This window comes from Aquarana catesbeiana, linkage group LG06 (assembly GCF_042186555.1).
Source record: "Aquarana catesbeiana isolate 2022-GZ linkage group LG06, ASM4218655v1, whole genome shotgun sequence".
Taxonomy (NCBI): domain Eukaryota; kingdom Metazoa; phylum Chordata; class Amphibia; order Anura; family Ranidae; genus Aquarana; species Aquarana catesbeiana.
The window spans coordinates 387,800,707-387,922,341 of NC_133329.1; the positions used below are offsets into that span (position 1 = coordinate 387,800,707).

The window sequence follows — 121,635 nt, forward strand, 5'->3', positions numbered from 1 at the left end:
GACATGGTACAGATGTGCCACTTTACAGGTAGACTAAGGGGACCCCCCAGGCACTATATTGGAAGGAATTTTTCATTTTTATGCTTTCACTTTAAAAATCAAAACATCACTGCTCATTTAAAAATGACTTTTTTCACAAACTTTTATTTTATTGATACATGTCCCCTAGGGCAGGACCCGGACCCCTATAACCATTGTATGCCCAATTACTTGCATATAAGCCTTTAAAATGGGCACTTTTGATTTTTGATGTTCGGGTCCCATTGACTTTAATGGGGATCGATATTCGGGTCCGAACTTTCGCTGTGTTCTAAAGTTCTGGTGTGAACCAAACAGGGGTCCATTTGGCCCATCCCTAACCAGGACCCTGCATTCACCATATCTGGTCTCCCACAGTACACAGAATATGGAAATGCAATTATTTTAGTAAATATAAACTGCTAAATATATTTTCTCATCAGCAGTATATAGCAGTCTTGTGATTTCTATCAGTGTCCGGTCGAGTACTGGTTAAAGCTTGTAGGAGGAGTTTTCATTCTACTCTGATGGCCCTGTAAGGCTGCATGACCCTTGACTTTCTGTCTGGATAGTACTGATTGGCCCTGTGCTGATCACATGCACTCCCTCCCCCCTCTCCAAAACAACTCTTTAGCAATAAACACAAAACTGAGCATGTGCAGAGTCCCTCCAAGGCTCTGTTCTATCAGGAGATGGATTGGGGACTGTGGAAGAAGGGGAGGATCACAGAAGACAGCCTTTTTACACGATGCAGAGGATTAACCCCTTAGATTCCACAGTGAGTATAACAAGCAGGCTTTAATGCATATACAGACTGATTTTACTATTGTGGGATTAGTAACACTTTAAATGAAAAAAAAAAATGTAAAAGAAAAAAAAATAAAGTGCAATGAAACAAATAAAAATAAAATAATTAAGCACTCCCTTATCCCCGAACATGTCTAATGTAAACTGCATAGGGCATGCATAGTTACATAGTTAGTCAGGTTGAAAAAAGACACAAGTCCATCCAGTTCAACCATAAAAAAAAAAAAAAAATCGTACAATCCAATATACCCAATACTATACCCACAGTTGATCCAGAGGAAGGCAAAAAACCCCAGCAGAGCATGCTCCAATTTGCTACAGCAGGGGAAAAAATTCCTTCCTGATCCCAGAGAGGCAATTGGATTTTCCCTGGATCAACTTTACCTATAATGCATGTGTATGTAAGCATAAATTGTGCCACAAATGTGAGGTATCGCCGTGAACGTCAGAGTGAGAGCAATAATTCTAAAACTGATAACCTTTAAAGGTCTTTACAGTGTCGCCTAATGAGAATTTTGGACACTGTCGTTTTTCACGATTTCACGTGCGCACGCAATTTTTAAGTCGTGAAATGTTTGGGATCTATACCCACCACAACTGCATATTTTAGTATTATATTGTGTTTGTTTGCAGTGTATTTTTCCTGAAAAACCTCCATTTTATAAACAGTTTCAGAAATACTGTGCAGCAAAAATTTGCAACTACCACCATTTTATTCTTCAGGGCCTCTACATTCAGGAAATATATAACTGTTTGGGGGTTTTAACATGTGTGAAAAAATGTTTAAAAAACGCACCAGTAGACAAGTGGTTAAGGCAATGTAGTGTTAGAACCTTCTGCTTCTATTGATTGCTGTTATTAGTAATAATATTTGTAGTAGAATTATGCAAAGAGGACTGGGTGGATTAAAGTTTACAATCCAGTTTATTGTCGTTTCCTTACCAGCTGTAATTATACTGCAATCATATGAACAATGTGACACCTTGGAGAGTTTCGGTATTAAATGTTTTCACAACTCCATTATCTTTTGGCAAACACAATATAGAGTGTTATGCAGTTATCGTATGACATAAATAACTTCCCCGTACAATACAGGCAAAGGCAGAAAATTGGTTCATACGATATCTGGACGCATCGGGGACTAGTACCGGAATACTCGACCATTGTGAGAACTTTTAACAAAACTTCTGAAGATCGCCCAGTAATATCTGGCATTGCTCCCATTGTCTGCGAGAAAAGAACAAACCCATTTCACCAGCCAGGAAGGAGTCCTGGAGTCCCAACACCCCTTTCCGCTAATTAATAATACAAGTAAAGTATATGTAAAACCCCTAACAATGAACGTCTGTTTAGTGCTCCCTCTTGGTCTCTGCAATAATCCATTAAAGTGTTAGTTCACTTTACAGAAAATATTAAAGATAAACCAACACCAGACACCCTCCCTACCCCCAGACAAGCTGTCAGCACCACCGCAGAAGCTGTGCAGCGCCCTCTCAGCACAAACACAGCGGTGCATCTATGCGGCCCCATGGATAAAGACCCACTTTTGTGAGGCTGCATATACACTATATTACCAAAAGTATTGGGACACCTGCCTTTACACACACATGTACTCTAATGGCATCCCAGTTTTAGTCCGTAGGGTTCAATATTGAGTTGGCCCCACCCTTTGCAGCTATAACAGCTTCATCTCTTCTGGGAAGGCTGTCCACAAGGTTTAGTGCCAGGATCTTCAAACTACGGCCCTCCAGCTGTTGTGAAACTACACATCCCATGATGTGTAAAACTCTGACATTCACAAACATGACTAGGCATGATGGGAATTGTAGTTCTTGAACAACTGGAGGGCCATAGTTTGAAGAACCTTGGTTTAAAGTGTGTCTATGGGAATGTTTGACCATTCTTCCAGAAGTGCATTTGTGAGGTCGGGCACTAATGTGGACGAGAAGGCCTGGCTCACAGTCTCCGCTCTAATTCATCCCAAAAATGTCCTATTGGGTTGAGGTCAGGACTCTGTGCAGGCCGGTCAACTTCCTACACCCCAAACTCGCTCATCAATGTCTCTATGGACCTTGCTTTGTGAACTGGTTCGCAGTCATGTTGGAACAGGAAGGGGCCATCCCCAAACTTTGGGGATGTTGTTCCCACAAAGTTGGGAGCATATAATTGTCCAAAATGTCTTGGTATGCTGACGCCTTAAGAGTTCCCCTCACTGGAACTACGGGGCCAGGCCCAACCCCTGAAAAACAACACCATAGTCCCCCCCACACCATAATCCCCCTCCACCGAATGATTTGGAGCAGTACACAAAGCAAGGTCCATAAAGACATGGATTAAGAGTCTTGGGTGGAGGAACTTGACTGACCTCACAAATGCGCTTCTTGAAGAATGGTCAAACATTCCCATAGACACACTCCTAAACCTTGTGGACAGCCTTCCCAGAAGAGTTGAAGCTGTTATAGCTGCAAAGGGTGGGCAAACTCAATATTGAACCCTGCGAAGTCCATGTGCATGTAAAGGCAGGCATCTCAATGCTTTTGATAATATAGTGTATGTGTACACTCTGCGTAAATGGGTTAATATAAAGGTAGCACCCACTACCCAAAAGATTTTGTGCTGTGTCCTTGGGAATTTGTGCTAAAAGAGCATTTGTGAGGTCTTGTACTGATGTTGATTGAGAAGACCTGGCTCATTCCAAGTCATTTAAAAAGTTGTTTAGTAGGGTTGAGGTTTAGGGCACTCGTCAGGACACTTGAGTTCCTCCACACCAAACACATCAAACTATGTCTTTTTGGTGATGTTTGCTGAGAAGAACTGGTAGGCCACTAGCTACTTTGTAGATAAAACCTTCCATTCTTCTGAGAAGGACATCCAAAAGATTTTGGGGTGTGTCTGTGGAAATTTGGGCCCATTCAGCCAAAATAGAATTTGTGATGTCAAGTACTGATGTTGGATGAGAAGACCGGTTAATATAAAGGTAACACACACTACCTATAAGATTTTGCTCTGTGTCCTTGGAAATTTGTGCCAATAGAGCATTTATGAGGTCTGGTTCTGATGTTGGTTAAGAAGACCTGGCTCATTCCAATTCATCTAAAAAGTTGTTCAGTAGGGTTGAGGTCAAGGTTCTGGGCAAGACACTTGACTTCCTCCACCCCAAACTCATCAAACTATGTCTATTTGGTGATGTAGGCTGAGAAGACCTGGTAGGCCACTAGTTAGGTTGTGGTTATAACACCTTCCATTCTTCTGAAAAGGATTTCTACATGATTTTGGGGTGTGTCTGTGGAAATTCGGGCCGACTCACCCAAAAGAGAATTTGTGATGTCAAGTACTAATGTTGGATGGGAAGACCGGTCTCATTCCAATTCACCTCAAGGAGTTAAATAGGGTTGAGGCCAGGGCTCTATGCAGGCCACTTGAGTTGCCCTACACCAGCGATTTTAACCTTAGGGAAACGAGGGCTTTCCGTGCCCCAACATGGCCATGATCGATGGGTAGATCGTGACTGGCCTGTTGCCAAACCCCCTTTCTAAACCTTCCCTGCTCCGTCCATTACAAACAATAAAAAAGTGTGGGCTGTAAATACACTTTAAATCCATAACTTATTATCAGCAGAAGCTATAAGACTGATTCAATAAAACTAAAGAGAAAAAAAATAATTACATTCTTGTTTATTGTTTCCCCCAAAAACAATGGTGAAATCTGACCTTATTAGTTACAAATCCAGGTCTCTGCGTATTTTCAGTTCTCATTTTTAATGTATTGTTAAGTTCACTGCAATGTCCCAGGCATCGGCAGCATATACACCAAGATCCTTCAGGACACTGATTGGCACTTTTGGCCCTCCTGCTTGCCCCGGAATTAGGGCAAAGCTACAAGGTTCCCTCCAGCCAGCTTCGGCTGCTTCTCTGTCCTAGTAGGGAAGTGGGAGCCTGGTATGCTGGGACCTTGCTGAGATTTTCAGGTACCCAGGGCAATCACAGCTGGCCAGGAGGACCCCTGCATTTCCACTCTAGCTATTAGAGAAGATAGGAAACCAGGGCCCAGCAGGAGGAGCTGGAAGGAAGAGAGGAAAGGTCCCCGGACCCGCACATCCACCGAGTCTTATGGTGGTATGAGAGAGGTAACCTCACCCTGGGCTCCCACCAGGCCACGTCCCCAATGCGTTTCACTCCGCCCCCCCCCGGGGCTTAGTCATGGGGATCACCCCATGACTAAGCTCTTGGGGGCAAAGTGAAATGCCACCATAGGACTCCGTGGATGTGCAGCAGCGGGGATCTTTCCCCTCTTCCTTCCAGTGACTACATGAGCTGGGACAAGCTACATCCCTTGCTGGCACTCCTGCATTGTTTGCAGCATCACTCACACTATTCCCCAGTGATCAAGCCTGAGCGGCACACTAAACAAACTGTGGGTCCCAGCAGGAGGAAGGCTGCGGCCCGTTACCAAGGCCATGGCCTGATGGTTGTGAACTACTGGTCTAAAACAAACTCAACAAACCATGTCTTCATGGAGCTGGCTTTGTACACAGGGGCAAAGTCATGCCACAACCAAAAAGGATCTTCACCAAGCTATTACCACATGGCTGGAAGAGCAAAATGTCTAAAATGTCTTTGTATGCTGTAGTATTAGCAGTACCCTTCACTAGAAAAACCTGAACTCAACCTCGGCAACCTCAACATACCTTTGGCCATAAAATGTGTTTATCAGAATATCAGTAACCATATACTATATATTGCATTTTTCAATGGATTGAAGGGCAACATGTTGATTTTTTTTTTCTTAATAATGACAGAGAGTTTTTTCATTACCACTGAGCAAACTGCGCTGAATGCGGCTGTCAATCACAGATACACATAAAGGGAGGAAATTACACTGCTTTTTCCTGGCCCTTAGGCTACATTCTGATAAATATATTGATTTGGAGGTAGCTACTTCAAAGGTTTTTTCCAGAGAAATGTTCTAGCTGTCACCTCTCACCATGCAGAGGGATAATGGTGTTTACTGCAGGACCAATAATTACAATAATCTAGGTTAAAGCGGAGATCCACCCATAAAATGAACTTTACATTATTCAGCAGCAATAAATATAACCAACGACATTTGGAAAAAAAAAATTGTTACTTACTTTCTCATGCCTGTTGCTATGTGGTCCCTTGTAATCTGCCCCTTCCTCTCCACGGCGCCTGACGTCATTTCCCTCGGTGCCTGTGCTCGCTAGTGCTCAGGGGGGAGATGTGTGTCATCATTTCCCAGGAGTCACTGCACAGCGCAGAGGGCTATAATCCCGGTATTTCAAAACCGGAAGTGACCCAGGCAAGGGCTTCTTCGTTGCCATCACAACGGGGCGGGCACTTCCGCCGCCACCCGTTGTGATGGCAACCTGTAAAGTTTCCTGTGCCGCTACGTGCTCTTACTGCGCATGCGCGAGAATGGGCGGTGCATGCTGGGAATACAGCAGGACCGTATCCCGGAAGCTTATGCTTGTTGGCTTCGCCTGCCCACAAGTAAGATGGGAATGCCCGAGCAGGATGGATCAAAGGTAACTTTAAAAAAAAAATATTAATAAATGCCATGCTAATGACAAGACTAACCAATGGTAAATATATTATGTGCTGCGAAAGCAACCAAAGAGTTTTTTAAGGGAAAGAAGTGGAATGTTATGCAATGGCCAAGTCAATCACCTGACCTGAATCCGATTGAGCATGCATTACACTTGCTGAAGACAAAACTGTAGGGAAAATGCCCCAAGAACAAGCAGGAACTGAAGACAGTTGCAGTAGAGGCCTGGCAGAGCATCACCAGGGATGAAACCCAGCGTCTGGTGATGTCTATGTGTTCCAGACTTCAGGCTGTAATTGTCTGCAAAGGATTTGCAACCAATATTAAAAAATAAAAGTTTGATGGATGATTGTTAATCTGTCCCATTACTTTTGGTCCCTTAAAAAGTGGGAGGCACATATACAAACTGTTGTAATTCCTACACCGTTCACCTGATTTGGATGTAAATACCCTCAAATTAAAGCTGAAAGTCTGCAGTTAAAGCACGTCTTATTTGTTTCATTTCAAATCCATTGTGGTTGTGTATAGAGCCAAAAAGAGTAGAATTGTGTTGATGTCCCAATATTTATGGACCTGACTGTATGTGGTTGGAACTCCGCTTTAAAGACCAAGTGAAATCTCAATTTAAATTTGCTAAATTGAGTGCAGGGACTTCAAAACAAAAGATGTTTAAAGTCTTGCAGTTGGTTTTCTTTAAAAATCAGCCACAATCTGAGTAGAAAAGCTTGTGTCCTGCCAGCATGCTGCTCTCTGTGTGGAACAGTAGTCTTTCTGCAGAGGTTCGATGTGCCCTCCTGCTGGGTCAAACGATGGAGGTTTTGGCAGTGAGGAATAGCTTGGTACTACGTGCACCCAACTAAGTGGCAGGAGCCAGGGCCTCTATCTTGAAGCCCGCTGAGGAGCAGAACCCTCTCAGGGACCAAGCCTGTAAGCCATGGTGCGCATGGCCTTGCTAGATGAAGTATGGTGGCTTCCGTCTGTGCCTACGGGCAGAATACATTTAACAGTACGGTGTAAAGTGTTAAGACAAGCTGGTGGGGATAAGTCAGTGCTTTGTGCTATTTTACCAAAATGACTTTGTAGTCATGTGTTGGGACAGGTAGGAATAGACCTTGTTGCTAGCCTTCTGTATGTGAATGTGGGAGCCCTGAATTGTAATGTGGCCTCCAGCCTGAGAGTGTCACCAACCCACATTGAAGTTGAACTAATGTTGTACTGGTATGTTTTGTAGTACTTCCCATTGGCCCCTAAGGAGCGTGCTGTAGGACCTGCTTACAACGTGGTTGTGTGCATGGTCCCAGGCTCAGGTTTGTGATTGATAAGTAAAAATTCATGTTTTTTACACTATAGACTGGGGTGCCTCAAGATTTTGTATACTTTTAAAAGTTGAGAAATGCTGACCTTGTGGGACCTAGTTGAGGAACGAGATGTATTTATTATGCTGCTTCTCTTCACCTTATTGCTGCATCAGATCTCCGCCAGGTATCTACAAGTGGATTGGCAGGCAAGAGAAGGGTTGGCATTTCCAGGCTTCTGGAAGACTCTCAGCTACTGGAGAACATATTGAGGACTTGGTGAGCTGCCAGAGACTGGTGCCAGGAAAAGGAGGGGTCACATTCTCCATCTGCAGATAACCTCATCCATGGAGAAACTGCCAGAATCTCAGGTCAACCCCCAGCCAGAGAAGTCAGGCTGTTTATATCAGTGGGTCTCAACGATACTGAGACCAGGGCCCAGTAAACTCTTCCAAAACCTTCCATGCACTAACAGTAAAAAAAGTTTATACTCATCCAATTAAAGTATGTAAATGTAAAATATGTATTGAAATGCTGAAATGCTGAAAGGCTCTGGAGGTGTCTGGGTGCCACTGAGAGAGATGGGGTTAGGAGACTCTGTAGGACTAGGAAAATTGGTGGCCCTGTAGAGGATGAGGTTTCTGGAGGAGGCTGGGGGGTCTCTCCAGTAAACTGGGAACTTTGTGGGGGCACTGTGGGAGAGTGAAGTTTGCTGCAGGGGTTGGGGTGGGGGGGTCGTGAGACACTTGGCAGTAAGGGACAATATGGGGGGCTGGAGGCCCTGCAGTAGGCTGAAGGGCAGTGCAGATTGTGGCTTGCTCTGTGAGAGGCTGGAAAGCACTGGGGGAGTTTGGGAGCCACCGTGGAGCTGAAGGGGGATTGAAGTCCACTATGGAAGTTTGGGGGGTACTATGAGAGCTGGAAAGCACTATGGGGGGCTGGGGGATCTGCAGCTGATTAGAAGCCTGGTAGTATGGACAGTACTGGGACAAAGTCGTCCAACGCTCTGCTTCTATTATTTGCCCCCTTGCTTCACTTCACGGGGGGCAGCTGCCCCTCCTGTCCACCTCTTGTCCCAGCCCTGAGTATGGAGGCCGCAGTCCAGCAGCAGGTCACAGCACAGTGATTAAAGTGGAACTTCACTCTCTCAATCAACATTGACTATTTTAATCCTTATGATGTAAGCATTAGTAATTAGATAAGAAAGTATCTCACATTTATCTGTTTTATTATTTTTTTTTTCAGTTACTTCCTGGTTTCTGGCCTAGGCCAAAATTTTGTCATATATCCTAGGAGTCTTCAGGAGGGGAGGAGGGTCTTTCTCAGCTAAGTACACCTTCCTGTCTCCACTCCTGAGCTAAGGGTAGGTGGATTCCAGGAAGTAAATGCTGCATGAATTATCTGCCGTTACTCAAGATGGCCACAGTTAGAAATGCTAGGGGAGTGTTTTTCAAAGCGTTTGTAGTTTTTGGTGTTTTGATGCTGTCTAGTTCTGCTTTAAGAACCACTGGTTTACATGACCTTCTGCAGAAACCTCCTGGCTCTAGTGAGCCTTTATTAAGATAGCAACCTCAACTCCACCATGAAGAACCTGGATCACCTGATGTCAATGAAACCCTGAAGCTGTAGAGTTTGGCCACCAAACCAAAAAATTAGATAAAGATGTGACCTCGTCAGCATGTGGGTGAGTAGGCTCAAATCTCTATTTATAGATATTGTCCCTCTTATCTGCTAAAGCTCAATTCATCTGTTTATCCATAAGGCCCCTAATGTGTCTGTGCCAAGTGAGCAGCATGCTGGATGTTGGAGAGTAGGGTTGAGGTTTTCAGTTTCAGGTGCTACAATGAGTTCTCTGGCCAAAAACTTTACAGAAATAAGGAACAACCCATGATGCATTTATCCTGGTCACAGGAGCTAATAATCGTAAGAAATGGCTAATCCATCCCCCTCACCGCAGCCATATTTTTTTTTCACTTTTGAAATAGATTGGGGGGCTGCTATATGTAAGCCAAGCTAACTGTAAAGGGGAAAAATCAATTCTACAACCAAACATGTACAGCCAGTGTGCGCTGTCTCTGGGGCAAGCCTGTCATTTATAATATTTATGTATCTTCAATGAAAGGTGGGGAAGGCCATCACCCCATGTTTTGCCATTGTACATGTCCCCCATGGCAGTGCCCGGCTTCCTGTGCCTTGACAATGGCTTGCTTATTAGTCCTAAAAATGGACAGAATTGAATACAAGATTTGCCCCCTCCCATAGACTTCCACCCTATAGACTTCGTTCACTGCAGAGTTCCTGAACTTCAAGTAAAGATTTGTTACAATATTCACGAAACAAACTTGGGAAGATTTACTCATCACTGTTAGTAAGATTGGTGGGAATGCAACATTGTTATAATGGTGGAAGGCATCAAGAATAGAACTTGGAATATTCTTACATCCCTGGAAACCGCCTATAATAAGATGGATGATGATCGATTGTATGAAACCACAAGGATCGCCTGGGTGTATAAAACCAAAGCTATGACAGATTTATCTTAAACTGAACCTTTATTAGTCTAAACACATAAATGACTGACATGTCACCATGTACAGCACCAGCTTAATGTAAAAGAAAGCTCTACTTTCATTATTTAAAAGCCATCTGTGAGCTACAGTCAATGACTTTGCCTAGGCTTATATGATGATATCAGTCTGCTGCAGGCAGGAGAAAGCATTTTTGCAGTCTCCTCTCTTCCAGTAACCAGACTACGACATTGTAACTTTGTGAAAAGAGACAAGGTGGGAGGCTGTGAAGTTGTACTGTACCATCATTCCATTACATGGAGGTTGTACTGTACCATCATTCCATTATATGGAGGTTGTACTGTGTACTCATTCCATTAGATGGAGGTTGTACTGTGTCATCATTCCATTAGATGGAGGTTGTACTGTGCCATAATTTCATTAGATGGAGGTTGTACTGTGCCATAATTTCATTAGATGGAGGTTGTACTGTGCCATAATTTCATTAGATGGAGGTTGTACTGTGCCATCATTCCATTATATGGAGATTTACTATGTCATCATTCCATTAGATGGAGGTTGTACTGTGTCATCATTCCATTAGATGGAGGTTGTACTGTGCCATCATTCCATCAGATGGAGGTTGTACTGTGTCATCATTCCATTAGATGGAGGTTGTACTGTGTCATCATTCCATTAGATGGAGGTTGTACTGTGTCATCATTCCATTAGATGGAGGTTGTACTGTGTCATCATTCCATTAGATGGAGGTTGTACTGTGCCATCATTCCATTATTCCATTAGATGGAGGTTGTACTGTGTCATCATTCCATTAGATGGAGGTTGTACTGTGCCATCATTCCATTATTCCATTAGATGGAGGTTGTACTGTGTCATCATTCCATTAGATGGAGGTTGTACTGTGTCATCATTCCATTAGATGGAGGTTGTACTGTGTCATCATTCCATTAGATGGAGGTTGTACTGAGCCATCATTCCATTAGATGGAGGTTGTACTGAGCCATCATTCCATTAGATGGAGGTTGTACTGTGCCATCATTCCATTAGATGGAGGTTGTACTGTGTCATCATTCCATTAGATGGAGGTTGTACTGGGTCATCATTCCATTATTCCATTAGATGGAGGTTGTACTGTGCCATCATTCCATTAGATGGAGGTTGTACTGTGTCATCATTCCATTAGATGGAGGTTGTACTGGGTCATCATTCGATTATTCTATTAGATGGAGGTTGTACTGTGCCATCATTCCATTAGATGGAGGTTGTACTGTGTCATCATTCCATTAGATGGAGGTTGTACTGTGCCATCATTCCATTATTCCATTAGAAGGAGGTTGTACTGTGTCATCATTCCATTAGATGGAGGTTGTACTGTGCCATCATTCCATTATTCCATTAGATCAGGGGTCTCAAACTGGTGGCCCTCCAGCTGTTGCAAAACTACAAGTCCCATCAGGCATTGCAAGGCTGACAGTTACAAGCATGACTCCCACAAGCACAGGCATGATGGGACTTGTAGTTTCGCAACAGCTGGAGGGCCGCAAGTTTGAGACCCCTGCATTAGGTGGAGGTTGTACTGTGTCATCATTCCATTAGATGGAGGTTGTACTGTGTCATCATTCCATTAGATGGAGGTTGTACTGTGCCATCATTCCATTATATGGAGATTTGCTGTGCCATCATTCCATTAGATGGAGGTTGTACTGTGTCATCATTCCATTAGATGGAGGTTGTACTGTGTCATCATTCCATTAGATGGAGGTTGTACTGTGTCATCATTCCATTAGATGGAGGTTGTACTGTGCCATCATTCCATTATTCCATTAGATGGAGGTTGTACTGTGTCATCATTCCATTAGATGGAGGTTGTACTGTGTCATCATTCCATTAGATGGAGGTTGTACTGTGTCATCATTCCATTAGATGGATGTTGTACTGTGCCATCATTCCATTAGATGGATGTTGTACTGTGCCATCATTCCATTAGATGGAGGTTGTACTGGGTCATCATTCCATTAGATGGAGGTTGTACTGTGTCATCATTCCATTAGATGGAGGTTGTACTGTGTCATCATTCCATTAGATGGAGGTTGTACTGTGTCATCATTCCATTAGATGGAGGTTGTACTGTGTCATCATTCCATTAGATGGAGGTTGTACTGTGTCATCATTCCATTATTCCATTAGATGGAGGTTGTACTGTGTCATCATTCCATTAGATGGAGGTTGTACTGTGTCATCATTCCATTAGATGGAGGTTGTACTGTGTCATTCCATTAGATGGAGGTTGTACTGTGTCATCATTCCATTAGATGGATGTTGTACTGTGCCATCATTCCATTAGATGGAGGTTGTACTGTGTCATCATTCCCTTAGATGGAGGTTGTACTGTGCCATCATTCCCTTAGATGGAGGTTGTACTGTGCCATCATTTCATTAGATGGAGGTTGTACTGTGCCATCATTTCATTAGATGGAGGTTGTACTGTGTCATCATTCCATTAGATGGAGGTTGTACTGTGCCATCATTCCATTATTCCATTAGATGGAGGTTGTACTGTGTCATCCTTCCATTAGATGGAGGTTGTACTGTGCCATCATTCCATTATTCCATTAGATTGAGGTTGTACTGTGTCATCATTCCATTAGATGGAGGTTGTACTGTGCCATCATTCCATTAGATGGAGGTTGTACTGTGCCATCATTCCATTATATGGAGATTTACTGTGCCATCATTCCATTAGATGGAGGTTGTACTGTGTCATCATTCCATTAGATGGAGGTTGTACTGTGTCATCATTCCATTAGATGGAGGTTGTACTGTGCCATCATTCCATTATTCCATTAGATGGAGGTTGTACTGTGTCATCATTCCATTAGATGGAGGTTGTACTGTGCCATCATTCCATTATTCCATTAGATGGAGGTTGTACTGTGTCATCCTTCCATTAGATGGAGGTTGTACTGTGCCATCATTCCATTATTCCATTAGATTGAGGTTGTACTGTGTCATCCTTCCATTAGATGGAGGTTGTACTGTGCCATCATTCCATTATTCCATTAGATGGAGGTTGTACTGGGTCATCATTCCATTAGATGGAGGTTGTACTGTGTCATCATTCCATTAGATGGAGGTTGTACTGTGTCATCATTCCATTAGATGGAGGTTGTACTGTGTCATCATTCCATTAGATGGAGGTTGTACTGTGCCATCATTTCATTAAATGGAGGTTGTACTGTGCCATCATTCCATTAGATGGAGGTTGTACTGTGTCATCATTTCATTAAATGGAGGTTGTACTGTGCCATCATTCCATTAGATGGAGGTTGTACTGTGCCATCATTCCATTATATGGAGATTTACTGTGCCATCATTCCATTAGATGGAGGTTGAACTGTGTCATCATTCCATTAGATGGAGGTTGTACTGTGCCATCATTCCATTAGATGGAGGTTGTACTGTGTCATCATTCCATTAGATGGAGGTTGTACTGTGCCATCATTCCATTATTCCATTAGATGGAGGTTGAACTGTGTCATCATTCCATTAGATGGAGGTTGTACTGTGTCATCATTCCATTAGATGGAGGTTGTACTGTGTCATCATTCCATTAGATGGAGGTTGTACTGTTTGAGAGTTAAAAGGAGTTGGGACTTTGAATGAGGTGTGTAATGATGTCAGTGCCAGGTAGTATAGTAGACACATCAATAATAAATATATAGACATACTGGAAATAGTAACATGATGTAATATTACACAATAATGTTGAGAGCAAATTTTATTCAAAAGCCTCCTCAACAGTGTGGTGTAAAAACATTGTATTCCATGATTGCATAAATTCATCCAAATATTAAAACATATTCATCATGATTGGGCTGGATCATAACACATAGAGAAATTATGGACATAAATAAAAAAAACTGATTGTGTAGTTATATCTCAATATACAGTAATCACATTAGTTCATAGTTGGCAATAGATCAAATAAAAAAGTCAAACATATATGAGCGTGATGTAGCACAGAAGTTGCAACTATGTAGCTCGACGCGTTTCATGGAGAACACTCCACTTCCTCAGGAGAAGATGTAATCTGCAAAAAGTATATGAACGATGTTGGAATTCAGTAGTAAAACCCCATACGGGAAAGGAATGGAAACAAGAGGGAAGGAACTCGCTGAAATGGTGGAATATCCTACCCTGATTTTCTCACATAACTCCAGGTTCGACATGTGGTGTGAGAAATGAGGGTTATCTGGGGGCGTCTGCACTGGAGGCAGAGGGATTACTGCCCGTGCCCACCAGCGTATGGTTAGGAGGACTTGTAAGAGAATAGCAAATTTCCATTGGATAGTAAATGGCATCATGACTGGCAATCCCAGGGAATTTAAAAAAAATCATTAATATAAAATAATCATTGGAATGAATATATTAATTGACCACCAGTCTATGTAGTGTAATTACCAATTGATATCCTACAACAGAAGAGAAGAAAAAGTGAAAAAGAAAGTTTGGCTCTACAGGGTGTATAAGAGTGACACCATATTCATATATATTAAAGGAGAAGTATATCCAAAGTTCGTTTGGCTGTACTTCTATGGATCACAGGAGTGAAATTCGTTTTGCACTCCTGTGACCCGTTTTCAGAAGAGATCGGTCTGAAGTCGGTCCAGGGCCCACATCATCAGGACAATGGAAGTCGGGATCCGCAAGGTCCCTGGATCGATACCTGGCTCATCCTCTGAGTGAGCCGCTGAGAGCCTGAGTCCCGCCCCCTCCACAGCCCAGCGCTCCAATGAGCGGGGAGGGAGAAGAGCAGAGAGCTGTGACTGACAGTCAGCAGCTCTCTGCTCACGGAGCTGTGAGAACTGAGCGATCGGCGGTGTTGGATCGCTCGGTTCTCAGTGCAGAGGTGCCGGGGGACAGATGCAGCATCCACGTAGGTAAGTATGATTCTGGGACAAACTCGATTCCCATACTTCTCTTTTAAGAACCTGGGGCAGTAAAGAGCCCAGGAATAGCAAGAGAGGTGTATAAGTGAACGTGTATCCAAATAAAAAACGTGAAATAAGAGTAGAGACCCATAAAAGAGTATAAGTCAGGAAGTTGTACTGTGCCATCGTATGGATGGAAGTTGTACTGTGCCATTGTACCATTAGATGGAGGTTGTACTGTGCCATCATAAGGATGGAAGTTGTACTGTGCCATTGTACCATTAAAAAAAGGTTGTTATGCGCCATCATATAGATGGAGCTTGTACTGTGCCATTGTACCATTAGATGGAAGTTGTACTGTGCCATCATATAGATGGAGGTTGTACTGTGCTATCATATAGATGGAGGTTGTACTGTGCTATTATATAGATGGAGGTTGTACTGTGCTATTATATAGATGGAGGTTGTACTGTGCTATTATATAGATGGAGGTTGTACTGTGCCATCATATAGATGAAAGTTGTACTGTGCATTCAGTAATAATAATAGATGACCCCTCTGTGTATCTCTCGCTGTCTATGATGATGATGAGAGGTGATGGTGCTCAGTATCGCCCCCTGTGGCTTTCTCTGGTAGTGCAGAGTGATGATCTCGGGACTCTCCGGTGGCTGACATTCAATCCGGGGAGGAGGAGGGGAGGGGCGGGGAGGAGAGCCGTCCGGGCTCCGCACACACACAGGAGATCTCCGGGGAGGATGGGGTAGGGAGCCGGCAGAGCCGGGCTGGTAGAGGCGGCAGACATGGAGGTGGAATGTGCTATGGAGGTTATGGAGAGCGACAACCCGGAGCAGGTGAGACCCCCGGGGGGAGCAATGATCGGATCTACCGGACCGGGGAATACATCATGTCTGCTATCTATATGTATATATATACATCTTTATATACCACCCCCATATATATATATATATATATATATATATATATATATATATATATATATATCACATCTCTGTATATACCCCATATATATATATATATATATATATATATATATATCTATAATATCATTGTATTCATCTACTCTTCATTCTCTATATACATCTCTTCTCTCTATAGATAGATGTCACCCCATCATCATATTTAATACCCCTCCCCCTTCTATATACTCCTCTCCACATATATATATATATATATATGTATATATATACATATACAGGGCAGGCAGATGGGTCGGGCTCAGTATTGGATCTGTATGGATAATGGGTGTAATAAGATTTGTAAACTCCCTTTGTATCTTCTCATCACAGCGTATCCCCGTATACTCATCACCCTTCATCACCCCGTATACCTATCACCTCGTATACCCATCACCTTGTATACTCATCACCCTTCATCACCCCGTATACCCATCACCTCGTATACTCATCACCCTTCATCACCCCGTATACCCATCACCTCGTATACTCATCACCCTTCATCACCCCGTATACCCATCACCTCGTATACTCATCACCCTTCATCACCCGTATACTCATCACCCTTTATCATCCGTATACTCATCACCCCGTATACTCATCACCCTTCATCACCCCGTATACCCATCACCCTTCATCACTCTGTATACTGATCATTCTATATACCCCCTATATCTATCTATCCCTATAGTTCTCTTTCGCTAGCTCTATATATATTTATACATATATATCCCTCTATTTATATCTTTCTATATATATATTTCTATTTCTAGCTCTCTATTCATATATTTCTCTCTCTGGGACTTGAAGTCTTTTTATACTTGTATCCTGTTACCTCCGTATGATCCCCCCTCCCCCCTCTACCTGTTATGGATGAATAGGGTGTCGCTCGGTCCCTCCATACATCGGGGTGGGGGGGGTCATACAGAGTTCTTCATGTACATTGGGGGGGGGGGGGGGTCTGTGGTTTGGTTTCCTCCTCAGCTGATATATAAATTATAATTGAATTATTATAAAATGCAATGAATTCAGGATTATATGGAGACATCCATTCTGTCCGGCACACTCAGCCCCCCCCCCCCCCCCCCATGGTGTATTTGGGGGGGTCACAGATACTCGGAGAGAAGGATGGATGGGGTTTTCTTTCAGTGATAATATTTAGTTTGGATTGGATGTCTCATTATAGACCCCCCTCTGTGTACAATGATGAGGACATTCTTCATCTTCCTCATCTGATGATCCCGGAATGCAGCCACCAGGGCTGGTCACACGTAATGTCATATATTACACCTTAGAAGTCCTGAGATGTGGGGGCTGCATTTGTTTTCCTTTTTTTTTCAGGCTAAGATCTTTTTCTGCAAGTACAGAATAATCTCTAAAAGAAAGCGAATCCCCACACTGCCTAGAATGGCAAGGATACAATCCTAGTTGCAGCAAACACCGAATGGATCAACAACAAAAAAAAAGTCAATAGAATCCAAATCAATATGTGATGTTGCGCTCTAGGTAGTGCCTAAATTAATAGCATACAGAATATCCTTAATCATAAACATAAAATGCCAAAAGGGCAATCAATATAAAGTGCAAGTGCTACAAATAGTGACAAACAAATATATATTGCGTGAAAACCAATGTAAGAAAAAAATACATACAGTGGGGACGGAACGTATTCAGACCCCCTTAAATTTTTCACTCTTTGTTATATTGCAGCCATTTGCTAAAATCATTTAAGTTCATTTTTTTCCTCATTAATGTACACACAGCACCCCATATTGACAGAAAAACACAGAATTGTTGACATTTTTGCAGATTTATTAAAAAAGAAAAACTGAAATATCACATGGTCCTAAGTATTCAGACCCTTTGCTCAGTATTTAATAGAAGCCCCTTTTGATCTAATACAGACATGAGTCTTTTTGGGAAAGATGCAACAAGTTTTTCACACCTCCCTCCTATCCACTGTTGAGGTACTCAAAAGAAAACCCTTATTAGCTGTGGCAGGAATTTGGATTACCTTTATTTTCTTATGACGTTACCTTACGGCAGTAAAGTAAGGGACCACCTTGCACAGAGGTGTAATTTACACTGAAGATTTCTTATCACCAAGTCACCAATAACTTTTTTTTGGATTTGCACCAACTGCTATTTCGTATAGCAGCCACTATTTTAGTTCACTGTTATAAGGACTTTTTATATACGATCAAGAACTCCACTTCTGAAATATATATATGTTTTTTTTCTTACATTGGTTTTCATGCAATATATATTTGTTTGTCACTATTTGTAGCACTTGCACTTTATATTGATTGCCCTTTTGGCATTTTATGTTTATGATTAGGGATATTCTGTATGCTATTAATTTAGGCACTACCTAGAGCGCAACATCACATATTGATTTGGATTCTACAGAATAATCTCTGTTCACCCTGATAGAAATGCAGATTCCTCGTCACTTTCTGTGTGCAGAACTGAAATCTGAAATTATTGTATCTGTATTCCCAGCTATCTCCTGAAAACTACACAACCCCTTCTCCCTATGTAATGGAGAGCAGGGAAGGGGGAGGGTGTTTGTAGTCCAAATCAAGAGAGCAGCCCAGGGTGACAACACTGCTCCTCCATAGATCCAGTACAGTATGAGCAGTGTCATCCTAGGACAGGAAGTGTGTCACTGGCAGGATCACTACAATTGGTAGTTAACAAATACAGCCACCTTATCTAAGGACCGGTATGATGCAATGTATAAAATCTTTGGGTTTAGATACATCTTAGGTTCACATCTCTGCGTGTTTGCAGGCCATGTTTGCACGGGCAGCAGCAGCCCATTCATTTCAATGGACTGCCACGCCTATTTTTCCGCAAAAAAAAAAAAAGGTGAATGCAGCTTTTTCAAAAATGCAGCCACAGGTAAAATGTGTGTGGGAACCGCAGGGAAATCGCATGGTCAATGAATGGCATTCCCACGCGTTTCGGCTGAGCAGTGCATTTTCACTGCAGTTGGTTGCGGGTGCAGAAATCGCTGCGATTCCTGCAACCTGAAGCCACGCGCAGAAGTGTCAACCTAGGGTCAGGCTCCATTCTTGTGGGGCGTGGATCGCCACGATTCCGCCTCACGATTTCAAATGGCTGAAAAACCCGGGACGTGTTTGCGATGCCATTACTTATTGGCACCTCAATTGCTCAGCGGTTTTCCTGTGACAAAGCGTGCCGCAAGATTGCGGCGCGGCACAATCGAACAGACAACAACTGCGACAAAATCACAGGTGCGATTGGGATGCTATTAGAAGTAATGGCATCGCAAATTCGTCCTGCGTTTTGCAGCCAGTTGAAATTGCAGGGCAGAATCGTGGCGATTTCGTGCTGCGATCATGTGTGAATGGAGCCTAAAGCTGACCATACGCTCTACATGCTCACCAGCAAGGCAATTTTACTTTCTATGTCTTCAATTCACAGCAACACATAGGGGTCAATTTACTAAAGGGAAAAGGACTGTGCACTTTGCAAGTGCAGTTGCTCCAGAGCTTAGTAAATGAGCAGAAGCTCTGCTGACTTCCATCATCCAATCATGTGCAAGCACAAATACTGTTTTTTTATTTTCCTTGCACGTGATCTTTGCAAAGTGAAGCTTTACCTCATTTACTAAGCTCTGGAGCAACTGCACTTTGCAAAGTGCACAGTCTATTTGCCTTTAGTAAATCAACCACATTTTCAACCAAAAAAAAAAAAGATAAAAAAACAAAAAAAAAGCAATCACGGCAATGCATTCTCACAACACATTGCAGCGCATGTTCACAGCGCACACCAGCGTGTGCGTTAGGCACATTGTGTGATGGAAATGAGCCCTGAGGGTGATTGTGAACTCATTCAGGTTATGGTCTCTGTATTTGATAATCCCGGACTTGTCCTTGTATAACATTCCACAGAAGAGGCAGCCGGTGATGTGTGTGCGGATGAGTGATCTGGGGATTAATGTGGATTGCAGCAAGGAAGAGCGATTTATTTCCACGGCGCGATGAATGAGCACAATCCCGGGGGGATTTGGCTGTTTTTACAAATATTGCATTTTTATTAATGATATTAGGAACCATTTCTGCCCATTTTACTCTTTAGAAACCACCTGTAATAAAAATATTAATGAGCCAAAATGTACACTGTGGGGGGGGGGGGGGGGTGAATGGGGCTGTGTTGTGGCCCCAATATTCCCACCATTTAAAAACCCATTCAGCTGCCAAAAAAAGGCAGGGATGTGGCAATATTGCCACTTTAATGCATGTCAACCGCTCCTGTTCAGCTTTCTGAAAAGCAATCCACCATGGGGGTCAGGGATAAGTAACAAAAAGTTCAGGGGTCAGGAATAAGTAACAAAAAGTGCAGGGGTCGGGAATAATGAGTTTAGAGGTCAGAAGTGATTAACACACTGTGCAGGGATCAGGAATAAGTAACACAGAGTGCAGGGGTCAGGAATCATTAACATAAAGTGCAGGGGTAAGTTATACAGAGTGCAGGGGTCAGGAATAAGTAACACTTAGTGCAGGGGTGAGGGGTAAGTTATACAAAGTGTGTCACGGTTATGCAGTAATGTTTGTCTGTCAGCTTACCTCTCCTCCATGTGTTCACCTTTAGAGGCCAGCCACTCTCACCTGACTGCTTAAATAATCTTCCCTTAGCATAGCTCCACCCCAGCCTCTAATTAGGAACACTATATTAACCTGTTCTTTGCAAGCCAACCTCGCTGATCAATATTGTGATTTGGCTTCCATGTGCTTATTGCTGTGTGTCCTACGTCTGATACTGTTTACTGATCTTGGCTTGTTCTTGACTATTCCTGCTTGCTTGTGACCCGGACCTTTTGGCGTGTTCTCTGTCTATTCCTGTCTGCTATTTGCCCTGACCTTTGGCTTATCTCCTGACTATCCCTTGTTGTCCTGGGCTGCTGCTTCCTCTCTGTCCTCCTGTAGCCTACTGTGAGCGTGAGCTGGGAGACCCTGGGGGACGCGACCTGGAGCCAGTTGCAGAGCAGTCCATCCTCACCACTGGAGGCTCTGGTGAACACCTGCTGGCTCCTAGACTCTGCGCCCTGGGGAATATTATGCTCTAGCTCCATGTGGGATCTGTGTTGTTGCTTTAGTGGACCTGCCTTCCTGAACCACCCAGTGTTCCATCCGCAGCAGTCAGCCGTAGGGTCCACTAGCTTGCGGTGCACTACAGACCCCATAGGGGTGCATCTGTCACCTGGACTCAGATGACCTGACAGAGTGCAGGGTTCAGGGGTAAGTTGCACAGAGTGCAGGGGTCAGGGGTAAGTTGCACAGAGTGCAGGGGTCAGGAATCAGTAACACAAAGTGCAGGGGTGAGGGTAAAGTTATACAGAGTGCAGGGTTCAGGGGTAAGTTGCACAGAGTGCAGGGGTCAGGGGTAAGTTGCACAGAGTGCAAGGGTCAGGAATCAGTAACACAAAGTGCAGGGGTGAGGGTAAAGTTATACAGAGTGCAGGGGTCAGGAATAAGTAACACTTAATGCAGGGGTCAGGAATAAGTAACACTTAATGCAGGGGTCAGGAATAAGTAACACAAAATGCAGGTGTCCACAATCAGTAACACAAAATGCAGGTGTCCACAATCAGTAACACAAAATGCAGGTGTCAAGGGTAAGTAACACAAGGTGCAGGTGTCAGGAATCAGTAACACAAAGTGCAGGGATCAGGGGTAAGTAACACAAAGTGCAGGGGTCAGGGGTAAGTAACACAAAGTGCAGGGGTCAGGAATAAGTTACACACAGTGCAGGGGTAAGTTACACACAGTGCAGGGGTCAGGGGTAAGTAACTCAAAGTGCAGGGGTCAGAGGTAAGTTACAAAAAGTGCAGGGGTCAGGAATAAGTTATACAGAGTACAGCAGTAAGTTACACACAGTGCAGGGGCCCGGGGTAAGTTACACACAGTGCAGGGGTCCGGGGTAAGTTACACACAGAGCAGGGGTAAGTAACACAAAGTGCATGGGTCAGGGGTAAGTAACATAGAGTGCAGGGGTCAGGAGCAAGTAGTGCAGAAGTCAATAATATGTAACAGAGAGTGCAGGGGTCAGGAGAAGGTAAAACAGAGTGCAGAGGTAAGGAGTAAATAATAGCATGTGGGATCACAATCTACCTGTCACATGGCTACAGTTGATGGGTAGATTGCCATTGGCTGGTTGCTGACCTAAGAGTTAGAGGGTAAATCAACCCTTTACTAATGCGACTCTGTCATCACATAACAGCATTTTTATAATCACTTTAATCGCAACTACAATCTTCAGTCTTGAAGACCCTTTAGGATCTGACACACTAATGAATGTCCGGTAATTGGCCCCCCCCCGCCATGTGTTGTGGTTCCATCTGCTACATAATCACTGCACCCTGAAGTGACATAAGGATGGACGGACCCACAGGTGACAGAGGGGGGAATCCAGGCATGCGGCACTCCCAGAAGTACTTTTCTGGCTTATTATTATATTTATTATAATACAGGATATATATATATATATATATATATATATATATATATATATAGCACCAACAGCAGACACAGCGCTCTACAATATAAAGGGGACAGTACAATTGCAGTACAGTTCAATACAGAAGGAATAGGAGGGCCCTGCTCATGGAGCTTACAATCTAAAGGGAGGGGCTTATGGATCAATATGCAGATCAGGAGCTGAGATTTTCTGATCCATATGCTCACCTGACTAGAGAGAGCCAGGAAACTGGCATTTTCAGAAGGAGGTTGGCACTGGCTGCCTCCATAGAAATGTTTTCTGTACAGTATATCAAATTTAATTGCCAACCTTCTGAAAATGCTAATTGCCCAGCATCATGTTTTTCCATATTGAGCCCTGGATCGGGAACATATGTGCAGATAGGGAGTTGTTCATTTTCTGGCAGAATACTTCTTCATAGTCAGTGACCCAGAGGGTGGCGAAGACACAGATGAGCATGACTTCAAGGTAACAAATTGCCCTTAGAGTGTATGTACAGGCAAAGAGTATTGTTTAGTTTTGGAAAGAGCGGGGAAAGATTGAGGACAATGCCAGTTTATTTTTTTGCTTTCTTTGTCCCAGGTGATTTCCCTTCACTTCCTGTACTGGAGACACAACAGGAAGTGATGGGAGGGCTCTACAAACTTAGTGAAATTCCTCTTTTATACAACTGTCACCTGAATAAAGGTGTCCCCATAGGAACATTTATCCTCACCTCCTATTCTGGTGACAACTTAAAATGTTTAGATTTCCCCTCACTTTCAGGTTCAAAGAGCGTGAAATTACTGTAATGAGCAGAACACAGACAACAATACAAACCTGGCAGAGTTCTTGCCCTTTCCTTACTCTATCCAGGACCAATTAACTTGACTATATATGCATTTTAAATAGGGCAGAATATGTATGTGAAGAGCGGCCAGTAATTCGGAGAGACATTTGCTGCTGTTTCTTCGCCTGTCACATAGAATTCCCCGTATAGTGTGCTCTGCATTCCCCTGCCTGACATCTTTGTCTTTGTTGTAGGAGGAAGACTTCCCCGCTCCGGAGTTTCCTATTTTTTGCACTCCAGGTAATATAAGAGGCAACCAATAGTCTCCTTATTTTTTTCTCTCTTTTTTTTGTTATAAACTTGGCTTTATTTACACAAGTAACGTGTGTGGTTTGTAAGTTAGTATCTAGAAGGGGTCCGTATTTGTTCATTACATAGGCAGTCTTTGCTTAGTAGTGCTGCACAATGACTGTGCTTAACCACTTCAGCCCCGGAAGATTTGGCTGCTGAATGACCGGGCTATTTTTTGCGATTCGGCACTGAGTCGCTTTAACTGACAATTTTGCGGTTGTGCACCCAAACAAAATTGACGCCTTTTTTCCCCCACAAATAAAGCTTTCTTTTGGTGGTATTATTAACCAAAAAAGAGCGACAATTTTGAAAAAAACACAATATTTTGTACTTTTTGCTATAATAAATACCCCCATTTTTTTAAAAAAAAGCTAATTTTTTTTCTCAGTTTAGGCCGATATGTATTCTTCTACATATTTTTGGTAAAAAATAATCGCAATAAGCGTATATTGATTTTTTTGTGCAAAAGTTATAGCGTCTACAAAATAGGGGATAGATTTATAGCATTTTTATTATAATTTTTTTTTTTACTAGTAATGGCGGCGATCTGTGATTTTATCGGGACTGCGACATTATGGCGGACACTTTGGACACTTTTGACACATTTTTGGGACCATTGACATTTATACAGCGATCAGTGCACTGATTAATGTAAAAATGTCACTGGCAGGGAAGGGGTTAACACTAGGGGGCGATCAAGGGGTTTAAGTGTGTTCCCTGCTACATGTTTCTAACTGAAGGGGAAGGGGGAGGGGACTGACTAGAGGAAGTGGCGGATCGTGGTTCCTAGCTATTAGGACCACACAATCTGTCATTCCTCACAGAACAGAACAGGGATTTGTGTGTTTACATACACACACACGTACCTGTTCTGCCTCTTGTGCTCGCGATCACTTTTGGCCGGGGATCATCGCGACCATCGGCCTCCGGCGGCAAGCGCGTGCCTGCTATCCTGATCCCGCGAGCCGACGTATAGCTACGGCGGTTCACGGGATCGCGCCGACCTGCCGCAGTAAAATGACGGCGGCTGGTCGGCAAGCGGTTAAAGTATATCTCCAGCCAAAACTTTTTATTTTTCTAGTTTTTGATATAAGGCCAGGTTCACACATATGGTCAGGGAATGCATGCTAATCGCAAAAATTCTTAATGGCACCCCCATGCATCGGAAAACGTGGCACAGTTTTAGGTGCGTGAAACCAGTACCATGTGATCACTGTGACCAATTATAGCAGATCCCATGACAATTGTACACAATGAAGGGCTTTGATACATGCCATTCATTGTGTGCTATTGTGTTGATCTCTGTGATTGGTCACAGTGATCACATGGTACAGACAGGGCCCATCGCAGCCCAGCTGTACCATGTGATTAGCTGTGCCCAATCGCAGCTAATCACAATAGTAAACATTGAATGATTCCATTTCATTCCGTAAAAATGGTTGCTTACAACAGTGAAATTCACTGGAATAAACAATCTTAATGTGCAAGAAAAAAAAATCCTGATCACTTCCCCAGAGTAGTACAGTGTTGCTATGGTAACATTGTATTGCTCTGGTCAAAGTATGCTAAAATATTGTAAAAAAAAAAAAAAAGAAGCAAAAAATGTATTTAAAAAAATATTAAATTAAACTTAAATTATTAAATTTATAAATATTAAATTATTATTAATTGTTTTCTACATACTGTCACCAGTCAGTGTCCCTGATCACTGCCACACCATTTTTATAATGACGCTGTACTGCACTGGTGACAGTATGTAGAAAAAGAAAATTGTGAAAAAAAAATGTAAATTCAGTTTTTTTTAAGTGAAAAAATTATATCTTCAAAACACTCGCAATGCCTCTTACTAAATACCTTGGACTGTCTACTTTCCAAAAAGGGGCAGTTTGTGGGGGGTATTTGTACTGTCCTGGCATTTTAAGGCCTCAAGAAATGAGATAGGCCGTCAGTACATCAGGATTGATCAATTTTTCAGATACAGTGCCTTGAAAAATTATTCATATCCCTTGAAATTTTCCACATTTGTCATGTTACAACCAAAAACGTAAATGTATTTTATTGGGATTTTATGTGATAGACCAACACAAAGTGGCACATAATTGTGAAGTGGAAGGAAAATGATAAATGGTTTTCAAAATGTTTTACAAAAAAAAATGTGAAAAGTGTGGGGTACGTTTGTATCAAGCCACCCTGAGTCAATACTTTGTAGAACCCCCTTTCACTGCAATTACAGCCGCAAGTCTCTTTGGGGATGTCTCTACCAGCTTTGCACATCTAGAGAGGGACATTTTTGCCCATTCTTCTTTGCAAAATAGCTCAAGCTCTGTCAGATTGCATAGAAAGCATCTGTGAACAGCAATTTTCAAATCTTTCCACAGATTCTCAATTGGATTTAGGTCTGGACTTTGACTGGGCCATTCTAACACATGAATATGTTTTGATCTAAACCATTTCATTGTAGCTCTGGCTGTATGTTTAGGGTCGTTGACCTGCTGGAAGGTGAACCTCCGCCCAAGTCTCAAGTCTTTTGCAGACTCTAACAGGTTTTCTTCTAAGATTGACCTGTATTTGGCTCCATCCATCTTCCCATCAACTCTGACCAGCTTCCCTGTCCTTGCTGAAGAAAAGCATCCCCACAACAAGATACTGTCACCACCATGTTTCACGGTGGGGATGGTGTGTTCAGGGTGATGTGCAGTTTTCCACCACGCATAGCGTTTTGCTTTTAGGCCAAAAAGTTCAATTTTGGTCTGACCAGAGCACCTTCTTCCACATGTTTGCTGTGTCCTCCACATGGCTTCTCACAAACAGGTCTTCTTATGGCTTTCTTTCAACAATGGCTTTCTTCTTGCCACTCTTCCATAAAGACCAGATTTGTGGAGTGCACAACTAATAGTTGTCCTGTGGACAGATTCTCCCACCTGAGCTGTGGATCTCTGCAGCTCCTCCAGAGTTACCATGGGCCTCTTGGCTGCTTCTCTGATGAATGCTCTCCTTGCCGGGCTGGTCAGTTTAGGTGGACGGCCATGTCTTGGTAGGTTTGTAGTTGTGCCATATTTTTTTATAACCTAACCCTGCTTAAAACTTCTTCACAACTTTATCCCTGACCTGTCTGGTGTGTTCCTTGGCCTTCATGATGCTGTTTGTTCACTAAGGTTCTCTAACAAACCTCTGAGGGCTTCACAGAACAGCTGTATTTATACTGAGAATAAATTACACACAGGTGTACTGGTTAGATGTTACTAATTAGGAGACTCCTGAAGGCAATTGGTTCCACTAGAATTTAGTTAGGTGTATCTGAGTAAAGGGGGCTGAATACAAATGCACGCTACACTTTTCACAAATTTATTTGTAAAAAAATGTGAAAACCATTTATCGTTTTCCTTCCACTTCACAATTATGTGCCACTTTGTGTTGGTCTATCACATGAAATTCCAATAAAATACATTTACGTTTTTGGTTGTAACATGACAAAATGTGGAAAATTTCAAGGGGTATGAATACTTTTAGGCACTGTATATACCATAATGTGTGGACTCTATAACTTTCCTACAGACTAATTATTTAACACTGATTTGGGTTATATATATATATATTTGTTTATGGTTGAACTACATGGACTTTTTTCAACCTGACTAACTATGCAACTATATATATTCACCAAAGAAATGGAGCATAATACATTTCAATCTAAATTTATGGAAAAAGATCATTTATTAGCAAAATGTTGTAACAGAAACAAAGAAAAACGTGGTCTTTTTTTCATTTATAGTGCAAAAAATAAAAAACCCAGTGGTGATTAAATACCACCAAAAGAAATCTCTATTTGTGTGAAGAAAATAATAAAAATGCCATATGGGTGCAGCATTGTATGATCGCGACAGCGCTGAAAGCTTAAAATTGGCCTGGGCAGGAAGGTGCTTGGTATTGAAGTGGTTAAAAAAGGGTCGGGGACGGTTTCTCGTATAGCAGCGCATTCAAATGTAATTCAAACGCAGCACGCAGGACCCACACAAGTGTGAGCCTAGTGAATGTGGGGAAAGGTTAGAACCTTTGTCGGCTTTTTACCGTTGCCTGGGACTCTCTTACTCTCACTTGGTTGTTTTGCCTGCCTGCACCATAACAAACAATAATGCTGTAAGGGCCAGCTACCTGCATCCTAGCAACAAAATTTTGCAACACGGCAGCATTGGTTGCTAAGGCGCTGGCGGCCAAACCACTGCGATATTGCTTGCTGTGCCTGTGGCAACCAAATGGGGGCAGTAAAAATGAGGTGGCATCTAGGGGTGTATTTGGGTCCATGAGGTGGCATCCGAGGGTGGGGTTAATGATGCTGTCTTATTTTTGGTTTGCTAAGACACTGGCACCTGGATCACAGTGTCATTGGTTGCTGTGCCAGCATCCTAGCAACCAAAATGGGCAGTAAAAATGAGGTGGCTTCTAGGGGTGTGTTTAGGTCCATGAGGTGGCATCCGAGGGTGGGGTTAATGATGCTGCCTCATCATTGGTTGCTAGGACACTGGCAGCTGGGCCACAGTGTCATTGGTTGCTGTGCCAGCATCCTAGCAACCAAAAGGGAGTAGTAAAAATGGGGTGGCATCCAGGGTGGGAGTGATAGGTGCTGGTAGTACTGGGGGAGGGGTTGCTCACTGATTAACCAAGGCATGCTCCTGTGTATTCTGCAATTATGGGATGACCCCCTACTGACTGTTGGGTAAGGGGTTTGCCTAATTTCCCACCATGGCAACAGCAGATTCAGAAGGACAGGATGGTCCGAGAGAACCAAAAACCTCAGAACATGGTTGGTGTTCATGTGTTGATTCATATTATATAATAATTTGCGGTCTGTCCTGCAGATTTGGGGGAGGATGCCGCGGTCTACATGGAATTCATGATGAAGAGCCCGTGTTATGACGCCATCCCTACAAGCTGCAAGCTGGTCGTGTTTGACACCACGCTACAGGTCAGCACCGCTATGGTTACACGTGTGGGACCTCTGCAATCTTCTAAGATAACTTCATATGAAATGTTTATTGCAAACCACAAAGATAGCTAGAACCTGAATATGTTCAAAAATAGGAGTACAAAGAACATTCGTTCGACACATAGAACAAAGGAAATTTGTACGGCTCCACCCGCTATACCAACCTGAAGAATACACCCCATTTTTGGGGGGATTTGTCATTAAAATGAGACACCAACATGCATTGGAGGACATTTATCATTGCTATCATAGCGATCAGGTGAGCCAGAATCGTACGTTCCAGGTCCCGATCGTTAGAACGGGGCCCAGGACTCTCGGTGAGACCCCGGTCTCTGTGCTGGGAGCACACCATGCGGCGCGCTCCCAGCACAAAAGGAAATACGCAAATATGCGGCCCCACGGGAAAAATGCCCAGTCCAGTGGGGCCGCATATTTGTGTTATGTCGTTGCCAAGGGGTTCATTGAATAAGCTGAAGTTTGAAGCTAATTGGCTACTATGCACAGCTGCACCGTATTCTGTGTTCTCCAGCTTTAGTAAATCTCTCCCTATGTGTGGAGATGGGCCTGTTCTGCCTAGCCAATTATCCCTAGTCTGGTTTATTTGCTTTGGTAAATCAGTAGTAGTAGCAGTCCATTATTGGACAATTTTTGTGAAATGAATTTTAATATGAATCAATGTAAAAAATACCACCTTTTTAAAGAATTTGGATTTGTGAGTTAACACCGTACCATGAAAGTCCTCGAGGCCTCAATCCACTGCCCAATCTACTTGTTCAATCTATAAAGAAAAGAGGTTGGGACTTTGAGTGAGGCACATGAGAGAAGCCGGATATGAGGTAAAAACATTTATTTTGGCAAATATACACGATTTATGAAACAAGTATACATCACATGGCATTCACAATAATGCTATCATGTGGAAGATAGGCTGGTATAATAGCCAGGAACCAATGCTATACATCTATAAAATAAGATAAAAGCAAGGCATTGAACAGTGTATGATGTCATGAACCAATATTGCTCCATATAGAAAACTGTTGAACAGGCACAATGAATGCATATAATAAATTGTATGTTGTATGTATGCATCCTAGAAGCGCTCAACACATTTTGGTGATATTTCCACCTCATCAGGAGCTTGTGTATACAACATATTTGTAGAGAGAGTATATTTATATGAAAAACCTACATGGTCTAATATTAACCCTAGGGATGGGCCGAACACCCCCCGGTTTAGTTCGCACCAGAACACCGCAAACAGGCAAAAAGTTCTAGCGAACATGCAAAGTCTATGGGACACGAACATAAAAAATAAAAAATCCTAATTTTAAAGGCTTATATGCAAGTTATTGCCATAAAAAAGTGTATGGGGACCCAGGTACTGCCCCAGGGGACATGTATCAATTTAAAAAAATCATCAGTTTTTCAGGAGCAGTGATTTTAATGAGGCCTAAAGTGAAACAATAAAAATGAAATATTCCTTTAAATATCGTGCTTCTGTGGTCCCCTTAGTCTGCCTGTAAAGTGGCGCATCTGTGCGATGTCTAGAACATGCTGCAGCAATAATGACATTTCTAAAGGAAAAAATGGAATTTAAACTTGCTTGTGGCAGTAATGTATTGTCGGCTCCCGGCAATATAGATTAAAAAAGAATGAAAAAAATAGCATAGGGTCCCCCCCCCCCCAGTCCATACCAGGCTCTTCGGGTCTGGTATGGATTTTGGATTTTAAGGGGAACTCCATGCCAAAATTTAAGACCCTTATCCGAGCATGCAGCCTGGAGGTCAGAATAGGGGGCGGATGACGAGCGAGCGCCCCCTCCCCCCCCTCCTGAACCATACCAGGCCACATGCCCTCAACATGGGGAGGGTGCTTTGGGGTCCCCCCCAAAGCACCTTTCCCCATGTTGTCGGGGACAAGGGCCTCTTCCCAACAACCCTGAGCTGTGGTTGTCGGGGTCTGACGTAACCGAGCGACCCCGCCCCCTTCTGACATCACATGAGGTCAGAAGAGGGCGGGGTCATTCGGATGCGTCATGTAAAACTCCTTGGGTTTCTGGGAACTGAAAACCATCCCTTGAAGACTGCTGCATGTTATCCTGTAAATCCATGCTGACACAATCCTCCTCCTCCTCTTCCTCCTGTGTGTTTGACAGCCCCACAGGAATGGAATCTGCATTAAGGCGGCCTTGAGAGGAAAGGAAGTCTTCCTCTTCCTCCCGCTGTTTTGCCTCGAGTGCCCTGTTGATGATTCCACGAAGCGTGTGCTCCAGCAGGAAGACTAGAGGGACAGTGTCACTGATGCATGCATTGTCGCTGCTCACCATCCTTGTGGCCCCTTAAATGGTGACAGGACAGTGCATGCATCCTTTTTTAGTAGCCAGTGGCATGGCGAAAAGAAGCCAAGCAACCCTGAGCCTGTCCTGGTGCCATACTCGCACAAGTACACAGGTCAATGTTGAGTTCCAACTGGTGGGCATGTCAAAAATGAGGCGGTTGGTAGGCAGGTTGAATTCCCATTGAATGTCAGCCAGCCTAGCACTGGCATTGTATGACTGCCGGAAATGCCCACAGACTTGTCTGGCCTGTCTCAGAAGATCTTGTAAGCCTGGGTACCTGCTAAAGAAATGCTGCCCCACCAAATTCAGGACGTGTGCCAAGCATGGAACATGTGTCAAGTGTCCTTGTCGGAGGGCGGAGAGAAGGTTGGTGCCATTGTCACTTACAACCATACCTCTGAGCCTGCCCCCGCAGAGCTGACAGAATCTCTGCCCCAGTGTGGCTCCTGTCCCCTAGACAGACCAGCTGAAGCACCGCGTGGCATATTTTAGCCTGACTGCTTGCGTAGCTTCTTGAATGCTTAGGGAGCACTGCTGGTTCAGAGGAAAATTCAGCAGAAGAGGCCATAGAGGAAGAAGAAGAGGAGGGGGTGGAGCAGACAGATTTAGCAGAATCACGACCAGCTTTTTAGGAAGCATGGTGGCGGAACAAGCTCCAACACTGAACCCAGCTGCCAGCAGATATACCCAGTGTGCTCTGAAGGAAATGTAACGTCCCTGACCATGCCGGCTGGACCATGAGATAGCAGTAATGTGAACCTTGCTGCTGACTGCCTTGTCCAACGAGGCCAAAACATTACCTTCCACATGACGGTAGAGAGCTGGAATGGCCTTACGTGAAAATAAATTTATTTTTGGAATCTGCCACTATGGTACAGCACATTCTACAAATTCACGAAAGGGGGCAGAGTCTACCAGATGAAAAGGCAGCAGTTGTACTGCTAGCAATTTGGCCAAGCTAGCATTTAGACGCTGAGCATGTGGATGGCTGGGACAGTATTTTTTTTTTTACAGTTCAGCAACTGGGGTAGCAAAATTTGCCTGGTGAAATCAACAGGTGGTGTACTGCTAGCAGATTGGGTGCAAGAACTTGTGGCACCTATTGCTATACCTTCCTCTCAGTGCAGGTTTTGGAGAGGACTTGAGGTATAGTAGGGGTTGAGATCCCAGATGAGGAGCAAGGAGAATTCTGTATTTTTTTTTATGATGTGGGTCTTTCAGGTGCTGTTGCCAATGGACTGCATGGCAGGTTGTCATATGTCTTGCCAAGCATGTGGTGCCCAAGCGGGTGGTGTTCTGGCCACGCTTGATCCGCTTCAGACAGAGATGGCAAACCGCAACGTGATCTACTACTGATCTATGTGTGATCTACTGCACATGTGTTGAAAAAAGCCCACACCAATGAACTTTTGGAAGTCAGCGGGGAGTCAGCAGTGCCCTGCACCTGTGGAGCTCTGTGGTGTGATGCAACAGGGTGTCTGCCCTTAAGCTGGCCCCTGGAGGACATCCTGCTTCGTTGGAGTTGTGCCTCCTCCTCCTCACTTTCCTTCTCTGTTCTCTCAGGCACCCAAGTACAGTCAGTGACCTCATCATCCCCTCCCTCCTCATCACTGGAGCAAACTTGGCAGTTTGCTGCAGCTAGGGGAACATGACTGCTAGTTTTCCATCCTTCTGTGGCACCCCCTCTCTCTAAGCTCATGTTACTCCCTTCCTCAACTTGGGAACCGACATCGGAGCCTTCAAATTGCTGCGCACCCTCCAGCAGCATGTAACCGACACTATTGTGGAATAATTCCGGTGACTCCTCCATGCATGATGGTGATGCTACTGAAGGTGTAACTGTGGACAAGGTGTCGGTGGAATAAGCCGCTTTGGCAGCTGCGGTGGAAGGCAAACTAGTATGAGCCTGGGTGACAGAGGAGGATGAGGACGGCTTAGTTATCCACTCCACCAACTCTTCTACATTTTGTGGCTCAACAACACGGCCAGCAGCAGAAAAAAAGGACAAGTGTGCCCCGTCTGCAGAGGATGCACCACGTCAGCGACCACCACTTTTCACTGTAGACACAGAGGCTGCTTGCCCTCTTTTAGTGGCCTGTGAGCATCTGCCTCTCCTTGGTGGCCTTCCAGACATGATGGGGATTTTTTTTTCACACCACACTACACTGTATTATATACTCTGCACTGCACTATATACTGTACAGTGAATGCACTGTATTATATACTGTACATCGCCTGCACTGTATTATATGCTGTACACCGCCTGAAGTGTATTATATACTGTACACCGACTGCACTGTATTATATACTGTACACCGCCTGATGTGTATTATATACTGTACACTGACTGCACTGATTTATATACGGTACACTCACCTGAATTGTATTACATACTATACACCGACTGCACTGTATTATATACTTTACATTGACTGCAATGTATTATATACTGTGTACACCGCTTGCACTGCATTATATACTGTACACTGCCTGCACTGTATTATATACTGTACACTGCCTACACTGTATTATATACTGTTCACTGACTGCAATGTATTGTATACTGTACACCGACTGCACTGTATTATATACTGTACACCGACTGCACTGTATTATATACTGTACACTGACTGCAGTGTATTATATACTGTACACCGACTGCACTGTATTATATACTGTACACTGACTGCACTGTATTATATACTGTACACTGACTGCACTGTAATATATATTCTACACTGCCTGTATATATATATATATATATATATATATATATATATATATATATATTACACTGACTACACACTCTATCCTCTAACCACTCTGCCTTTGGCCAATTATAGCTCTTACAGCACATCACGCTGTGATTGGCCAAAGCATGCAGGTCAGGTGCATGCTTTGGCTTATCAGCAGCCGTCAATGCACTGCGATCTAGCAGTGCATTATGGGGCGCTCGTCGGCGCGGGAACGTCCTGCGAGCGCCCCATATGTTAGTTTGTTCTACGAACACCCGATGTTCAAGTCGAACTTAAGTTCGACTCGAACATCGGGACCATCCTTAATTAACCCCAATGACGGGGAAAGAAGAGAGCAAAAGAAGCCGGGAGGAGGGAAATTATGGTGGTAGGGACCCCGAGAATGGAGCAAGCCCACAGCTCCCCATAGAGATGAGAGCGTCCATGCGTCGTTGCTGGTGGTGCACAGTAGTACCTCCAAGTGTCTATAAAGTAAAATATGTGTGTAGCTATAGTGAAATGAATGGTTAAATAACCATGATTTGTGGTCTTAGCATGAAAAGTGACTAAGACTTAGGAGTACCTTTCTCATAACTAATGTCCTCCAGACCCTTTATTGGCTTTGTTGTCCTTCTTTATACTCGCTCCATTTCCAGTACATCCTTCCTGAGGACTAGTGCCCAGAACTGGACAGCATACTCCAAGTGTGGCCGGACCAGAGTCTTGTAGAGCGGGAGAATTATTGCTTTATCTCTGGAGTTAATCCCCTTTTTAATGCATGCCAATATTCTGTTTGCTTTGTTAGCATCAGCTTGGCATTGCATGCCATTGCTGAGCCTATCATCTACTAGGACCCCCAGGTCCTTTTCCATCCTAGATTCCCCCAGAGGTTCACCCCCTAGTGAGTAGATTGCTTTCATATTTTTGGCACTCAAATGCATTATTTTTCTACATTTAACCTCATTTGCCATGCAGTTGCCCACCCCATTAATTTGTTCAGATCTTCTTGCAAGGTTTCCACATCCTGCAGAGAAGTTATTGCCCTGCTTAGCTTAGTGTCGTCCGCAAATATAGAGATTGAACCGTTTATCCCATCCTCCAGGTCATTTATGAACAAAGTAAACAGGATTGGTCCCAGCACAGAACCCTGGGGGACCCCACTTCCCACCCCTGACCATTCCGAATATTCCCTATTTATCACCACCCTCTAAACTCGCCCTTGTAGCCAGTTTTCAATCCGTGTACTCACCCTATGATCCATGCCAACGGACCTTACTTTGTATAGTAAACATTTATGGGGAACTGTGTCAAACGCTTTTGCAAAATCCAAATACACCACGTCTACGGGCCTTCCTTTATCTAGATGACAACTCACCTCCTCATAGAAGGTTAATAGATTGGTTTGGCAAGAACGATTCTTCATGAATCCATGCTGATTACTGCTAATGATACCGTTCTCATTACTAAAATCTTGTATATAGTCCCTTATCATTCCCTCCAAGAGCTTGCATACTATTGATGTTAGACTAACTAATTGGTCTGTAATTCCCAGGGATGTATCTTGGCCCTTTTTGAAATATTGGTGCTACATTGGCTTTTCTCCAATCAGCTGGTGCCATTCCAGTCAGTAGACTGTCAGTAAAAGTTAGGAACAATGGTCTGGCAATTACTTGACTGAGTTCCCTAAGTACCCTCGGGTGCAAGCCATCTGGTCACGGTGATTTATTAATGTTACGTTTCCCAAGTCTAATTTTAATTCTGTCCTCTGTTAACCATGGAGGTGCTTCCTGTGATGTGTCCTGAGGATAAACACTACAGTTTTGGTTATTAAAGCCCCCCGATTCCCTCGTGAAGACTGAGGAGTAGAATACATTCAATAGCTTTGCCATCTCCCCATCCTTTGTAACCAGATGTCCTTCCCCATTCTTTATGGGGCCAATATGGTCTGTCCTCCCTTTTTTACTGTTTATATACTTAAAGAATTTCTTGGGATTTTTTTTTTTGCTCTCCTCTGCTATGTGTCTTTTGTGTTCTATCTTAGCTTCCTTAATTGCACCCTTACATATCTTGTTGCATTCTTTGTAAAGTCTGAATGCTGATGATGATCCCTCAGCCTTGTATTTTTTGAAGGCCTTCTCCTTTGCTTTTGTATACACAAGCTCCTGATGAGGTGGAAGTATCACTGAAACGCGTCGAGCTTTACTAGGATGCATCCATATATGTATACAACATACGATTTATTATATGCATTAATTGTGCCTATTCAACAGTTTTCTATATGGAGCAATATTGGTTCATGACATCAATCACTGTTCAATGCCTTCTTTTTATCTTACTTTATAGATGTATAGCATTGGTTCATGGCTATTATACCAGCCTATCTTCCACATGATAGCATTATTGTAAATGCCATGTGATGTATACTTGTTTCATAAATCGTGTATATTTGCCAAAATAAATGTTTTTACCTCATATCTGGCTTCTTTCATGTGCCTCACTCAAAGTCCCAACCTCTTTTCTTTGTAATCAATAGGGATGGAGGCACCTGGTTCCTCCAGGTGCTTCATTCAAAGTCCCAACCTCTCCTCCTTGTGCAATCTATAGGACGTAGGCACAGTTATTTTGATTATTATCTGTGCAGCACATATTACTTATTGGTTTAGTAAATCAGTCCAACCAAGGGAAAGTTCTCCCAGCCGTGTATTTTGGAATTGTGTGTCTGTCAGCCAGCTGTACTTTCTGTCCTCGTCTTTAGCAAACGAGGGAACATTTATTTGTCCGTGTCCTCAATGTTTCTTCCCGGTACATTCCGCTTCTTGGTGTTCATCCAATCCTCTTGTCTCGCAGATAAAGAAAGCCTTTCTAGCATTAGTGGCCAATGGGGTGCGAGCGGCCCCTCTCTGGGATAGCAAGCAGCACTGCTTTGTGGGTAAGTGTCAGCGGCGCCCCCCATATAATGGTGATGGAACAATTGTACTCTTCCTGGACACAGCCTGGCATGCTACTATATCTATATTTCCTATATTGTATCTGACATTGTATCAGTTTTCTAATTTGAAAAGCAGCTATCCTTGTATTCATCCATAATTAGATTTAACCACTTGCCTATGTGGCACTTTTACCCCCCCCCTTCCTGCCCAGGCCAGCTTTCAGCACTCTCACACTTTGAATGACAATTGCGCGGTCATGCAACACTGTACCCATATGACAATTTTTGCATTTTTTTTTCACACAAATAGAGCTTTCTTTTGGTGGTTTTTAATCACCACTGGGCTTTTTATTTTTTGCTAAACAAAGAAAAAATTTAAGAAAACGCAAACATTTTTAATAGTTTGTTATAAAATTTTGCAAACAGGTAATTTTTCTCCTTCACTGGTTTGCGCTGATGAGGCAGCACTGATGGGCACTGATAGGATGCACTGATGGGTACTGATAGATAGCACTGATAGGTGACACCAATGAGAAGGCACTGATGGGCACTGATAGCACTGATGAGAAGGCACTGATAGCACTGATGAGAAGGCACTGATGGGCACTGCTAGGCAGCACTGATGGGTAGTGGTACTGATAGATAGCACTGATAGGTGACACTGATGAGAAGGCACTGATAGGCAGCACTGATGGGTACTGATAGCACTGATGAGGCGGCACTGATTCATACTGATAGATAGCACTGATGAGAAGGCACTGATGGGCACTGATTGTCAGCACTGGTGGGCATTGTTGGGACTGCATTGAAAATCAGGACACTAATTGTTTTTACTTGCGTGATCAGCTATTATTGGACACAGCTGATCTTGTGGTAAAGGGGCGCTGTGATTGGCCCTTTACCCTGATCTGTGATCAGCTAATTCCGAAGGACTCGGCGATCACAGAGTGCGCCGCCCGCGCGCCGCAGGGGGGGGAGCGGGCAAACACGATCACGGGAGAAGCTCCTTGTACGCCCTCCCGGCCAATTAAGCCTGCCCTGTAGCCGTCTTTCGGCTATAGTGCGGGCGGGAAGGGGTTAAAGCGGTACTAACCCCTTCCCGCCCGTAAGACTTTCCCGCCTCAGGACTTTATATGATGTCTTTAGGTTAAAGTGGTAATATCTGGATGATGGTTGCAGCTACAGGCATGATTCAGATGTCTTTGTTCTCAGCCAGAGATTCCCTGTAATGTGAAAGCCACGCCTGTAGCTATTCAGCTGCTGGGTAGCTTTTACAGGCAGTGGGACACTCCTCCCGCCGCCCTCTGCCGACTTTCTGGGCTCTCCTGTGCGATCGGGAGGCCAGATTAAAGATCCGGCGGTGGCGCCAGATTACCATAGGGTTGGCCAGGGACTTTATGGTTCCCGGCCAGCTCTATGACCCTGGGAGGCTGGAAGCAACGTCATGATGTCACTTCCAGCACTGACAGATGTAAACACTGGCAGTTCTTTTTTCCTGGAAAGCAAAGATCTATGTTTTTATTTTTTGATCTCAGGTTTCCAGGGTAGAGGAGATATCTGGGGTCTAATTGACCCCAGATGTCTCCATAAAGAGGACCTGTCATGCCTTATTTCTATTACAAGGGATGTTTACATTTCTTGTAATAGGAATAAAAGTGATCAGAAAAATATTAAAGGGTCAGTGTAAAAATAAGTAAAATAAAATAAATAGCAATAATAACAATTTTTAATTTAAAGCCCCCCCATCCCCTCGTGCTCGCACACCGATGTAGGTTGTGCCCGCATATGTAAATGGAGTTTGAACCACACATGTGAGATATCGCAGCAAACGTTAGAGCGAGAGCAATAATTCTAGTGCTAGACCTCCTCTGTAACTCTAAACAGGTAACCTGTAAAGATTTTAAAAGTATCGCCCATGGAGATATTTAGGTACCTAAGTTTGGCGCCATTCCACGAGCGTGCACAGTTTTAAAGCATGACATGTTAGGTATCTATTTACTCAGCGTAACATAATCTTTCACATATTGCAAAAAAACAGGGGTAGATATTGTGTTTTGTTTTTATTTAAAAAATTTTTTTGAAAAATTGCTGCTCAAATACTGTGTGACATAACAAATTACAACAATCACCATTTTATTCCTTAGGGTCTCTGCTAAAAATATATAAATAATGTTTTGGGGTTTCTGTGTAATTTTCTAGCAAAAAATTATGATTTTTACATGTAGGAGGAGAATGGCAGAATTGGCCTGGGTGGGGAGCGGTATTAAACCCAAACCCAAAAATCTAATATATTGCAGCTCACCAATCATTAGATGCGAGGGCTGCATTCGTTTTCTTTTTTGGCTTTTTTCCTTATTTCACCTGGTGATCTGGCCAGTAGCACACCTCTTGTGTTAGAGTGCCCCCATTCTGGATGAAGGAGCACAGGGGGTACCCTTTGGACCGCAGCATTGTCAGTCTGGGGGGAAGAGGAGTGGTAGATGTACTAGCAGATTTAGATACACTAACAAATTAAAGCCAAACTCCTGTTTACACTTTATAATCGGTTATAGCAAACAGTTTTTTTTTTTTCCTTTTGAGATACATTTTTACATGAATAAATAAAAGATGATCAAGGCAAGCCCCCCCCCCATCAGTGTTAGGTGGTTTGTCCCACCCATGTAAATTGATACATAAACTCATCAACAACATTTGTAACATCTAGATTGGCTTCTCTTGTTTAAATTCAACAAAACATTTGAAATATATAGATCTATCTATCTATCTATCTATCTATCTATCTATCTATCTATCTATCTATCTATCTATCTATCTATCTATCTAATATATGTGTATGTGTGTATATATATATATATATATATATATATATATATATATATATATATATATATATATATATATATATACACTGAATAATTATATATATATATATATATATATATAATTTAAATACTGTATATGTGTGTGTGTATGTGATTGATATATATATATATATATATATATATATATATATATATATATATATATATATATATACACATACATACATATATACACATATACAGTATATATATTACATGTTTACATACATATAATTGGTGAAGAGAACCTTTGCTTCATGAAGAATGGTTAAAGCTGAACCCGGCAGATATTAAAGACATATATGAATGCAGCTCTGTGCAAGCAGCATGCTGATAGGAAGAGAGAGCAGGGAGACAGATGACACCATCACGGTGCTGCTTCCCCTCCTTTGTCCAATCACAGGCTGAGGGAGGGACAACACCCGTAAGTGTTACTAAACTTCAGCAGAGAAAAATCAGGTCGACTCTGCCAGGGAGGGCTGTGCTGTGTGGCAGAGCTGTGTTAATACCGCAACTGGATGGACGGAAATACAACTACTTTGGAAGGTAAAAATTTAATTTCTGTATTTAGCTGTTTTGATGGAGTACACTCCTGCTGTTAGAAATATATTACAAGCAGCACTGACATCTAGGCCTCGTTTACACGTGCGTCACCATTCCGAAAAGCGATCTGCTCTGGATTGCTTTTTCAGAGGCATTCGACGAGTGGCTCAGGGGTGACATGTTGCAGCCCCACACCACACCATGTTGCTGAGTGGTTGCAGTAGGTCCAATTGACTTTATTTGGTTTCTGCCTGCCAAACACGACAGGTTGTGTTATCTTCACCGCATGTTTACTGACGGCCTCTGGCAGTGGTGGGGGCATAAAACTGCGGCTCAACCACCTGTTTTTACTGCTCCCTTGGCTCCCCGTGTAAACAAGGCCTTATAGAGCCGTTTATGATAGGGGGATATCACTGGACTCAGACACATTGGAGGGGATTTACTAAAACTGGAAAGTGCAAAATCTGATGCAGCTCTGCATGGCAGCCAATCAGCTTCTAACTACAGCTTGTTCAATTAAGCTTTGACAATAAAACCTGGAAGCTGATTGGTTTCTATGCAGAGCTCCACCAGATTTTGCACTCTCCAGTTTTAGGTAAACCTCCCCCATAGCGTGCAAACGCCGCTTTGTTTAGTAAACTGTTTTTCCGTTGAAAGGTGATGATGTCATAATTTACTCCGTGCAGAATAAATGTTTTAATGATCAGTGTCCGTTAATAATTCTGATGTCACCAGTTTTGCCAGTTTCCAGTCTGGTTCTGCAGGGACTGTTCCAATAAAGAGGACCTGTCTCATAATAAGACCATGGCTCCCATAGACTGGTGACTGTGTATTCTGTGTTCTCCCCAGGAATGCTGACCATCACTGACTTCATCAATATCCTGCACAGATACTACAAGGCTCCTATGGTAAGTCTATACACTGCAATTCACAGGAGGATAGGGGGGGACAATTCTTAGGGGTACGGACGCAGTATTCTACAATCAGCCATAGACAGGAGATAACGATCTGAACAAACGCGTGCATTCAAGGCAAGCTACTGTGTCTGATGTACGAAGCTCATTTATGTTTAATTAGAAGATATTGATGAAAAAAATCAATAGAGTCTATTTATAAAGAAAGGCACTGCAAGATGTGCCCAACTAATTCGTGATGGAAATTCCTGTGTCTGTATTTTACAGCATTCAGCTGTCATTCAAAGAGGATCCACCCATCACTCCATGGTCATCTCTCGCCTCGCTCCTCATTGGATTGAATGGTGAATAATGTAGCGCTAAGGAATAAACACATATATCAATATGTACGTGAATAGTACAAAAATCAATCATACAGGAAATGATGATAATGGAGATGTGAAAAAGTCCAATAAATATGAAGGTCCTAAAAAGGACCAATGTGAGTCCACCACCAAATAGAGGGATCAGGGATGGAACACACTGGCACTGTCTGCCATAAGGAGCATCAAAGGTGGTACATCTTCAACCGAAAAGGGGGAAGTATATATACTCTTAGCGGAACAGGTGGACTCGAATGTCAGCAACGAGTCATAAAGGCAAGGATGCCGAGATCGACAAATCAACGGAACTCCAAGGAACCCAGGACCTCCAAACACGACTCCAAAGGATGTTGTAGACAACCTCAGAGGTAAATAGAAAACACCGCGCTAACCAGTAAAATGAATGAAAGCTGCTGCATACAGTTTGACAAAAACAACAAAATAGGCATTAGGAAAAATGCAGCGCATGTACAAATGAATATAGGTCTTTAAAATGGTGAAACAGTCAAGAAATAACTAATTGACCACAGGTGCCTTGAAACACAAACGTCCATAGATGGATGTAAATGTCCAACCGCACAGGAGGTATAAGTACTCCAAGGGGTGGTGATGGTCTGATGGTTGTCAGAAAACACCTGGCATCATACAGCGACTTCCCAACCGAGAAACCGGGTCCCAATGGGTCATTCAGAGAAAGTGCAAAAAAGCCTCTTACCAGATCCTGTGGATTCCCATGTCAACGACAGGGAATCGCATGCGCAGTTTGTCACAAATGACGTGGAATGGGAGCTCAGGAATCGCCAATCTCATGGATTGTGGTCTGTATGGATCTCGGCCGGCAACCGGATGCCCCTGTTGAAGACCCCTAGGTCGAAACGCGTCGGGTACATACACCACTCTCTTTGTTGCCCATTTGTTTTTATCCACCGTGATCACGCTTTTATTTGTGTATGGTCGTTTTTGTCAATAAAAACACCCTTTTTTATCTGCACCATGTGGAGGCACATTCTTTTTGTTTCCACATTTACCGCATGAGATCCAGTCCCTCCAACTGCTCCTTTCGGGGGACCGTTTGTGAAACTTCTGATGCACGCTGGGACGGTTCGGTGTGAGGACGGTTCGTTGTGAGGACCCATCCGGTTGCCGGCCGAGATCCATACAGACCACAATCCAAGAGATTGGCAATTCCTGAGCTCCCATTCCACGTCATTTGTGACAAACTGCGCATGCGATTCCCTGTCGTTGACATGGGAATCCACAGGATCTGGTAAGAGGCTTTTTTGCACTTTCTCTGAATGACCCATTGGGACCCGGTTTCTCGGTTGGGAAGTCGCTGTATGATGCCAGGTGTTTTCTGACAACCATCAGACCATCACCACCCCTTGAAGTACTTATACCTCCTGTGCGGTTGGACATTTACATCCATCTATGGACGTTTGTGTTTCAAGGCACCTGTGGTCAATTAGTTATTTCTTGACTGTTTCACCATTTTAAAGACCTATATTCATTTGTAAATGCGCTGCATTTTTCCATATGCCTGTTGTAGACAACCGCCAAATCGGACCTCAGATGTGGAGAACACCAGGGCTGGAACTTAGGCGTGGAAGGCCAAACTGGACCGCAAAGGAACTCTCGTCCGGAAGGTTATGCAAAGAAAAAATGCCTCCATATGGTGTAGGTCAAAAAGTGGGTTTTTTATTTCTAAAAACCGGCATACATCAATAAGAATAAAAACTGTGATCACACAGTAAAAATGAGGAGCAATGTAAGAAGCAGAAAGTCAAAAATGAGGGGCAATGTGAGAAGCAGAAAGCCTAGTGTTCCACGCCTAAGTTCCAGCCCTGGTGTTCTCTACATCTGAGGTCCGGTTTGGCGGTTGTCTACAACAGCCTTTGGAGTCGTGTTTGGAAGTCCGGGGTTCCTTGGAGTTCTGTTGATCTGCCGATCCCGGCATCCTTTCCTTTATGATTCTTTGTCGCTGATGAGTCCACCAGTTCCGGTAAGAGTAGATATACTTCCCCCTTTTCGGTTGAAGATGTACCACCTTTGATGCTCCTTATGCCGGACAGTGCCAGTGTACTCCATCCCTGATTAGTCACTATTTGGTGGCGGACTCACATTGGTCCTTTTTAGGGCCTTCATATTTAATTATTGGACTTTTTCACATTTCCTTTTCCATACATTTCCTGTATGATTGACGTTTGTATTATTAATTTACATATAGATACATGTGTTTATTCCTTAGCGCTACATTATTTACCATTCAGTCCTCAGCATCCTTGTCACATTGTTTATGTAGCAGCTTTTCACTTTTCTTTTGAGTTAGCGCAGTAATATTTTTTATTTATACTTTGCCTCATTGGATTACCTTAAGACCCCTTTCACACTGGGGCGCTTTTCAGGCGTTTTAGCGCTAAAAATAGCACCTGTAAAGCGCCTCTCATGCCTCCCCAGTGTGAAAACCCCAAGTGCTTTCACACTTTGGCGGTGCACTTGCAGGACGGGAAAAAAAGTCCTGCAAGCAGCGTTTTTGGGGCGGTGTGGGAGGGCTGTATACAGCGCTCCTCCACCGCCCCTACCCATTGAAATGAATGGGCAGCGCTTCCGAAGCGCCGCAACACAGGTGCTTTTAACCCCTTCTTTGGCCGCTAGTGGGGGGGTAAAGGTGTCCCATTAACGTTCCGAAAAGCGCCACTAAAACGAGGGTAAAGCGCCGGTAAAACTAGCGGCGCTTTACTGCTAACGGACCCCCCCGCCCCAGTGTGAAAGGGGTCTTACATAGGCTATTCCCCCTTCAGTCTGTCATGCATGCTGCTGACAGACTCATCCACCTTACCAACCACTCTGTGTCTGCTACCCCTCTCTGCCAATCCCTCCATTGGCTTCCCATTGGCCCAACAAATAAAGTGAAAAATTCTAACAATAACTTACAAAGCCATCCACAACTCGACCCCCAGCTATATCACTAACCTAATCTCTAAATACCAAGTTAATCGTCCTCTTCATTCCTCCTGAGATCTCCTGCTCTCTAGTTCCCTCGTCACTTCCTCCCATTCTCGCCTCCAGAACTTCTCCCGAGCCTCTCCTATACTATGGAACTCCTTACCCAAATCAGTCTGACTATCTCTTACTCTGCTTGCTTTATAGATGATCCCTGAAAACCCTCCTCTTCAGAGAAGCCTACTCTGCCTTCACCTAACAACTGTACTTTTATTTTCTCCATCAGCTCATCCCCCACAGTTATTACCCATTATCAATTGACCCTCCCTCTTAGCCCCCTTTTACACTGGGGCCGCGTTCGCGGTAAGGCGACGCTCGTCTTAGTGGTGCTTTACCAATGTTTAAGCGGTGGTTTTCGGCCACTAGCAGGGCTCTTTTAACCCCAAAGAAGGGGTTAAAATCTCCAGTTTTGCGGCACTTTCAAAAGGCTTTTAAGGCTGAAAGTGCTGTCCATTTATTCCAATGGGCAGGGCGTTTTGGAAGCACTAAACACAGCACTCCCAACCCTCCCCAAAGATGCTGCTTGCAGGACTTTTTGGAACGTCCCGCAAGCGCACCGCCCCAATGTGAAAAGTTACACTTGAATGAAAAGGAGGCGGTTTTCAGGCGCTTAGCAGAGGCTATTTCTAGCGTTAAAACGCCTGAAAAGCGTCCCAGTGTGAAAGGGGAATTAGATTGTAAGCTCTAATGAGCAGGGCCCTCTGATCCCTCCTGTATTGAATTGTATTGTAACTGTACTGTCTGCCCTCATGTTGTAAAGCTCTGCGCAAACTGTTGGCGCTATATAAATCCTGTATAATAATAATAAAAATTTTGCGTTCACGGCCACCAAAACGCATGGCACCACAGTACGATTGTGTGTTAATGCGACACACAATGGGTGACACAGCACGTGGTAACATGCGAGCGTTAATGCAATGCACAAATGGCAAAGTGCGGATGTGCCTCTGACTGGTGTCTTCCTTGTCTTTAGGTTCAGATATATGAACTGGAGGAGCATAAAATCGAGACATGGAGAGGTAACGCTGATACGGTGTGCTCTGTGATTTCTCTGCCATTAGTTGGGATTGGGAAGAAATTCTCAGCTTTGTGTTTCTCTTTCAGAAGTTTACCTGCAGAGTTCCTTCAAGCCGCTGATCTATATCTCACCTAGAGACAGGTACGACTCCGGGCTTCACCGTCATACCAGGCTGGAGCATTTGTATTTGATGTTTGCAGCTTAAAGTGTATCTAAATCAGTTTTGGGTAGAGTGGGGAGGGGTTAGAATGCCTGTCATGTTTTTATTGTTTTGTGGCCCCATTAGGAAGATGTTCTCTCCCCATTTGTACTGGTCAGCTTACGTTTTGGGTGTAGGGTTAGGAGTGCTAGTAAAGACAGTCATCTACTTTTGGCAATTTGCATACATTGTCAATAGATTAAGAGTATCAAATACAACAAACGCGTTTCGGGGAAAAGCCTTCCTCTTCTTTAGGGCTTAAGCATAGGATTCAAATCTAAAGATGAATCTCAGGAATTCAGCTACTTTGTTAAACGTGCAGGTGCACGATGGGGGAGGTTAACTAAAACTGGTGCACACAGAATCTGGTGCAGCTGTGCGTAGTAACCAATCAGCTTCCAGGTTTTATTGTCAACCCCCCCCCCTATGAGTTAAGTTCAAGGAGGTACATGACATCCCCTGAACTTATCTCTATTTTTTTTATATCTGACAGGTTTATGGCTCTGCCGGAGCATACACTGACACTCGGGGATGTAAGAGAGGAAAGAGAGGTGCACAGAGCAGCTATGCCCGCCCCTCCCTTCTGCTGCCCATTCAGAGAAGCCTTTGTATTTGTGAACGAGTTCACATAATGCAAAGGCTTCTGTGATTAGGCAGGAGGATGAGGAGGGGTGGCCAGAGCAGCTGCACCGACTCTAATGTTGAAGATGCTTAGGCCTGAAGTATCAGTGTAGGGGACCCTGAAATACAGCCATAGTTGTCTTCCGGGAGTGCAATAAAACCGGCAGATGTAAATAATAGCGATAAAACCAGGAGATGTCATGCACCTCCTTGGACGTAACTCATACTGTGCCTTCATTTTTTACAAAGGAGCTGAATTCCTGGAATTCAGCTTTAAAACTGCATGGAATTTATTAAAAGGCCTAATTGATCTGCGGTATCAGCGTAAACCTCATGGAAATGAGTGGGGATCACCACCACCCCAACAAACAATTTACTTAAAGTGATTCCCAAGCCTTGGTCTTTTCCTTTTTTTTTAAATAACAAACATGTTATACTTACCTGCTCTGTGCAGTGGTTTTGCACAGAGTAGCCCAGATCCTCTTCCTGGGTCCCCCGCTGCCTCTCCTGGCTCCTCCCTCCTGCAGGGTGCCCCCACAGAAAGCAGATTGCTGTGGGGGCACCAAAGTAGACACGCTTCCAGACCGCGGCTCTGTGTGTCCATTCACACATGGAGCCGCGTCTCGTCCCCGCCTCCTCTGTCTCCTGATTGGCTCACTGACTGTGATTGATAGCCAATGGCTCCCCCTGCTGCCAAAAGCCAATCAGGAGTTTCGAGTTCCTGGAGAGGCAAGGCTCTCGTGGACATCGCTGGATCGAGAGGGGGCTCAGGTAAGTATTGGAGGAGGGGGCTAGAGGGCTGCTGCACACAGGTTTTTTTTTTTGTTTTAAAGAACCTTCTGTCTTTACAATAGAGCGGCACATTTAATTGTTAAAGAATCGAGATTGAGATTCTTCCCCCCTCACGATCTTAACACAGAATTTTCCCGATTTAGTGCAGGGAGTTCTCTGCTCACAGCTGACAGCTGCCAGGTTTAGCTTGGAGATAAAGAGAAACATTGTAACAAGTTAGTTCTTTAGAATAGGAATGAACTTCGGTCTGTAAATGTCCGTAAATGTAAATGTAAAGTCCGTTTAACCACTTAAAGACCAAACCTTTTTTCTGACACTTGTTGCTTACAAATTAAAATCAGTATTTTTTGAAAGAAAATTACTTAGACTTACCCCCAAACATTATATATATATATATATATATATATATATATATATATATATATATATATATTAGCAGAGACCCTAGAGAATAAAATGGCGGGTGTTGCAATATTTTATGTCACACGGTATTTGCGCAGCGGTCTTTCAAACGCAATTTTTTTTGGAAAAAAATACACTTTAATGAATTTTAAAAAAACTAAACAGTAAAGTTAGCCCAATTTTGGCCATAAATCGTGCAGCTCTACTTTACAACCACTTTAAGTCGTGAGGAAGGGGGGGCTTTTCTCCAGAAACAAGCTATCTGTATTTATTGCTCCTAATCAATAAACAGTGTACATGAATCCTCAAACAAGATGACCATCTTCACTAGGTACTTCTGACCCGATACCCAAGACCAGGTCATCTGATTTGTCTATTGAGATCGGAGAGGCAGCAGCCTAGAACCTTAACACCCTTCTGGCTGTGCTGTCTGGCAGGGAGGTTTATGAATCACACAAGTGTCTGGACAGAATTGCAAATGCTTTGGCAGATAAAAACCGTTCACATTTGTGGATTTCAACTTCGTATTTGGCTGTTCTGCTTTAAAGTCAGGTGAGCAGATGTTCTGTCCTCACCACCTTTCCGATGTCCCCTGTATGGCATTAGCAGTTCTTTGATTTACTGTCCTTGTTGATTGGACTTTCTCTTCACAACTTCTGTCTTTTCCAGCTTGTTCCATGCCGTCTATTCTCTGATCAAGAACAAGATCCACCGGCTGCCGGTCATGGAGCCCATATCAGGAAACATCCTGCACATCCTCACACACAAGAGGCTGCTGAAATTCCTCCATATGTTTGTGAGTGTAAGGCGATGAAATGTTGAAGATTCCCTGTATAACGTGAAGCCAAACCAGGCATCCTATATAAATCTGACCTCTGGCCTTCCCTTCAGTCTTGCACAGATGTTTCGTCTCCTCTCCTGGACTGAAATGGCTTACATTTATTTCACTGCACACTGTGAGCTTCTCACATTGTATATTAGAAGCTGCAGCAAGTCACATACTTCCTGCCTGGAAACAGGCAGTGATCGCGATTGGTTGCCAGAGGTTACAGCATATCATTACCGCTTACTGACTGGTTTCTAGAGGTTACAGCACACATTACAGCTCACTGATTAGTTGCTAGAGGTTACAGCACATGATTTCATGCTTGTTGATTGGTTGCTAGAGATTACTGTACAGTAATACTGCTAACCGATTGGTTGCTAGAGATTATAGCACATTATCTCCTCACTGCCTGCAAACCATGGACTGGGGAGGTGAGGGGACCCATCAATAGACAGAAAACTCTTAGGGATCCTAGGACTTCTGGGATCAGTGGCAGTGCTGGGGGGAGGGGAGGGTGTGAGCAATGGCAATGTAGATTTTTTTACCGACTACCAATTAGGGCTGGGAGATTTTCTTAAAAAAAAAATCTTCGATTCTCTTAAAAAAAACTCGATTCACGATTTGAATCGAGTTTTTTTTTTTCTTTGGAAACCGCGCCGGTCCTGAGGCGCTGTGGGCATGGGCTTTTAGGCGAGGCCGCGGCTTCGGCCTAGTCCGCGGCGTCCGGCCTCGCGGACTAGGCCGAAGCCGCGGCCTCACCTAGAAACTCCTTGCCCGCAGCTCCTCCGGACCGGCGCGGTGTCAGCGCCGGTCCTGAGGTGCTGCGGGCATAAGTTTTTAGGCGAGGCCGTGGCATCGTCCTAGTCCGCGGTGTCCGGCCGAAGCCGCGGATTAGGCCGAAGCCGCGGCCTCGCCTAAAAACTCATGCCTGCAGCGCCTCAGGACTGGTGCGGTGAAAAAAAAAAAAATCTAAAAAGATCGATTTGCTTAAATTTTGAATCGATTTGACCTCTCAACTCGATTCAAGATTTAAATCGATTTTTTTCCCCAGCCCTACTACCAATAGAAAGAGGCGTTTCAACACTGGCCACCAATATAATAAGGATCTACACTGACCACTAATGTAATGGGGGTTTACACTGACCATTATTGTAATGGAGGTTTACACTGACCACTACTTTAATGGGGGTTTACACTGACCACCAATGTAAGGGGGGTTTACACTGACCACTAATGTAATAGGGGTTTACAATGACCACTAATGTAATGGGGGTTTACACTGACCATTAATGTAATGGGGGTTTACACTGACCACTAATGTAATGGGGGTTTACACTGACCACTAATGTAATGGGGGTTTACACTGACCACTAATGTAATGGGGTTTACACTGACCACTAATGTAAGGGGGGTTTACACTGACCACTAATGTAAGGGGGGTTTACACTGACCACTAATGTAATGAGGGTTTACACTGACCACTAATGTAATAGGGGTTTACACTGAACACTAATGTAATGGGGGCTTACACTGACCACTAATGTAATAGAAGCATTCACAGTAACCACCAATGTAAGGAGGGATTTACACTGACCACTAATGTAAGGGGGACCTTCACACTGGCCATTAGAGTGAATGAAAGAATTCTACACCAAGCCCCAATGTAATGAGAAGATTTACACTGACCACCAATGTAACTGAGACATTTAGCCTGCGTTCACATTTGTGTGTATTGGGAACGCATGCAAAATCACTTTCCTGACACCACAGAAATGTGCTGCCCTTTAGCAGATACACAGCAGTGCCATCCATTGTTAATGACACCCTCACACATCTGCTGACATGTGCCTTGGCACCGTGTAATTTTGAAAAGGGGTTTGGGACTTTCTTCCGCATTTCTTGTGCATAGAGCAGCCCATTGAAATGAATGGGCTGCCCTACACGCGACCTACATCTTTATCCACCCTGTCAGTACACCTTTGCATCCTAAAACCCCTGCTAACCTCTGCACCCCAAACCTCCCCCATCCTCTCCACTGAACCCCCCCCCCCACCTTTAACTCCACCTGCCTCCTCTGCTCATCTTTGCACCCACCTTCCTTACCTCTATACATCCCCCCCTTTCTCACCTGTGCTCCCCAAACTGTATCGCCTTCTCTGCCTACCTCTGCACATCCCACACTAACACCCCCCCCACAAATTTGCTTACCTTTGCAGAATCAGCGGCACTTTACCATGTGATCAGCTGTGTCCAATCACAGCTGATCACGATGTAAACAGAAGCTGGTTATCGGCATTCCTTTCCTCACGGCGACAGCGAGAGGAGAGGAGAGCTGATAACCGGCTTGTGTAAAAGGGACATCTACACTGAATCAGGGCGAGGAGGGGGACCTGTGTAAGTTCACCTTACAGAGTTTTCTATAAAGGTGAACTTACCCTTTAAGGAAGAAGTAGGCAGAGGGCTGTGTCACTCAAGTTTTAGGTATATTTTACAGAATCAAACAAACGTTCACCACTGTGAGTAAACTGTAGCAGACTTTTAAGCTATTGATCTCGGACAATTGTTGGAAGGGAAGATTTTTTGGCCAAATCTTTTAGATTCTGACATCTTGTTACACTTGGCTTTGACATCAGAACCTGCCATGATAAACTGTTAAAAACAAAACAAAAAAAACAAAAAAACAGATGAGTTGCAGCAGCAAGATAAGACGAAGTGCAGTGAAAGGCGATTATTTACAGTCTTTATAACCAGGGCCCCTGATCTAGCGTGTTTCAGTTCAGGATATGTAGTCAGTAAAGCAGTGTATAGACTATGGGGGTTATTTACTAAAGACAAATCCACTCTGCACTACAAGTGCAGTTGCTGTAAATCTGAGGGGAAGATCTGAAATGAGGGGAAGCTCTGCTGATTTTATCATCCAATCACGTGCAAGCTAAAATGCTGTTTTTTATTTTCGTTGCATGTCCCTCTCAGATCTACAGTGACTGCACTTCCAAGTGCACTTGTAGTGCAAAGTGGATTTGCCTTTAGTAAATAACCCCCTATGGGGTTGACTTACTAACAGGAAGTAGACTTTGCACTTTGCAGGGGCTTAGTAAATGATAGAGAGCTTTGCTGACCTCCATCATCCAATAATGTGCAAGCAAAAATACATTTTTTTTTTATTTTCCTTGCATGTGATTGGGTATTCTTTGCAAAGTGAAGCATTACCTGATTTACTAAGCTCTGGAGCAACTGCACTTTTCAAAGTGCACAATCGATTTGCCTTTAGTAAATCCGCCCCAGTGTGCACTAGGGCTGGGGAAAAAATCGATTTGAATCTTGAATCGAGTTGAGAGGTCAAATCGATTCAAATTTTCAGTAGATCGATTTTTAGATTTTTTTTTTCACCAGGACCAGCGCTGACACTGCTGCGGGCGAGGCCTAGGCCTAGTCTTTAGGCGAGGCCGCGGCTTCGGCCTAGTCCGCGAGGCCGGACGCCTCGGCCTCGCCTAAAAACTCCTGCCCACAGCTCCTCAGGACCAGCACGGTGTCCATCAAAAAAAAAAAAACTTGATTCCAATTGTGAATCGAGTTTTTTTTTTTTTTTAAATCGCAGATTTTTTTTTTGGGAGAAAATCGCCCAGCTCTAGTGTGTACACATCTCCTATATTGTTGTTTTATAAATGTCATAATTCAGTGTACCCTTCCCTGTTATGGTCCTAATACTCTAAACTAACCCAATAAAACACACCCAACTGCTTCTGTATATAAACATAAAACTGAACATAAAAAATAAAATACAGTGCTGAAAAATCAACACATGACCATATATCAACTCCCCCTAACATCAAGTGAGCTCCAAATTAATCCACATAACAATCCACAGTCTAGTGTGGAGTAAAGTGATAGCAACAAAGTCAGATGGTGAATCGTCCAAAATTTTTCTCCAGCGGGTGTCCCTTCACCATGTTCTAAATTTCCACCACACTTATGGGATGCACTTACTGGAAATGTGTGCCCATCCTGCAACAGATTAGGCAAGCACAGCTCGTATAATCACAATAAAACCGATGTCCACTTCTCACTCCACCTTCCCTTCTCAAATCCCCCAGATGGCCAAAAAAGGCCAAAAGAAGAACTCCAATGGTGTATTATCATCAATACAATTTTATTTAGTTAATATACAATATACTCACCTATCATAAATGATCAGCATGCACATAGAACAAGCTTGCACTTCCACTGGATAATTAATGTGGCTGGCTGGGGAATAAAGCGATTCGTTAGCCGTTAGCTAACGGTCCATTCATAAATGTCATTGTTACACCCAAACCACCAATAAGGTCACTTCCAAAAAAAACATCATTCACCTCTGTGACAATGGGCATTGTGGAGAACTTCATCTTCAAAATTCACAACATAAGCCCTAAAAGCACATGTATATTTTCAACAGAGAGCAGAATCTTGGCAGGCTGCCTGCCCTGCAATATGAACACTCATCTATAAAATGTATCGACCCTGCGCTTAGTGTTCATCCAGACAAAACAAAATTTGGAGAGCAGCTCACAAAAATATCCAATTTCTAAGTTACACAAGATATTAAATGCTGTAGGCAAAAAAAATGCTGCACTACCCCTTTAAAACAGGTCTTCACTCAAAAGCGGAAGTTCCACGTGTTTTCATTCTCCACCCCCCCCCCCCCGCCCTTTAACAGTTGGCACTTCTTAGGAGGGGTGTTTGGCAGGCACCTACTCCCTCTTCCGTTCAGATTGCCACGGCACCATAGAACGGGAGAGTAAATATTTAAAGCAGGAAAATCGCTGCTTGTCCGACCTGATCCTAGTTGTGTGACAGCCACAGCCAGTGCTGCTCCACAGACCACACCCCAGATGCGTTTCGTCCTGCCCATCGGAGCTTAGTCATAGAGGTGCTATGGGTGGGGTGAAATGCATCGGGTATGTGGTCTGCAAAGCGGCGCTGGCTGAAGCTGCCACAGAATACATGCAACTAGAATTTCCATTTGGCGCACTTCTAGTTTTCCTGATTTAATTATTTACACTGCTTGATGAGTGATATCCCGTGTCGACACCCCCACTCCTGTGTACCAGCAGGACAGTGTGTTATCACTTACAGCGGCACTATAAGGTTCAAACGGGTCACACCATGGAACGGGAGGTCAATTAGCCACAGTTCATGGAACCCCTAGCAACCTTTGAAGGAACCCTAGAGTTCCACAGAACCCAGGTTGAGGATAGCTGGTTTGGATACACTTTAAGTTAGAGTTCATTAAGGTCTGTAGATGTAATGTGGTGTTCTGGGAGCTCATTGTGAACTTTTCTTACTTAGACTTTTTGTTGTCCCGCAATGACAGGGGGGCTCCATTCCTCGGCCTCGCTTCATGCAGAAGACCATATTGGAGCTGGGCATCGGGACCTTCAGGGACGTAGCCGTCATACATGAATCATCCAGTATATACAGCGCCCTGGAGATCTTTGTAGAGAGAAGAGTGTCTGCCCTCCCCGTAGTGAACGAGGCCGGTGAGTTTTAGATATTATCGATCACCAAAGTCAATTAAACTTGTCACAAGTCTAGAAGCTGAGCCTAGAACAAGGAAATGCATAACCAGAAATAAAAACCACATGTACAACAATCAGCCAATGCTGAGATACAAGAAGAAGATGAGCTGGTTCCTTCCTCCTCTCAAGGCTCAGAGTTGGTCGGTACAACCACCCATCATATTAAAGGACCAAAAGAGATATGCAGAAGGGGGAAGGGCCAACTGTGACTTTTATTGGAAAGTTCAGGATTTGCTTATATTTTCATCTGTGTGTACATGTGGGTCTACCAACTGTTTTGTCATGTGGTTTTACTGAAGGGTATGCATTTTGTTTGTAGGCTCAGTTGGAATTTCCGAGGTGTGGAACAGGTGACAACAGTTACCCAATGGACTCCCAGTTGTATTGTAGGATTTTTAATTTCTTTAAAGCAAACATGGCTTTGCCCATGCAGGGTAAAAGCAACAGGTTCTCTTTATTCCCCACCTCTTCTTTGCTCCCCTGCCACTCGGTTCAGGTGATTTTCTGATTATGGAGGAGTCATTCCATGGCCAGACGCCAAGTTCCCCCCCCTCACCTGAAAGAGAAGTTCTCCATCCACACACACCCTGCCCAGAGTGAGAAGTTCAAGTGTAATAAATAAATAAGCCATATGAAGGTAATAATAATATACATTAGTGTATATATTATTCATTTTTAAGTTTTGGTGTATGTAGGTTAGTGTATGGGCACTGCACTGTATATGTCCTCTATTATGTATTAAGTGTATTAAGTGTGTTAAATGTATTAGGTAGGTGCATTGTGCATGACTGTGCAATGTATATATGGCACCTTGTAAATTCAGCTCAGGTCAGTAAGCGAGTGGATGCACAGAGGTATTACTGTATGTACAAGGAGTATCAGTGGTGGTAGAGTGTGTATCAATGAATGTACAGGGGTATCAGTGCATGTACATGGGGATGGGGTATCAATGATTTCAGTATTTGTTTAGGTGGTATCAGTGGATGAAAAGGGGGTATGAATGACTGATGGAGCTCAGGGGTTAGTAATAAGAGAGGCAAAGTTTAGGTGTCAGTAGTAAGTGTTGCAGAGTTCAGGGGGTTAGGGGTAAGTGGTGCAGAGTTTAGGGGTCAGAAGTAAGTAGTGTAAAGTTCAGGGGTCAGAAATAAGTGGTGTAGAGTTCAGGGGGTCAGCAGTAAGTGGTGTAGAGTTCAGGGGTCAAGAGTAAGTGGTGTAGAGTTCAGGGGATCAGGAGTAAGTGGTGCAGAGTTCAGGGGGTCAGGAGTAAGTGGTGCAGAGTTCAGGGGTCAGGATTAAGTAGTGCAGAGTTCAGGGGTCAGGACTGACGGAGCTCAGGGGTTAGTAGTAAGAGAGGTAAAGTTTAGGTGTCAGGAGTAAGTGGTGTAGAGTTCAGGGGGTCAGGAGTAAGTGGTGTAGAGTTCAGGGGGTCAGGAGTAAGTGGTGTAGAGTTCAGGGGGTCAGGAGTAAGTGGTGTAGAGTTCAGGGGGTCAGGAGTAAGTGGTGTAGAGTTCAGGGGGTCAGGAGTAAGTGGTGTAGAGTTCAGGGGGTCAGGAGTAAGTGGTGTAGAGTTCAGGGGGTCAGGAGTAAGTGGTGTAGAGTACAGGTGTCGGGAGTAAGTGGTGTAGAGTTCAGGGGGTCAGGCGTCAGTGGTGCAGAGTTCAGGGGGTCAGGAGTAAGTGATGCAGAGTTCAGGGGGTCAGGAGTAAGCGATGCAGAGTTCAGGGGGTCAGGAGTAAGTTTGGAGACCCCTGCCCTAAATGGATGTAACATGAAAAGTGGGCATAGGGGTGGATTTACTAAAGGTAAATAGACTGTGCAAATGCAGTTTCTTCAGAGCTTAGTAAATGAGGTGAAGCCTCACTTTGTAAAGCATACCCAATCACCTACAAGAAAAAAAAAAAAAACTGCATTTTTGCTTGCACATGATTGGATGATGGAACTCAGCAGAGCTTCTGCACATTTAATAAGCTCTGGAGCAACTGCACTTGCACAGTCTATTTACCTTTAGTAAATCAACCCCATAGAGTCTACAAGCTATTGGATATATATCAATCCTGGTGTACTGACGGCCGATCTCATTTCTTGAGGCCCGAAAACGTCAGAACTGCTCATGAACTTTCCCCGGTATTCAGTGACATTTAGACTTTTGAGAACTACAGATCCTCTTCCTAACCGGCATACATGTCACACCCGCTATTTAACTTCTTCGGATCCACGCTATAGCCGAAAGATGGCTACAGTGTGGCCTACTTTGCCGGAAGTTAGTCTATTGGCATCCTCCCGTGCCCGAGCAGCCTGTGCGCCCCCTGCAGGGCACGCGCGGCGCGCCCTGTGATTAGCGAGTCTATGAGATCCCGACCCCTTACCACGTGATCAGCTGTCAGCCAATGACAGCTGATCATGTGATGTAAACAGAGCCGGTAATCGGCTATTTTTTTCTCCTCTCGCTGACAGCGTGAGGAGAAAAAAAAAAAAAAAGCCGATCACTGGCAGCTCTCAGAGGGACATCGGTCCCGATCAAGGAGAGCTGCCGCCAGCTCATCTGTGCCCACCTGTGCCACCTGCCAGTGCCACCTAGCATTACACAACAGTACCACCTACCAATGCCCACAACGCCACCCATCAGTGCCCACAGTACCACCTATCAGTGCCCACAGTGCTACCTATCAGTGTCACCAATCAGTGCCTCATCAACAGTGCTGTCCATCAGTGTCACTTGCTAGTGCCCATCAGTTCCTATCTATCAGTGGTACCTATCAGTAACACCTATCAGTGCCATCTTATCAGTGGCCATCAGTACCGCCTTATCTGTCCCCATGAGTGCCGCCTTATCTGTGCCTATCAGTGCCCACCATTGCAGCCTATCAGTGTCCATCAGTGCCGCCTCATCAGCGCATATCAACGAAGGAGAAAAATTACCTGTCTGCAAAATTTTATAACAAACTATGAAACATGATTTTTTTTTTCAAAAGTTTCCATCTTTTTTTGTTTGTTTAGCAAAAAATAAAAACCCCAGCTGTGATTAAATACCACCAAAAGAAAGCTCTATTTGTGTGAAAAAAAATGATAAAAATGTCATGTGGGTACGGTGTTGTATGACCGCGCAATTGTCATTCAAAGTGCATCAGCGCTGAAAGCTGAAAATTGGTCTGGGGCAGGAGGGGGGTTTAAGTGCCCGGTAAGCAAGTGGTTAATGCAGCCAGATAAAACCCATCAGAACAGGTTATATTGTAGAGGATACGACCTCTGTACCCCGGGCAGACCGCGTCCTCTAATCTGTTCTATACATAGAACTCCGGAGTCATCGAGAAGAGGAGCCGGATAAGATTCTTCCTCCACTGCAGGACAGGAATTCAGGGAGAGTTCAGTGACCTCTGAGAGCTGCTAAAGAGAAACCACTGGAGACCTCTGAATGTTCTATATGAGAATCCATAAAAAGCTGATTGCTCTTCAGCGGGAGAACGTCTATTGTACAGTAAATGGAGAGCCACCATAAATGATCTGTGATTCATTACATAGAGCAGAGGTGTCAGAGGTTCATCTCGGGCCGCATCAGCATTATGGTTATCCCCAAGGGGCCGGTTGTATCTGTAAGATTATATAAATGCATCTACTCTCTATCCTATTAAATAATTGCCTCTGCATTTGATTATTACTGTTTTTTATTAATAAATTAAGACTTAGTAGTTCTAAAGGCTCAAGTTTTTTTTTTTTACCTTCATGCATTCTATGCATGAAGGTAAAAAAAAAACCTTCTCTGTCCAGAAGCCCCCCCAGCCCTCCTTAATACTTACCTGAGCTCCCTCTCCATCCAGAGATGTGTACGAGAGCCTTGCCTCTTCAGGGACTCTGCCTCCTCATTGGCTGAGACAGCAGCAGGAGCCATTGGCTCCCGATGCTGCCAGTCACAGCCACTGAGCCAATCAAGAGTGAGAGGGGATGGGCCGAGCCGCGGCTCTGTGTGTGGATGGACAGGCAGAGCTGCAGCTTGGAAGCGAACCTGCTCGGGTGCCCCCATTGCAAGCTGCCTGCTCTGGGGGCACTTGGCAGGAGGGAGGGGGAGAAGAGGAGGGTGGGGGCTGCTAATATCACTTTAAGCTGTGAAGGGCAGGTACAGACTGGCACGGAGCCCATTCACACTCCTGTGGCAGATGATGTAAGTCTGGAAAGGAGGGTCACACACCACCGGTATCATCCACAAAAGACTTTATTGGGGACTGCTTAGACAGAGCATGGTTCTGCCATGATGTTCTGTCTCAGCAGTCTGCAATAAAGTTTTTTGTGGATAATACCGGTGGTGTGTGACCCTCCTTTCCAATTGGCATAAAATTGTAGTATTCTCATAAAAGATATAAGCAGCTGTCCGAGAGCACCCCATCCCCCCTTACATTATATGTCAAAAGCAACCCCACCATCAGAAATCAAGAGTCCCCCAACCTCCCTTATATTACAATGCACCCCCCCCTTACATTGTGCTGTTACCAGGAGGAAACTGGGGGCGGAGCTGGGAAGCAGAAAGTGCAGGGTCTGGAGGAGGACCAGAGGAGGGCTCGAGTCAGCTGCTGGAGTCTGCTGAATGCTGAGATGAGGGTGTGCTGCGGCTGCAGAGAGATGCCAGATTTGTAGGAGGGGTTCTGTCCTCTCTGCTGCCAACTGCTGAGGGTGGGGGGCATGGTGCTGAGACAAGCCACTCCGCTGCTGCACAGAGAAGCGCAGGATCTGGTGGAGTTCTGTTGCCCTCTGCTGCCTACTGCTGAGACAAGGTGGAGGTGGAGATGAGGGGGTGCCGCAGGTGCAGGAGAGGTGCGAGGGCCTCATAAAATGGCCCGCTGGCCTTGTGTTGGACATACTGTATGTGACGTAGAAAAAGAGGTTCAGAGTGATTCCAAGAAATGAAAGGATCAGTCCTCTAAAAAATAACATGTGGTAGATACTAGAGAATTGAAGAGCTTCTAGGCGCAATTCAGTAAGATTAAGTATGATGGTTTATGTTTGAACATTCAAACTATTATGTTCAGCAGTGGGAGCAGAAAAAAAGTCACATGGCTGAAAATAGCATAGTAATGGTAAATAAAACGTGTGTTATAGCTTTGTGAATTGACCCTTCTGCCTTGGCAATAAGACCCTAACACCAACCCTCCCTGTAACCCTAATACTATTCCTACCTGTAACCCCTACACGAACTTTCACTGTAGCCCAGAACTATCCCTTCAATTTACTGTAATACTAACCCTCACACTAACCCTAACACTACCCCTCCCCCCCGCAACCCTAACAATACCTTTCGCTGTAACCCTAACACTTACCCTCCCTGTAACCTCAGCACTACCCCTCCCTGCAGCCCTAACACTAACCCTTCAATTTACTGTATCACTATCCCTCATTCTAACCCCCTTGCAAACCCAACACTAATCCTCCCTGTAACCCTAACACAAATCCTCCCTGTAACCCCAAAATGAATCCTCAATGTAACCCTAGCACTGATCCTTCATGTAACCCTAACACGAATCTTCCCCCTACTCTAACTCACCCTCTAACCCCCCATTCTATCCCCTCTGCAACCCCAACACTAACTCTCCCTGTAAACCCAAAACTAATCCTCCATGTAACCCTAACACTGATCCTCCATGTAACCCCAAAACTAACCCTCCCTCTAACCCTTATTCTATCCCCCCATAACCCCAACATTAACCTTCTCTGTAACCCTAACATTAACCCTCCCTGTAGCCCAGCACTCATTCTCCCTGTAACCTAACACTATCCCGTACTCTAACACTAGCCCTCCCTGTAACTCCAACCCTAACCCTTCTTCTAACACTAATCCTCCCTGTAACCTCAGCACTACCCCTCCCTGTAGCCCTAACACTAGCCCTTCAATTTACTGTATCACTATCCCTCATTCTATCCCCCTGCAACCCCAACACTAATCATCCCTGGTACTCCAACACTAACCCTCCCTGTAACCCCAACACTTATCATCCCTGTAACCCCAACACTAACCCTCCCTGTAACCCCAACACTAACCTTTCCTGTAACCCCAACACTATCCCTCCCTGTAACCCCAACACTGACCCTCCCTGTAACCCCAACACTAACCCTCCCTGTAACCTCAACACTAACCCCCATGTAGCCCCAACATTAACCCTCCCTGTAGCCCCAACACTAACCCTTCCTGTAACCCCAACACTAAGCTTCCCTGTAGCCCCAACACTAACCCTTCCTGTAACCCCAACACTAACCCTCCCTGTAACCCTAACACTATCCCTCCCTGTAACCCTAACACTAACTTTCCCTGTAACCTCAACACTAACCCTCCCTGTAGCCCCAACACTAATCCTCCCTGTAACCCCAACACTAACCCTCCCTGTAACCCCAACACTATCCCTCCCCGTTTAGCCCAACACTGTCCCTTCAATTTACAGTAACACTGACCCTTACACTATCCCTCCCTGTTAGTTCCTTGTCAGCTTCAGGGATGGTTTACAAAGTACGGCCGTCCCATCTTATGACCTGTGTGGTTAAACATCGAAAGCCAAACAGAAAGCTAAATCATTACAGCAGCAAAAATAGGAAGGAGCCCTTTGTACTGTCTTCTTGGTAATCATACTTAATTCTGTGCCTTTAGTGCCGAGCCGGTGACCCTGGTCCGAGTCCAAAGACCCTGTTTAGGGACCGGAGCAATGTCCATCTCTTCACCGCACGAGGACACAGCTGCTGCCTGGGAACGCGGCATTGCTGCATATTAATAGCTCTGCCTGTCCATAGTCAATGACAAACATGACACATGGTGGCCGGGATTTAAATGTATTATTATTATTATTATTAAAGGATTGAAGGCATTGTTTAAATCCTTTTTGTACCCATTCAAGGAAAGCACATAGTAGTTGGTAAATATACCAATTACCTGTTCCAGCATTTGGATCTGGAAACTGACAGACAAAATAATGATGTGCAAAGGATTTAAAAGCAACAGAAGCCCTCAGTAACACCATAGGTATTGTAGAGAATTAAACAGCATACAAGCTCGGTTTTGTTTATCATTTAGATCAGTCATTTTCAATAATCACTATTGGGAGAGGGAACTGAGCTGCTAAAAGAATATCTAAATGACTTCAGGGCTTCTGCTTTGATTATGGAACCTGAGGATGAATTGCTCCACAGCGCCTGCAGCTGCAGAGGTCAAACCTTTTTTTTTTCTTCTTATATTTAAAGGGGTGGGGGGGGGGTTTCCTGTTATCAGTGTCCTGTCTAAGAAATGTCCCTGTTCCAGAGACAGAAGAGGAAGGAAATCTCTGTCTGCTGAGAAATCACCCCCCTAGCATTTCTGGCCATGTTTATCTTGAGTAAGGGCAGGTAGATCATGCAGCATTTACTTCCTGGAATCCATCTGCCCTTAGCTCAGGCACGCATGCAGGACAGTGTGCTTAGCTGAGAAAACCCCTCCTGAGGACTCCTGGGATATATGACATCATGTGCCTAGGCCTAGAAACCAGGAAGTAACTGAAGAAATGTAAAAAAAAAAGAAAAACTGAGAAAATAGAATATTCTTTCCTATTTACTTACCAATGCTAGCAACATAAGGATTAAAAACAGTTAAGGTTGATTGAGAGAGTGAAGATCAAATTTAAACTCTCAACTTTCTGCAATGTCCTTTTTTTAACTCCTTTTTATTTTACTTTTCAGGGCAAGTTGTTGGTTTGTACTCCAGATTTGACGTCATAGTGAGTACATTATATTCAATAACCTATAGTGTTTCATGAAAAAAGGAGAGGGAGTTAAAGTGGTTGTAAACCCTTACATATAACCAGTGCAGTGCCTGGCCTCAGGTGATACACAGAGATAAAACAAATCATCCCACATAAATTGTACCTGTTTATCTGCAGTCTTCTCTTCTCTACATCCGTTCAAAGTGCTGAATTTATAAAGCTTGTCTGAGAGTTCAGAAAAAAAAGGGGCAGAGAGCTGAAATTATACTCTGCAGAGCTCAGTGAGGAGAGCTCTGCGATCTGATTGGAGGGAAGGGACACAACCCCCTTCACACAGCACACAGGAACAGATCTGAGGCTGACAAGTAGCTGGAGATCCCTCCCCTGTCACCATTTTTCTCTTGGTGTCAGGAAGCGATTCATGCAGATACCAGAGGAACGAAGCGACAGACAGAAATTACATTTAGTGCTCTGGATTGAGACAAGTACACACTATAGAGGGATATGCTTTGTTCATATTTCATGTCTGAGGTTTACAGCCACTTTGTGATGTAGAGCTCTCTTGTCTGTTTCAACATCACCAAGCATTGGATAGTGATTTTAGTTTGTTTTTTCTCAATCTATGATTTGGTTTATATTTTAGCACTTGGCAGCACAAAAGATCTATAACAACCTGGACATAACAGTGGGCGAGGCTTTACGGCGACGTAGCTTGTGCCTGGAAGGTGTCCTGATGTGTTACCCCCATGAGACCCTGGAGACGGTGATAGACCGCATAGTAAAGGAGCAGGTACTAAATGTAATCCTGAGTGGTATGTGGTTTCATTACAGACAATGCTTATCCTTCAGCGGAGACAACAGAACCAAAGGTGACCTTCTTTTGGCATCTGTATGTTTTGGGATTTCAAGTAGAACTAAACCCAGTCCCTGATATCTCATATAACTTTAACCTCCTAATGTACGCTATATATCCAAACATTTGTAGACACCTATTAATTCTATATGAATTTGTTGGACATCCCATTTCAAAACCATGGGCATTAATATGAAGTTGGCCACTTCACAGCTAAACAGTTTTGGTGTGTATTTTTGGAAATTTGTGTATGTTGAACCAAAAAAACATTTCTGAGGTCAGGCACTGGCTTGCAACCGGTGTTTCAGTTCATCACAGAAATTGTTCTGTAGGGTTTTGGTCCGGGCTCTGTGCAGGCCACTCAAGTTACTCCACACCAAACTCATCAAACCATGTCTTTCTACAGATGATGGTTGAGAAGATGTTGTTTGTTTCATTTTATCCCAAAGGTTGAGGTCAGGGCTTTGTGCAAGCCACTCAATATCCTGTACACTAAACTCATCAAACCATGTTTTTCTGGAGCTGGTCACTCGAGTTCCTCTACACCAAACTTGGACATCCAAAATCAAAACCATGAGCATTAATTTGAAGTTGTCCACTTCGTTGCAGATATAACAGCCTCTACTCTTCTAGGAAGGCTTTCCACTAGATTTTGGAGTATTTCTGTGGGAATTTGTGCCCATTCTGCCAAATGAGCATGTGTGAGGTCAGGTAGTGATGTTGGATTGTTCATTGGATTGACAGTTCATTCCAAAGGTATTCAGTAGGGTTGAAGTCAGACTTTGTGCAGGCCACTCGAGTTCCTCCACACCAAACTCATCAAACCATGTCTTTATACAGATGATGGTTGAGAAGACGTCTTTGTTCCATTTCAACCCAAAGGTGTTGAGTAAGGTTGAAGTCAGGTCTCTGTGAAGGCAACTTGAGTTCCTTCACACCAAACTCATCAAGCCATGTTTTTATGCAGATGATGGTTGAGAAGACGTCTTTGTTCCATTTGAACCCAAAAGTGTTCAGTAGGTTTGAGGTCAGGGCTCTGTCAAAGCCACTCAAGTTTATTGACACCAAATTCCTCAACAATGTTTTTATGGAGCTGGCCACGTGAGTTCCTCCACCAAAACTTGTTGGACATCCCATTTTTTTTAAGTTGTCCACTCCGTTGCAGCTATAATAGCCTCCGCTATTCTGGGAAGGCTTTCTGTGAGATTTTAGAGTGTTTCTGTGGGAATTTGTGCCCATTCTGCATAAGGGGCAATTGTGAGGTCAGGTAGTGATGTTGGATTGGAACACTATCAATGTTCCAGATCACCCAAAGGTGTTAAGTAGGGTTGAGGTCAGGGCTCTGTGAAGGCCACTCGAGTTCCTTCACACCAAACTCATTAACTTCCCTGACAGTATGATTATTTCAGATTTTTGGTGCTGAAAGCGGTACCATTATTTTGCATGGAAATTTGGCATTTTATATTGTAGGCCTGTAATTCTTAGGAATAACACACTTAAATCTGTCCAAACAAGAGTCTAGTTGACATACCGGGTATGATAAAGTTTGAAACACTAAATCATAAATTATAATACAATAAATAACTAGAAATAATTATAAGAAATAATAAAAATGATTCAATAATGTAATCAAATCAAAAACACTGAAATTTGCTCAGTTGCAGAATTGTCGCTGTTGTTACTTTCAGTGTTTGATGACGGATTTCCCCACAAATCGCTATCGCTCAATTCTGCAAGTGATTCTAATTTATTATCGCTGTTTTCTAGCTGGTCTAAACCTGCTTTTGATGTGAAGGGACGGTTTTGGTTGCTATGGACAATCTCCAGTTTCCAGGCAAAAAGAACAGTTTTTATAATATAAAACTGCACGCAGTGCACTGGACAAACCACTAGGGACAAAAGGGAGTTGAACCAAATTGATACAGCAATGTAATCTGTAAGATTACAGTGTACTGTATGTGTATTGTGTGTTTTCCTTTTTGAATATGGCGCCATTCTCCGTCCCCGTGCGTCGCAACGCTCGCAGGGAACAGAGCCCGGGCACTGTGATAGATCGAGCGGAGGACGACTCGCTCACACTGCGGGGAGACATTGCAGGATCCTGGGGACAAGGTAGGTAAGCTCTTCCTGAATCCTGCAATGCGATCCCAAGTCTGGCTCGGGGTTACCGCTTTTGATACTGAAAATCCACCCCGAGCCAGACTCGGGAATACCGCCAGGGAGGTTAAACCATGTCTTTATACAGATGATGGTGGAGAAGAAGTTGATTGTTCCATCTCATCCCAAAGGTGTTTAGTAGTGTTGAGGTCAGGGCTCTGTGGAAGCACCAAACTCATCAAACCATGTCTTTATGGAGCTGGCTTTGTACACAGGAGGAACTATTTTCTAAAAAGTCTTTGCATGACGTAGCCTTACCTTTTAGAGGGGTGTCCACAAGCTTTTGGCCATGTAGTATACATTCTAAAGTGGACAACTGTTTCCCAGTTGTGCTGTTGTTTTGCCACCCTGTTAACATGGACCCCTAAAAGTTACACCCCTGACAGTTTCTCTTTTCTCTGAGAGACTCATCACTCTCTGTTGTGCCCATTATAACCCTATCCTACCACAACTTATAAATGTGTATTTATTTTATATTACAGAAATTACAGTGTCTTCAAAAAGTATTCATACACCTTGAAATTTTCCACATTTTGTCATGTTACAACCAAAAACGTAAATGTAAGTTATTAGGATTTTATGTGATAGACAAACACAAAGTGGCACATATCTGAAAAGTGTGGCGTGCATTTGTATTCAGCCCACTTTACTCTGATACCCCTAACTAAAATCTAGTGGAATTAATTGCCTTCAGGAGTCACCTAATTAGTAAATAGAGTCCATCTGTGTGTAATTTAATCTCATTATAAATAAAGCTGTTCTGTGAAGCCCTCAGAGGTTTGTTAGAAAACCTTAGTGAACAAACAGCATTTTGAAGGCCAAGGAACACACCAGACAGGTCAGGGTTAAGGTTGTGGAGAAGTTTAAAGCAGGGTTAGGTTATAAAAAAAATATCCCAAGCTTTGAACATCTCACGGAGCACTGTTCAATCCATCATCCCAAAATAGAGAGAGTATGGCACAACTGCAAATTTACCAAAACATGGCTGTCCACCTAAACTGACAGGCTGGGCAAGGAGAGCATTCATCAGAGAAGCAGCCAAGAGGTCCATGGTAACTCTGGAGGAGCTGCAGAGATCCACAGCTCAGGTGGGAGAATCTGTCCACATGACAATTATTAGTCGTGCTCTCCACAAATCTGACCTTTATAGAAAAGTGGCAAGAAGAAAGACATTGTTGAAAGAAAGCCATAAGAAGTCCTGTTTGCAGTTTGCGAGAAGCCATGTGGGATACACAGCAAACATGTGGAAGAAGGTGCTCTGGTCAGATGAGACCAAAATTTAACTTTTTGGCCAAAAAGCAAAACGCTATGTGTGCCGTAAAAATAACACTGCACATCACCCTGAACACACCATCCCCACCATGAAACATGGTGGTGGCAGCATCATGTTGTGGGGATGCTTTTCTTCAGCAGGGACAGGGAAGCTGGTCAGAGTTGATGGGAAGATGGATGGAGCCAAATACAGGGCAATCTTAGAAGAAAACCTGTTAGTCTGCAAAAGATTTGAAAATGGGGCGGAGGTTCATCTTCCAGCAGGACAACGACCCTAAACATACAGCCAGAGCTACAATGGAATGGTTTAGATCAAAGCATATTCATGTGTTAGAATGGCCCAGTCAAAGTCCAGACCTAAATCCAATTGAGAATCTGTGGCAAGACTTGAAAATTGCTGATCACAGACGCTCTCCATCCAATCTGACAGAGCTTGAGCTATTTTGCAAAGAAGAATGGGCAAAAATGTTCAAGCTGGTAGAGACATCCCCAAAGAGACTTTCAGCTGTAATGTTTTGAGGCTTTTCATTATTTTGCACAGGTGATTTGATCAGTTTTACTGCCTTAGTAATTACCACAGCCGTTTCATCTGAGGGTAATCCTGAAAACATCACCTGTTGGGGCGCCTTGAGGACTGGATTTGAAAAACACTGGTCTATCACATAGAATCCCAATAAAATACATTTACATTTTTGGTTGTAACATGACAAAATGTGGAAAATTTCAAAGACGGAATACTTTTTCAAGGCGCTGTATAACAGGAGGAACTGGAACACCTAAAGATTGTCAGAAACACCCAAAACACTAAGGCCCCTATTCACACCTCAGTGTTTTGTAGCTTGAAGCTCGCAGCTCCAAAACTCTGAAGGAGAAGAAGAAAATCAATTATTCTCTATGGAGATGGTTCACATCTCGACTCCAAATCGCCTGAAGCTCAAAAAAGTTCTGGAGCTTTTTTTCTAGCTCAATTTGGGCAGATTTAGGCTTTTTTTCGGCTTTTTACATTGGTGACCTTTTGACCTGTACAAAATCAAGGTAAAAACGCATTAAAAACCGTGGCAAAATCGCGCGACTTTCTGCCTAAAAAAAGGATACGCTCAGGTGTGAATTCAGCCCCAGGTGGACAGAAGCAGAGTCAGGAATTATGTCACGGAGTATTCAGCCCACCATATAACTAAAAAAATACTTTTATGGTTGACTTACCTTATAGTGTATGTGTTAGTGAATAACTCCTGAGCTACCAAGCGATAGTCCTCAAATTATGAAAATAAACCTGATAAATAGGCTAAATAATAATATGAGGGTTGCTGCATGCACAAAATTGTGTTTGCACAATTCATAAATACAGTAGAACAAAAGTGTGTTGCACTAATACCTTATAGTTCAGTTGTGTAAAAAAAATAAAAAATGGAAATAGAAAGGTGAATCTGCAGAACAAGGAGGGAAAAATCTCAGCCACTACAAGAGTGTAATAGGTGATAAGAGGCTCATCCGAACTCCATCAAGGCCACACCCCCTAATATGTTGCACCCCACCCACAGGACTTAGTCATGGGGGGGGGATGAAACATGTTAGGGGGTGTGGCCTGGATGGCGTTAGGCTGGGACTGTTATTACATGGAGTCTGGGTGGACTCCTAGCCTGACCTGCAACCTCAGTGGAATACACCAAATGGGGGACATAGATGCCAGAGCGGAGACCCTAAATTCAGGATTTCTGCTAAATCAGAAGTAGTGTTATTTTATACACTGGAACCTTGGATTACGAGCATAATCGTTCCAGGAGAATGCTTGTAATCCAAAGCATTCGCATATCAAAGCGAGTTTCCCCATAGAAGTCAATGGAAACGAAGATAATTTGTTCCGCATTGACTTCTATTGCATGCAATACCGCATGTAGCCAGAGGTTGGGGGGGGGGCGCCGGAGAGCCTCAGAAATACTCTGGGACAGCTCGGCTGAACTCGGAAAGGCTCGGGAACGGGGTATTTCCGAACGGCTTCGAACCGTTCCAAGTGTCACCGGCGCCCCCGCACCTCTGGCAAAATGCGGTACTGCACACCCCATTAGCTTGAATTCTGCTCGTTTTGCGAGAAAACACTCGCAAACCGAGTCAGCATTAAAAAAAAAAAAGTTGCTCGTCTGCTAAAACGCTCGTTAACATCGTTACTCGTTAACCAAGGTTCCACTGTATCTTTATCTATCTCTGTATCTCTCTAAAATTCCACAAATTATCTTGCTCCTGGCAGACTTCTGGATATCTTCCACCAACCACAGGAGCAGGCTTCCTCAGAAAAAGCTAGCAATCAATGCAAGAAAGTGGCACGTCCTGTTATTTTTCTTTGCCAATCAACTTTTTGGGGCTGTACAATACATTGAACATACTGCCTCTCCACTGAACCCTTACTCCTTTTTTTATTTATCATTTTATTTATTATTTTTAATTTTTTTATTGTTTAGCATTTTTGTTAGAATTTTTGCATGTCCGCAACACTAGACCCTCAACACCAAAACCAAAACCCTACTAGTATCAGTATTGTAGGGTTCTACTTACACTCAACAGCCACTTTATTAGGTACACCTGTTCAATTGCTTGGTAACACAGATTGCTAAGCCAATCACATGGCAGTAAATCAATGCATTTAGGCATCTAGACAAGATGAAGACGACTTGCTGAAGTTCAAACCGAGCATCAGAATCGGGAAGAAAGGGGATTTAAGTGACTTTGAACATGGCATGGTTGTTTGTCTCAGATGGGCTGGTCTGAGTATTTCAAAAATTGCCGATCTACTGAGAATTTCACACACAACCATCTCTCGGGTTTACAGAGAATGGTCTGACAAAGAGAAAATATCCAGTGAGCGGCAGTTGTGTGGAGGAAAATGCCTTGTTGAGGTCAGAGGAGAATAGGCAGACTGGTTCCAGATGATAGAAAGGCAACAGTAACTCAAATCACCACTCGTTACAATCAAGGTATGCAGAATACCATCTCTAAACACACAACACGTCGAACCTTGAAGCAGATGGGCCACAGCAGCAGAAGACCACACCGGGTGTCACTCCTGTCAGCTGAGAACAGGAAACTGAGGCTACAATTTACACAGGCTCAACAAAATTGGACAATAGAAGATTGGAAAAACATTGCCTGGTCTGATGATTCTGGATTTCAACTGCGACATTCAGATGGTCGGGTCAGAGTTTGGTGTAAACATGAAAGCATGGATCCATCCTGCCTTGTATCACCGGTTCAGGCTGGTGGTGGTGGTGTAATGGTGGGAGGGATATTTTCTTGGCACACTTTGGGCCCCTTAGTATCAACTGAGCATCGTTTAAACGCCACGGCCTACCTGAGTATTGTTGCTGACCATGTCCATCCCTTTATGACTACAGTGTCCCCATCTTCTGATGGCTCCTTCCAGCAGGATAATGCACCATGTCACAAAGCTCCAATCATCTCACCACTGGACAATGAGGTCACTATACTCCAATGACCTCCACAGTCACCACATCTCAATCCACTTTTGGGATGTGGAGGAACTGAAGATTGGCATCATGGATGTGCAGCCGACAAATCTGCAGCAACTTCGTGATGCTATCATGTCACTATGGACCAAAATCTCTGAGGAATGTTTCCCAAAACCTTGTTGAATCTATGCCACCAAGAATGAAGGCAAAAGTGGTCCAACCCGGTACTAGCAAGGTGGACCTAATAAAGTGGCCGGGGAGTGTATGTACCCATTTACTTTCCTTGTGCACAGTTTGCTGTGGAGAGGACAGTAGCTGTTTGGTGTCCATAGAACTTAGCTGAAGGTTGTATCAGGTTGGGCGAGTTCAATAACTGGTTTTCCATTTTACGTGTCTATTTTAACTCTTGTATTTTCTTACATGTCAGGTTCATCGGTTTGTACTGGTGGATGAAGAACGCCGACCCCGTGGAATTGTGTCACTGTCGGACATCCTTCAGGCCCTGGTTTTAACCCCCGCAGGTATTGATGCCCTTAATTCCTAACCCTGGGAAGGCTCTTTTCTACCTTCACCCTGCACCTCCTCCTCCTCTCTAAGGCTCAGGTATGCAGGAGAACAGTGTGAGAATTGTCTGCACAGCTGAAACCTGCACTTTGTACCCAGGCCTTTTCTGCTGCCTCCGAGAGTTTTTGTGCCTTGCCTACGTTTTTGCTTTCCTCTGCTGCTCTCTGAGGTGCCCTGGGTTCAACTGCTCCCCTACCACCAACACGCAACTGTTTTGTTTTACATCTCTGTCTGTTGTAAACTTTATCTTACAAATAGACATTGGGCAGAATGTGTGAGTAATGCATGCCCTGTATTGTCTCCCTTTAAAGAAGTCTATATAAATGTCCAGGGCTCAACCGGGGATAAAAGTAGCCTGGGCATATATAGAGCAGCCGCCATGTTTGTACCCCCTGCCAGCTCAACATTGCAAAGTCAGCAAATATTTCAGCAGGACAGATGATAACAATGTATCTCTATTGCTTCTGATAAATGATTGGCCAAGTAAATGCTTTGACTGCAGGACTAATACACACTAAAGACCACATACAGTGCCTTGAAAAAGTATTCATACCCCATTGGAATTTTCCATATTTTGTTATGTTACAACCAAAAACGTAAATGTATCAGGGACGTGCAGTCAGGGGAGGCAGGTGAGGCAGAGCCTCACCTGGCAGGAAAAAAAAAACGAGCTTTGAGGGTCCTAGCTTGGTGACCTGAGGGCACAGAGACACCCTTGGGGGCTAGGTAGCCTAAGTCCTACCTCACCACTGGTAAAAATTTGGGGCTCCTACGACTTATAGTTCCAGAGATACGGGGCTCCTTGTGCAGCCTGTCAGAAGCTACATACAGAGCGGCCACTTTAAATACAAACTGGCACACTCTGTTTGCAGCAGACTGAGAGGATGAGCTCACAGTGCCTCTCCTCACTTCTTGTCAGAGGCACTGAGCTCAATGGACAGCTTGGAGCCTTGGACCAATGGTAAAGTACTATTAGCCCCAGCTGTCCAATAAAAATGCTGCAGTGGAGGCACGCCTCTCAATGCAGTCATAGAAATGGCATGTGTCTAAAAGACAAATACTCCCTTCCAACCCAGCCCTCTAAACTACAAGAAAAAGACATGGGTTTATGGGTATAAGATTTACCCACAATCCCATGTTTTTCTCACACAGTTAAGAGGGAGAATGAGAATCTGCTGCTGTTGAAAAGGTACTGTTATAATCAAACTAAATTATAACATAATAATTTATTATTTATCTATTTACTGTGAAATTACTGGTTGGAAGTTATAATTTCAAACTTCAGTAATTTGTCCGTTAAGCCACCTGCTTGAGTACAGTTTTTGAAAATATAGTAAATTACCTTAAAAACAAAATATAATAATTATTTGTATATTACTTGCTTATGGTAATTAACCCCTTGCCACCCAGGCCAATTCTAAAACTCCTCTCCTACATGTAATAATCTCACATATTGAGTTGGTCCACCCTTTGCAGCTATAATAGCTTCAACTCTTCTGGGAAGGCCGTCCACAAGGTTTAGGAGTGTGTCTATGGGAATGTTTGACCATTCTTCCAGAAACGCATTTGTGAGGTCAGGCACTGATGTTAGGTGAGAAGGCCTGGCTCGCAGTCTCCGCTCTAATTCATCCCAAAGGTGTTCTATCGGGTTGAGGTCAGGACTGTGCAGACCAGTCAAGTTCCTTCACCCCAAACTAGCTCATCCATGTCTTTTATGGACCTTCCTTTGTGCACTGGTGCGCAGTCATGTTGAAACAGGAAGGGGCCATCCCCAAACTGTTCCCACAAAGTTGGGAGGATGAAATTGCCCAAAATGTCTTGGTATGATGACACCTTAAGAGTTCCCTTCACTGGAACTAAGGGGCCAAGCCCAACCTCTGAAAAACAACCCCACACCATAATCCCCCCTCTATCTATCAGATGATTTGGACCAGTGCAAAAAGCAAGGTCCATAAAGATATGGATGAGATGGCACAGAGTCCTGACCTCAACCTGATAGAACACCTTTGGGATTAATTAGAGCGGAGACTGCGAGCCAGGCCTTCTCCCCACATCAGTGCCGGACCTCACAAATGCACTTCTGGAAGAATGGTCAAACATTCCCATAGACACACTCCTAAAACTTGTGGACAGCCTTCCCAGAAGAGTTGAAGCTGTTATAGCTGGAAAGGGTGGGCCAACTCAATACTGAACCCTACAGACTAAGACTGGGATGCAATTAAAGTTCATGTGCGTGTAAAGTCAGGTTTCCCAATACTTTTGACAATATAGTGTAGCTACATTCAGGGTATTTTATAATCAGACACAAAACTCAGAAACATTGTTATCTTTTGCTGCTCTGCATGCGATGTTTAGTGTTGGCGCACCATGTAAACCCTGCATCCCTCGGTGATGACATCATCTCTTTATGTCACACTGAAATGTCTTTTTGCTTTCTGGACTTACTTCCTGGCTTCTGAAAGTTTTTAAGAGGAATGTATAGTTGTTGTCTATATATATATATATATATATATATATATATATATATATATATATATATATATATATATATAATTTTTTTTTTTTCTTATAGTCGGGGCTAAAAAAAGCCAAAATATTTTTTAATCACAAAAAATTTTAATTGTTGCATGTTAATATTACATAATCTTCTATTCATCCACTAGGTGGAGCTCTGGTCTTCTTTTCACACGATTATCATGATTCGTTTTTTGCTGTGCTGAATGAAGACCATTGTTTTCAGAACTTAATGAGTCCTCAGAGCAGTGACTCTTCTCTTATCAAGGGCTCAGTTTGAAGTTTTAATCAGACAGGGAGCTGCAAAGCAAGCTTCTCTACTGTACTATTTAGTTAACACATAGTGATATGGAATCCTTTTTTGACATACTGTGTATGTTTTTTTTTTTTTTTTGCTTTGCAAAGATTGTACACAAAGAGTGAAAAAGATATAAAACAGCTTAAAACATACACACTTTAAAGTAGACTTGTTAGTAACTTCACAGACAGGAATACATTCTTTATTGTTCAGCATCAGTTTTTCAAAAAGTTCCACTTCATCATTAAAAAGCTGTCGATGGTCTCCAATCCAGTGGTTTTCTTTGGGTTGAGATGTTCCCATCAATCTGCTGGGATTTCCTCAGTCTCCCCTCCCCCCCAGTGATCTGATGGTAAGGCCTGGTTCACACTGGTGGCACATGCGCTCTGACTTTGAGAGCTCATGTCGCATGACATGTAAAAATCAATGTTTCCCTATGAGAGCCGTCTTATCTGGTCCGACTTTTGAAAAGGTTCCTGCACTACTTAGGTCCGATTTCAGCCCATTGAATTGAATGGAAGTCACATCCAAGTTAGAGATCAGCATCTTAACTGATCCGACTTGTGACGTGCGACATTTGCTCAGAGGCAATGTTAGCCTTGCAAAATTTATTGGAGAAAAAAAACGGCGTGGAGTCTCCCTCGAAATCCAAACCAGATCCTTATCCGAGCATGCAGCCTGGCAGGTCAGGAAAGGGGGAGGGAACGAGGGAGAGGGGGGGGGTGCTTTGGGGCAGGGGGGGGCCATGTTGATGGGGACAAAGGCCTCTTACCCACAACCCTAGGCTGTGGTTGTGGGGGTCTGCGGGTAGAGGGCTTATTGGAATCTGGAAGCCCCCTTTTAGGATTTCACCCCCCTCCCATGTGAATGAGTAAGGGTAGGCGGTACCCCTACTCATTCACTCAAAAGAAAAACCTGTGTACTGCAAGAAAAACAGGAGGCCTTTATAAAAAATGAATAATATCCTCTGTTGTAGCTCCAACATCAATCACGATGTCCGCCGCCGACCCAATAACATTTTTTAAAGAGAAAATGCTCCTCCGGCAACGCTCGCTCTTGCTGTTCTGTCAGCTCCGGTGTCTGACAGTTCTTATATAACTATGGGGCATGACCATTCGGTGACATCACCCAAATAACCCGCCCTCTTTTTTTATGTCACCGCTCCAGGCATGATGGGTTTGTGACGTCATAAGGGGGTGGGGGTTTCTCCTAAGAACTTCCCCCCATGTTGAGGTCATGTGGCCTGGTATGGTTCAGGAGGGGTGGTTCAGGAGGAGGGGGGAGCGCCCCCCCACACTTTCTTGTCCTTCCAGGCTGCATGCTCGGATAAGGGTCTGGTATGGAACCGGGGGGGGGGGGGGGGGGTGCCAACACCGTTTTTTTTTTTAGTTCTTATAGTCGTATCAAAATCGTATCCTGTTCATTAAAGTCGCATGGAAGTCGGATCAATGTCTGACCAAAGTTGCAGGGCAAAGTCGGATCGACAGTCGGATCGACAGTCGCACGACTTTCATGTCGCACCAGTGTGAACCGGGCCTAAGTCACAAGGTAAGGTGCTGTAGCAGGGGCTGATCTGTGTCAGACATTTATGAAGGCAGACGAGCACATTACAGGCACCAGGATCGACATATTTTTGGCAACTGAGTCCAAGAAGTAGATGGTGACCCTGGATGATGCCTAAACAAAGATGGCCCGTTCCTTCGGGAGAGAAAAGCAGCTGAAGGTATTGTTGGGGGGTGGGGGGGGTGGGGCTATTCCTGCATTATGGCCACAAGATGGAGCTATTGCTTATAGGAAACAAAAACTTATTTCCTATGATCTAGTGGCGATAATGCAGTATTTTCCCAAACCACTCTATTTTTTATGACTAGATAACATTCGACCTGTAGAGGAAATAGCCTGAGAACATTTGATCTAGGCACATTCGTACAGAACAAATTAAAAACAGTTTTGCTGGACTAAATAGCAAAAAGGTAATTTTAAAAAAAATCAATACTCCCTTTAGTATGCATGCACGTAACATAAAAATATACAGTATATTTTTAATTCCACTTTAGGTAAAAAAAAAAAAAAACATACAATAAAATTGAGCGAAATCATCACGAGGCTCCCATGACTGTGCATCACACTCTTTCTTTTTTTTTTTTTTTTCCAGGTTTAGACCGCAATAACTTGTGACAGATTGGCCAGAGCAGCGATCGGACATTGGTCTCTCTGGGATAGGTTTATGGGGCTTTCTGTGGCTTGGGGGGGGGAAATGTGAAATTCCTTGGAGAGGCCGGGGGTGGTCGAGGCAGAAATCCCGAAACACTTGGAAGGAACGATACATTTCCAGTTGATGGCCCAGAGATGCCTCCTTATTTATTTAAATTTGAACTTGAGCTTCTCAAACACCATTCAGCCAATCAGAGAGTGCGAACCAAGTTTTGGAATGTGGAGGAGATGGATTACGATGAACACTGTGGACGTTGAGAAATGGACTTTGGTAGTTCTTTAGACATTGTGGAGTGTTGTCCATACCTCTGTCCTGTGGATCATGTCCCCGGAGTCAGAGCGGGACTCATCACTGTGAGAACTCTACATGGATGTCTGTCTACGGATGCCGCATACGTTGTTTACATTGGGAGCGCCCATACGGCTCATTTACTGTTTTTAGGAATTTGTATTATAAAGGGGTTTCCATTTTCAGAAAACTTTTATGTTTCAAAAAAAAAAGTTGACCCTCGAGCCGGTAATCATTTAGAAGTTTTCAATCTCAGTATATCTTACTTTCACTAAGACCTCGGTAAAAATAGGCTGTGTTCCTACTGCCATCGGAAAGAGGGTGCACCAGCCTGGCACATTACCTTTATACACTATTTATTGATTCATAAGCCATCCAGGTCCAATATGGTTGACGCATTTCAAGGTGTAACCCCTCTTCATCAGAGCCAAATCTGTAGCCCTTGCTGCTCAGCATGGGAAGAAGCCACCCAGGTCCAATATGGTGGACATCTTTCAAGGGGTAACCCCTCTTCGTCAGAGCCAAATCTGTAGCACCTGCTGATCAGCATGGCAAGAAGCCACCCAGGTCCAATATGGTTGACGCGTTTCAAGGGGTAACTTCATCAGTGCCAAATCTGTAGCACCTGCTGCTCAGCATGGGAAGAAGCCATCCAGGTCCAATATGTCTGACACATTTCAAGGGGTAACCCCTCTTCGTCAGAGCCAAATCTGTAGCACCTGCTGATCAGCATGGCAAGAAGCCACCCAGGTCCAATATGGTTGACGCGTTTCAAGGGGTAACTTCATCAGTGCCAAATCTGTAGCACCTGCTGCTCAGCATGGGAAGAAGCCATCCAGGTCCAATATACTGACGCATTTCAAGGGGTAACCCCTCTTCATCAGAGCCAAATCTGTAGCACCTGCTGCTCAGCATGGGAAGAAGCCACCCAGGTCCAATATGTCTGACGCATTTCAAGGGGTAACCCCCCTTCCTCAGAGCCAAATCTGTAGCACCTGCTGATCAGCATGGGAAGAAGCCACACAGGTCCAATATGGTTGGCGCGTTTCAAAGAGTAACTTCATCAGTGCCAAATATGTAGCATCTGCTGCTCAGCATTTGAAGACGCCCTCCAGGTCCAATATGGCTGATGTGTTTCAAGGGGTAACCCCTCTTCATCAGAGCCAAAACTGTAGCGCCTGCTGCTCAGCACGGGAAGAAGCCATCCAGGTCCAGTATGGCTGACGTATTTCAAGGGGTAACCCCTCTTCATTATAACCATCAGAGTGGCTCTGATAAAGAGGGCTTTCCCCTTGAAATGTGTCAGCCATATTGGACCTGGATGGCTTCTTCCCATGCTGGGAAGCAAGTGCTACTGATTTGGCGTCCGTGACTTTGAATATATTAATGTGCTTGTGAACTCATTTTTTTGTGAGTATAATAGTTGCTTTTAGGAATCAATAAATAATGTTTTAGTCTGGGTTCACACCATTGCAAATTGGATGTGCTTTTCCCCGCATCCAATTCGCAATAGCAGGAGATTTTGACCGACTCTCTATGGAGCCAGTTCACATATCTCCGCAGCATGTCCAGTGCGATTTGCACAAAAATGCTGTGCGTCTTTCAGTCCGATTGAGGTTCGAATTAAGCCCAAAATTCTGGCTGAAATCGGACCTGAAACGGTGAACCGGGACATCTTGGACCCCCTGCTGTGAGCCGGATGTGGCGATGGTGTGAACCGAGCCTAAAGGTAATGCGCCAGGCTGGCGAGCCCCTTTTTCTGTTGTTTTTCATTGCTGTCCATCATGGGACACCCTCAAGCCTAAGAGGGCAGCAAAGCGTGGTGGCGCCATTTAATCTGGATTTGGACCAGTGGAAACCCACCGGTCTTTAAGCACCACATTTGAGCGCAGGAGGTTTTTACTGTGTTTTTACTGCCCCTTGAACCTGGCGGTCGGAGGATTTGAGAGATATGCCGCCAGTGCTGCAAAAAGTGCTGCAAAAAGTATAGCACAGGTCATGTTCAGCAGGCAGAACCACCGTCATTTAAGTGAAGAAGGCTGTGCCACCACCACCCTGCAGCTGAGTGTAATGCACCACATTTCCTGTGCGACTCTGCATCCTTCCAAGCGTTAAGAGAGGCATCAAGGAGGCGTCCTCTGAGCTGCCTGTCAATTGCTTATCAATTAAGGAGCGGGAGACATGAGTGAAACCAAGTCCTAAGCCCATCTTCACACTGAATGCGAGTTCAGTTCGCACAATTTCAAACCGGCATTTCACTGCGACTTCGGGGGGCGATTTGAGAGACATTTGTACGGGTTCCTGTCTATGTCCATGTCTATTGAAATCGCCCCCCGAAGTCGCCAAAAGTCGTGCAGGAACTACTTTTGGAAATCGGTGCGGTGCCGCAAAGCTGGCGTTGCACCGATTCGGACGGCGCTGTTGCCGGCAATAGGCTCCGATTTGGCATGCGATTTGACATTTCAAATCGCAATGTCAAATCAGCCCGCAATGAACGTGGGCTTGGGGATGTATCTAAATCCAATAACACAATAATTTTATATATTTTGGCTCACCGGTCCTTGGGGTGGTGGCTGCATTAAGGCTTGTTCACATGTGCGGCAAGTACTGCTGCTTTTCTGAAAAGCGATCCATGCTCGCATTGCTTTTCAGAGATGTGGTGGGGAGGGGGACGATATTTTGTCTCCTCACCACCTGATTCAACCTTTTAAAATGCTGCACTATTGCGCCTCAATCGCGTGCAATGCAGGGCGGCCTCATAGACTTTTAGTCATGTTCGGCGGCGGCAGCCCCTATCCAAAAGTGACATGCGTGTAATTTTTGCAGCTGCATATCACCGTTCAGATGGACAGTCAGGGGCAGTAAAACCATGGCTCAACTGCCTAGTTTTACTGCCCCCCAGCTGAATGTGTAAACAAAGCTTTAGTTTCCTTTTTTGAGGCTTTTTCCCTTTTATATTCACATGGTGATCCTGCCAGTAACACGTCTCCTGTCCTAGAGTGACAACACTCATTGTATCTATGGAGGGAGCCATGACTGCTTTTCTTGATTTGATTCAAAAACACATCTTCCTCTCTTTATCTCCGTACATGGGGTGGGGGCATTAGAGGTTTAACCACTTGATTTACCCCCCCCCCATAACCAGGCCATTTTTTCCGATACGGCACTGCATTATTTTAACTGACAATTGCGCGGTCATGCAAAAATTTTCCCACAAATAGAGCTTTCTTCTGGTGGTATTTGATCACCTCTGCGGCTTTTATTTTTTGCACTATAAACAAACAAAAAAACGACAATTTCGAAAAAAAAAAAAACATTTTTTACTTTCTGCTATAAAACATTCAATAAAAAAATTAAAAAATCGAATTTCTTCATCAGTTTAGGCCAATATGTATTCTGCTACATATTTTTGGTTAAAAAAAATCGCAATAAGCGTATATTGATTGGTTTGCGCAAAAGTTATAGTGCCTACAAAATAGGGGATAGATTTATGGCATTTTTATTTATTTATCTTTACTAGGCGGCGATCAGCGACTTTTAGCTGGACTGCGACATTACGGGTGGAGAAATTGGACACTATTGGGGACCAGTGACATTATTACAGTGATCAGTGCTAAAAATATGCACTGTCACTGTACTAATGACCCTGGCTGGGAAGGGGTTAACATCAGGGGCGATCAAAAGGTTAAATGTGTACCTAGGGAGTGTTTTCTAACTGTGGGGGGGGGGGGGGGGGTGCTTGTACTGTAAGAAGGAAGAGGTCCGTGGTCCTGCTTAGCAGAAACACAGGATCTCTACCTTCCCTTCTCAAAGAACGGTGATCTGCCTTGTTTACATCGGCAGGCCGCCGTTCTTTTTCTCTTGGGAGCAATCGGCAGTTCCACCGGGCCTGTTGATTGGCTCCCGCTGTGTCCAATCTGCCCCAGACCTGGAAGTGCAGGGAAGCTGTCTTGCCGCCGTATATATACAGTAAACTGTCGGCAAGCGGTTAACCACTTCAGCCCCCGGAATATTTTACCCCCTTCCTGTCCAGAGCGCTTTTTGCGATTCGGCACTGCGCCGCTTTAACTGACAATTGCGCGGTCGTGCGACGTTGCACCCAAACAAAAATTGACGTCCTTTTTTCCCCACAAACAGAGCTTTCTTTTGGTGGTATTTGATCACCTCTGCGGTATTTATTTTTTGCGCTATAAACAAAAGAAGAGCGACAATTTTGAAAAAAAAAACAATATTTTTTACTTTTTGCTACAATAAATATCCCCCAAAAATATATATAAAAAAACGAATTTCTTTCTCAGTTTAGGCCGATATGTATTCTTCTACATACGTAAAAAAAATCGCAATAAGCGTATATTGATTGGTTTGTGCAAAAGTTATAGCGTCTACAAAATAGGGGATAGTTTTATGGCATTTTTATTAGTAATGGCGGCGATCTGCGATTTTTATCGGGACTGCGACATTGCTGTGGACACACTGGACACTTTTGACACTATTTTGGGACCATTTATACAGCGATCAGTGCTATAAAAATGCACTGATTACTGTGTAAATGACACTGGCAGGGAAGGGGTTAAACACTAGGGGGCGATCAAGGGGTTAAGTGTGTCCTAGGGAGTCATTCTAACTGTAGGGGGGGATGGGCTACCACTGACATGACAGCGATCACAAGGAGCAGTAGATCCCTGTCATGTTGCTAGGCAGAACAGGGAAATGCCTTGTTTACATAGGCACCTCCCCGTTCTGCCGCTCCGTGACACGATCACTGGGCCCCCAGCAGACATCGAGTCCGCGGGACACACGGGCATGCTCACGGAGTACGCGGTGGGCGTGCGCGCCCCACAATGCCGCGTCTTAAAGGGGACGTATAGGTACGCCCATTTCTGCAGCCGTGCCATTGTGCCGACGTACATCGCGGTGTGCAGGTCGACAAGCGGTTAAGAAGCTAGTTTGGAAGGAGATAACGTTTGTGCTTTCAGTATAGCCACAAGGACACCGTGTTTCTGGCAGGATCAACAGGTACTTGCTGAAAAGGTTCTTGGCCTAAAAAGAATGCAAGCGCCACATCTGTGTAATCTGTGATGGAGAACATTTTTGTTCTTGGATATCAGTCACCTGAAATAATGAATCCAGAGCTCTGGCTCCCCTCCCCCAATAAATCAACCAAGACAGCTAAACTGTGTACAGGACGAAGCAGAAATCCTCCCGGAGTGTATTTGTGCTTCTGAACCTTTTTTAGACATATTCTAGAAATGCATCCTGAATTGTATGAAAGACAGCGGTATTAAAGCCTTACCTACACTATATTACCAAAAGTATTGGGACACCTGCTTTTACACGCACATGAACTTTAAAGTGGAGTTCCGACGTTTTTTTTTTTTTTTTTTTAAGACAGCAGCTACAAATACTGCAGCTGCTGACTTTGAAAATAAGAGCACTTACCTGTCCAGTGCGCCCGCGATGTCGGCACCCGAGGCCGATCTATTCCTCGGCTGCCGCCGCCATCTTCGGTCAGGGAATCAGGAAGTGAAGCCTTGTGGCTTCACTTCCTGCTTCCCTACTGTGCATGCGCGACTCGCGCTGCGCTATCCCACTGGTCCCTGCTGTCTTCTGGGACCTGTGTGTCTCCCAGAAGACAGCGGAGGGGGGAGAAGGTACCGGAAGTGGCGTAAATACCCGTGGGTGGCGCAGGTATCTCTGCCCGGAAGTGGGAGAAAAATACCTGTTTTAGACAGGTATCTGCTCCGCCCTCCCCCCTAAACGGTGCCAAATGGGACAGGGGGGGAGGAACCGGAAAAGCGGAAGTTCCATTTTTGGGTGGAATGCTGCTTTAATGGCATCCCAGTCTTAGTCTGTAGGGTTCAATATTGAGTTGGCCCACCCTTTACAGCTATAACAGCTTCAACTCTTCTGGGAAGGCTGTCCACAAGGTTTAGGAGTGTGTCTATGGGAATGTTTGACCATTCTTCCAGAAGTTCTTTTGTGAGGTCAGGCACTGATGTTGGACGAGAAGGCCTAGCTCAAAGTCCCGCACTAATTCATTCGAAAGGTGTTCTATCGGGTTGAGGTCAGGACTCTGTGCAGGCCAGTCAAATTCCTCCACCCCAAACTCGCTCATGCCTGTCTTTATGGACCTTGCTTTGTGCACTGGTGCTCAGTCATGTGGGAAGAGGAAGGGGCCATCCCCAAACTGTTCCCACAAAGTTAGGAGCATGAAATTGTCCAAAATGTCTTGGTATACCGACGCCATAAGAGTTCCCTTCACTGGAACTAAGGGGCCAAGCCCAACCTCTGAAAAACAACCCCACACCATAATCCCCCCTCCACCAAATGATTTGGACCAGTGCACAAAGTGAGGTCTATAAAGACATGGATGAGCGAGTTTGGGGTGGAGGAACTTGACTGGCCTGAACAGGGTACTGACCTCAACCCGATAGAAAACCTTTGGAATGAATTAGAGCGGAGACTGCAAGCCAGGCCTTCTCGTCCAACATCAGTGCCCGACCTCACAAATGCGCTTCTGGAAGAATGGTCAAACATTCCCATAGACACACTCCTAAACCTTGTGGACGGCCTTCCCAGAAGAGTTGAAGCTGTTATAGCTGCAAAGGGTGGGCCAACTCAATATTGAACCCTACGGACTAAGACTGGGATGCCATTAAAGTTCATGTAATGTAAAGGCCGGCGTCCCAATACTTTTGGTAATATAGCTGGTGTAGTGACTGGCCTCAGGTGATACACAGAGACGAAACCAATCCTCCTACACAAGCTGTACCTGTTTATCTGAAGTCTTCTCCTCTCTACATCTGTCCAGAATTTACAAAGCCTGTCTGAGCTATCAGAAAAAAGGGGGCGGAGAGCTGAAGTTACTCTCTGCGGAGCTCAGTGAGGGGAACTCTGAGAGCTGATTGGAGGGAAGGGACACACTCTTCTTCACACTGCACACATGAACAGTGCTGCGGCTGTCAGTCGCAGGCTGTGTGCTGGAGCTCTCTAGCCTGTTACCTTATTTTCTCTTGGTGTCAGGAAAATGTGTCAGAAGTGACCTGAAAGCAGAGGAAAAAAGCAGCAGACAGAAATGACGCTTAGTGCTCTGGATTGAGACAAGTACGCACTATAGAGGGATATGCTTTGTTCATATTTCGTGTCTGTGGTTTACGTCCACTTTAAATGCGCCCCCCTCGGAACCAACCAGGAAACAGCAGGAAGCCGTGTACTGTACAAGCCAATGCAGTTCTCTGAAGGTGGAAACCCCCTTTTGTAGAGAATAACAAGGCATAGAGATGACGGCCATATCATAGATAGCAATGCAGAGATTGTATTGTAGGATTTCGTCTTCCATTGTATAGATGTCTATGGGCAGTGCTGAATAGATCAGAGTTATGTGTATTCTCATTGGTACCCTCATCCCACCCGCAGACTGGGGTGTGACTTTCATTTTTTTAACCTTCCGGATCATATTGCTGATGTTTAGGTTTTGTTTTCTTTTTTTTTTTTTTTCTTTTAGCTCTCTTTTTGCCAACAGTGCGCCACCAGCGGAAGTAGAAGCTGGACAACATTGGATTGTTATACTTTATACAGATCTTTTTTTTTTTTTTTAAAGCTTAAAGCGATATTAAACCCAAAACCAAAAAATGTAATATATTGCAGCTAACCAATCATTAGATGTGGTGGCTGTATTCGTTTTATTTTTCCCTCTGTTTTCACCTGGTAATCTGGCCAGTAGCACACCTCCTGTATTAGAGCGCCCCCTAGACATGTGCACTGACTGAAAAATGTGTTCGTTTTCGTTTCATTCATTTTTGTTTTTTTTTTTTTGCTTTTTTTCGGAAATCCGAAAAATTCAGATTTTCAAATTCCGAATTTCCAAATTTTCGAATTTCCCAATTTCAAATTTTAGAATTCCGAATTTTCGAAATTTCGAATTTCTGAAAATTAGGATTTTTAAATTTGCGAAACTGAGAATTTCCGAAATTCCGAAGTTTGAAAATATTCAGAAATTCGGAATTTCGGAAATTGAAAAATTCGGAAATCTGGAAATTAACGCATTTGTCAAAATTCGTTAAAAAAAACGAATTTGGAACTAAATGAATGGCACGTGTCTAGTGCCCCCCACACTGGATGAAGGAGCACAGGAGGCACATTCAGACAGCAGCATTGTCAGTCTGGAGGGAAGCGAGTGATAGATGTACTAGCAGATTTAAATACACTAAACAAATTGAGGCCAAACTTCAGCCAATACTTTATAAGCAGTTACATGTTGCAACAAACAGTTTTGTTCCTTTTGAGATAAACGTTTTACATAAACAAATAAAAGCTGATCATTTGTAAGCACCCCTGTCAGTCCTAAAGTGTTGCTAAACCCCGGGCTCTGCTTTCACTATATCTGATCTCCCACAGTACACAGAACATGGAAATACAATTATTTTAGTAAATATAAACCACTAAATACCTTTTTTCATCAGCAGTATATAACAGTCTTGTGACTTCTATCAGTGTCTGGTTAAAGCTTGTAGGAGGAGTTTTCATTCTCCACTGATTGTCCTATAAGGCTGGATAACCCCTGACCCTCTGTCTGGACAGTGCTGATTGGCCCTGTGCTGATCACATGCACCCTTCCAAGAAAAAAAAAAAAAAAAAACTCTAGCAATACACACCAAACTGAGCATGTGCAGCTTGTCCCCTAGCCCCTGTACTATCTGGAGATGGTTTGGGGACTGTGGAAGAAGGGGAGGATCAAAGAGGACAGGATCAAACACAATGCGCAGGATTAACCCCTTAGGTACCACAGTGAGTATAACAAGCATGCTTTGCTGCATATACAGACTGATGTTACTGTTGTGGGTTTAGTAACACTTTAAATGGCTTGTCTCAACCATCTGCAGAACAGCTTTGTCTGTTGAAAAATAACAGACTTACTGGCAGGATCGCCAGGTGAAAATAAACGACAATATGTCTAAAAAAGAATACTCAAGCAGCCATCAAGAATTAGTAAGCTGCATTATAATAAATGTTTACTTACATAGTTGGTGAGGTTGAATAAAGACACCAGTCCATCCAGTTCAACCGGTGTGTGTGCATGGATGTGTTTATGTCAATACCAATTCCCATATCCCTGTATATCGCATTCGCTAAGATGCCCATATAACAGTTTTTTTTAAACTACCGACACTCCCCGCTGACACCACTTATTGTGGAAGGAAGCACCACATCCTTACTGCTCTGACAGTAAAAAAACACCCTACGCACTTTTGGGTTTATCACTGCTTTAAAGATAAACTCCAGCTTTTCTATCACTTTAAATTAGGGTTGCACTGATACTAGTATCCGTATTGGTGCCGATACCGAGCATTCGCACGTGTACTACTCCTGCAAATGCTCCGATGCTTAATCCAATACCTGTTGTACTGAGTCCGGCATCCTCAGCGTAGGGGGGGGGGCAGCCTCAGAGATGATCGGTGCAGTGGTGGGTGGTGGGGGCAGTTACAATCACCGATCTCCCTGTGTAGCTTTCAATAAAGCAGCTGACAGCCGCTTCTCCTCCTCTCCCTCCCGCAGCTGTCAGCTGCTTTCTTGAAAGCTATACAGGGAGATTGGTGCTTGTAACTCCCCCCTATGCTGCACAATCACCCCCGACTGTCCCCTCCTGTGTCCTCCTCCAGCCCTCTGGGTCCTCCTCCGGCTCCCTGGGTCCTCCGTGTGCTCCTCCAGCTCCCCGGGTCCTTCTTGGGCTTCCAGGGTCCTCCTCCAGCTCCCTGGGTCCTCCTCCAGCTCCCTGGGTCCTCCGTGTGCTCCTCCTGCTCCCTGGGTCCTCCTCTGGCTCCCGGGGACCTCCTCCGGCTCCCTGGGTCCTCCAGCTCCTCGGGTTCTCCTCTGGCTCCCGGGGTCCTCCTCCGGCTCCCTGGGTCTTCCATGTGCTCCTTGGGTCCTCCTCTGGCTCCCGAGGAACTCCACCGGCTCCCTGGGTCCTCCATGTGCTCCTCTGGCTGCTCGGGTCCTCCGTCAGCTCCTTCTCTGGTTCCCTGGGTCCTCCTGCTTCCTGGGTCCTTCATGTGCTCCTTGGGTCCTCCTCTGGATCCCGGGGTCCTCCTCCGGCTCCCTGGGTCCTCTGTGTGCTCCTCCGGCTCTCCATGTACTCCTCCAGCTCCCCGGGTCCTCCTCTGGCTTCCGGGGACCTTCTCCAGCTTCCTGGGTCCTCCGGCTCCTCAGGTCCTCCTCTGGCTCCCAGGATCCTCTTCTGGCTCCCTGGGTCCTCTGTGTGCTCCTCCGGGTCCTCCTCTGGTTCCCAGGGTCTTCCCCCAGCTCCCTGGGACCTCTGTGTGCTCCTCCGGCTCCCCAGGTCCTCTGTGTGCTCCTCCGCCCCCCCCCCCTTCTGTCCTCGATTTGTCAGGATGGAGAGCGGAGGAAGGAGCCAGTAAATATGTAATTTACCGGCTCCTTCCTTTTCTGAATGCACAGTGATCACTGACTCTGTCCATTCATAACTGAGCATTGTAAACTGTTTATGATGCTTCCGTTTATGAATGGAGAGGAGCCTCTGTCTTCTGCCCATTCATCTTCAGTGCAGCTGAGGCTGCTGAGAAAGGGACTGGGCAATCTGTGTCCTCAGTCCCTTTCTCTGTCTCAAAAGGGAGATGTCAGGGGTCTGTTTAGACCCCTGACATCTCATCAAAGCCACCCCCAACAGGGATGATAAAAATAAATGAAAAACAAAGAATTGCAATAAATAAATATTTAAAGGTTAAATTGTAAAAATAAATGTAAAAAAACACTGACACTGTCCACTCCCCTCCCCCAAAAAAGAAAGCTTTGTAAAAAAAATAAAATAAAAAAAAATTATAAATTGTAAAAAATTATAAAAAAAAATAATTGTAAAAAATGTAATTGTAAAAAAAAAAAATTAAATAAAAAGCTACTGACAGTCCACACCTCATCAGTGCCCATTAGTGCCACCTATTAGTGCCACTGTCATAAAACATAAAAAAAAAAAAAGTATTGGTATTGGCGAGTACTTGGAAAAAAAAGTATCGGTACTTGCACTCGGTCTTAAAAAAGTGGTATCGGTGTAACCCTACTTTCAATAGTTTGTTTGAACCAAGCTGGCCCAAGTGAACTAAATCCTTTACTAATAGCTGCACCTGCTGTCGGCGCTGTATAAATTGTAGATAGCATCAGCCACATACAGTATAGAGCGTCGTGTTCTGGCAACAGTACAGTGAATTCCTGTTCCAGAACAAAATTGAGTTGGGCTGAGCGCTGCCAGAACACAACTCTGTATACTGTATGTAGCTGATGCCATATACAGTTTATACAGCGATGCCAGCCGCTGCATCAATTAGCAAAAGAAATAGTTGACTGGGCCAGCTTGGCCCAAACAAACTATTTTAGGTCATAGTATTCCTTGAGTTAGGCTTTAAAGAAGATCTATCATTATTAGTGGTGCACAGAAATAAAAAAATTCCGGTGCCAAAAACTTAAAACTCAGGATGCACCGAAACTGAAATGGGCAGTTTAAAAAAAAAAAAAGGGGATGTATAATCTTAACAGCGCTCATGAAAAAAGTGTAACATAATAAAGTGCAAAGTGCTATAAAACAAATATTCAATGGTAACTAGTAATACAATAAAAATATATATGTATAAAGTGCCAAGTGCTTCCAGCGGCAGCTCAAGTAGCAGGCTTCAAAGGAAATGTTCAGAGACCACACCCAATGAAGAGCAAGAGATCCCCTCTTGTAACCCCACACACCAGAACCTGTGTAGACCCTCAGCTTTGCAGTCCAGGGGTCAAAAAACGCTTAGCGGGGAAGTCCTTGATGACGCCCTGGAGGAGCGACGAAACGCGTAGACGTAGGAAATGATGGAAAATATGTCCAGCGGGGACACAGACCAGAAAAGTTAGGAAGGGTCAGAACCTGTGGCTCACTATTCTGTCTGCAGGCTGAATCTCAACAATAACCAATACTCAGAAAAAAGAATGAAAAGAAGAGAATCGGAACACAAATAGCTCTACTAATGTGGAAATGTTTTATTTCTCTTTAATATTGTCAGAAAATAAACTGAAGTGCATACAGTATATAGCAAATGTAACCCGTAAAAAAAAAAATTAAAGCTGAACTTCAATCAAACAGTAAAAATACACAGAATGCATATAGGAGAGCTGTTTTACCCACAAAAGAATGTGTATGTCCATACAGACCTGAGATCTACACAGCTCTGCCACAAAAGCATGTTCAGGTCTGGAAGGGCAGTAGACCTGTTTTTATTTTTCCCTCTGCTGAAATTAAGTAACACCTAGGCTTCATGATTACCGGGTGTTTAGATGGAAGGCACAGGTGCATCAGCCAGATCCGCTGCCAGCAGCCTGTAGAAGGCTGCAAGCCGCTGCAACTTGATGGCAACTAACATCTAGGGCAGAATGCACCCAGGGATGAATGCCCACAACACAAGCAGTCTGCATCCTGAGCATTCAACCCTGGGCTCATACTACCATATGCAGCACAGCACAGTGGCTAGCACCTCCGCCTAGAAGCAGTAGGGTTATTGGTTTGGATCCCAACCATGGTACTACCTGCCTGGTGTTTGCATGTTCAGCCTGTGCCTGCATAGGTTTCCTCCCACACATCAAAGACATTCTGGTAGGTTAATTGGCCCTAGTGCATGTATGAATGTGAGTTAGGGAGCTTAGATTGTAAGCTCCTTGAGGGCAGGAACGTACAATATATGAGTAAAGTTTTCCCACTTAAAAGAAATGAAGGGTCTATAATATAGGTGTATTTTAAATGATAGAGACAGAATAGCAACCAAAAATCCAGAAAAAACAGATGATAATGTTGTAAATTGAGCTACATTCTAGTGAGTAAAATAAGTATTTTATCCCCAAGCAAAACATGACTTAGTACTTGGTGGAGAAACCCTTGTTGGCAAGCACAGAGGTCAGATGTTTCTTGTAGTTGGTGTCCAGGTTTGCACACATCTCAGGAGGGATTTTGGTCCTCTCTTCTTTACAGATCTTCTCTAAATACCTAAGATTTCTTGGCAACTCGAAATTTCAGCCCCATCCATAAATTTTCTATAGGATTAAGGTCTGGAGACTGGCTAGGCTACTCCATGACCTTAATGTGCTTCTTAAGCCACTCCTTTGTTGCCTTGGTGGTATGTTTTGGGTCATTGTCATGCTGGAAGACCCATCCATGACCCATGTTCAGTGTTCTGGCTGAGGGAAGAAAGTTCTCATGAAAAATTTTACAATACCCCTCAATGCGGCAAAGTCAGTCTCTACCTTTAGCAGAGAAACAGCCCCAAAGCATCATGTTTCCACCTCCGTGCTTGACTGTAGGGATGGTGTTCTTAGGGTCATAGTTAGCATTTTTCCTTCTCCAAACATGGCGAGTCGAGTTAATGCCAAAGAGCTAAATTTTGGTCTCATCTGACCACAGCACTCTCCCTATCCTTCTCTGAATCATTTAGATGTTTATTGGCAAACTTGAGATGGGCCTGTACTTCTTAAGGAGGGGGACTACACTACAATAGCAGGAAATGATTTACACACTGCACCGATTTTTTACCACCCCCACAGTTGGACCTTAAAAAAAGGCTCCAACACGGAAACACAGGAGTCCAAAATGTCCCTGAATCAGACAAATTAGAAGTAATACATCTTTCATCCCATATCCTAACCAATGATCAGACTGAGTTTCTGTCCTTAGGACTAACCTTTTGCACCACGCAGAAAATTGATCAGTTTGAATTGATTAAGGATGTTCATTTACTCGCAAATGAATGTATAAGACAATATTTGATAAAAAACAGGATTCCATAACAACCAACCCCCCTAGTGAACTATGGGAAAATTTTTCCTTGGAGGAATTGAAAGCCATTAACAATCTGATGGATCTATGGGAAGAGGGTAACCATGATGAAGGGTCCCTTCCGCAGAGTGATGGGAACCTTGAGTCCCTCAGTTTAGTCTCCAGTGGTTCTCCCATGGTTCCGTGCTTTCCTCCGCCACAACTCTATAAACCCAAATCTAGGGCCTTTCCTCTTCTTTAAGCCAACCCAAATATTTGGGAATTTACTCAGCAGATGGTTAATGAGATTAAAAATACTAGATGGAAGGATCCTGCGGTCTCTAACCTTAGTCCTGCTCAGAAAGTGGCTCTTGAAAACCTAAGACAAAATCGCCATTTAGTTATAAAACCTTCTGACAAAGGAGGAAACATTGTGGTTATGGATGTAACCCATTATGAACATATGGTTTTGGAAATACTGGATAACCATGAATGATATAAAAGGATACCGGAAATATTCCTGGAACGGATGACAAAAGCATAGGAATCTTATCACTGAAGCCCACTTAAAAGGAATCATTGATAAGAAAACCCTTGAGTTTCTTAGAATTAAAACCCCAAAAAACTCCGACTTTATATGCATTACCGAAAATCCACTAAAGTTTGATCCAGCCACCTGGGAGGCCAATAGTATCCAGAAACGGTTGTTTGACAGAATCGGCGAGTCAATTGATTGATGACTATTTGAGACCATGTAAATGCACTCAGTTCCCATATTCAAGATAAAGGAGATCTCATTTGTACTCTAGACGGCATTGATGTGCCAGAGGGAACATGGTTAGTGACCCTGGATGTGGAGGCACTTTATAACTCCATCCCCTATGATTGGGGGGTGAGGGTGGTGGAGAGCTTCATATCAGAACGGGCACTAGGGCAGGTCCCTGCAACCAATTCATTCTTGCACTATTGCATATCATTCTGATGAATAACGCCTTTCTATTCAAACGCTCCCACTACCTCCAGGTGCAGGGGGTTGCGATGGGGACACGATGTGCCCCGTCCTATGCGAACCTGTACCTGGGCGGGTGGGAGTGTGATCTATTTGCAAGGGAGGATTTGCAGAAGTATTTGAGCCAAATTTACATTTGGAAAAGATTCATCAATGATATTTTTCTAATCTTGCAGGGCTCCTTAGAAGATTTGATGTGCTTTGTGCAAGCTTTGAAAAGTAATGATTTTAATTTAAAATTTACACTGACTTACCACCAACAAACTGTAAAATTTCTTGACGTCCAGATTTATGGTAATGAGGATGGGAGCCTAGGCTCCAGCCTCTATAGAAAGCCATCATCAGGGAATTCCATTCTTAATGCCAAGAGCTCTCGTCCGGCACCCCTGATATCAAACATACCCTACAGTCAGTGGTGTCGCTAGGGGGTGGCTATTTGGGCTATAGCCCCGAGTCTCTGCAGGTGTCCCCAAGGGGAGGGGAAGCCCTCTAGGGACCCTGATGCAAGGAGGAGGCTCTCGGGGGACCCGGATTTTAAGGGGGAGGCTCTCTGGGGAGCCTAATGTAAGGGGGGCTCTCTGGGAACCCTTATGTAAGTGGGGGGCTCTCTGGGGATATATACACATACACACATACACATATATTACTGTATATACATGTGTATGCCCACCCAAGCGTATGACTTTCTTTACTTCACTGCTATGGGCTCTAGCCCCACATCTTTTGTAGACCTAGCAATGCCCCTGCCTACAGTCAATATCTACGTCTTAAATGCAATTGCTTTAAGCAGGAAGACTTTGAAGCTGAATCGAAAGCATTACAACAACGCTTGTTAAAAAGACGATATAGTAAAACCTCCCTAAAAAAAGCCTATCAGTGCACCAATAACCAGAATAGGAGTTCTTTGAAATGTAAATCGAAAACAAGAGTGGAAGATTCCAGTGTAAGATTAATCATTATTCCGGACAGCATGGTCAAGTTCGGAAAATTATGAGTAAATTTTGGTATCTCCTTAAGGTTGATGAGACTATCGCCAAACATATAAAAGATTACCCAGAAATCACCTTTAAGAGATCCGAATCCTTGAGGGATAAATTGGTCCACAGTCATCACTCCTATTCTGTTAAAAAGGTAGTTAAAAAATTACGGGTACAGCCCCATGCAAGAAATGTAATTTCTGACAATATATTTGGAAAGCTCAACAGATAAAATTGCCAAATGGGCAAATGTACAAACCTAATTTCTTTGCAAACTGCCAAATGATCTGTGTTGTATACTATATGGAATGCCAATGTGGCGTGTTCTACATTGGTAAGACCAAGAGGCCTTTTTTTCATAGAATCAGGGATCATGTAGGATTGGTTAATGCCAAAAAATTTGAAAGCCCCATAAGCTGTCATATGGGACTCTATCATCAATTTGACAGCACCAAAATAAAGTTTTTTGCTTTGGAGTATATTCCCACTAATGAAAGGGGAGGGGATGTAGAGAAAATACTCTTACAACGAGAAACTAAATGGATTTTTAATTTGTCTGCCACTAAACATCCAGGGTTGAATGATGCCCTCAGTTTCAAACCATTTCTCTGAGTTAGGTTCTCTAGCGGATTTTGTTTTGATTGGATTTCTTATTTTTAATTGTTTTGTTTCTTCACGGGTTATATGTGTTGGGGGGGTCCTTGTGGTTAGCTATCTGCATCTATTAAATGTAACAATTATAAAATGAATCATAATAATTATACGAAGGTCCTTTGATGGTTGATGCTTGCCTCAATTGCAATCCTTCATTCCTGATGGGCTGCTGTGGTCCCCAGTCAGTCAAGGTGGAGTAGGTTGTCACACAGACGCCTAGGGAGTCACCTTGAGGGTAGAACCCCTTTGGGGTTTTGCCTCGCGCTCGGCTGGCACCAATTTTGTTCCCCTTCTTCCCTGTTGTTTTTTATCCCCTATTTGGATCAGTAACCCCCTTTTTATGTTTGTCAATTTTGATAAAGAAAGGGTTTGAATTTTGCAAGCAGAATGATTGACTGTAGGTGGAGTTGCCCTTTAATAGGTTGCCAAATATTGCCCTTCGTTTTTGTGGCTATCATCTTTGTGATTGGTGGGGTAGGGCAATTGAGGGAGTTCCAGGATTGAGTGGTGTTTTGCTTATTGTTCACCTGTCCTTCACTCTCTGTGCCTCCCCTTAGACTGCCTGACTGTCAGTGGGATTTAGTGTTACGAACGCGGCTGTCCTGCGCATGCGCAGTCAGCGGTATCACCTTTCTAAGGGAGAGGGGAGTTTCCAAAATGGCCGCGGCTGTCTCGTGCATGCACGGTACGCTGCGGCCTATGTGCTTTAATCGCGTTTATCATGAGATCTCGCTCCCTGGAACAGGGGGAAGGCCAGGAGGAGCAACTAATGGCCTTCCGCATCCTGGCAGCGACGTCAGACACCGTGGGGATGGAGGGGGTATTTAAACACCCCAATGGCGGCGGTGATGCTGCTGCAGCCGCTCGATGTGTTTGTTTCCTGCAGGAGGAGATTTCTTTTTGTGAAGGGTAGGACGTTTTATGGCCAATGGATTTCTTTGAGATAAATAGACATGAACTTGAGCTTATCAAGTATTAACTGAATATATTTTATCATCTTTAGGAGCTTTGCTTCTTACATACGGTTTTGATTAGTGATCTGGATCCTCCTTGGTCTGTTACTGCCACAGGGAAAAAGAAAACTCTATCTTGACATCCAAAGATTAGCTATTTTAGGTAAGACAATTTAACATGTTAGGTTCCTCCTAAAGAGTGTGATTATGGATATAGGTATTCATGACCATATTATATTTTAGGTTCCACCGTTACTATCCAGCCATACTTTGTTTTTTGATGAGGTTTCTCCTCATGGATGCCATTATCCCTTTCCCCCTGGCTATTTAATGATACAGGGTAGGTAGAGGTGGATCAATTAGGTCTCATTGGATATCATTTAGTTTATGGAAGTCTAATCAGTGATATCTTTCTGCAGGTTCAATTAAGGGGTATGCCCCTTCTGTGACATACTGATACTTTGCTAAGACTGCCCATTCGGGGGTCTTTGAAAGTCTTTTGGAGTGGTGCTTGTACTTGGGGTGAGAATTTAATCATCAGATGATCGATGTAAATGATTGTATATACATTTTGTGTAACCTCAGACCTTTATGGTCTCTATAAATGAATTGTTTATTCTATTGTGTTGATCAAATATACTTAATGCTTTTCTTTGTTTATTTGTAGTAATACTGTACATAAGGTTAACAATAAACTCCTGAAGAAGCCATATTGATGGCGAAACATGTAGAGCCGCAAATCCTTTGTACCGTGATCGTATGAATTTTTTATATGTTGTTTGTAACATTTTTAATGTCTATACAATAAAATTCTGTAAATTTTGATTATGTGTTAATTAGACAAATTTTGCACCTCAAAACTCCCATTCCCACCTTTTTCTGCAGGATTTCAATCCATATTGTGTTACCAATGGTTTGTTTGGTGACTGTGGTCCCAACTGCCTTGAGATCATTCACAATTCCTCCTGTGTAGTTCTGGGCTGATCCCTCACTTTTCTCATGATCATCCTTACCCCATGAGGCAGAATCTTACATGGAGCTCCAGACCGAGGGCAATTGATGGTTATTTTGTATTTCTTCCATATCCGAATATTCGCTCCAATAGTTGTCTCCTTCTCAACAAGCTTCTTGCTGATGGTCTAGTAGCCCATTCCAGCCTTGTGCAGGTCTACAATCTTGTCCCTGACGTCCTTTGACAGCTCTATGGTCTTGCCCATGATGGTGAGGTTTGAATGGAAGGGATTCTGTGGACAGGTGTCTTTTATACACATGATGAGTTGTCGTTAGAAGCACCTTCTTAAATTGACAGGACTAATCTGTGTACCACATGAGCACCTACTGTAGCCATTCTGTGGGAGCCAGAATTATTGTTGGTTGGTAGGGGATCTGGCCCGGGATCAAATACTTATTTTACTCACTGAACTGCAACTGAATTTATAACATCTGTATCATGTTTTTTTTCTGGATTTTTGGTTGATATTCTGTTTCTATCATTTAAAATACATCTATAATAACAATTATAGACCCTACATTTTTGTGTAAGTGGGCAAACTTACAAAATCTGCAGGGGATAAAATAATTATGTCCCCCACTGTAAGTACCTCTAATAAATAAATATGCAAATGCTTTTGTCCAGTCGCAGCGGCTTTCATCCTCTCATTTTATGGACTGCTGGCAGAGGGGCCACTAGCACCAAAATGTTGGGACCCCAAGCACCAGGTCTAAATGCCCAGTGTGTATGAGGCCTTAGAGATCCTGTTCCTTCCATAGACTGTGACTAGAAGAAAAAGCAGAAGGCTGATAAACTCATCTCTCTGTCACACGCTCTCTCCTCCTATCAGGAGGCCCTTTGTTCGCACATGAGCATTAGAACAACAGACTGACTCCTTGTGCTATATCTCCCTCTCCCAATCTGAATGTTGCTGTGTAGGGAGCTTCAAGAGGCTGATACCAAGACAGATTTAGGCACTTACCCTGCTTGTGTTAAAAATATGCACTGATTGATTTATAAATAGAAAAAAAGAAGTGCATTAATCTGTGTATTTAACATCTGCCCAGAGTTCAGCTATAAAACCATAAACCAACAACAGAGCCTTTCAGATCCACCATAATCTATGACCAGTATTATAAAATCAAGTGAAGAAATGCCAAAAAGGGATACCCCACACCTGTAGACCCAGGTCTGAAATCTGGATGTGTGATGCCTCTGTATAATGTAGTAAAAAGGATTATAGACTGGTGTTAATCATATTTGTATGCCTTTCGGCTTCCCTGGGGTGCCTCAAGCATGGGACCCAGTTTGCCCTGGATTAGTGTCATGAGTTGCCATGGTGTGGACAGGCCAGCCTCCAGCACCCTAACATCCAGTGACACTCTAGAGCAGCCCTTATTAACCCTTTCAACACAGAGGAACCCTTGAAATAACTTTCCAACAACTTATGATACATTAGTGTGATGATCAGTGGGTAGAATGCTCCTTACACTTGTGGTCATTGGGAAGAAATACCCGCTAAAAAGATCAATGGTGTCAGTGGGAACTTATCTGAGAGGTAGAAATTGCTCAAGGAACCCCTAGCAACCTCTGGAGGAACCCTTGTTGAGAAACCCTGCTCTAGAGCCACAAAACTGAGCGTCACTTGTTGCTATGGTGCTTGCGGTCGGCCAGCCCGCACTATGGCAATGCATGACGCTGATCCAAGACAGGTGGTTTGCAGACCTGACCCCAGCATTCAGAAGAGGATGGAAGTCCACCTCCTCCAGAGCTGCTCCACCTTCCACCCTTTGGCATGATGCTGGAACCAAAGGGTAGGGCTCTGATGTGAGTTAGTGGGTTCTGTGATAGGGGGACTATATGATTAGTTGATCCTGTTATAGGGGGACTATGTGATTAGTGGGTTCTGTGATTGGAGGGCCTTGGATGTGATTAAAGGATTCTCGGATGGGTGTACAGTACGGTGTCATAGGAGGACTTTAATGTTAGGTTGGGTCCTCATGTATAGGGAATTCGCTGATAAGGCAAACTCTAACATAATGGGGGGAGCCTGATGTTAATTTCATCAAGGTGGTTATGTGCATTTTCCGATACCTAGTTTCCCATTGATGAGTAACATTTACATTTTTTTTAGACTGGGATGCCTCAAGATTGTGAATACTTTTATAGACAGTCCTAGCAGAAGTATCCTATTCTCCCAAATCAAGAAACCGCCCCAAATTTTGGCAAAACGTATACCATAAATTAAAGATGCATTATAACAGTCCTAGAGCAATGTCTATTAAAAAAGGTGATGAAACTCATGACATAAAAATATAGAACGTCTCATGCAACAAGTATACCTGTGTGTGTATACAGAGGTCTAGACCATTGCTATGCATGTACTTCAATTTATTTTCTGACAATAATAAAAGGAGATAAAATATGTCACCAATGGTAGTGTAGCTTATTTTTGTTAGGTTTCTCCATTTTTGTTCTTTTACAAATATAATTGTATTAAATACAATTTTAAGACACTAATAAGATACATGCAACAGTAAATAAAAAATTTGCACAGGATGATAGGACTTTCTTCATACAAGGAAGACCTTTAGATCCCCAAAAATCATGGGAACTCCTACACGTTTCGACTCAACTGTCCGTGCTTTCCTGTCCTAGAGACAACCTTCCCCCAATTTCCTGTCCTAGTGGGAAATTTCCCCCAATAGGGTCACAAACAGAAATAATTGCTTGACTCAAAAACGCTAAAACTAAAAAAAAATAAAAATTGCTAGAGTTATGTTTTAAGATATATGCACTTCCTTCTTTTACATGTCTGTCCACCCAAAATAAGGATTTAGTTGGGGAATGTTGTGTTGACCCACCAACCAACATCATATTTCGCTTGGAATATCAGATACTGTATACCCAGCTCCTGTTCTGCATCTGTCCACCTGGGAGTTTTGGGTGTTCTTGCCCACGTATGTGTATCCCAACTGCCCCTACTACCTTCTTTATAATATGAAATAAATAAATCATCCAGTGGGGATGGTGGGAATCCCTCATCATGGGCACAACAGATGTGCAGATTCAGGAACTCAACTCAGAGATCTCATCAGTAGAATTCCCGAGGGGCAGAAGAAACTGTTATGGTTCAACCCTCCAGCGTTGACCAAACACTTAAATTTCAAATATAGGTGGACTTGCCCTTTAATCACCATTTCTATCATAATATAGTTATCTTGAAGAATTTTGGAGGAAATGTTTACCTTGTGATACACATTAATGTAACTTATGTAACTAATTTATTTTCACTACTTGCTCAAATGATCTAGGCTGTTATGTATAAAATGTTTGAAAGGACTGTCTATGTTTCTTATTTCAGTCGTCTTTTCTTCATTCTCCAGCCTGCAGAAGGTTGTAGAGGAGACAGCGGGGTTTGGCCGGTGTGACTTTTCGGTTCCAGTGAGTGGCAGGAGACATGTGCTGCAATACTCCGCACCCCTCCCCCTTCTCTGACTCTACAGAAAATATAACAACCCATGCACTTTTAGAAACGCATTACGATGCTTATTTTTCCTGGTCTTCTCAGAAAGCTTTTATTTAGCAATGGGAATAAAATCAATGTGCTAACTGTGAAAGTACACCTGTTTCGAAGAAATTGGTAGATGGTGAGTCTAGAAGGACGGTCTCTTTATGTTCCCCTCTTGCTATTGTGAAGATATTAGGGTACTGAAATAACCACTTCAATCCTGGGCACTTTAGCCCCCTTCCTGCCCAGGCCAATTTTCAGCTTTCAGTGCTGTTGTACTTGGAATAAAAATTACTTAGCAACACTGTACCTGTATGACATTGTCATTTTTTTTCACACAAAGAGAGATTTCTTTTGGTGGTATTTAATCACCACTGGGTTTTTTATTTTTTGCGCTACAAATAAAAAAAAAAAAAAAAAAAGAACAAAAAAAAAAAACAAGTTTCTATTGTAAAATTTTGCGAATAAGGATTTTTTTTTCATACATTTTTACCCAAATTTATACTGCTACATTTCTTTGGTAAAAATAACCCAGTGTATATTATTTGGTCTGTGTGAAAGTTATAGAGTCTACAAGCTATGGTGCCAATCATTGAAAATTGATCAATCCTGATGTACTGACTGCCTCTCATTTCTTGAGGCCCAAACCTACCAAGACAATGCAAATATCCCTCAAATGACCCCTTTTTGGAAAGACGACCGTCAAAGACCCCTTCACACTCGCAGCGCCCGGGCGTCGGCAGTAAAGCAGCGCTATTTTTAGCGCCGCTTCACCGTTGTTTTAGGAGCGCTATTCAGCCGATAACGGGGCAGTTTTAACCCACACTAGCAGCCGAAAAAAGGTTAAATCCATATGGCAGCGCTGCCCCATTGATTTCAATGGGCAGGAGCGGTGTATTCACCGCTCCTTCACCGCTGCAAAGAAGCTGCTGGGAGGAATTTTTGTGACTCCCTGCCAGCGCAGCGCCCCAGTGTGAAAGCACTTGGGCTTTCACACTGGGATTGCAGCTGAGGCTTTTTTCAGGCGCTTTACAGGCGCTATTTTTAGCGCTAAAGCGCCTGAAAAACGCCTCAGTGTGAAAGGGGTCTTAGGGATTTAGTAAGAGGCATGATGAGTTTTTTGAGATTGTAATTTTTCCACAGTTCTTTGGAAAATGAAAACATTTAATTATTTTTTTTAATTTTTTTATTTTTCACAAAAAATGTCATATTAATAAGTTATTTCTCACGCACGGCATAGTCACACTTGCAACTTCACCCCAAAACAAATTTTGCTACTCGTCCTGAGTATGACGATACCACATGTGTGAGACTTTTTTACAGCTTAGGCACATAGTGAGGCCCAACATCAAAGGAATATCTGCAGGCATTATCCATGTTAAGACCAGGCCTTGGTGGGATTTGCTAGATTTTATGTCACATGGTATTTGCGTAGCAGTTTTTCTAATAAAATTGTAAAAATAATTGACATGAAAATGGTAATAAAATAATAAAATAAATAAAGTAAAAATAAAAAACTACTGACACCAGTGGTGGAACTAATTTGCTAAGGTCACACTTGTGACCTGGCCCTGGCTTTCCCCCACCTGACTCGGAGGAAAGGGCTCCAGGCCCCAGTAGGGGAGGGGCAGGGGGACCTTTCATGGTTTCTTGCACCAGGACCCTGAAGGTTCTAGTTATGCCTCTGCAGTGATGAAAGAGCAGGGACAGGGGGCTGTGAATGAACACACAGAGCTGGCTCTGGAACGAGCATGCACGGGTTCTCCCATAGCAACCTACTGGCTATGACGTATTGACCTGTTGCCTAGGAATTGCCAATATGTCTCACTATGCAAAATGATATGCTGATCTGTTGCTTTGAAAATTCAGCATGTCCTTGTCCTCCATGTGTGAGGAAAATAGCCTCAGTCTCCTGGAAAAGGCCGAGTCATGTTCAAGTGTTTGTGTTGCCTGTGTGAAAGTTTGCAACACTACAAGTTCAACTCTTTAGTCCCTGGAATCAGTGACAAGGAAAAACAAGTTGTTCTCTATTGTGGAACATTGTGACACTTAAAACCTAAGGAAAATACCCGTTGAACTTTGGTGTGATAGAGCCAGCAAGAATGTTCACACTAAGTTTGTACCTACTGAACTTTGGGGATACAGAGGCGTGATTCTTCAATGAGATGACTTTGTGTTGGCGCACTTGAAAAAAAGTCTGTGCCTATTGGACTCTGGGGTTTCAGAGACAATACAACATTCTAGTTAGGTAGTCAGGTAGGCTGTCCTTTTGGTGCCTGGGGCCAGTTCACATCTGAAACCTATTCTACATGGACTGCAAAGTATTGGAGTGAACAGTGAATTTGCTAGCTTTATGGGAAAATTTTAGGAATTTAATGCTTCAAGTATATAGATAGGATGTGTACTATATCTATAGCACTCGATTTCCCTTTCTGCAGCTTCTTAATCACTATCAATATACTTGGACATGCAGGACAATTGGCTGTTCCTAAAAGAAGACTCAACAAAAAGTCTGAGGAACCCTCCCAGGGACTATGTACGGCTGTACCAACACAGGTTCCTACACTGGTGGCAGGTGCCACTCCAGTAACCGGAGGGTCTTGCCATCAGCCCTCTATTTCCCTTTCTGCAGCTTCTGCAGAAGCTTTAAGGTTAATGAAAAAATCACATTCTAAAGGGAAAGGTAGAACGGGGGGGGAGTATGGAAGAGGGAGAGATGGAGGAAAAGAAAGGGGGAGGTTGGGGGAAATAAAGGGGTGTGAGGGTTCCCCCCAACCCTCACCACCCTTCTTTCCTCCAACCTCCATTCCCCCCCTCTACTTCCTCCCTCTCTCCCTCTTCCATACTCCCCCTACCCCCTGTACTACCTTTCCCTTGTGATATTTTTGATTAACCTTAAAGCTTAATGTCTACATTTGGCAACTCTTGGATATGAGGCAGCCAACAGATGGAGCCCGGGATAGTAATATAGACAGCGCTATCACAGGCTCCACCTACCATCCTGCAGGGGGCACGTCATCCCTCCCCCACCATGCCAGCACTTGGCATACAGCAGGATTCTCTATATTTATCTTGTACTCCTTTCTTGTATATATTAAACTACATTACTGAAGCCCCGGCCCTAAAACGAAGGGGGGGCCACATCTCCCTTTTTATCTAATAAAGGGTTTCTCAAGGGGGAGGAGCCGTTCTGGGTGGTCAATGTGGAAGGTGAAGCAGCTTGAGACAAGTCACCCTGACCTTACCAAACATGAAAAGATCGGTGAAATGGGCCATTTATTGATACCTAGGGGACATCAAAGCCTAAGTTTAGTTACATTGTTTAAAAAAAAAAATAATTAAATCAGCACAAGGGATGATATTTACATTCCACAAGCAGTGTCCCTTGTACTGGTTGCTGCTGTATATGTTGACGTCTTCCATCTTCTGCCCTCACCTCCCCCCTTGTGTCAGTAAATGTCCAGCAGTGTTGCAGGGGTTAATACAGCCACTGGACCTATCATAAGCCCTCATCAAGAGTGCAGACTGTGCTTGCCCTTCCCCCCACCCTCCTCCAATCATAGAAGCTGTACTATAGCTTCCATGAATGAAAAGTGCTCTATGAATGGAAGGAAAGGATGAAGGAATGAAAGATCTACCTCCTCCATTCATAGAGCATTTTCATTGTTGGAAGCTATGGTAGCACTTTTATGAATGGAGAAGGAGGGGGGGGGGGCAGAAAGGGTGGGCAGTCCTGAGGAGAGGGTACGGCGGGTCCAGTGGCTGGAGAGCAGTGGATGGAAGATTTCCATAAAGACAGCAGACACCAGCACAAGGGACACTTCTCACTGAATGGAAGTACCGTTCCTTGTGCTGATTAAAAGAGAAGTAAAGGCTTTGGGTTCTTTCCATATTTATACTTACCTAGCTGGATGAAGCATCGGTCCCCCGGTGCCTCTCCACTGAGAACTGAGCGATCGAACACCACCGATGGCTCAGTTCTCACAGCTCCCCAAGCAGAGAGCTGCTGACTGTAAATCATCAGCTCTCCACTCTGCTCCTCCTCGCTCATTGGAGCGCTGAGCTATGGTGGGGGCGGGGACCGGCCATCTCAGACTCTCAGCAACTCGCTGATAGGATAAAGAAGGGAAAAAATCCCATATACATAAGTATCACAGACTCCTCCCATGTATATAAGTATCACAGACTCCTCCCATGTACATAAGTATCACAGACTCCTCCCATGTACATAAGTATCACATACCCCTCCCATGTACATAAGTATAACAGGCTCCTTCCATGTACATAAGTATAACAGACTCCTCCCATGTACATAAGTATCACAGACTCCTCCCTTGTACATAAGTATCACAGACTCCTCCCATGTACATAAGTATCACAGACTCCTCCCATGTACATAAGTATCACATACCCCTCCCATGTACATAAGTATAACAGGCTCCTCCCATGTACATAAGTATCACATACCCCTCCCATGTACATAAATATAACAGACTCCTCCCATGTACATAAGTATCACAGACTCCTCCCATGTACATAAGTATCACTAGCTCCTCCCATGTACATAAGTATCACTAGCTCCTCCCATATACATAAGTATCACAGACTCCTCACTCGTACATAAGTATCACAGACTCCTCCCATGTACATAAGTATCACATACCCCTCCCATGTACATAAGTATAACAGGCTCCTCCCATGTACATAAGTATCACATACCCCTCCCATGTACATAAATATAACAGACTCCTCCTATGTACATAAGTATCACAGACTCATACCTTGTACATAAGTATCACAGACTCCTCCCATGTACATAAGTATCACTAGCTCCTCCCATGTACATAAGCATCACTGGCTTCTCCCATGTATAAGTATCACTGGCTCCTCCCATGTACATAAGTATCACTAGCTCCTCCCATGTACATAAGTATCACTAGCTCCTCCCATATACATAAGTATCATAGACTCCTCACTCGTACATAAGTATCACAGACTCCTCCCATGTACATAAGTATCACAGGCTCCTCCCATGTACATAAGTATCACAGCCTTTGCCATGACACTCAACACTGAGCTCAGGTGCATCCCATTTCCACTGATCATCCTTGAGATGTTTCTAGAACTTGATTGGAGTCCACCTCTGGTAAATTCAGTGGATTGGACATGATTTGGAAAGGCACACACCTGTCTATATAAGGTCTTACAGGTAACTGTGCATGTCAGAGCACAAACCAAGCTATGCAGTCCAAGGAATTGTCTGTAGACCTCCGAGACAGGATTGTATGGAGGCACAGATCTGGGGAAGGGTACAGAAACACTTCTGCAGCATTGAAGGTCCTAATGAGCAGAGTGGCCTCCATCTTCCATAAATGGAAGAAGTTTGGAACCACCAGGACTCTTCCTAGAGCGGGCCACCCGGCCAAACTGAGCGATCAGGGGAGAAGGGCCTTAGTCAGGGAGGTGACCAAGAACCCGATGGTCACTCTGACAGAGCTGCAGCGTTTCTCTGTGTAGAGAGGAGAAGAACAACCATCTCTGCAACACTCCACCAATCAGTCCTACAGTGGCGGCCCGTGCATTGTGGGCACACGGGTGCCGCCCCCTCATCTATGCGCCCGGTCCCATTCAGGACGCCGGATGCATGGATTCCTATGGCGGGGGTGAGAGGGGGTGGTACTTTTTGAAGCACCTGATTAGAGCCAGAGGCTCTAATAGGCTTCAAAATAGGGTGGGCTCGGGGCACAGAGAGTGCGCCCTGATCCCACCCAATTGTGTGACGATAGCGAATTAATTTTCACTATTTTCACTCTAACCTTCCTCCCCACCAATCATGAGGCATTTTGTCAGACCTGTTTCGTGAATAGCCAAAGTGCCAGGCCACCCTATTGGATGCCTGGTGCTTAGGAAGAGGAGTGGAGGAGACACACGCTGGAGCGGAGGTTGCCGCCGCTCTGGTGTACTTGGAGAGGAGCTGCTGCGGCAAGTGCCAGGGGGTCTGTCAGAGCCGTGTGCCTGCAGGGGGGGGGGGTGTTGGGTGTTCTGCCAGAGCCGCAGGCCCCGCAAATGGGGGGGGGGGTCAGTGGGCACATTGATTGCATATGATGGGCACAGTGACTGTATTTAGTGGGCACAGTGACTGTATTTGGTGGGCACAGTGGCTGTGTTTGTTGGGCACAGTGGCTGCACATGATGGGCACAGTGGCTGCATATGATAGACACAGGGGCTGCTTTGATGGCAAAGTGGCTGTATTTGATGGGCACAGCGACTGCATTTGATGGGCACAGTGGCTGCATTTGATGGCACAGTGGCTTCAATTGATGACACAGTGGCTTTATTTGATGGGCAAAGTGGCTGAATTTGCTAGGCACAGTGAGGTTGCAAATGTTTGTTTTAAAAGTATTTTTCAGAATTTTTCAGTTTGTTTGCGCCCCCCAAAAATTTTTGAGGACCAGCCGCCACTGGTGGGGGGTGTGTAGGATCTGTGGCTCTGTTCCCTGTATTTTCCACCCCCCTGGCAGGTTCGCCCCATATCCCGCTCTCGGCACATGGCACCGCCGGATGGCCTGTCCGCTGATTGAACGTCTGCCATGGTAAACTCCAAGAGAGCTCTGGATGAAGGAGCACGGGGGGCACAGCAGACAGTAGCAGTAGTCAGTATGGGTGGAGGGGAGTGTTAGCAGATTTAGATACACTAACACATTGAAACTCCAGCTCACATTTTATAATCAGTTATCGAACTGCATCTGGAATTAGGACCCATTTGTAATAGGAGCTGCACTACTTTTGGTGTGGTGCGATTCCAGACCTTTCAAAATGAATGGTGTTGAAATCGCACTGCACAGGACTGCATGTGAAGCACACAGGAATCGCACTGCAGAGAACTGCATCCCTTCACATGCAGTTCCCCGCAGTGCGATTCCTGTATGCTTCAGATGCAGTCTTGTGCAGTGCGATTTCAGCCTCGGGCACTGTGATTGGCCAGAGCCGCAATGACGTCACTCCCACGCATGCACACGGGAGCCGCCGGTCATGGCACAACTCCTGAAGAAGCGGCACAGCGGCCCCTTTCTTCAGTGTGCATGCACCGATGATGTCGGCAGCAGCACATGTATTGCATATCTCCTAAACTGTACATATTTAGGAGATATTCAAGGTACCAACAGGTAAGCCTTGTTAATGGCTTACCTGTAGGTAAAAGTGGTGTAACAGGGTTTACAACCACTTTAAGGTATCAGCATACCAAGACATATTGGACAATTTCATGCTACTAACTTTGTGGGAACAGTTTGGGGATGGCCCCTTCCTGTTCCAACATGACTGCGCACTAGTGCACAAAGCAAGGTCTATAAGGAAAACCTAACACTGTCTCCATGGTAACAGACAAGCATCATGAAAGCACACTGGGCTAGAGTAGACCTCATGTACACTTCTCCTTTATTATGTTTACTACCCAAATACTTACATGCGGTAATACAGATTACCACAGCTCAATTTACACTTAGAGGCCTAGTTTACACTTGTGGTTAGGGAAGGGCCGTTTTTAAGGCAGGGCAAAAGGGGCAGCTGCCCTAGGCCCTATCATTGTTGTTGGGCCCAAAGCAACTGCCTCATACTTGCCAACTATCCCAGTTTAAATTCCCTTGTCCCTTGAAGTTTTAGTCCTGTGCTGTGTCCTGATATCTCAGTGTGAAATGCTGGTACTAATGCTGCCCAGCTCTGCCCTATTTTTGTGTACAGATGACTCACCTGCAGACCCTGTGTTTACATGTAAATAACGGGCATTCATATGTCAATAGCGGCAGCATTACTAAGTAAATAGCTGCGGTCGGCGGCATTGATATGTAAATAAAGGCAGCATTCATATGTATATCATGCTCCCCTGCAGGGAGGAGATGATGTGCTGTAACCTCTAGCAACCAATCAGTGAGCAGTATTACTGTACAGTAATCTCTAGCAACCAATTAACAAGCAAAAATCATTCACTGTAACATCTAGCAACTAATTAGTGAGCTGTAATGCGTGCTGTAACCTCTAGCAACCAGTCAGTAAGCAGTAATGATATGCTGTAGCTGCTGGCAACCAATCGCAATTGCTGCCTGATTTGATACAGTAACTGATTTTATTTATTGTATGTCTCAGAGCAGGTGGAGAGTGAAATTGCATGAGGGGGGCCCAAGAACATTTTTACCCAGGGTTCAATCACTATTAAAGACGGCCCTGGGTTAGGGGGTGGTTGAGCCGTGTTTTTACTGCCCCTCAACTACTCCCCCTTTAGCTTCAGAGGCAGTGGCTGGGAGAATAAACATGCAGTGGCCAGGGTGCTTTACTTCGCAGCCAATGCAGGAATTACCCCCCCCCCCCCATTCCTGGTAACAGTATTCCCTACATATGGTCTCTGCACGAGAGCTTCAGGTTACTGGAAAACCCCTGTGCATGCAAGCATGACACCAAAGTAAATGACTGACCAGAAACGGGCCTACAGGAATCAGACAAAAGTTGTCAGTTCAGCTGCCGATGGGTCCTTTGGCAGCGAGATCTTTCTCGCCTTTTTGCTCCATCCGCCATTGCTATAGCGGACAGAGATGTCTATAATCTGTTGTGGAACCAAAGCTTCTCGGATCTCAACCTACAGACCTCATCATACTCCACCCTGGCTACTGAGCTTCTTCTTTGCTCTTCAGGTAAGTGGCAGCCTGCCCCTACCAGGGGAACCTTAGAAAAACAGATGCATCTTTACGCATAGCAGAAAACGCAGAAAGTATAGTCTAAGCCAGTGGTTCTTAACTTTTTTGAGACCAGGGCCCAGTAAGTTCTTCCTAAACCTTCCATGCCGCAACAGTTAAGAATAAAGTTTATACTACACAATAAATGTATGGGAATGCAAGGCATGCATTGAATTGCTTAAATGCTTTGGATGGGGCTGGTGTCACCGTGGAAGGGTGGAGGTTGTGGAGTTGGTTAGGGGTCTCTGCAGCAGACTTGGTGGACCTGTAGGGGATGAGGTTTCTGAAGGGGTCTGAGGAATGGGAGGTTGGGGGCACTGTGGGACACTGTTGGAGGTTGGAGCCACTAAAGAGGACTGGAGGTTCTGCATGGTTGGGAGGTTGGGGGTTTATGTAAGGGCTGAAGGCTCTCAGGGGGCCTGGGGGCACTGTGGGGGGTTAAGTTGTCTGGAGGCCTGGGACAGCCGAGGGACACAGCCTAGCCATTGGTTGAGGACCACTGGTCTAAGACTCCATTCACATTAGCGCTTCTTTGATGCAACTTTGATCCGACTTTAAATTCTCTGGACCAAAGTCGCACCAAAATAGTGCAGCCACCTTTCCAAAAACGCTGCAATTTTAAATTGCACCGATCTGAATGGGTGTCAGTGCAAATAATGGGCTGTGACTTGTCATGTCCAAAGTCGCATGACAAGTCGCACAAGTGTGAATGGGCCCTAAGGTATATTTGAAGATCAAATGTACCCCTGTCAGTTTTTGTTAGCTCTCTGTGTCTCATTTTTGGGAAAGTTGCCTTCACTTCGTATCCTGGATATACATTATGTGTCCACAAATACGAGGAAATCTCTTTAAAGTTAGAGAAACCCCCACTTGGACATTTGTCACAAGAACACGTGTCCTCATTGGATGATATTCCCTCTTTTCCTGTTCTGGTGACAACTCAAAATGTTGGATTTCCCATCTCTTTTTGTCCCACTGACAATGGTCATCAGAATAAATAGAGTGAATCTCCTCAGCAGGGACACCGATGGCAATAAAAACCTGACAGAGGTTCTAACCCATCTCTCTAAAACCAAACGTGATTTATCTATTCACTTTGGATGGTATGGATTGATGTTCTGCTTAGATAGCCTCTGACGGTTTTTGTTAGCTATCTGGTTCTCACCGGGGAGAAGTCCAATCCCAAAAGAGAGAAAAAATCTCTCCAAAGTGAGGGGAAATCTTCTCTTAACTGTCACTAGAACAAGTATCTCCTTTGACAAAATTTCCATTATGTACCCCATATTTATTCACATGGAGGGGAGCAGGGATCTGGCGCCCCCCCCGGCCGCAGACCCCCACAACAACCGGCCAGGGTTGTGGGGAAAAGGCCCTTTTCACCATCAGTATGACTGCTTGCTCAGATAAGGGTCTGGTATGGATTTCAGGGGAGACCCCACGCAGTTTTTTTTCTAATGTCGGCATTCTTTTCTACATTCAACTGTCAGCAAAACCATCATATTTTTTTGATAAGATTATATGTTGGATATAACTTATGCAGCTTACCGAAAGCCTAAGCCTCAAGTGCCACCGCAATTGTCCCTCTCCCTACTGTGTGCAGCATCACAGCTTCAGAAGAGCTGCGGTTGGCGCTCTCCTGTTCTGCATCCACATTCAATGTACCTATCAAATGCTGCAGCTGAGCAAAAAAAAAAAAAGAAAGAAAAAAATTTTCCAAAAAATTGTGACAAAAACGTAAAAAAACTCGCCATGCCTCTTACTAAATGCCTCAGTCTGTCTACTTTCCAAAAAGGAGTCATTTGGGAGATATTTGTACTGTCCTGGCATTTTAAGGGCCTCAAGAAATGAGATAGGCCTTCAGTACATCAGGATTGATCAATTTTCAAATATACAGTATATACCATACTTTGTAGATGCTATAATTTTCGCACAAACCAATTAATATACACTTATTGGGATTTTTTTTACCAAAGACATGTAGCAGAATACATTTTTGCCTAAATTTATGAAAAAATTAGATTTTTTTTTTTTTTTTTTAATTGGGCATGTTTTTTAACAGAATGTAGAAAATATTGTTTTTTAATCTTTAAAGAAAATTAAAAAACAGTGCTGATCAAATACCACCAAAAGGTAGCTCTATTTGTGTGAAAAAAACTGCATGACCGCGCAATTGCCAGTTAGGCCCCTTTTCACACAGGCTGTCCGATCAGGTCCGCCTGTCGGTTTTTCAGACGGACCTGATCAAACCATCCATTCACCCCTATGGAGCGCCAGATGTTCAGATCCTGTCCGCCAAATCCAGACGGATAGTGGTTGTATTTTCCATCTGTCTGGCAGATATGTTTGGGTAAAAACGGACAGGCGGTCCGTTTTCACCTGATTTCCCCATAGGCTCTCACTGTGCAGAGCAAAGACGGACCTGTCATCCGCCTGCTCAGTGGGGACCAGCGGATCGATCTCCTGCTGAGCAAGTGGAGTCTGTCAGGCGGGGGCACCCATGAGAAAGGGGCCTTAAAGTGCTGAATAGCAAGAAATGACCTGGTCATGAAGGGGGGGGGGGGTTAAAATCTTCTTAACGTGTTACTAAACCCAGGACCTACATTCACCATATCTGGTCTCCCACACAGAACATGGAAATGCAATAGTTTTAGTAAATATAAACTGCTAAATACCTTTTTTTATCAGTAGTATATAGCAGTCTTGTGACTTCTATCAGTGTCTGGATAAAGCCTGTAGGAGGAGTTTTCATTCTCCTCTGACTGTCTTAAGAGGCTGCATGACCCCTGGCCCTCTGTCTGGACAGTGCTGGTTGGCCCTGTGTTGATCACATGCACCCTCCCACCCAAAAAAAACCTCTCAAGCAATACATACCAAACTGAGCATGTGCAGGGTGCCCCCAGGGCTCTGTGCTATCAGGAGGTGAATTGGGGACTGTGGAAGAAGGGGAGGATCAGAGAAGACAGGATCAAACAGCCTTTTTACACAATGCAGATCATTAACCCCTTAGGTTCCACAGTGAGTATAACAAGCATGCTTTACTGCATATACAGACTGATATTACTGTTGTGGGTTTAGTAAAACAGTAAGTGGTTATATTGGACTGTCAGATATAATTATTGTTTGTGATGGTATTACAATGCTGATCTTATAAAGTTAAATTGTATGTTGTGCTCATAGATCTCTATTACCAGTTTTATTATAAAACAACATCATGCTTTTGTGTTAGGCCGAGAATAAGAAAAGTAGAACAATAAATTGATTCGTATTAGTTGGTTTTTGCTACATATAACAGTTCTGATCCATCTGTTTCCAGCACCTCTTGGTCCAGGCTTCCCTGCTGTGCACCTGCCATAGCCTTCTCTACCAGAACTTGCGCTTGTCAGCCCCAGACCAGAGCCGTCTATTGGCCAGTAGCCTCTTTGCCTGCGGAATAGCCACCAGCCTACAAAGTGGTCTCGGCACAAGGTAGGGTGCTAAAAACGTATTTCTCATTGGTTGTTGAACTTGAGATCTGACTCTGATTGGGCCAGTATCTCTGCATATGCACAAATAAAATACAGTCTGTGGTATTTTTTATCGCATTACTTGTGTTCATCAATGCAGCATACCTGTGTCCATCAATACAGCCTACCTGTGCCCATCAATGCAGCCTACCTGTGCCCATCAATGCAGCTTACCTGTGCCCATCAATGCAGCCTACCTATGCCCATCAATGCAGCCTACCTATGCCCAACAATGCAGCCTACCTATGCCCAACAATGCAGTCTACCTGTGCCCAACAATGCAGCTTACCTGTGTCCATAAATGCAGCCTACCTGTGTCCATCAATTCTGCTTCACCTGTGCCCATCAATGCAGCCTACCTGTGTCCATCAATTCTGCTTCACCTGTGTCCATCAATGCAGCCTACCTATGTCCATCAATTCTGCTTCACCTGTGCCCTTCAATGCAGCCTACCTGTGCCCATCAGTGCAGCCTACCTATGCCCAACAATGCAGTCTACCTGTGTCCATCAATGCAGCCTACCTGTGCCCATCAATGCAGCCTACCTATGCCCAACAATGCAGTCTACCTGTGAATGCAGCCTGCCTATGCCCAACAATGCAGCCTACCTGTGCAGGGGAAGAGGATTGCCGGCCTGATCATCAGAGAGCGGGGGAACATCACTGTAACAGCTTTCATTTCAAATGCCTTGTGTTCCCCGCGCTCGTACAGCCCCGCCTCCTGGCCCGGGGACTATAAAATACGTCACCTGTCCCGGGATTGGACGGGTGTTCTGTCAATCAATGTGCCTGGGCCAGGAGGCAGGGCTGTATGTGACAGCGAGTGCAGGGAACACACGGCAATTGAAATTAAAACTGTTACAGCGATGTTCCGCGATTTCATGATCCGGCTCTCTCTTCTCTTCTCTCTTCCCACGCTCGCTAGCCCTCATTTTCCAGTAGGCCAGTTTCCATTTTTGCGAGTAGGAGAGTGGAAAATTTGTGGGAACAGTGAAGCACTCTGCACATGCTCAGTTTCATTGGTAGAGAGTTTTTTTTGGGGGAGGGGGGCGGACCCACCTTAACCCGATAGAACACATTTGGGATGAATTAGAGCGGAGACTGCGAGCCAGGCCTTCTCGTCCAAGATCAGCAAATGTGCTTCTGGAAGAATGGTCAAACATTCCCATAGACACACTCCTAAACCTTGTGGACGGCCTTCCCAGAAGAGTTGAAGCTGTTATAGCTGCAAAGGGTGGGCCAACTTAATATTGAACCCTACGGACTTAGACTGGGATGCCATTAGGGGTCATGTGTGTGTAAAGGCAGGGTGTCCCAATACTTTTAGTAATGTAGTGTATAACTGGCCTTTGTAGCAAGGAGCACATGAAAGGGCATGTCAAAAAACAACAAAGAAAAATTCCCGCCTCACTTACCAGCCAGCCTGCAACAAATCCAAACGACCCGTCTAGCAATTCAAGTTCAAACTGGGGGGGGGGGGTGTTTAGTTTGCACACATTTGCAAACACGTGCATAAGCTGCAGCAGCCACGTCACAGCATCCCAGTGTACTGCAGTCCTAATTCTATAATTTTGAGAGTCTCCTGAGTTGTAGTACATATGTATGTCTGGAGGGACCCACCCCTCCTTAAAGGTACAGGGACGCACTGGACATCCAGAAATAGCACAATGGCAGCAAACATGGCCGAAACCAGGGGGGGGGGGGCAGGGGGGTCACCTGCCCCAGGTGAAGCATCTAGGGGGGTGCCGCCAGGGAACCCTTGTTCTAAGGGTGTCACTGCCACTCGATCAAGTGTAATGGACAGGCAGGTCTCCCTCCTAGTCCTGCCCAGTGCCCAAACAGCCTATGTCTTTTCTGCATGAGGCATCCCAGAGAAGGGGAGGCTTCAAAGAAGACTGGGGGGGGTGTGGAGGAGGCCCTGGGCTGGGGGGGTGCAGAGGAGGCCCTGGGCTGGGGGGTACGGTGAAGGCCCTGGGCTGAGTGGGGTTAGAGGAGGCCCTGGACTGGGGGGGTTAGAGGAGGCCCTGGACTGGAGGGTGCAGTGGAGGCCCGGGGCTCATGGGGGTGCGGAGGAGGCCTTGGTCTGGGGAGTGCAGGGGAGGCCCTGGGCTGGGGGTGCAGAGAAGGCCCTGACCTGGGGTGGGGTGGGGGGGCGCAGAGGAGACCCTGGACTTGGGGGATTCAGAGGAGGTCCTGGTGGGCTTGGGGGGGTGAAGAGGAGGCCCTAGACTGGGGGGGTGAGGAGGAGGCTCTGGACTGGCGGGTGCAGAGGAGGTGCTGGACTGGAGGGGTGTAGAGGAGGTGAAATGGGGGGGTTCAGAGGAGGCCCTGGACTAGGAGGGGTGTACACAGGAGGCCCTTGACTGGGGGGGTGCAGAGGAGGCCCTGGACTGGGGAATACAGAGGAGGCCCTGGACTGGGGGATGTAGAGGAGGCCCTGGACTTGAAAAGTGGGGTAGATAAAGGGCCTGGATTCGGAAAGCAGGGTGCAGAGGAGGCTCTTATTTTGAGGTGGGCTGTAAAGGAGGCCTTGGACTAGCAGAGGAGGCCCTGGACTAGGGGATAGGTGCAGAGGAGGCCATTGGCTAGGAAATGGGGGGTGGTATGGCAAAGGCCCCTTGATAGGTGGGGGACAAGGGAGATACTGGACTAGGTAAGGGGGTGTCTGGAGGTCCCATATTAGGAGAGGGGGTGTCTGGAGGCCCTGGGCTATGAGAGGGGGATCAAGGAGGCCCTCTGAACTAGGAAAGAGGGTGCCTGAAGGACCTTCCAGCTTCAGGGAGAGAGAGCCTGGATTTAAGTCCTGGACTGAGGAAGAGTCGGTCCAGGCTGGGGAAAGATTGCAACTATAAGGTTGGGATCCGCTCACATGTCTGGACCGACACCTAGCTCAGCCTCTCAGCGAGCTTCTGAGAGCCTAAGCTGGCCACTCCCACGCCTTCCACAGCCCAGTGTTTCAGTGAGCACCGGAGGGGGGGCAGAGCAGAGCCAGAGACTGACAGCCACCAGCTCTCTGCTCAGGGAATGCTGAGAACTGAGTGATCGGCTGTTTGATTACTCGGTTCTCAGCCGTAGAGCTGGTGGGGGACAGATGCATCTACCTAGGTAAGTATGATTCATAAATAAAACTTCCATGCTTCTCTTTTAATTACTTTTAATCTTCTCCTTCCTGCTATTCGGTCCACATGACAATTAGGCCTCATTCACATGAAGCATATGCGTCCATGCCATGTGTAATAGCCATGTACCATGTGGGGATGCATGGTGTCCTGTGCATCCCTGTGCAGGCAGTCCAGTCAAAGTCAATTGGGACACAGCAGCTACATGGTCATAGTCGAATGACAAAATTTGACATGCAGACAGGAAGAGATGCATGTATCTGAACGCATAGTGTCTACATTCGGATCTGTGCACCCACTTCTATAGGTGAAGCTCTCTGGTGGATGCAGCAAAATTGGCTCAGCATACAGGACCTGTCTCAGGGCCTGTCTGAATGAGCCCTTAGGGGAATTTATCAAGACTAGAGCAGACAGAATTTGGAACAGCTGTGCATGGCAACCAATCAGCTCATAGCTTTCATTTCATTTAAAGCTGAACAAGCTGAAGATAGAAGCTGATTGGTTGCCATGCACAGCTGTTCCAAAATTCTGATTGCAAAAGTTTTGATAAATTCCCCTCACTGTGTTTTACATTTCTTGCTCCTGACTACTGCATTCTAAGTACAGCACATTCTTTGTTAAAGTGGTCGTAAAGGCACAACATTCTTTGCATGAAGGTAAAAAAACCTTCTGTGTGCAGCTGTCCCCCCAACCCCCTAATACTTACCTGAACCCCCTCTCAATCCAGTGATGTCCATGAGAGCCTTGGCTGTCTGGAGACTCGCACTCCTGATTGGCTGTTGGCAGCAGCGGGAACCATTGGCTCACATTGCTGTCAATCACAGCCAGTGAGCCAATCGGAAGATGGAGGGAGCGGAGTTGAGCCATGACTCTGTGTGTGAATGGACACAAGCTGCTTGCTGTGGGGGCACCTAAAAAAGGGAGGGGCCAGGGGTGCCAGTGAGGGACCCAAGAAGAGGAGGATCCAAGCTGCTCTGTGCAAAACCATTACACAGAGCAGGTAAGTTTAACATGTTTATTATTTAGAGAAAAAACAAGACTTTAATATCACTTTATGGTTAGCTGTGTGTAGTAAAGGATATGCAATAGAATAGTTTTATTTTTATTAAAATGAGTGTACGGAGGTTTGTACTATCTGATACTTTCTCACTTGTGGCACAATCATTAAAGCATATGACCCTTTAAGCCCCTCCCACTGTTGATGCAATGTGACCACACCCACAGTTTAGACGTTGCGCAGCTATATTGCCACATAGCATTTTTCTTATGGGGGGGGGGTGCAAAAGTGTCCAGCCCCGGGCCCCCGGGTGCCAGATGTGCTAGCTACGCCACTGCCAGCAAAGGTATCCAGTGTGTCCTCTCACCAATTCACCAACAGCACAAACAAATGGCAACCACCCCAACCTATAACTGGCTTTGCAGCAAGGAGCACTTAGCTTAGAAGGTCGAAGTATGTCAAAAAACAACAAAAAAAAATTCCCAGCTCACTTACCAGCCAGCCTGCAACAAACCAAATTGACCCTTTCTAACAGTTCAGATTAAAACCAAGGGGTTTAGTTGGCACACATTTATAAACACATGCTCTAAGCACAATCTCCTGCTTGCATGCTTGAGTTAAGGGCAGATGGATTCCAGGAAGTACAGTGCCTTGCAAAAGTATTCACCCCCTTGGCTTTTTTCGTGTTTTGTTGCCTCACAACCTGGAATTAACATGGATTGTTTGAGGATTTGCATCATTTAATTTACAGAACATGCCCACAACTTTGAAGATGTTTTTTTTTTTATTGTGAAGCAAACAACAAATAGGACAAAATAACAGAAAAAGTCAATGTGCATAACTATTCACCCCCCTAAAGTCAATACTTTGTAGAGCCACCTTTTGCGGCTATCACAGCTCCATGTCACTTTGGATAAGTCTCTATTATTATTATACAAGAGTTATATAGCGCCGACAGTTTGCACAGCGCTTTACAAGCGTTAGAGCTTACAATCTAGGAGGGAGGGTCAAGTTATACAAAAGGATAATAGCTGTGGGGGAGGAGCTAATGGAGAAAATAGTGCAGTTGTTAGATGGAGGCAGGATAGGCTTCTCTGAAGAAGAAAGTTTTCAGGGATCACCTAAAAGTGGATAAATTTGGAGACAGTCTGACAGATTGGGGTAGGAAATTCCAGATGTTGAGCGAGGCTCAGGAGAAGTCCTGGAGGCAGATATGGGAGGAGGTGATGAGGGAGCTAGAGAGCAGGAGGTCCTGGGAGGAACGGAGAGGGTTGAATTAGGTTGGTATTTTGAGACTAGGCTAGTGATGTAGCTGGGGGCAGAGTTGTGGATGGCTTTGTAAATTATTGTTAGTATTTTGAATTTAATTTGTTGGGCGAGTGGCAGCCAATGGAGGGATTGGCAGAGAGGGGTAGCAGACACTGAGCGGTTTGTAAGGTGGATGAGTCTGGCAGCAGCATTCATGACGGACTGAAGGGGGGATAGTCTATGTAAGGCAGTGGCGTAGCGTGGGTTGTCAGCACCCGGGGCAAGGCAAGTAATTTGCGCCCCCCCCCCCCCTAACCTGCAGACTTTTATCACTCCCCGAGTCCCTTCAAATACAATAGTACTGACCTACCTGATTCCTATACTGACCATTACACACTACACTGACCACTATACTATACTGTCCACTACACTAAGAACTACACTGACCACTACACTACACTGACCACTACACTATGCTGTCCACTACACTAAGAACTACACTGACCACTATACTGTCCACTACACTACACTGACCACTATACTGACCACTACACTGAGAACTACACTGTCCACTACACTATACAATACTGACCACTATACTACACTGACCACTATACTGTCCACTACACTGACCACTACACTAACCACTATACTGTCCACTATACTATACTGACCACTACACTGAGAACTACACTACATTGACCACTATACTGTCTACTACACTACACTGACCACAATACTACACTGACCACTATACTACACTGTCCACTATACTACACTGTCCACTACACTGTACTGACCCTTATACTACACTGTCCACTACACTACACTGACCACAATACTACACTGACCACAATACTACACTGACCACTACACTGTACTGACCACTACACTGTACTGACCACTACACTAAGAACTACACTGACCACTATACTGTCCACTACACTAACCACTATACTGACCACTACACTGAGAACTACACTGTCCACTACACTATACAATACTGACCACTATACTGTCCACTACACTACACTGACCACTACACTGAGAACTACACTAACCACTATACTGTCCACTATACTATACTGACCACTACACTGAGAACTACACTACATTGACCACTATACTGTCTACTACACTACACTGACCACTATACTACACTGTCCACTATACTACACTGACCACTATACTACACTGTCCACTATACTACACTGTCCACTACACTGTACTGACCACTACACTACACTGTCCACTACACTATACTGACCACAATACTACACTGACCACTATACTACACTGACCACTACACTGTACTGACCACTACACTGTACTGACCACTACACTACACTGACCACAATACTACACTGTCCACTACACTGTACTGACCACTACACTACACTGTCCACTACACTATACTGACCACAATACTACACTGACCACAATACTACACTGTCCACTACACTGTACTGACCACTACACTACACTGTCCACTACACTATACTGATCACAATACTACACTGACCACTACACTACACTGACCACAATACTACACTGACCACAATACTACACTGTCCACTACACTGTACTGACCACTATACTACACTGACCACTATACTACACTGACCACAATACTACACTGTCCACTACACTGTACTGACCACTACACTACACTGTCCACTACACTATACTGACCACAATACTACACTGACCACTACACTACACTGACCACAATACTACACTGACCACAATACTACACTGTCCACTACACTGTACTGACCACTATACTACACTGACCACTATACTACACTGACCACAATACTACACTGTCCACTACACTGTACTGACCACTACACTACACTGTCCACTACACTACACTGTCCACTACACTGTACTGACCACAATACTACACTGACCACTACACTATACTGACCACAATACTACACTGACCACTACACTGTACTGACCACTACACTGACCACAATACTACACTGTCCACTGTACTGACCACTACACTACACTGTCCACTACACTACACTGTCCACTATACTACACTGACCACTACACTGACCACTACACTACACTGACCACTACACTGTCCACTACACTGTCCACTACACTATACTGACCACAATACTACACTGTCCACTACACTGTACTGACCACTATACTACACTGACCACTACACTGACCACTATACTACACTGACCACTACACTGTACTGACCACTACACTGACCACAATACTACACTGTCCACTACACTGTACTGACCACTACACTACACTGTCCACTACACTACACTGTTCACTACACTACACTGACCACTACACTGACCACTACACTACACTGACCACTACACTACACTGACCACAATACTACACTGTCCACTACACTACACTGTCCACTACACTACACTGTCCACTACACTATACTGTCCACTACACTATACTGTCCACTACACTATACTGTCCACTACACTACACTGACCACCATACTATACTACACTGACCACAATACTACACTGTCCACACCACTATACTGACCACTATACTATACACTATACTGTCCTGCCTAGTCTTCCTATACTGACACTACATATACGGCGCCTGTCTCTTCTCCCCCCCCCCCCCGTTTATCTATTTCTTACCTTATTGTGTTGCATCGGTCTGGAGGATGAGAAGACATCTGCCCCGGCGCTCACACTCTCGTCTCCCCTGCGCTCCGGCCGCCATATTCATTTTTCCCGGCGCACTGTGATTGGGCGAATGGGGGTCATGTGCGGAGGCGGGACTTCAGGAGCGACTGTGATCGTGGATAGGCCAGCCCCACGCCGCACATGACCCCCATACGCCCAATCACAGGGCGCAAAACACTAGACATGGCGGCGGAGCGCAGGGGACACAGGAAAAGAAATTAGGAGGAGGCAGCCAGTAGTGACACTACTGGCACGAAATTGCGCCCCCCTAAATTTCGCGCCCGGGGCCACGGCACCCCCCGCAACCCCCACGCTACGCCACTGATGTAAGGCTCTATTCACACTAATGCATTTTTTGACGCATTTTTCAGAAATGCATGGGAATTTTTTAACATGGGTTCCTATGGAACATGTTCACATCAATGCATTTTTGTGCCTCTGCGTTTTTGGAAAGAGTCGGGGAATTTTTTTCATGCAAAATGCAGCGTTTTGCATGTAATAGAATTCAATGGACCCACATCCAAAAATGCAAGTACCGCGTTTTACTGCGTTTTTGCCGCGTTTTGCGTTTTTTTTCTTTTTTTTTTACACTGTATACAGTATAAAAAAAAACACTGTAAAAAAAACAAAAAATAAAAAACAAACGCAAAAACGCGGCAAAAATGCATGTTCAAAAACGCATGTTCAAAAACGCGGCAAGCACAGCAAAAAGCACTGCAGAAACGCTCAAAAGCAACATGTATAGATGTGAATCGAGCCTAAAGGTAAGCCAATGAGGAGGGAGTTGCAGTAGTCAAGGCGAGAAGTGAATCAGGAGCTTTGTGGTTTCATTGAGCTTGCCACATCTTACCACTGAGATTTTTGCCCATTCCTCCTTGCAAAACTGCTCCAGCTCCTTCAAGTTGGATGGTTTGCGCTTGTGAACAGCAATCTTTAAGTCTGACCACAGATTTTCTATTGGATTGAGGTCTGGGCTTTGACTAGGCCATTCCAACACATTTACTTGTTTCCCCTTAAACCACTCAAGTGTTGCTTTAGCAGTGTGTTTGGGGTCATTGTCCTGCTGGAAGGTGAATCTCCGTCCTAGCCTCAAATCACACACAGAGTGGTACAGGTTTTTCTCAAGAATATCCCTGTATTTAGCACCATCCATCTTTTCAGACCAGAGCACCTTCCTCCATACATTTTGGGAGTCTCCCACATGCCTTTTCACAAACTCAAAACGTGCCATTTTGTTTTTTGCTGAAAGTAATGGCTTTCTTCTGGCCACTCTACCATAAAGCCCAACTCTATGGAGCATACGGCTTATTGTCATCCTATGTACAGATACTCCAGTCTCTGCTGTGGAACTCTGCAGCTCCTCCAGGGTTACCTTAGGTCTCTGTGCTGCCTCTCTGATTAATGCCCTCCTTGCCCGGTCCGTGAGTTTTGGTGTGCGGCCGTCTCTTGGCAGGTTTGCTGTTGTGCCATGTTCTTTCCATTTGGTTATGATAGATTTGATGGTGCTCCTAGGGATCATCAAAGATTTGGATATTTTTTTATAACCTAACCCTGACTTGTACTTCTCAACAACATTGTCCCTTATTTGTTTGGAGAGTTCCTTGGTCTTCATGGCAGTGTTTGGTTAGTGGTACCTCTTGCTTGGGTGTTGCAGCCTCTGGGGCCTTTCAAAAAGGTGTGTCTATGTAATGACAGATCATGTGACACTTAGATTGCACACAGGTGGACATCATTTCACTAATTATGTGACTTCTGAAGGTAATTGGTTGCACCAGAGTTTTTTATGGGTTTCATAACAGAGGGGGTGAATGCATACGCACATGCCAATTATCAGTTGTTTATTTCTGAAAAATAGTTTTATGTATATATTTTTCTAATTTTACTTCACCAACTTAGACTATTGTGTTCTGATCCATCACATATAATTCAGATTAAAAAAACTTTGAACTAAAGGCTGTAATGTAACAAAATAGGTGAAAAGCCAAGGGGAGTGAATACTTTTGCACTATAAATGCTACATGTACCATTTGCCTCTACTCAGGATGGCCACGGCCAGAAATGCTAGGGGGTTATTTTTCAAAGTGAGTTTGCTTTGAATATTAAAAATGAATTAAATAGTGTTTTTGGTTTGTGATGCGCTTAAATGCTCAAATCCATATTATTAACGAGCGGGGCCCTCTGATTCCTCTCGTACCAAATTGTATTATATCTGTACTGTCTGCCCTCATGTTGTAAAGCACTGTGCAAACTGTTGGCACTATAGAAATCCTTTATAACAATAATTAATGTCTATACTGAACACAACTGCTGAAGGATGGTATTTTGGACAGAGACTCTACTCATTCAGTACTAGTAGCAAAGGTTCCCTGAAGATTTGCTATTGTTGGCAAGAATTTATTTTTTTGTTTGTTTACACAACATTAGGTAATAAAAATATGCCAAGAATGTACAACCACTTCCTTGTTGTATTAACTGTTTGGTTTTATGGATAAACAGGTGATCATGTAACCAAGACACAATGTTATGTAATTCTGAAATAAAAAAATAAAGGAAACTTCCACTGTATAGTTGATAAATATACATATGTACTTCGCTATGCATTTGGAGTTTCTCTTATTTTAGCTATATATATATATATATATATATATATATATATATATATATATATATATATATTGCATTAGAATTTGGCCACTCTTAAAAGTTCACACCTTTACCATACTATATATTGTGTGACACCACTATTCACATCCTATATTTTTCACCTATCCGCCTCCAGCACGACAAGAATTGTCATATGGTATTGTAGTGGGATGAAGGACCCTATTTTTTGGCTCAGTGGTTGATTAGGTGTAGTTCTCTAGGGAGCCATTGTTTGTTTCCATACCCCACAGTATGGTTGATAGTCTTTCAGTGTAAGGTCCCTTTCAAAGATTGCTCCTTCCTATGGTTGCTGGAGAGTATCTAGCTTGTGTTGGAGACTGCGCTAGACTTCCTGGATTGGTCACTGGTCCTGAGTGGGTATTTGTGTGGGAAAAATGGAAGGAATGCCTTCTAGTGGATAAGTGCCCAGTGATGGATGGTGGCAATGGGTCCTCTTGGGGATTGGGCTGCTGCCACTTCTGTGCGACCTTACGGTCATTTCAGCATATAGACATGGATAAAAAGAAGGGAGCGCTTGGTGTCCAGAGAAATACAACCTCTAAAGGTTCATAGAGGTTTATTAAAAAGTAGCAACATGTACATCAAGCCAATGCATTTCAGGGTAATAGAATCCCCCTTCTTCAGGGTTGTTGCTATGTACTATTTGATGGGAACAATTCCCATGAATGGATATGTTGGATCAAGGTTTCAGAAACCAGGATGGCAGGATGCTGGTTTAGTTGCATAGGCAGCCTGGGATCCTGCCATGAAATGGTACACAGAAACAGCCCCAAAGAAGGGGGAGTGCATTCCCCCGAAATCCATTGGCTTGATGTACATGTTGCTTCTTTTTAATAAACCTCTATGAACCATACTTTAGAAGTTGCAATTCTCTGGACACTGGGAGGTCCTTTTTATCCAAGTCCTATGCTTGCTGGGAATTTTGCCCTGTCAATCCCACCGTGGGGATACGTAGGTCATGCAGAGTGAACTGAGAACCTAGTGAACCTAGTAGAGGACTGCCGTGAAGATTTTGGACAGCCTCTAGAAGGCATTCTTCCTTGTGAAAGAAGGTAAGCCTATCTCTATTTAATCCTTCCTTTGAGAGGAGGACTTGGACACTTTCCACTGTGTGGTTCAGGCTCGGTTTTTTTTCCTTCTAAAGACTGTTTACAATTGTCCCATTAAGCATTTCTCGTCACTAATCAGGATGACTGTTTTATGTTAAACTTTACTACGTTAAGTTGCCACTTATGGAGAATCTTTCTGGATCCTTTGTTCTTCCATGTATTTGGTGAATTACGATTGCTTGTCTCTGGGGAAAGGAGCAGGACTGAACCTTCTGGTTGAGTGGGCAGTAAGGTGGACCTGAGTTCCTGGTCAGGCCAGGCTAGACCTCTTGCAGAGACTGTTGGGGTGAAGTATGCATGCTTGTGCCTCATTTCCTAGGGAGACTTTGGGAGAGCCCATGCAAGAGAACTGCAGGAAGCCATGAGAAAAGCCTAAACCAGCTACTGATGGTTGAGCTTGCAGGTTTGTTGCATTCTTTGTCATTTATTTAGCTTTAGTGGAGTTTGTGTCAGTAAGGTTGGCTTTATTAGATTCATGTCTATCATCACCCTATTCTGACATTTTGTTTTCCTGACTTGTCTTTTTGGTCCATTCTTGTA

General features: G+C 44.3%; 1 protein-coding gene across 4 annotated transcripts; it reads left to right on the forward strand.

Moving 5' to 3' along the window:
- The first annotated feature begins 15,827 nt into the window (after positions 1–15,827).
- On the forward strand, positions 15,828–81,037 carry PRKAG3 (protein kinase AMP-activated non-catalytic subunit gamma 3). Of its 4 annotated transcripts, none has more exons than XR_012245022.1 (13): positions 15,828–15,995; positions 23,649–23,694; positions 28,602–28,708; positions 36,650–36,731; positions 40,985–41,043; positions 45,385–45,430; positions 45,516–45,570; positions 48,113–48,245; positions 53,623–53,788; positions 61,511–61,548; positions 62,177–62,323; positions 69,704–69,879; positions 74,808–81,037. XR_012245022.1 is itself a non-coding variant. In XM_073634306.1 (13 exons), exons 1-13 carry the CDS (start codon positions 15,945–15,947, stop codon positions 74,828–74,830), a joined length of 1,047 nt encoding a protein of 348 aa, XP_073490407.1. In that variant the 5' UTR covers positions 15,829–15,944; the 3' UTR covers positions 74,831–81,037. The 4 variants fall into 4 exon arrangements, 2 of the variants coding, with proteins under 2 accessions (XP_073490407.1, XP_073490408.1); XM_073634306.1 differs by having other exon boundaries at positions 15,829–15,995; positions 69,704–69,797; XR_012245023.1 differs by having other exon boundaries at positions 15,830–15,995; positions 48,113–48,239; positions 74,808–76,409.
- The last annotated feature ends 40,598 nt before the right edge of the window (positions 81,038–121,635 follow it).

Excerpts from the sequence above, each read along its gene's own strand:
- PRKAG3 (XM_073634306.1), top strand. The coding sequence starts at position 15,945 with ATGGAGGTGGAATGTGCTATGGAGGTTATGGAGAGCGACAACCCGGAG. Across the intron at positions 36,732-40,984 it reads CAAGCAGCACTGCTTTGTGG|GAATGCTGACCATCACTGAC; the intron begins GTAAGTGTCAGC and ends TGTTCTCCCCAG. Across the intron at positions 53,789-61,510 it reads CCCCGTAGTGAACGAGGCCG|GGCAAGTTGTTGGTTTGTAC; the intron begins GTGAGTTTTAGA and ends TTTACTTTTCAG.